The sequence below is a fragment of the Schistocerca serialis genome, chromosome 9 (assembly GCF_023864345.2).
Source record: "Schistocerca serialis cubense isolate TAMUIC-IGC-003099 chromosome 9, iqSchSeri2.2, whole genome shotgun sequence".
Classification (NCBI taxonomy): domain Eukaryota; kingdom Metazoa; phylum Arthropoda; class Insecta; order Orthoptera; family Acrididae; genus Schistocerca; species Schistocerca serialis.
Genome location: NC_064646.1, coordinates 484,854,701 through 484,998,879, shown reverse-complemented (window position 1 = coordinate 484,998,879; position 144,179 = coordinate 484,854,701). Strand labels below are relative to the sequence as shown.

Below are 144,179 nucleotides of genomic sequence, written 5' to 3'. Positions count from 1 at the left end.
CTAGTACTCACAATTAAGTTACAAATTATTCTCCTATTTGAATATCACGCAAAGGAAACGGGTAACGCAAATCTGACTATTAGTAATTTACACAACTCTGCCTGTTCACAACGCACTGGCAATACCACATTTTCTTTCTTACCCGACGGCTTTGATCAACACGTGCCCATCGTACTGAATATGAATGGGGCACACATTATAAATTCTGGATATCATGATAACATACTATTCGAAGGAAAAGGCCACCAATCTTTTTCTTTTCACTATCTTTTTTATTCCGATAAATTCTATAACCTAAACACACCATTACCTTTTCTATAACAATTACACATGAGAAACTCCGCCCAGTGGGCATGGCTATACATTGGTGATTCTCTATCTTATGGTCTCGTAATTCTCTAACACTACAGTGCACTTTCTGGATAGGATGGTGGATCTTTTGCTATATCTCACACTTCGACTCTCACACCCATCGTCACGAAAATTTCCTACAGACCGAGCGGTACAAAAAGGAACATGCATAACTCACTGCCTCTGAACCTATCTTGCTACTCTCCCATGCAAACCACACATACTTAAATTACATGAAATACACCACACTGGTAACATGGAATACAACACAAGGAATAGTCGCAACACTATAATCACATCATTTTCAGCTTTCCCGCTTCAATTAATATTCATCCCAGTTTCACATGACACTGCCTCACTTCGTAACTTTTCTTTCCTACTATGAACTCTGTAGGATATATGCACGTCTTCCTGTGCAATGCAAACCGAGTGGCGTTGCTGGATAGACGGCTGACTCACCTTTCTTCGCTCTCAGAGTATTATAGTTTGAATCAAGCGTCACACGTTAACATAACACGCAAAGTAATATTAAGAACATATTCGTCACACACGCGAGTCCTCAACTGATACCATGGACGAGTACTTCTCTTTATCCTTTGTCTCATACACAGATTGAGACTCACACAGTACTCACCCCGTGGATATACTCATCTCCAATTTCAAGTCCTGCACACGCCATTTCTTAAATATTTCCAACTTACAGTACACACGCCAGTAACTCAGCTTAACTTAAACACTCGGATATATTTCAACTTATTGCTACAAGTGGTTTCACTGTGACCGTTGGTGACTTCTGAAGATTACTACGATCCCCTTAATATTACCTGCCTGACATTTAATTCTCCCCACAAAAGTTCCTTAAATAGAGAAATTATTATTCCAAACTACTCTTAAGTATTCCACATGCATACCGTTCTCTCCACTCTTTTGTCTTTACAGAGCACACCTAAGACAGGTCTTACCAACACAAGATCCAGCGCAAGAGTGCTGGAACATGGCAGATCTTCAGGTCATCTCACACCTCTGTCGAGGTGGGGGAAGACCGTGCTACCCATTGGTCAGCCACATTTCTGGCGCTCAGAGCTCAGGTAAATTTCATCTCTTTGGTTCCAGCAAAGGTGACCAAAGGACCGTCTCAAAGATGATCTTATATTGAACATTCACTATCTGCAGTTAGCAGACGACCATACATTCATTCATATCACAGATCTCATCAAATTGGATGTAGGGATTTATTTTGTGGGAGTGCACATGTGATCAATTAAATAAATAAATTATTCTTCTTTCCTACACTGGTATCCGGCTTCGGTGTATTAAGTGAAATTGAGCTATTATTAAAAAAAATATGTTGTTCTGACAAGAATAACTAAGAATGTTGTACCTATTTTCAATGTCGGGTGGTACCGTACCCTTTCACTACATATAGCTCTACCACCTACCTGAACTTCGTGAGACTGTAGGGTCCGAAGCGGGAATATTCCGCGGTGTCCCACAACATTTTGCATTTCTTAAACGTAAATTGGCCAAGAAAAAATGTGTTGCATTACTTATTGAACGCCCATTGTACTTGTGCCAAACTTTTAGTGACGTCAGATACTGAACGATGACTAGGTAAGTAACTAGAGCATTCAGTCAGGTCGAGAGCTGGAATTTTAACCAGGGGAGAGGGCGGCAGTGGCTGCCGAGAATAAGAGCGAGGAAGAGGACTAGGCACCCTAATTAAAATTCATCCTCGGACCTGCGACCTGGCCGCTATCTGGAGGAACCGCGCGGAATGATAACTCCCGTTGTCGGACCGGCGAACACGGAATGGAAAAAAAAAAGCTGGGAAGGGAGAGAGGAGGTGAGTCTGGAAAAAGGAGGAGTCGCGTACTCGTCCTCGGTCCTCCTGGGAGCCTGAATGAAGCGGCGCTGCGGCGTTTAGAGAAAAGAATCCCCGTAATTTTTTCTTTGTTTCCCCGCCGCCCGTTCCTCTTGGGGGCCCGTTCCCCCTGCAAGCTGAGGAGGTGGGACTTCTCGGAGCGAGGCGGAAACTCCATGAATAAATACTCCGTCGACAATAAATAAATTAAGAAAATGAGCGGAAGAAGGAGCCGGCGATGGGAGGAGCGGCCGACGGTCTGCAGCGAGGCGGTGGAGAGAGAGGGATAGAGAGGGATAGGGGGAGGGAGGGAGGGAGGTAAGGAGGAAGGCAAGGCGAGGCGCCGCCGGCCTCATAAATTATGTAACGGGCCAAAGTGCAGGCGAGGGGCCCGGCGCGCAGGCAGCCCCGCGGACGCGGACGTCGACGCCGCGGCCAGCCGGCGTCGTAATGGGCGCTGGCCTCGGCTGCTGCTCGCGCCACCTTCTCACGAGCAGAACGCTACGCGCGGGCGTGCGCCGGCAACGCCGTATTTCAGGAAGAGCACTGACAAGAAGAACGGCGTCAGACACGACCAACCGATTGCGCTCACATTTGGCGAGTCCCATGTGTACAGCCTACACGGTCCAGTCACATTAACGAGACCGCCGCTAATGTTCGACGACGACGTGCAATAACCGCTCACAGACGGCAGGTGCAACAGTAGCAGTGGAGGATATACAGGGTGGTCCATTGATCGTGACCGGGCCAAATATCTCACAAAATAAGCGTCAAACGAAAAAACTACAAAGAACGGAAGTTGTCTAGCTTGAAGAGGGAAACCAGATTGCGCTATGGTTGGCCCGCTAGATGGCGCTGCCATGGGTCAAATGCATATCAACTGCGTTTCTTTAAATAGGAACCCCAATTTTTATTACATATTCGTGTAGTACGTAAAGAAATATGAATCTTTTAGTTGGACGATGTTTTTCGCTTTGTGGTAGATGGCGCTGTAATAGTCACAAACATATGGATCACAATTTTAGACGAACAGTTGGTAACAGGTAGGTTTTTTAAATTAAAATACAGAACGTAGGTAAGTATGAGCATTTTATTTCGGTTGTTTCAATGTGATACGTGTACCTTTTTGAACTTATCATTTCTGAGAACGCATGCTGTTATAGCGCGCTTACGTGTAAATACCACATCAATGCAACTAATGCTCAAAATGATGCCCGTCAGCCTCAATGCATTTCGCAATACGTGTAACGACATTCCTCTCAACAGCGAGTAGTTCGCCTTCCGTAATGTTCGCACATGCATTGACAATGCGCTGACGCATATTGTCTGGCGTTGTCGGTGGATCACGATAGGGAATGTCCTTCAACTTTCCCCACAGAAAGAAATCCGGGGACGTCAGATCCGGTGAACGTGCGGGCCGCGGTATGGTGCTTCCACGACCAATCCACCTGTCATGAAATATGCTATTCAATACCGCTTCAACCGCACGCGAGCTATGTGCCGGACATCCATCATGTTGGAAGTACATCGCCATTCTGTCACGCAGTGAAACATCTTGTAGTAACATCGGTAGAACATTACGTAGGAAATCACCATACATTGCACCATTTAGATTGCCAATTATTCTTCCTCCCATAATGCCACACCATGCATTAACGCGCCAACGTCGCTGATGTTTCACTTGTCGCAGTCATCGTGGATTTTCTGTCGCGCAATAGTGCATATTATGCCGGCTTACGTTACCGCTGTTGGTGAATGACGCTTCGTCGCTAAATAGAGCGCGTGCAAAAAATCTGTCATCGTCCCGTAATTTCTCTTGTGCCCAGAACTGTACACGACGTTCAAAGTCGTCGCCACGCAATTCCTGGTGCATAGAAATATGGTACGGGTGCAATCGATGTTGATGTAGCATTGTCAACACCGACGTTTTTGAGATTCCCGATTCTTCCGCAATTTGTCTGCTACTGATGCGCGGATTAGCCGCGACAGCGGCTAAAACACCTACTTGGGCATCATCATTTGTTGCAGGTCGTGGCTGATGTTTCAGATGTGGCTGAACACTTCCTGTTTGTCTTAAATAACGTAACTATCCGGCGAACGGCCCGGCCACTGGCAAGATGTCGTCCAGGATACCAAACAGCATACATAGCACACGGCCGTTGGGCATTTTGATCACAATAGCCATATATCAACACGATATCGACCTTTTCCGCAATTGGTAAAAGCTCCTTTTTAACACGGGTAATGTATCACGAAGCAAATACCGTCCGCACTGGCCGAATGTTACGCGATACCACGTACTTACATGTCTGTGACTATTACAGTGACATCTATCACAAAGCGATAAAAGTGTTCCAACTAAAACATCCATATTTCTTTACGTACTACACGAATATGTAATAAAAATGGGGGTTCCTATTTTGAAAAAAACTCAGTTGATATCTGTTAGACCTACGGCAGCGCCATCCAGCTCGCCAACCATAGCGCCATCTGGTTTCCCCCTTCAAGCTAGACTAGTTTCGTTCTTCGTAGTTTTTTCGTTTGACGCTTATTTCGTGAGACATTTGGCCCGGTCACTATCAATGGACCACTCTGTATAAAGCGCGTCAGGGGGCACGCGCAAAACAGTGTAGTCGTTCTCGCAATGTGGAAGCGGACCGATTTACCTGACGTTAACTGTCCGCGTACTGCCGTGCTTAAATTGAAACGTCTCCTTATAAAAATTATACATGACTGTGCTTATACTGACACACAATATTTTTAGCGCAACGCAATCTCACTTTGAAAAATCCCTACAAAAGAATGGCCCTGACTAACAATAACCTATACCTTTCATGAATCATGTATCAATAAGTGTGTGCATTTGATTTCTTTGTTATTGTAATTATGAGAATTTTTTTCAAATCTGTATTGGCCACTGCCCAAAACAATTTGTAAAATTTTTTGTGTGGAGCATGGGGGCTATGTAAGTAGGCTGCTTAGGTTTTTATATTAGTAACGTCATGTAGCGCTCTGTATGAAAATCACTGGCTGTGCTGTGTGCAGTCTGTGGCTGGTTGGCATTGTTGTAATATTCGCTATTGTTGTGTTGGGCAGTTGAATGTGAACAACGCATAGCGGTGCGCAGTTGGAGGTGAGCCTCCAGCAGTGGTGGATGTGGGGAGAGAGATGGCTGAGTTTTGAAAGCGGATGATCTGGACGTGTGTCCATCAGAGTCAGTAAATTTGTAAGACTGGATGTCATGAACTGCTATATATATTATGACTTTTGAACACTAAAAAGGTAAATACAGTGTTCGTTCTCTGTCAAAACCTTTCATTTGCTAACTATGCCAATCAGTAGTTAGTGCCTTCAATAGTTTGAATCTTTTATTTAGCTGGCAGTAGTGCCGCTCGCTGTATCACAGTAGTTCGAGCAACGAAGATTTTTGTGAGGTAAGTGATTGATGAAAGGTATAGTTTAATGTTAGTCAGGGCCATTCTCTTGTAGAGATTATTGAAAGTCAGAATGCGTTGCACTAAAAATATTGTGTGTCAGTTTAAGCACAGTCATTTATAATTTTTCAAAGGGGACGTTTCAAAATTACGGGCGCGCTTGGTGAAACGGCACTATGGAAACCCGGCGCCGAGGCAAGTTTGGCGCACCACGCGTAATAGATCAAAGGGGTGAGCGACGGCGAAGAGACGTGCAACTGTTCAGCAACTGACCGCCCGTACCAACCAAGGGGCTACCTACAGTGTCTCCTGAATAAGTGTTCAGCGAATGTTGCTGCGTATGGGCCTCTCTAGGAGGCGCCTGCTTCACACACCAAAGCTCACCGCTGTTGAGCAGCGACGATGGCAGCAATTCGCACGCCAATACCGCAGCTGTACGTCCACTGAGTGTGGACAGGTGGCCTTTTCAGATGAGTCACATTCTATTCTCCGTCAGACAAATGGCTGTTGGCAGACACCCTGCAACAATCGTCAGAATGGTCCAGGCCAGAGGAGGAGTGTTTTGGGTGCACACCCTGGTGAGCTTGTTATCTGAAAGGCACAGTGCGTCAACACATGTATGTATCCATCCCTGGGGACCATGTTGAACACTATATTCAGTTTCTTTCGCTCGGCACGACGGCATTTACCAGCAGGGCAATACAACGTGTCACACAGCTCGCAGCGTTCGGGTGTGGTTCTAAGAGCACCAGGGTTAGTTTACCGTACTCCCCTGGCTATCAAACTCCCCGAGTTTAAACGCATGCGACAATCTATGGGACCAGCTCGAACATACTGCACGCGCCATGGATCCTCAGCAGAGATGCCTGGCGCACTGGAGTCGGCATGGCTCCACGTGTCTGCCTGTACCTTCCAGAACCCCGCTGACCCTCTTCCTCTACAGGCGCGCTGGAAACGGTCGTTATCCAGGCGTCTGATAGGTGTTCACGTTAAGGTGACTGGGCAGTGTAGAAAGAAAGGCTATTGTGGCTAAACATCCACCTGTCTGACGAAAACACCCCTAAATTTCATGACATGCAACCAACTCCAAATTAACATGATTGTAAGATAAATGAAATCTGAGCATTTTTCTTCACCATTTATGGCCTCTACAAACGTTTATTTTCCCAGAAATCTGTGAAAAAGACTTTCTCTGATGTAGGCCCTACCCCTAAGGTGAAGCCTGCTCAACGAAAGCGCTTCTGGAGAAACAGGGCTGGTATAATGACCAAGGTATTTGGCTGGAGAAGAGAGAACCTGTGTTCGGTTCCCGAATGCGTTCTCCAGTTTTTTAATTTACATTTTTCACCCTTTAGAAATTGGTACGAATAAGACAAGCAACAAGAGATAATAACAACGCAGGAAATCGAATTTCTGATAGGTTCTGGGCTCTAGAAGAATTATAATTTCACTTCAAAATTGTTAAGGCTTTCATGGCCACTTGTTGAAAACTGCCTATTTGCTCCTGTCTCGGGTTCTTTGGCCGACGTTCATCTAATGATTTTTCTGACGTTTCGCCAGCACGAGTGGCTGGCATTGTCAAAGCTTCACCCTCCATTGCCGGTGGTGAACTGGAGCCGAGCTCGCGGCTTCAGACTATGTGTACCTGGCGCGCCAACGTCCGAGGGCTTCTGCGCGCTCATTTCCGGTGCGGTTCTCCTCTTGTTACCATCGACGGTCGTTCGCTGCAGTACGGGAAGCCTGGATCCGTTAACCTTAAGGCTTTCCTCTTCCTTGTTGAAACTGTTCGCGTGGTTTTGTATTTCTACAGCTCCTCTGAACAAGCACGTGTGATAGTGCTTCTCCACAGCCAGAAATTCCGTGTCGTCGAATTTTATTACGTGGTCGGTCTCACTCAGTGCATGCTCTGCCACGGTCGATTTCTCCATCTGCCCCAACCTGCAATGTCGCTTACGCTCTTTGATCCTGGTGTGAATTGATCTTCCAGTCATTCCGACATAAACTTTTCCGCATGTGCATGGTATACGGTATATTCCCGGCATTGTAAATGGGTCCCTTTTCTCCTTCGCCGATCTAAGACACTCTTTGACCTTCTTTGTCGGTTTTAAAATCATCTTTACGCCTTGTTTGCGCAATATGCATGTCCTTCTTTCGCATGGTGTTCAAACCGTGTGTCTAATTTCTTGCATGTCGGCTACGTCCTCATAGAGGCAAAGCTTAGTGTGAATTTGTGTCCTTATCGTGTTTTGGTTGGTTCGTAGTCACAACACGATGTCTTGTCGCCTGCGATGAATTTTTCCACAAAAAAATTGCTGCCGTCCGCATGTCCGCTACTTACCACTGGGAGGAAGATTGGAGTTTAACGTCCCGTAGAGATCGATATCATTAGGGACGGAGCACTAGCTCGGAATGATTGAATAATGGGAAAGGAAGTCAGCGGTGCTATTCAAAGAAACCGTCCCGGCACTTCGGTGCAGCGATTTAGGGAAATTTCGGAAAACGTAGATCTGGATTGTCGGACGCCGGTTTGAACCGTCGTCGAGTCCAGTGTGCACGACCACTGCGCCGCCTCGCTCGCTATTTAACACTGCCTGGTCACAACTGACTTGTCGAAAGCACATCTGTTCACAGTTCAAGCGACCACTGCCGTTACTGCGCCAATGTCGCTCATACGCCAGGAGGAAAATCGGTATCGAAACTTTTTGGATGGACGGGGTATATTAATTTAGGAATAATCAGAGCAACGCAGTGTAGGATAAGAGAGAAGAAATGCCAATTCATCGATGTGTCATCGGCTTATGATGAACCAGCGCAAATGCCCCATGCGACATTGGGAGATAAACTTCTGTTGTTGGCAGTTATCCGATAGGGAATGTAGACTTCATGCCGTCTTTTGTGGCTGAATTACGGCCACCTGCTCTGTCGCAGGATTGACGTACTGAGCTACGAAAGTATGACTATGTGCGCGCGCCTGTTCTCTCTTATCTTGTTCTCGAGAGCCCACGTGAGAAAAGTGTCAACTCCCTTCCAAGGATTCCAGCCTAAGTCCACCTAGTATTTCTGCTACACTTCTGTGCGTGCTGTACAGACCTGTTACTGTCCTAGCAGTATTCGTTCAATAGCAACCGCGGTGGCCGAGCAGTTCTAGGCCCTGCAGTCTGGAACCGCGCGACTGCTACGGCCGCAGGTTCGAATCCTGCCTCGTTCATGGATGTTTGTGATGTCCTTAGGTTAGTTAGGTTCAAGTAGTTCCAAGTTCTAGGGGATTGATGACCTCAGATCGTAAGTCCCATAATGCTCAAAGCCATTTGAACCATTTTTTTTTGTTCGATATTTGTTTCCCTGACTGCTTGGTAAAGATTCCTAACACTGCAGAAACATTCTACATTTGGTTTTTGAAAAAAAAGTTTATTTGTATTCAGCTAGTGAAGTAACATGTGTTTCTAATTCTACTATCTTTCTCTTGAGAACAGCACACATGTAACTTAAAACTCAGACATTACAGAAGAAGTGCCGCATCACGACGTGGCATGGACTCGACTAACGTCTGAAGTCGTACAGCACGAAATTGACATCATGAATCCTGCAGGGCTGTCGATAAAGCCGTAAGAGTACAAGGCGGTGAAGACCTCCTCTGAGCAGCACGTTGCAAGGCATCCCGTATATGCTCAAAAATGTTCATGTCTGTGGTCTTTGGTGGTCAGGGGAAGTTTAAACTACGTAGCAGTTCCGGACGTGTGGGATGTCACACTGTCCTGCTGGAATTACCCACGTCCGTCAGAATGCGCAATGGACATGAATGGAGGCAGGTGATCATAGAGAAAACTTCCTTACGTGTCACCTGTCGTATCTAGGCGTATCAGGGGCCCCATATCACTCCAACTGCGGACCCCACACACCATTATAGAGCCTCCATGAGCTTGAACAGTCCCCTGCTGACATGCAGGGTCCACGGATTCATGAGGTTGTCTCCATACCCGTACACGTCCACTTCGCTCGATACAATTTCAAACGAGACTCGTCTGACCAGGAAAAACGTTTCCAGTCAGCAACAGTCCAGTGTCGGTGTTCACAGACCCAGGCGAGGCGTAAAGCTTTGCATCGCGCAGTCATCAAGGGTATACAAGTGGGCCTCGGCCCATATCGATGATGTTTCGTTGAATGGCTCGCACGCTGATATTTGTTGATGGCCCAGCATTGAAATCTTCAGCAATTTGCGGAAGGGCTGCACTGCTGTCACGTTGAACGATTCTCTTTATTCGACGTCCGTCCCGTTATTGCAGGATCTTTTTCCTGCCGCAGTGATTTCGGAGATCTGGTGTTTTGCCGGATTCCTGATATTCACGGTACACTTCTGAAAGGGTCGTACGGCAAAATCCCCGCTTCATCGCTACCTCGGAGATACTGTGTCCCATCGCTTGTGCGCCTATACCACGTTCAAACTCACTTAAATCTCGATAACCTACCTTTGTAGCAGCATCAACCGATTTAAAAACTGTGCCAGACTCTTGTTGTCTTATATAGGCGTCACCGACAGCAGCGCCGTATTTTGCCTCTTTACGTGTCTCTGTTTTTGAATACACATGGCTATACCAGTTTCTTTAGAGCTTCAGTGTATAAGATACATGTAGGATGAAACTAGTAGCATCACATTAAGGTGGGGTTAAAGCAATCATGAATATAAACTTGTACTGCAATTTAAATGCTCAATTAATGCCCATTTTTAAAGGCGTATACTCAAGGTACAGCTCATCTGTCACTTGTTACATCCCCTCTCGCCTCAAATACTTGACGCCATGATTTGGCCATCAAGGAACTCATATATTACCCATCCCCCGAGGTAGAAAAACAATGGAAAGAGGCACTTGCCATTAAAATTCTAGACGGATGATTTAAGATATAGATCATAGTTTACTTAGGATTGAGACCATCCGTTACTCGAGGTCTAGGTTTAGTACCCTGTGTCGCCAGAGGTCTACGTTTCATGATTACATGTCATCTGCTTTTTGGGATTTTCGGAATCTGCTTCGTAATGTTCTTAAGTACACGATTCATGGGAAGGTCTAAGATTTACATTCTTTGTGATGACATCTATTTGTAGGCTTTTTACTAAAACATGCTATCAGACAACAGACAAATGGCACATGCTACCTTCAGTGTGGCAGAGTGTAAACTAATACCCGTAACATCCAGATATATATGCCCAAAGGTATGACAACTTGTCTACACGCGCAAAGCTGAAATCGTTCTGTAGCACTTTTACTGTCAGCTAATGCTTCCCACAAAAGCCAAATAGTTCTTTAACACAATTTTAAGGTTGGACATGCTGAATGGATATTACAGAGATTTGGTTTCTACGTCTGGCTACAACGCTTCTCGGACTTATATTGCGTTTGCTGATGTATATACGTAAATTCATCTGCAGTAATCTCACAGCATAAGAGTTTTTAATGTACTACTCTGTCACACATTTTTTAAATTGACTTCTTTTCCTGTGGTTGGTTCATATAACACCTTCTTTCTTAATTTCAGTAACACCAAAGTCGAAATTCCACATTATAACAGGTTATGTATTTATGTTGTTATTCAGAGAAAGTTATTTTTGTATTTCTACATCTGTAATCCTCGAGTAGACCAAAAACTTCTGTCACCTTTGAGGGAATCATAAAATGTGTGTGAAATCTTATGGGACTTAACCGCTAAGATCATCAGTCCCTAAGCTTACACACTACTTAACCTAAATTATCCTAAGGACAAACACACACACCCATGCCCGAGGTAGGACTCGAACCTCCGTGGGACAGGTATTCATACTTTGTATGTATTTCAACCTGATCCGCTTGGCGATCAAGTAGCATTTTTACCTTTGACAGTTATGACATGTCAGCTGTAACTGTGGAGCTACCGCCAACTTTGCAATAATGTAATTCGGCCAAGGCACAGCACGTTTACATGGACAGTGTTAAGACAGATTATTATGACATTTATATGTGTTCTACCTCTGGTCGTGTCATAATTGACCGAAAACGATTGTTTGATCCACTGATGAACACTGTGGAACTACTATAGTTTAAAGTGATCTCTTTTTTAAACTGCTCCATTTTATATTATGCTTGTGATAGTCTATATTCGTTTTTTTTTTTTTTTTTTTTTTTTTTTTTTTGTGTGTGTGCGCCTTACAGTTTTCCCCTGTGAAGACGATTGTAAAAATCGCAACCGGTAGAGAATAAAGATACAACCGTACAGCTAATGGCATAAATATGCTTTTTTTTCAAATTATGTGACAAATATAGACATTCACCTACGAAAAGGTCTGCTCTAGATTTGGTTGTGTTATACGACCATTTTTCACAAACTGTTGTGTAGCTGACGTAAGAAAAAGCAAATGGGAATAATTAATCCCCACTGATAAAAGAAATATGTATCAGTTCCAGCGACTGCCAGTACTTAACTAACGTAGATTACAGTTTCATGTGAGAAACTGTATGTTCCCCTAAATAAGTAGCCTCCGTGAAATCATCTTGTACTGAGTTGTAATCGAGGGAGAGATGGCTGCAGGTCACAGAAACCAGTGAGGGAAACAGCCCTCGGCAGAATTTACAGAAAATACGTACGCTGACAGGTGAGGGTCCTCCCCAAGTTTCCAGGCCAGTCGTACTTTGAGGAGCCTCTCTGGGGGCCAGATGTAAAATGTCACAACACTGATTGTATCTCCAAGCTATGCCGACACAACGGAGTTTGTTTTTAATATGCTGTGTGTGTGGAAGGGAATGCGTTCCGTCTTTTGGCAGCTTCCCAGAAGGGCAGTTTTGTTGACAGAATGGTAGAAAACCAGACTTGGTCGAAATACACAGACCGCTACAGTTAGCACCTGAGGATGGAGGGTGGCCGTGTGGTTCTAGGCGCTCCAGTCCGGAGCCGCGCTGCTGCTACGGTCGAAGGTTCGAATCCTGCCTCGGACATGGATGTGTGTGATGTCCTTAGGTTAGTTGTGTTTAAGTAGTTCTAAGTTCTAGGGGACTTATGACCACAGCAGTTGAGTCCCATAGTGCTCAGAGCCATTTGAACCATTTTTGAGGATGGAGTGGGGAACAGGGAACTCAGGACGCCTCTTGAGAATGTGCTCAAGCCACGCAAGACAAAATGTCTAACGAAACGTGAAAAACACTACGATTGGGTAACATTTTTCAGCGCCAAGTGTTACGAAGCTTATTACTGGTTAACGATGTGAAATAGGAGTAAGGGAACGTGGCCAGTGTCTTGCAAGAGAAATGTTCACTGTTTGGAACTCGGAATATTCATCGTTCAGCCAAGCAAGGAGATCACGCAAAAGTACTCTGCATTTCGGACAAGTACCTACCGGCTAGGCGCCTCTTTGAGCAGACTCGATGAACTGACGTTTCCCGTGGAAGTGAACTTAGACGCAGATGTAAGTTGTTCGTACGAGACCAATGACTGATTTCACAGGCACACCAGCCTCCACTTGTTGATTAATTTGGTGAAAAAAAAAAAGGGCAAATGGCTCTGAGCACTATGGGACTTAACATCTGAGGTCATCAGTCCCCTAGAACTTAGAACTACTTAAAACTAACTAACCTAAGAACATCACACACATCTATGCCCGGGGCAGGATTCGAACCTGTGACCGTAGCGGTCGCGCGGTTCCAGACTGAAGCGCCTAGAACCGCTCGGCCACCCCGGCCGGCTAATACGGTGATATGCAGCCACGACACTGAGACGAACTGCGGGAAGGTCGGGTCATTTTTACCAAGATTCAACAATATCAGGCTTCATTCTGAAGAGCCGCCTGCCGCTGGAGGTTCATCATGCTTTCAATAGATGCAAATGCACACCCTTCAGTGGCTCTTGCTGTCTTTAAATACTGACCTTCCGGCAATCGCAGTACGACATACGCGAGTATAATTGTTTATCCAGATATGCGTTCATTGAAGAATACTCCGGATCCAATCCCAGGCTTGCCAAGGCATTAGCTTATCATTGTCAATGCTATTGGAAACCATTTATCATGCATTTTAACATAATAAACTGAGTTAATTGTGGTTCTTGTTTAAGTTTGTAGATAACGAATCTCTTAAACATTATTCTGGATGGCAACGCTTCAGTTATGTCAGATGTACAGGGCCTGTTTCATAAATCTTTATTTATTTATTATTTATTTATTTATTTATTGTTCCGTGAGACCAAATTAAGGAGAAGTCTCCATGGTCATGGAACGAGTCAATACATGAAATTATAACACGATAGTAGAAACAGATAAAATGAAGTACAAGAAACATATTCAGGCGACAATTCGTAAGTTTAAATAAAGAAAATCACAAATGTAACACTGGAATTTGCTTAATTTTTCAGCTCTTCCAGGAGCTCCTGGACAGAATAGAAGGAGTGAGCCATGAGGAAACTCTTCAGTTTAGACTTAAAAGCGTTTGGGCTACTGCTAAGATTTTTGAGTTCTTGTGGTAGCTTATTGAAAATGGATGCAGCAGAATAGTGCACTCCTTTCTGCACAAGAGTCAAGGAAGTGCTTTCCACATGCAGATTTGATTTCGGCCTAGTATAAACTGAGGGAAAGCTGCTAACTCTTGGGAATAAGCTAATATTGCTAACAACAAACGACATTAAAGAAAATATATACCGTGAGGGCAATGTCAGAATTCCCAGACTATTGAATAGGGGTCGAGAAGAGGTTCTCGAACTTACACCACATATAGCTCGAACAGCCCGTTTTTGAGCCAAAAATACCCTTTTTGAATCAGAAGAAATACCCTAAAAAATAATACCATATTACATAAGCGTATGAAAATATGCGAAGTAGACTACTTTTCGTGTTCAACTGTCACTTATTTCAGATACTGTTCTAATGGTAAATAAAGCAGCATTTAGTTTCTGAACAAGACGCTGAACATGGGCTTTCCATAACAGCTTACTATCTATCCGAACGCCTAGAAACTTGAACTGTTCCGTCTCACTTATAATATGTCCATTCTGTCTGATCAAAATATCAGTTCTTGTTGAATTGTGAGTTAGAAACTGTAAATACTGAGTCATACTGTGATTTAGCATCAAATTATTTTCCACAAGACACGAACTTATTTCATGAACTACATTATTTGATAATGTTTCAATATTACAAAATGGCTCTGAGCACTATGCGACTTAACTTCTGAGGTCATGAGTCCCCTAGAACTTAGAACTACTTAAACCTAACTAACCTAAGGACATCACACACATCCATGCCCGAGACAGGATTCGAACCTGCGACCGTAGCGGTCGCCCGGCTCCAGACTGTAGCGCCTAGAACCGCACGGCCACTCCGGCCGGCTTTCAATATTACACACAATATCCTTCACCACCAAGCTGGTGTCATCAGCAAACAGAAATATTTTTGAATCACCTGTAATACTAGAAGGCATATCATTTATACAAGTCCAAGCATCTTCCACCCACGACCACTTACAGTTGCGCAGGTCCTTGCATGAAATTTCATTTATAGTTGTACTGAACTTCCCAGAACCCTTCCGAGAAATATAAGTGATCCATTCGCTTTTCCTACCAGTTATTTTACGTGACGAGGTAATTTATTATCACTTCTTACTAATACTATGATCCCCGCTTATCTCCTACTAGATTACTATCTGGATTTCTTCCCTTCATTATAGGTATTGCATTTAACAAAATTGTCTTCCATTCATTAGTTAAAGTGGAATTTTTTTCAAGTCTTTCTGCAACTGCTGAGGATCGTCCAACGATGATACTTTCATGTAGATCACAGTTACGTCAGTGTGCAGTCTAACAGTGATGCTGATCGCATCTGACAAATCGCTTATGTATATATTGCTTCATTCAGCTGAATTTTGTAAAAGTTACGAAATCGAGCGAGAATACTTACTACTCATCTGAACTTGATAGTGATTGTGCAAGACTGGGAAAAATACACATCCACCGACTCTTCCAGGACTTAAAAAGGCTCCATTTTAAGCAGCACGATCCATGTGGAAGGAGTATAGGCGCTTAGTAGCTTTTATGTTGACATTTAATTTCTTCGGATTAATCCAACACATGGCCTGAGCTCCAGGTCTCCGGACAGTCATTATTTTCTCCGGAATTCATAAAATACTCTTTTACATGGGCTTATACTTTATTTAAAAAATCTGTGAAGTAACCGCATAAATGCTATAAGGCCATGTGTTGTAGACAACGCCTAAATACGAGGCTAGTATCTTCAGTAGAGGACACAGAACAAGAAGGAAAACGAATCCTCGATATCGCTTCTCCTGCAGACACTGACTGCAGTGCGCTGCAGTTAGAGAGAAAAAATATCTTGAACGACCGATGGACCAAAAATCGGACTTCGTTCCCGCTCCTGATGGAAGCGACGAATTGCGTAGCACGCTCGTTTTAATCGTGGGTAATAAAATAAACGCCACTCTGACGTTAATATTCACTGGTCCGTCAAATGCGGTATGGGAACGTAATTCAATATTACGTAATAATATTACCGATGTTTAACGCAGCGCTATGTGACCCGTCTGTTGCGTGGTTACTGTTCTCCATTCTGTCCAAAAGAGGTGTACCATGTTATCGAGTAACCTAGGTGTAATGCAGTGGAAGTTTCACTCTGTCTTTTAACCTTTGTAAAATAGGTACAGAGAATTCTGTTGTACTTAGGTGTGTATTTGTAATAGTGAAAGGATTTCCAACAGTTCTATTTCTCTTTAAAAGTACAAGGGACGAGAATGACAAAGAAATTAGTCTGCACGCGGTAAGAACAGTGAATATTTCTTGTATAGTGAACATCTTTCTTCAGCATATCGTAAAATTTTTCTGTAATAGTGTATCTGTGTTTGCGGAGAAACACAGACGAGACAAAATGTTATGATTACCTGTTTAATAGCTTGTTGCGCCATGTTTGTAACGCAATATATCACCGATACTGCGTATCATCGACTAAACGGTTCGTAGGTAGATTTGTGGAGCTAAGGACAATCAGGTGTCTACGCACAGGTCATGTGATTCCCGTAGATAACTGGCCGCTGATTTGTGTACGCGCTGATGGCGCTCGATAGCGACTCAAATGGGAACCTTGAAATTCACATAAGGCGATATTGGTGGCCAAGACATTAGCGTGATTTCACTATAACGCTCCTCGAACCGCTGTAGCACGATTCTCGCTTCGAGGAATGGACGGTTATACTGCTGAGAGATTACATCGTCGTCAGGGAAGACATCAAGTATGAAGGGATGCAGGCGGTCCGCAGCTGACATGGTGTCTGCGATTACTACCACAGGTCCCGTGCAAACGCCGGAGAATGTCTAACGTAGCATAATGAAGCTCCCACCAGCCTGCGTCCGTGGGGCGCTGCACGTCTGGAGCAGCCGTTGGCGTTCGTGGAGACGACCGTTGACCTGGTGTAGCAAAAATGTGACTCATGCGACGAGCCGACACGTTTCTAGTGGTACACGGTCCAGTTTCGATGGTCCCCAGCCCACTACAATCAGAACTGACGATGTCGTTGGGCCATCGTGTGACCACACAGGGGTCGTCTGCTATAGAGCCCCTTCTCCAACATTTGCTTCCATCGCCATTGTGCTCCTTCGCCCGAGGTGCCTTCTGCCCTACTTTACAGAGCAGACAAGCCTAAAAACCCCAAGTTCTGTGAAGGGTCGGGGACGTCCAACCACTTAGCATCTAGTGGTAGTTTCACTGCCGTTCTACCACTTTCCATACATTCTCACGAATGTAGCGCGTGGACATTCGATCAGTTTCTTTCGAGATTCTCGTCCACAGGCTCTGCGTAATAATGATCTCCCATTTGGCAGTGGAGTTTTCCATTTGCAGCGCATATCTTCGCTAGAGTAACTCCCATTGGTCTCTGTTCGACTTACATACTTTTCATATTGCGTTACGTGTCCGCAACGACACCAGAGGGCATCCAACTTTGCAGTTACCAGTCGTCATAATGTTTTAGCTGATTAGTGTATAAAAAACTGCCGTTAAATACACGTGAGCACTCAGAATATACATGATGGACGTTTCTACACTTTTCATTTATCATGTGACGCAGACTAGACAGAGCAAAAGAACTGTACAATAACACTAAACGTCACAACGTAAATGAACAGCACTGATAAGATACAGAGGAAGAAGCGGTATCACTTATATACTGGTTCTACAGAAGCAGGTGCTCTGTAATCATTCTCTATGCAGCAATGTATGAGGCAAATATTCTCCTCGTGGAATACCAAGAAAGAGGCGGTGCTACTAGTGTTAGTGTCCCATAACTCAGCGAGTAGCCAGAGACAATGGAAACCAACATTCAAGGCATCTCTGCGACCTTGTTTCAGCAACACTGTTGACGATTTCCTGTACCACATTCCGCGATTCCTAAAAAAAATATGTACTAGCGCATTACTCAATGGAAGTACAAACCTGATTAAAATGGTTTTTCCACAGAATGCTAGAAGTATTCACTGCGAATCTAGTCCAAAATTCACGAGCACGCCAAGCTTCAAGAGATCGATAGATGTGAGATTAAAATGCGAAGTCTCTCCACAGAAAGCTCCACTCGCGCTGATTCCTGGTCACGCCATCACTCCTATCCCGAGACTGGAATGTTTCAGCCACCGCTATTCGGTTGTTTCACGTAACGCGCTCTCTCCAGAAGAAAATAAGGCGCTTTTCAGGATGAAAGATCTGTTTCGTATTCTTCATCGCGTTTAGCTTCCTTTCACCATACACGTATAAATTTTTAGCTCGTCAGTTCTCTCTGTCTGACTGTCTATGTGAGACACTGACCATTGTCGTGCTAACATCTTAGAAGCGACAGAAAACAACGCTGTTTTTGACCCACTTTTTCTGGGAGTGAATGACAGCCTTTGCACGGTTTCGATGTTTGCTAATGAGTTGTTTACAGGTGTAGATGCTACGCCTCATGTACTAACTCCTATATCAGTCATTTCGTTTTATCCTCTATGATACAACGAACTGGGCCACAAGTAACTTCCGGGAAACCTAATACATTACAACTTTTTCTAGGCGCTACAGTCTGGCACCGCGCGACCGCTGCGGTCGCAGGTTCGAATCCTGCCGCGGGCATGGATGTGTGTGATGTCCTTAGGTTAGTTAGGTTTAAGTAGTTCTAAGTTCTAGGGGACTGATGACCTCAGCACTTAAGTCCCATAGTGCTCAGAGCCATTACAACTTTAATGGGACGCAGTCAGATTCTGCCTGAAAGTAATAATTACTTATATCAACGAGATAATAGGGTGGATCAACGATTTAGAAGCCAATACATGTTACGACCTACGTGTTTACGCTGTCTAACTGAGGGCTCTATTGCATCTCTGAGTCGTATAAAAAAATGTTCAAATGTGTGTGAAATCTTATGGGACTTAACCGCTAAGGTCATCAATCCCTAAGCTTACACACTACTTAACCTAAATTATCCTAAGGACAAACACACACACCCATGCCCGAGGGAGGACTACAACCTCCGCCGGGTCCAGCCGCACAGTCCATGACTGCAGTGCTTAGACCGCTCGTCTAATCCCGCGCGGCTGAGTCGTACAACACAATGATTATAGACCAAAATCTACTATGAAGAAATGAAATCATATTTGCTGCCCCAGCTATGGTAGTAACCCGGCAATCAGTTACATGATGCACCGCTTCTGACCCTCATCTTAGCAACCACGTATTACGTCACAGCTCACTAACAGCAAACGTCTGCCTCCTTGGGTGGTTACTTTGCTATGAGCGATTCTGGGACGTTCCGAATGTTCCCTCGCTCTTGCACAATGTTACGTTGCCCTGGCCAACGCCTAGCATACTTCTTTTGCGGTCGTTCAGACTCCAATAACTCGCTCGCTAGGACCGTAGTAGAGGAGTGCCCGGCTGAGGTCCCGTTATTGCACGATCTTCGTTACCTCGGCGGCGTGTGGAAAGGACTGCTTCGTGCAACAAGAGCGGCGTCGCCGTTTGTGGCCAGCATAGTGATTTTGAGAATGCACCTTTTCCTACCGCAGTGCGTAGTCCTTTTCGTCTAGTGTAGTTAATGAATGGAAATGAGCGTTTGGCGTCATTGCCAGGGAGACCCCTTACGGGGCAGATCCGGCCGCCTTGGTGCAGGTCTTATTACGTTCGACGCCACGTTTGGCGACCTGCACGCCGGATGGGGATGAAATGGTGATGAAGAACCCACCCAGTCCCTGAGCGGGAATCGAATCCCGGGGCCGTAGGACGCCAATCCGTCACGCTGACCACTCAGCTACGGGTGCGGACAGTTAATGAATGATGCTGATACTCTTAATGCTGTTACCTCTAGTAGACCTGATTGCTTTTTTTTTCTGTCAACTTCGCCGCAAAACCTCGTCGTCTGCTCACTCTACAGATTTAACTGTGAAAATTAATTTGGCCTAATAGCAGTCCCCCCTGATATACAACTGAGTTATTCATTCTAGTCTGTTTCCTGAATCAGGGGTATATCGAGAGAACATAGTCGTGGGGATCCTCCGGGTTAGCAAGTATCCTGCAAATGTACTAATACACACAGTTCCCTTATTTATTTCTCATTTTTCTTGATCTTTTAAGAATATATTCAGTTACTCGACTGAGTAGTTATGTTGGCCAAACTAACAACTGTAATGTAATTAAGTGTTAATCATTTATGATATATAATGAAATCACATATTGTGCATTTGATGTATATGCGAACTGTCATCCACCGACACAACATGGCGCCTATTGCTTCGACGCTCTGTAGCGAAATTGGATGACGTTTCCGGACACAGGTTCCTATAATCAACCCGTCCAAGTCGTCCAGTATTGTAACATCCTGTATAAATGAACTTGATATAAGTGCAGATGTTTCTGTTGGTGTCCGCAGCTCGTGGTCGTGTGGTAGCGTTCTCTCTTCCCGCGCCCGGGTTCCCGGGTTCGATTCCCGGCGGGGTCAGGGATTTTCTCTGCCTCGTGATGACTGGGTGTTGTGTGACGTCCTTAGGTTAGTTAGGTTTAAGTAGTTCTAAGTTCTAGGGGACTGATGACCATAGCTGTTAAGTCCCATAGTGCTCAGAGCCATTTGAACCATTTTTTGTTTCTGTTGGTGACTGATGTACTGAACAACATTACATCAATATTTACGTCATTTTCAGACTAATAATTACAGCTATTACATGTGCATGTGGCAAGATCAAGCCATTAATGTTTGTTTTCCCTTGGAGAGCAGGTCAGTGCTGAACTGTGGATGAGTGGACGAAACATGGCCAGTCTATATCGAAGTATGAAGTCCACTTTGTGGTGGAGCTACGGCTGCGCAGAAAACACCACGTCGTAAAGTCTGTGAAGTGTTTGTGGGAAGACCGTTCGGTGCAGGGAGAAAACAACCAGCACACTGATATTATGATACCACATATAAAATAATCTGCACTTATACCCGCTATAGCCTGTATATGAGCCACGTATCTCTTGCTTTATGCTTTATACCTTCATTATGGCTGTGATTCGGGTGATGTACATGTGGTGTCACCGCCAGACACCACACTTGCTAGGTGGTAGCTTTAAATCGGCCGCGGTCCATTAGTACATGTCGGACCCGCGTGTCGCCACTGTGTGATCGCAGACCGAGCGCCACCACAAGGCAGGTCTCGAGATACGGACTAGCACTCGCCCCAGTTGTACGGACGACTTTGCTAACGACTACACTGACGAAGCCTCGCTCCTTTGCCGAGCAGATAGTTAGAATAGCCTTCAGCTAAGTCCATGGCTACGACCTAGCAAGGCGCCATTAGCCTTACGTAGCAATTGATAATTATCGTCTAAAGCATGTCTCAACAAGAACGATGTATACAACAAGGATGGATTAAAGTTAAGTATTCCAAAAGCAACGTACTTTTCTTTATAGCCTTCATTGAGCGTCCTGTTTCAGACTTCACAATATTCTGCCTGAGCTTATAGCGTGCATATCGGCCCCCACAAAATAACACTGTGTCGGCACTTCTGTCGACACATCAGTACACAACCTGACAAAAAAACTGAAATGCCTTGCCGACGCGTTGCGATGCTAATGTAATTTAGTACATGTACACACCATCGGTGGGTATATAAATGAATCGAATTACAATTCTCCATCACAGACAGAATGGCTATCAGGATGCATTACTGCTGTTAGCGATTAGTGTTGTTACAGGGTCTGGTAGGGTATATCAGGGGTGTGAGCGAGGTCAGATGTCGAGTGACCACCGTGAAGGAACTGAAGATTTCATATACTGGTCTGATATCGTTTTGTGATCCCCTGACATGATTACAAAGAAGCGTCTTTGTGAGTCTTCATTAGGCCAGATGACCGAATCGTTCAGTATTCAGTATGTGGATCTGACAGTGACCTCATGTTTTCTTGCATACGAACGTGAGGACAGACGCACGCGTTATCAAGGTTCGGTCGACCATGTCTGAGCGCCACAAGGGACGATCGCCATATAGTGCACCAAGTGCATCATAACTACTAGCTGAACACGTATCAAGCATGAAAACAGGAAGAAGTTGTACTTAACTACGAAAAAGGAAGTAAAACGGTCCAAGCTCAAGATGTGCAACATGGACCAAATAGAGTTAGCCACTGCGTAATGGTTATGTGGTTACGGTGTTGGACTGCGAAGGGGGAGATCGGTGTTCCGACCTCCCTCGTGCCTGGTTACTTTTTCGCAGGATTATGAATCAAGTATCCGTTCATTGATGTGTCTATTCGTTGTATTGAAATTTGTGTCTCTGTAGTGGTGTAGCGACCGTTTGCAACAGCGAGAAGTAACGAAGCGATCTCCAAACGTACATACCTCCTATTTGTTCTACACAACTTCTACACCTTATGACTCTTTCGTTCCGTTTTAAAAATTCCGAGTCTTGAATTCCTGTATTGTAACATAGTTCACACCAGTTTATTCGTTGTTTTCATTTCTGTGAGAGGTCTATACGGCACATCGCCTGCTCTTACAATCCATCACGTTTACTTGCGATGGTGATATATTGTTATCACATGGCTCATGTTCGATAGCCAATGAATAATATGACAATTGCCAAGACTACAGAAGGAGAGCAGACACGTCAGTGACTGGATGGACAGTTCACAAATTTGTGAAAAAAATATGAGGCACGAGGAAGATTTGAAAAGTGATCTTCCACTTGGAATTCCAACACCATAACCACAGAATCACGGCGCCGTGGTTCTTGTGATGCGCTCGATGTTGTAAATCTTAAGCTCGGACCGTTCACTGTTTATTTTGCTAATTTTTTCACAGTTCATACACCTTCATCTTGTCTTCATGCTTGATCTGTGTTCAGTGTCTGAACGGACTATCCACTGGACCACTTCAGCACTAAATCTGAGGGGGGTGCAATGGGGACTTTCCCTTGTGAGAATGAACAATGGGCATCAGGTAAAATTCTGTGTCATGCCGCACCAGTGGTCGGACTTAGGAATTACGGTCCCATACGTTAAAACCACAATACAAATGGCTGCTGTTAGAGTGGGGCCGTGATCGGGTATCATGGATTCCTTGTAAGTGGCGTTGCACTGTCTTCAGTAATGAATCGTGGTTGTGCACTACCGCTGACGACCATCGTCAGCGACTATTGCGGCGGGCGACCTGGGGAAGGATTACATTCCTCCAATATTTTGGAGACGCTTAGCAGTGATACTCTTCGGGTCATGGTATGAGGTGCGCTCAGGTTTGACTTCAGGTCGTGACCGGTAGGCAGAACGGTACTTCACGGACATCCTGTGTCCTTATGTGTTGCCTGACACGCAACAGTATGGCGGTGTCACTTTTTAGAGGTTTGGCCCACACGTTGTATGTGTCCCTGTGTAGTGTCTGTGTGATGTAGGGTCACATCTGTTGCCTGCTAGATCCCCAGATCTGTCTCCGAAAGTACCTGTATGGGAGCAGCTCAGTTCGGTCCTAGCACCAGTATCCAACTCACCAGAGACCACTTGCTACAGTTGTGACCCAGTTTATCACAGGAGAGGATACAATTGTCCCACGACACCCTTCCCACCTAATCATTGCACGCATCCAGCCCAAGGGCGAACTATGGCATACTGATAAATCTGTTAACACTGTCGTTCTTTCATCACTTCCGGAATCCACGTTTCCTAACGTTGACCAAATAACAATCCGTGGCCTATTGTGTAGAGACAGGAAGGGCAAGAGAGATGGCGAGGGTGAAAGTGAGGAAAATGGGAGAGGGAGAGGGCAGAGGCAGAGGGCTAGAGGCAGAGGGAGGGGCAGAAAAGGGGCACAGGGAGAGGCAGAGGGTCAGAGGGGCAGAGGAGGAGGGAAGGGCAGAAGGAGGGGTAGAGGAGGGGCAGAGGGAAGGGCAGAGCGAGAGGGAGAAGGAAAGAGGGGGAGACAGAGAAGGAGAGGGCAGAGGCAGAGAGCCAGAGGGAGGTGTATAGGAGGGGCAGAGGGAAGGGCAGAGGGAGAGGGAGAGGAGAAGAGGGAGAGGGAGAGGGAGAGAGGGAGGGGCAGAGGCAGAGGGGCAGAGGCAGAGGGAGGGGCAGAGGGAGAGAGAAAGAGGTAGAGGGAGAGGGAGTGGGAAAGGGAGAGGAGGGGGAGAGAGGGAGAGAGCGGGAGGGAGAGGGAGAGGGACAGAGGGAGAGTGGGAGGGGGAGGGAGAGGGACAGAGGGAGAGCGAGAGGAGGAGAGGGGCAGAGGAAGAGGGAGAGAGGGCGAGGGAGAGAGGGAAAGGAAGAGAGGGAGAGAGGGAGAGAGGGACAGGGAGAGAGGGAGAGGGAGAGAGGGAAAGGAAGAGAGGGAGAGAGAGAGAGAGAGAGGAAGAGAGGGAGAGGGAGAGAGGGAGAGAGGGGGAGAGGGACAGGGAGGGGGAGAGAGGGGAGGGAGAGGAAGAGAGGGAGAGGGAGAGAGGGAGAGGGTGAGAGGAAGAGAGGGAGAGTGAGAGGGAGAGAGTGGGAGGGAGAGGGAGAGAGGGAGAGGGACAGAGGGAGAGAGGGGGAGAGGGAGAGAGGGAGAGGGAGAGAGAGAGAGGGAGAGAGGGAGGGAGGGAGAGGGAGAGAGGGAGAGAGGGAGAGGGAGAGAGAGGGAGAGGGAGAGAGGGAGAGCGAGAGGAGGAGAGGGGCAGAGGAAGAGGGAGAGAGGGCGAGGGAGAGAGGGAAAGGAAGAGAGGGAGAGAGGGAGAGGGAGAGAGGGAGAGGGAGAGGGAGAGGGAGAGGTAGAGGGGGAGAGGGGGAGAGGGAGAGAGGGAGAGGGGGAGAGGGAAAGGAGGGGGCGAGGGAGAGGGAGAGGGAGAGGGGGAGAGGGAAAGGAGGGGGCGGAGTTGTTAGGTTCAAATAGTTCAAATGGCTCTGAGCACTATGGGACTCAACTGCTGAGGTCATTAGTCCCCTAGAACTTAGAACTAGTTAAACGTAACTAACCTAAGGACATCACAAACATCCATGCCCGAGGCCGGATTCGAACCTGCGACTGTAGCGGTCTTGCAGTTCCAGACTGCAGTGCCTTTAACCGCACGGCCACTTCGGCCGGCGGAGTTGTTAGGGAAGGTCATCTAATCCTCTCCAATTTCCCTTATACATACATATAACACTTACAGACTTAGTCTTACTTTTTGTTAAAAAAATGTTATATGGCCCTTATTCCTTAATTGTTCGTCATATTGATCAAATACGTGGCCATGGCCAAAAACAGGGCTTAACTAAATTCCTGATTTGCAGACTAATTGTTGTAATTTACATTCTATCTATGGAAGGCTTTCTTTCGCTTCGATGCAAAAATTTATGTATAGTTTACAGGCAGTCTCTGATCTTGGTTCCACAAGTTCGTAGCGTTATACAAAAATGGTTCAAATGGCTCTGAGCACTATGGGACTTAACTTCTGTCGTCATCAGTCCCCTAGAACTTAGACCTACTTAAACCTAACTAACCTAAGGACATCACACACATCCATGCCCGAGGCAGGATTCGAACCTGTGACCGTAGCGGCAGCGCGGTTCCAGACTGTAGCACCTAGAACCGCTCGACCACTCCGGCCGGCGTAGCGTTTTTGTTTTGCATGTTGGTAGTCCGGTTGATATGGATTTATCTATCGGTTATATTCTTTACTTACACTTTTCTGTTGCTATTTGAGTTTACATACTGTCATTTTTTCCTCTGGAGGTAGTGATTGAAGCTGTGCACGCTAGAAAATGGAGTGCCAAGTAGAGAGAACGGACTATGTCCGACCTATTCTTCTCTTGCAGTTAAATAGAAGGGTGAGAGCAGCGAAGGTAGCTGTGAATGGGGATAATGCCATTGGACAGAGCGCAGTAAGGAAATGATTTTCTTGTTTTAAGGAGGATCACTTTGACATTAGTGACTCCCCACGTTCAGTAGGCCCTTAGGGGTTTGATGAGGGTCGTTTAAACGCATAAATCCACAATGATGCACGTCAGTGTACTGGAAAACTGGTAAATCTGTTGATCTGTGATAATTCCACGAAAGTGAACGTTTACATGCAATAGGGAAGGTTCAAACTCGGTTGTTTGGGTACCGCATGCTTAAGCCAAAACCACAAAAAATCTGCATGTGGCCTTATGTGGTGCCACATCCTTTAAGCCAAAATCACAAGGATCACCGGGTGGCTGTATGTGCATCTCAGTTCGCTCCTCATCGATTGCTTTGCGAATAACACCGACCACCGCAATACTGCATCGTTAGTGAAAACTTGAAATGGTGTCTTCATGCAAACATAAGGAAAAGACTGGGATGGTTAAGCCGAAACAAAGCAGCATCTTCCCGTACCAAGATCTGCGTGTACCCGCAAAAGACAGTGTCATGCATCTGGTCGAACAGCGATGGTATGGTGTACTACGAACTTCTTCAAATCAAAATGTTCAAATGTGTGTGAAATCTTATTGGATTTAACTGCAAAGGTCATCAGTCCCTAAGCTCACACACTACTTAACCTAAATTATCCTAAGGATACACACACGCACCCATGCCCGAGGGAGGACTCGAACCTCCGCCGGGACCAGCCGCACAGTCTGCGAACTTGTTCCCCGATGTGAAGCCATCACTGCTGACATTTAGCTTCAAGAACTGAGACGTCTAGCAGACGCAATCAAAGAACAATGACCAGGAAAACTGTGTAAAGTGATGCTACCGCACAATAACGCCTGCACATGTAACGCAAATTTTCATTGCACATGTAATATTTTTAACTCCTGCGATTGAAGAATATGTTTAATTTCAATGTGAAGGGCCAAAAACCTAAAGGTTTCCTTAACAACAAGAAACCTTCTCATTATTGCATACTTAACTTATGACAAAAACACAGCAAGACAGGGACGCGGCGATGATGATAATAAGTAGAAGGATATGGCAACTTGTATAACATGCCGAAAATGAAACACATTTTCGTTTGCTACTTATTGTGACTATGTCTGTGTTAAACTGAAAGATTGTACATTTTGTATTAATAAACCTCTTTTGAAAAACAAATAGAATAGGCTTTCTTTCATGTTTCATTTTGATAAGTAGTAAAACGAAAGCGTGTCATTCACTTGTGCATCAGATGCAAATCCAGTACGTAGATAGCTCAGGTAAGTAAAAGTAGTAACCGCACGTGTCCCATGGGTCGGTTTTAAATAGTAATTGTCCAGAGACAAAATGGTGCTATCCTTTGTTTGATGATCCTCTGTCCAGCGTCTCTGAACACTATAGCGCCATTTTTGATAACGGGGCAAACAGGGTGGATGCGCTCGTAATGCGTAGAGACCACCTTCAAGATTGCTGTTGTGATTAGTTTGTCTTAGTATTCTGCACCCTGTTGTGTTTGTATCCGAGTCACGTTCCCCCACATACTAGGACAGGCTGAGAGCAATAGCTAGTAATTTCGTTGACTGTAGCTGAGCTTATCTGAATGTGTTCTGTGGTTTGAACGCTAATCTACAGCCATAAAATTACACTTACGGACACTATAGGGATATTTGCAGTGTCACGCTACGATTGACTACCTTCTAACCTTTCAGTTCTTCTTCATACTACAGATGTGCTGTCACGCCGGCGAAACGATTCTAGGACAGTCTCCTGAAGCTCCGTTGCGTGAGAAACGTCCCACCTGTCAGTGATGAACTGGCGCAGCTAAGCAACCAGAACGAACTGTTCCCTCTTGCTAGAGCCACACTCATCGATCGCACTCCCAGCTGTCATGGACAGGGTGTTCCTCACTGAGACGTGTACTGCGATGTGTGCACTGATCCTGCAACTGCCCTGCCAGTGTAGTTTGTTCTTCACTTGCTTGAAAATTGCGCAGTTAAGTTCCCTTCCATTTAGCGGCTGGACTGAGTGAGATATTATGATTAATCAACTCTATGTCCGTCTGTTAATACCGCGATTACGAATGGGAATTATTAGCATCCATCTCAACAAATTAAAACCGTCTTGTGATCCAGTCGTGCTGACTTCAAGTCTCTGTATGGTACAGAGCATACAAGTTGGAGTACTGTGCGGTAATAAGCTGTAGATACTAATCTAGGAAACTAAGGACGATATTCGGAAATCAGCATCGAATCATTTTTGCACTCTATGTCATTTCGAATTCCTTTGGTTGGTATACTATAAGGTACCTAATACACGAGGGCTATTTGGAAAGTGATGACCGATCGGGCGATAAATCGATAATCCGATGAAGCTTTGCACAGATGCGTTGGACAGTGTCTCTAGTATGTTCGTCGATCGCGTCACGTTTTCAGTTGTAAGCGCACAGTGAGCGCGTAAAGATGCCCAGCTAAACAATGTCTTCCTCCAATCACGAGGGGAGATTGCGCCTGACACCACGCAGCCCGCATAACACAACTCCCATTCGTTCCCTTCATCATGACGATTCTCGATCGCACTCTACAGATGCAATGAAGATTTTCCTGCAGAGTTTTCGATGGGAAGTGTTTGATCACTCATAATACCACCTGTAATTGTCTCCCCCTGAGTTTCATCTCCGCTCACACGTACGTTGGCCTATGAAGACAACATTTCGGCACAGGCGAGAGCTGTAGAACAACATAGAGAATTGACAGAAAGCACAGGTGGCTGCCTTCTATGACGATGATAATAGAAAACTGGTACAAGGCTACTACAAGTGTCTAAGTCGGAGCGGCGACTGTCTAGAGACGTAATTGGAAGATGGAGCTAACTGTTGCAAATAACACATTTTCGATTTTCACAGTGGTTCCCATTTTCCGACCGATAAGACCCTACTTTCCAAATAGCCCTCGTATACCGGTCATTTTCAGCTTTCATTTCATACTACTCGGTTATGAGATTTCATGCATAACCTGGAGCATATTCATGAGCAAAATGGACGTTTACGTTTCCAAATTGTTGACTGATCCTATACACCAAAGAATGGTCCTACAGCGTACGACAGGACGGACTCCTGCGATCATGACAGACAGGATCTGAAAACTGTGAGTTAAGAGAAAACTACAAATATACAAGCCCGTTGTTACAGGAAGAGGGATCCTATGATGGGTGGAATGGAGCCCATAAAAAAAAAAAGAAGAAGGCACAAAGGACACACGATAAATGTGCTGCTGATGACAATGATAAATGTGTTATTAGGGTGTAGTTGTTATTTTATGAGCTATACAAAGAAATATCAACTTTGTGAAACTTTCTCAGCTTTTGTGACACAGAACAAGACGTATCGCTAGCAAGGAAACTTGAAAGAACGGTTATGTTATGGGGCTTGGACCTGAGAGGTATCAGAATACACAAGTCATCGTGAACCAGCGAGAGATAGTTTAGCAAACTGCATACGAACCATATATTTACGAAAAGTATCAGAATTAATTGTTCAGTCGAAAAGTGCATTCTGAGTCACTACTCTCTGAATAAATATTCTCGCAGTGTGTTGGGAATATTGTCAAAAAAGTACCAATGAGTGTTTAATAGTTGCTCTCTGCAGTGCATTGCTATATACATATATATACGAGGGGTACTGAAAAATTATCGGCACTGAAGACCCTAACGGTGCTGACCGACCGCCGTGTCATCCTCAGCCTTTAGGCGTCAGTGGATGCGGATGGGAGGCGCGTGTGGCCAGCATACCGCTCTCCCGGCCGTTGTAAGGTTTCGTGACCACAGCTGCCACTTCCCCTCAAGTAGCTCCTCAATTTGTCTCACAAGGGCTGAGTGCATCCCGCTCGACAACAGCGTTCGGGAGACCGGGCAGTCAACCATCCAAGTGCTGGCCAAAACCGAAAACGCTTAACTGCCGTGATCGGACGGTAACCGGGGTTACCACTGCGACAAGGCCGTAGGCCTGTGGGGTCTCAACTATGAGTAAAACAAGAGTTTACGAATAGTATAATTGTTTCCAAGAATGCCATGAAGAAGGTGAAGATGAACATTCTGGACGCCCCAACATATCAACAACAGATGAAAACGTAGAAAAAATGAAAGAAATGATTATGAACGGTCTCCTGGTTATAACCAGAGAAGTTGCTGATGATGTTGGCATATGCCATGAAATCTTTTCTGATGTTTTTGGTATGATACGTACGTCACAAAAATTTGTGGTAAAGGTGTTGAATTTTGAGCAAAATCAGTGGCGAGTAGCCGTCACTCTGGAGTCGCTAAATGAATCAACAACGATTCAGAATTACTGAAACATGTAACGGAAGATGACGAAACATGGTTGTTAGCGTATGAAATTAAAGTTCAGTCGTCCCACTGAAACGCAAAGACAGGAGAAAGCTCGGCAAACGCTCTCAATGGGAGGATTCTGCTCACTGTTTGTTTCGATTTTAACGGCATAGTGTATCATGAGTTCTTGCGAAAAGGTCAGACGATCGATGAGTACTCCTACAATTTCGAAAAAAAAAGACGCCCGAATTTCTGGCGAAACAATTCATGGCTTTTGATCCACGATCATGCACTTGCTCACACTTCATTCCTTGTTAGTCAATTCTAGCCGAAACACAACACTGTAATTATGCTAAGTGCTATGCCAAAAATCGAGTTCCTGAAGTATGAAAGTAAGTGTAAAATAAGCACACCCGGTTGGCCGTGCGGTCTAACGCACGGCTTTCCGGGCGGGAAGGAGCGCCTGGTCCCCGGCACGAATCCTCCTGGCGGATTTGTATCGAGGTCCGGTGAACCGGCCAGTCTGTGGATGGTTTTTAGGTGGTTTTCCATCTGACTCTGCGAATGCGGGCTGGTTCCCCTTATTCCGCCTATGTCGGCGATTACTGCGCAAACAAGTTCTCCACGTACGCGTACACCAACATTACTGCCGGCCGGTGTGGCCAAGCGGTTAAAGGCGCTACAGTCTGGAACCGCGTGACCGCTACGGTCGCAGGTTCGAATCCTGCCTTGGGCATGGATGTGCGTGATGTCCTTAGGTTAGTTAGGTTTAAGTAGTTCTAAGTTCTAGGGGACTGATGACCTTAGAAGTTAAGTGCCATAGTGCTCAGAGCCATTTGAACCATTTGAACCAACATTACTCTACCACGCAAACATTGGGGTTACACTCGCCTGGCGTGAGACGTTCCCTGGGGGTCAACCGGGTGCCGAACCGCACAATAACCCTGGGTACGGTGTGGGGCGGCGTAGGGGTGAAGTGGACTGCGGTGGTCGTCGTGGGGTTGTGGACCACTGCGGCTGCGGCGGGGACGGATCCTCTTCGTTGTTTCTAGGGCCCCGGTTAACATAGAATACAATACAAGTGTAAAGTATCTAATGGTGGCTACCCTGAAGGAGATAACGTCAATGTAGACGAATAAATGAAATTTTTTCCAGAAAGTGAAAATTAGCAATACTTGTTCGTTGTTAATACGCCTTCTTGCTTTTCATCCGGCGGAAGCACGACGATGCTGCGACCCTGGGCACGATTAATGGTACAAGTACAGGACCCTACGATACGAGAAAAAAGAAGCTGCGCCATAAACCACATAGGACCACCCGCAGAATCCCATTATTTCGGTTCGTATTGAACCTATTGGAAGAACATATTTCGGTTATATCTTCAATATTTGCAGTATTCGGCACTAAATAATTCCGATCAAGTGTTGTGAGTAGAAGAAAATATTTTACAGCAATAGCGTTGATATTTGGTTTCGAAAGGAACTGCAGATTCTGCATTTTTTTCCCGAACTCTCTCGGAGCGCATTTCTTAGATTCCGAACCTTTCACCGGTCTGTGGTTCTTCGGCTGGTCCTTTTATTCAAGGAATCGTTTCCCCAGAGCGGTCTGGTACAGGGGCGGAGACTGTCAGTTGTCTGAGACGCAGCCGCGGGGGCGCTGCGCGTTTGTTTCCAGAGGGCACCGCCGCCGCCGCCGCCGCCGCCGTTGCCATGGAGACTGCAGCGGCCGCCGTCACTGAAATTGATTTTGTCTTCAAGTGAAAGGAAGCGGAGAGCCGAGTAGGACGGAGGAAAGAGGGCGAGCGCTGTTGAGGGAGCCCTTCCCTGCACAAAGTGCGGCAACCTCTGGCCGGATAGCGTTCCCGGTGCCAGGTGTCTCTCCGCGTTGCCGTCGCCATCACAGTCACTGTTGCTGCTGGCAAATTTTACGAAACGGGAAAGATGTCGTCCATGTTTAAGCGTGCAAATATCACGTTCACTAAATTATCGACAAATTCGCGTGATGCTGTTATCGAATCGTAGGCTTTAGTACCGCAAATTACATACTTAATTGTTTTGCTCTACAATTACCCTAAGCGAAAGAGATGTGACGTTGGATGAAGGTACACAAATGTAAGTATTTGATAGCTAGAGACGCTGTGAAAAAAATAAAAAATACAAGAAAATCGCGTATAGCACAGATCTGTATCAGAGTATTGAAAAGCCTATACCACTAAGACCCACAAATATCGCAAACAGGCTGGCAGCTTAAGCGCAGTCAGAAACCTGGACTCCGCGCTATGTGCTCTCTCAACCTCTCTCAAATTTTTGCAAAAGTAGTGCGAAATAGATATATAGCTTCATACGAATTATGCAACTTAAAAAAGGACAGCTCTTGAACCCTGCAATTATAAGTGCACATGAACTTTTTTCTCTCTCAGATTGTAGCTCCCACCATTTCCAAGTTAACATATACGTAGCGTCTTGTTGTTCGGTTCAAATAATTGTACAAAAAACGCAACTAACTCAAATTTAATTGGGAAATGTGACTGAAATACTTTTGTCTAATGTTCTGCTTATCATTTTGTCTGGTTCACTTGCCCATTCGAAGCAGGGGGCAGTTCTTCACTAAACAGGTATCACCGTTGAGCACTGTTTCTAAATTTCGATGGTCATTTACCAGGGATGGTTGCTTACCTCCTTTCACATTAGATTCCCACCCTCTCTGTGTTTTCTATACTTATAACAGTACAGAAAAGATAACGTTGTTGGAAGGTAAGAAGGCGACCGTACAACCAACGGTCGACCAACTTTGCCCATCTTCCGCGTTACTGTACTACGAACTAAGAGGTAACAAATGCTGCCGCCGTGCGATGTGCAAACCAGAGCTATTCCAGAAATCGAGTTACAAGCCTACTAAACATGGAAAGAGTTCGAATAGTGACGTTAGGCTGGGTTTTTCTAGGAGCAGGAATTTTGCGCCACGTCGTGTTCAGTCCACAGGTGCAGTCTAGGAAGAGTGTCCAAGGTCTCATTACCTTAATGAAACTGTTACTATACTGTACGATATTGACGTATTGCGTGGGAGAAAAGAAACGGAAATTATTGGGTTTCCTGATTAGATCGTCCAGAACCAGTTGGTCTGTCACACCCGACGCAAGGCACTGGCGCACTGCGCAGTGCGCTCTGTAGGAAAACGCCTTCACTAAAGTCGTCGAGTAGAGGAACAACTCACCACGCCGGGCCGGGCGTATGATATGCTGTAAACCAGCTCTGCTTTGACTGCAGTGGTTACTTTGACCACTCATACACGAAAAGTCTTACTGCTCTCTCCTGGCCCTCAGTTGGGGGTTTAGTATATACTGTTTGGTCGTAAAGTCCCACCGGTATACGCAAACTGGCGTTATGTAGTGCTTATTTTCTTGCGCCACAGTAGGTGAACCTGATGTGACTTATAACTGTTTACCAGAAAATGTGTTGAAATCAGATTGTGCAAAATCCACCGCTGTTTTCAACTATATCAAGTATGTTACTCGCTTAATTCTCAAAACTTTTTGTTCAGAAGTAAGCTGCTGCCATCATATTACGATTTCTGAAGACATGTGCATGATTTTTCTGTTTTAGGACTACTTTGACCACTGTTTATTGTTACCCCAGAGTTACAGGTGCAAAATATAGGCCAGTCATTGTATCCCCAAATAGATGCTAACTTTGACCACCTGCATTTTTTTCCGTTACTTCCGCTGCGTTTTAGAAAATTTATTGTACCATTTAGTCTGTAATCTTTTCATACAAGCTCCTATGCCCACTAACATAAATATAACACAGAAACAGCAAAACAGTCATTATAATCACATCTGAATCCGAAAGTCGTTCACGGATGCAAAATTCCTGCTAGTAGGAAAATCCGTGTTCAGAGCAACATGTTATGGCAGCAGATCAGAAGGGTGACGGTACTGCGTTCTTGTCACGTAACTTGTTCCTTTTATATAATCTTCCATTGAGCACGTGTATCGCTCCAAAGCTGCATGATTCTCCGGAAAGGAATGACGATTAATAATTATAATGACAGTGATAGTGGTACAATCGTGGTGGATGTATAACTGAGGTATAACACGGAATCGTAGCGCAGTGAAGCTCTAGACGTGCAGAAGATAGGGACATTTCGTTGTCTGGGGCAGATGGATCTTGTTGTCCTGAGCACAAATTTTTGTGTTGCGGGGTGCTTCTCGTTGCGAGTTCTTGCAGCACTAGCGGAGGAGCGGCATCCCAGCCATTACGTGGATGCTTTTAGTAGGATTCCAAAAAGGTACTTTTACTGCACGTTTCAAGACGCGGTTCTGTGGTGACTGCAGACAGAATCGCTACGTCCCATTGCGCTGTGTTGCCCCATACAGCAGCAGCATATTCCAGTATTGCCAACTCTACAGTCTTATATAGTCCTCCGAATGCCTGAACTCTGATCTAGAGAACGTGCTTGTGTCACGTCAGTCTCAGTGCGCAAATAGCCGGCTGTAGGGGACTGGTTCACGTGTTCAGCCTGCACCATTACTTTTTGTAAGGCTTTGGCCACCACCTTGTGAATGAATAAGTTTTATCAGCGTGTTATATGAGAGTCGCCATTTCCTTGCCCACACGGCGACTTTGTTAGTTAGCTGCCGCAGTCATAAGTGCATCGTGTAGGCCTTCATGCAGCGGTGTTGTCAGCTTAAAAGACTGATTGCAACTTCCCGCTCAGTTTGAGGTTCGTCCGTCATGTAGCGCATGCACAACAGTGGTCCGGGTGCAGAGCCCTGTGGAACACCTGCGTGAATGAGACGACTCGGCGAGATGCTGTCGTGCAAGTGCGTATGTAAGCGATTGTGCACACAATCGTACACAATATTTGATTGTGTTGTATAAAATAGGACATTTGTGGTAACGACTATGGGACCAAACTGCTGATGTCGTCGGTCCCTAGGCTTACACACTACTTTATCTAACTTAAACTTAATTACGCTAAGGACAACACGCGCACCCTTGCCCGAGGGAGGACCCGAACCTCGAGGGGAGGGGGGGGGGGCACGCGAACCGTGACAAGACGCCCGAGACCGCACGGCTATCCCGCGCGTCTTGTGTTGTGACTGGATAAGGCAATGACAGCGATAATTTGTTGATCCCTGTTCGCTTGTGCATTCGCAAAATCCAATAAACCAACTTCTACAGCTTATACGTCATTAAATGACCTTTAATTGTCGCAAATTGTACCGAGAAAGTAGCGTTTTCGCGAGGTCCTCACCGTGCAGTTGCGGCGAAACATCATTTTTTCATAGGACAAAAGATTGCGTGTGTGTGTGTGTGTGTGTGTGTGTGTGTGTGTGTGTTGTTCTTAGCATATTTGATTTAAGTAGTGTGTAAGTCTAGGGACCGATGACCTCAGCAGTTTGATCCCTTAAGAATTCACACAGATTTGAACCTTTTTTTTTCATAGGATAAAAGTTACAATATAAAAACGATCAAATACAGAATTCAACTGCAAACGATGTAATCCAATACGGCATCTCGTATGTTGTGTTAGTGACGTAGAAAGCCATCTCGCACGTCATTGGCCACGTTACTCTCCACAAAGTAAAACTCTGCTGAGTCTTTGTCTTTTGCGATTCCAAATGCTATGAAAGGTGAAACTGCACGCTGTAACGTCACCAAAGTTGACCAGCTCTACGTCGACGAACGATTTCACCTCACGTGCGATGACGCAATTGTTCTCATATGAGTTGCCTGTTTTTCGTAACCTCGTTTTCTCGAGAATACTTGAGGTGCGTGTATGGCAGCAGAAGTGCCGTTGCTACACGCAAGTGAGTGCTGCCGTCGAGAGAAAGATGAGCATCGGCTACCGGCAGGAGCGTACGTTTCGCTTGTTAGGGTCGCCCAACTCGTGAGGGCGCGCTCACGTTACCGCCGCCGGTTTCTTTTTGTTCCTTGGGCGTGGCGGTGGCGGTGATGCGATAGACAGTTCGTCATTTGCACCGGCGGCGGCCGTCAGCGAGTTGTCAGCTGGGGGCTGTCGCAGTCTCTGCCGCTGCGGCTGACGTGCCGCTGACACGCCGCAGCGGTCGCCACCGGCTGACCACGCCGGCGCGCCGCCCGCTGACGGACGGGCCGCACTTTTCAGGCTTCCGCTTCGCGGCTCATCTGTGTCGGCGCGGTACGGCTGCGTCTGACGCCTCGCGACACCAGTACTGCGCCCGGCCTGCGCTGCGCAACGGCGACTACTCATTGTGCACGAGATAGCGAGGCTCGAACCCAGGTGACATAACAGCCACCGCTGGAAACGACGCGCCAGGAAAGGGAAACGGTACACCTGCACTTAGCTATACAAAATATTCTCGAATTTTGTACTTCGGTTCTGGGTAAAACCATCATGTCCTTCGTCAGGAGGAACAGAGTACAATAGCGACCGACCGCCCGACCGACAAATTGGTCGTGTGTGTGCGCTTTGGCTAACCGAGCGACCAATTTCTCTTGTCGGACAGTCGGCTGGGTATGGCCATCCGACAGGTGACCATCTGACCACTCATCATCATCAGTTGTCTGCTATATTAGCAGGTCCTTTGCCTCTCCATTTTCTGCGATCCATTGCTTCCTTCTTAAGGCTGCTGTATGTTGTACCGTCCATCATGTCATTCAGTATCTGGAACCTCTTCCTTCCTCGCTTCCTTTTCCCTTCTACATAACCTTCTAAAACTGTTTTTATCAGTCCGTCATTCTTTCTTAATATATGCCCAATCCAATTTCTTTTTTTTTCTCTTTATTACATCTAGTAACTGCCTTTTCTCTCCCACTCTTCTCAGTACCTCTTCATTTTTTACTCTGTCCATCCAACTTATTCTTTCCACCTTCCGCCATGTCCAGATCTCAAAAGCCTCCAGCATTTCTCTGTTTTTTTTCCTCATAGTCCATGTTTCAGCGCCATACAGAAGAACACTCCATACAAGACATTTTATGAGTCTCTTTCTGAGTTCTCTGTCCATACCGCTGCAGAAGATTCTCCTTTTCTTATAAAACGCCTCTTTTTCCGTTGCTATCCTTGTTTTAATTTCTGTAGTGCACTTCCAGTCGGTGTCTATCCTGCTTCCAAGATACTTAAAATTTTGCACCTGTTCTAGCGTTTCTCCATTCAGCACAATTTTTATTTCCTTATTTCCTCCTATTGCCAATACTTTTGTTTTATTTGTGTTAATTTTCATTCCATATTTTTTTCCGTTAGTTGCAATGGTGTCCACCAAATCCTGTAATTCTTTTTCCCCTGTGGGTAGAAGGACCATGTCATCAACAAATCTCAAGCACCCTACTCTTCTTCCTCCAATTTCTACTCCTTTGTCATCTAATGAGCATTGGTCAATCATATTTTCCAAGTACAGGTTGAAAAGAGTAGGTGATAAACAGCATCCTTGTCTTACTCCTTTCCCTAGTCTGATCCAGTTTGTACTTTCTCCTCTCACTTTAACTGAAACTTTTTGATTAAGGTACAATGAGTTTATAAGTCTTCTGGTTTTCTAGTCCACTCTCTTTTCCCTCATAATAGTCGCCAGCTTGTCCCAAACCACATTGTCAAATGCCTTTTCTAAATCGATGAAGCACATATATAGGTCTCTTCCTTTTTCAATAAACCTTTCTCCCAAGATTCGTAGGAGCCCTATTGCATCTCTGGTGCCCGTATTCCGTCTAAAGCCAAACTGCTCCTCGCCGAGAATCTCCTCTATTACTTTTTCAAGTCTTTTATTAATTATTCTTAACATCACTTTGGCTGCATGTGAAATGAGGCTGATTGTCCTGTGCTCGCTGCATTTCTTGGTTCCTTGTTTTTTCGGTAATGGAATCATTACTGTTGTCAAAAAGTCCTCAGGTCATTCACCACTGTCATATATTTTATCACACAACCTCAATATTTCTCTTATTCCATTGTGGTTCAAGCATTTTAGTATTTCTCCCGGTATTGTATCTGTACCTACTGCTTTGCCATTTTTCATTGCAGCAATGGCAGACTTTACTTCTTCCATTATGATGGTCGGTCCTTTCTCTTCATCACTTACATTGTTGTGTGATTCAAGTTCCAGAGTTTCTGGTTTGCTATTTGTGTCATATAGCTCTTTTATATATTCTTACCATCTCTGGAGGACATCGTCACGATCTTTATACACTACCTCTTCGTCTTTACTCAAAATTTCCATAGTAGCACTTCCTGCTCTGTTTTGTTCCCATGTCATAGTCTTTACTCTGTTGTATAGTAAGTAGTATCTTCCTTTCCTGTCCAGTTCTTCAATTTCATCACATTCCTCTTTTAGCCATTTTTTCCTAGCCTGCTCTGTTTCTCTTCGCAGTTCGTTATTTAACCTTCGGTATATCTTTCTTGCATCTTCAGTGTTCTTGTTTTTCAATTTTCTTCGCTCCTCCATCTTGGAAATCATTTATTGTGTGACCCATGGTTTTTTTGACCTTTTCCCTTTTACATATCCTATATTTTGCTGTCCTGCTTTAATGATTCCTTCTTTCAGCATATTCCAGTACTCGTTGGCATTATCAGGTGCTTCTTTGTCTCGTAATCTGTTTAGAAAGTCCCGAGACAGCATTTCTGTAATTTGTTCTTTGTTGGACCTTATCTTCTCTAGATCCCATTTCTTCACCATTGTCGCCTTTTTCAGTTTTTTCATTCTTATTTCTATTTCTGCCATAAGTAAGTTGTGGTCACTATTAATATCTGCACCTGGTAATGTGTGCACCTTCTTGATTCCATTCCTGTATCTTTCTTCTACCAGTATAAAATCGATTTGGTTTCTATATTTATCCCCTGGTGATTTACAAGTGTAGAGCCTCCTCTTATGGTTCTTGAACCATGTGTTTGCCACTATCAGCTGCCTTTCCCTGCAGAAGTCAATTAACCATTCACCTCTGTCTTTTCTCTTTCCAAGACCATGACTGCCTACTATGTTTCCCTCTTTCCCTTCTCCCACAAGGGCGTTCCAGTCTCCCATTACTATTTTGCAGCATTTTTTATTTTCGTCCATAATTCTCTCTATTACATTGTACGTTTCCTCTACAATTTGGTCATCATGTTCTGAAGTTGGCGTATACACCTGGACAATCAGTAAATCTTTTTGTGCTGCTTTCAGCCTTACACCAATAACCCGGTCATTTGCATAGTCTACATATTCCACACATTTAGCCAATTCCTTTGTCATAATCATTCCTACTCCATTAATTCCTTTTACTTCTCCTCCTGAGTAGTAGAATACATATTCATCTGACTGCAACTCTCCATGTCCATTCCATCTTACCTCAGCAACTCCTACGAGGTCCATATGATTCTTTTCCATCTCTCTTTTAAGGTTTTCTAGTTTTCCTGCTTGTAGCAGAGTTCTGACATTCCAGGTACCAATTCTCGTTTTGATTTTTTGCCTCCTTTCAAGTTGTCCCCCCCGGAGATCCGAATGGGGGACTATTTTACCTCCGGACACTGATTTAACATGAGAGGAAGCCATTATTTGTTCATAAAATGGAGACTGCATTATGCAGGGAAGATAATCTGCGGTGGTATTCCGTTGCCTTCCGCAGTTCTGGAGGCCGCCCCTAACATGGGATACAGACGCCTTTTGCAGCCGCCCGCTCCGGGTCAGACGCTGCATGAGAAGTATAGGTTGGAAAATGAAAGACCCCTAGCCCTCGAAACCTAATAGCGTCAGGGTCGGAAAAGAACAAGAGCTGGCCGAGGGCGGCCAGATAGGAAAGATAAGAGTGAGGAGCCTGGCATAAGTAAGTGGAAGCAATGCCAGGACTCAGCTCGGGGCCCCGTGGTCGCCAGCCACGTATCACTAGGTGTGACTCCCTAACCACTACATCCACCAAATTGTACCGAATGTAGCACTGTTGTGCCCGTCGTCTGTTACTGTGGATGGGGTTAGATGCTGTTCTAACTTTTCGAATATACACTATAGGATGCAAAGCACATGAAACTCACCCACGACAGGAGAAATTTAAAGATTGCAGGTGTTTGCGGAACATTTTCTTAAAGAATCTGCAGTGGTTTCCTGTGGCACAGCGAAACAATCAAAAATATTTATTGAATCTCCAAAAATTTCACCGCAAATATTGCGGAAATGAAAAGTGCTACTGATGGGCGGTTTTCAGGGAATTGAATTATAGTCACGGACACTGAGCCGTGGTAAAAATTGCTGTTTTGAAGAGCGCGCCGCAGCGCGTAGTGTGGAGCAGTCGCCCTAAGTTTCTGGCGGTAGCGCCGCTGCGGCAATCGCATCTTTGGTGTCTCCCTCTGGCGGGAAAGGGGAAAAGGTAGCCTTTTACGTGCATTTAAGGGGCGCTATGAGCTCGCTAGGGGGTGAGTCTGGTCAGTTGGTCAGCCAGGTCAGTGTGGCGCAGTCAGTGTCTGTCTGTCGTCCGGAGTGCTAGTATGTGTTACGCCACCAGTCTGCTCGAGTTTGCTCAGGCAATGGTCATTGGCAGTTGGATCGATCGGTTGGTCGGTCGCGCACTGAGACACAAGATGACTTGTCCGTCTTGAGCGTCGGCGCATGCCCGGCGGGGTCAGGGATTTTCTCTGCCTCGTGATGACTGGGTGTTCTGTGATGTCATTAGGTTAGTTAGGTTTAAGTAGTTCTAAGTTCTAGGGGTCTGATGACCATAGATGTTAAGTCCCATAGTGCTCAGAGCCATTTGAATTTGGCCACGTCAGTCCAGTGGGCCGCACCATATAGTGAGGTGGTAGTGGCTTCGCGGTCGACACGAGAGCAACAGGAGTCAACCCACGACATCGGTCTGGCCGGCGCCAGCTGCGACGCCGTAAGACGGGAGTTCGGCGCGCCTTCCTGCGTCCGTTGAAGCGGCTGGCAGCGGACGGTTCGGGAGAGCGTTTTGGGGGTGCTGCGCCTGGTCTTCGCCAGACATCACAGTTTATTAGAAGTTGTTTCATTTATTTGTTAAATTCTACTTGTTTTCTTGGTCAGTCTCTCGTCTCCAGCGTGCTCGTCAGTCTCCCGTCCGTATTTGTTAGGCAGTTAGTGTCTGTCTGTCTCTCTGTTTGTCTGTCTGTCTGCCGTACGTTAATACCTATCTCTGTCATGTTTGTTGGATTCGGTGTTAATGAATTTATTGTTGCTTGAAGTGTAACGGCCGAATTCCTGAAATATGTTTTTATCTTTCCTATCATCTTGAGAGATGGTATATGTGTAATGTAGAGCATGTTTGTATATTTTATGTGAGACTGCATTTCATGGGTTTTTATTTAAATGGTCATTTTAGTATACACAGTTGCCATCCTTCCACCGAAAGAGTTTTTTTTTTTTAATCAAGTTGCACCTTCGGTGGCAAGTTAATTTTTTTTTTTTTAATGTTAGTGTTTTGTACCAATTTCGTCCCTCCTACGGGGTGCATAGTTTATGTGCTTGTGTGAGATGTTAAAATTTTTAGTTTAAAGTAATCTGCACCAGTGTAGTCTTTCAGAGGTTGTTGTGAGCGGTCGTGACTACGGCCGTGTCAAAAGGGAGCGGCAAGGTTCTCAGCCCGAGAGCCCATACTGTCAAAATTTGTTCTTTCTGCCTCTGAATAAATTGTAACTTGATATTTAGATGGTGCTTTCTGATTATAATTTTAATTCTGTTTGGAAAAAAAAGGCTTTTGGGAATAAAATTTCCATTTGTTGAAAGAAATTTAATTTGTTTTCATCAGTTATCCACTGGCAACTTCTTCCACGCTCACATAGTGTGATTAAATCTGTTAATGTGTTGTGCCTTGGCAAGACAGCCAAGCCACTAGGAGAGGAAGCCGAAAGGCACGCGTTTAAGCTCACGCAGGCTTGCGTGAGGTCTGGAACAGGTAAGGGAATTTATAGTAGCAAATAACGTAAGTAACTACTGGAATATTTAACTTTAATTCATAATTGGTGAACATCGGTCTGACGGCACATGTATCACAAGATAATTAGCAATTGATAATGGCGCCTTGCTAGGTCGTAGCAAATGACGTAGCTGAAGGCTATGCTAACTATCGTCTCGGCAAATGAGAGCGTAATTTGTCAGTGAACCATCGCTAGCAAAGTCGGCTGTACAACTGGGGCGAGTACAACTGGGGCGAGTGCTAGGAAGTCTCTCTAGACCTGCCGTGTGGCGGCGCTCGGTCTGCAATCACTGACAGTGGCGACACGCGGGTCCGACGTATACTAACGGACCGCGGCCGATTTAAAGGCTACCACCCAGCAAGTGTGGTGTCTGGCGGTGACACCACATAATGTTCTTGATGTATCGCTAGTAAATAAAGTAAATTCTTAAGAAAAGGTTTTGAAAGTAAATTCACGGTTCAGACACGTATTGTTAGCCAACTAACGTACTGTCATAATTTAATCGTGACTTCCTGCGATGCTCTTGGCACGATAGTTTCTCTGCCGAAGTTCAGCGCTTTGCGGCGTCCTGGTTGGTTAGCGCCCTCTATTTAGGACGGTCGCGGCTCGGTAGGGGCAGTGACGGAGACTCGGTTGCCGGCAGTGGCAGAGCAAAGAGGATCACCAGTAGCCAGTAGGCGTTTGGTGTACTGCGAGGACATTCCGGCGCCTGGGTCTGGTGGCGAGAGGAACTGGAGAGCGGAAGCAATCCCCCGTCAACACAGGCACTGTTTAAGAGTCGTGTCTGTCTCGAATCCTGAGGAGAGCGCGGGAGTTTTCCCTGGCGTGTATGTTAACGGCGAGATCCTGGACTAACTTTAAATGATGAGCCATTTTTTGGTCCAACCTTTCGATGTTATTTTCGCTAGTCATTCCTTAAACGACTTGGACTTGGGTCTGGGATACTTGGTATTGCAAGTTCATGCAACTATGCTGTGGCCTGGTTCTGTTGCATTACAAGTGTGGCCAATATTCGGCTATTCCATTTTGTTATTATTATTCCTAATATGTTAAGTGGTCAATTTTATGAATGAGAGTGTATTCTCTGTATAAAACTTCAGTCGCCAATTTAAATTGGAGTCGCCAACTTCCTTTTGGTTGGCACCTACAAAAGTAGCAATTTTGCACCGCCGTCAGACGGTGCTTTGGTATTTAAGGTTGAGTGCAGATTGTCTGGTCATTATCACCTTGTGCTAATTATCGTTTATAAATTTATCAAGTGAAATTTCACGTCATTATAGATTGTGTGATCAACTATTGCTTTAATCGTAACTGCGGTTGACGTACTATAACATTTAACATGTCTTCCTGCATTTGGCGCTACCCAGTGCTTGGCTGCTGGTTCTAGTATTTCAGTGAACTGTGTATCAATACTCGGTTTGTGTGTTCTAGAAGCCATTATTGGCGCGCGCAGGCCCTCCTGGCTGTTGTTGTCACTTGCGCACGGAATTCAGACGTGCGGCGGATCTGAACGCCAAACGCCGAGAATGTACTGATTGCTGTGTGGATCTTTCAGGCCATCATAATATCATATTGCCGAATGTTTTCCACAGCAATTAATTCACGTATTTATGATATTTTGCTATTTGAGTATTTTTTGAAACCTAGTAGTGTTTACAAATTGTTGTTTTTCATATTCACAAGGTTTGATAATTGACTAGTGATCTCAGATCTGTAGTCATGTAAAAGTTATGATTGCGTAAAGTAGTTTCTTTATTAATTTAAAGTTGGGGCCATAAGGCTGTCTTTCTCTTAAAATTTTTTGAATTATTCTTATTGCTTCTATACAATTGAATAATCAATGTAGATCACCAGAATTTGCAAATGCTAATTAATCATTATGTTGTTACCAGTGTTCTGTTTTAATTAATGAGGTGAAAGTAAATTTTTGTATCCTCAAATGGGGTCAGCATCCCACTCCAAAAGCCCATGTGCCCTGCTTACCAAACCCAGACCTTACCAATAATATTCAGAAAGCATATTTTTGTGTAAACATACACTTTTTCGAAAGGGGCATTAACAAACTAAAAGTATTATAAATTAGAATGCCACCGAAGTTTGTTCCAGGGATCTGGTGCGAGTCGTTTATGAGATACCGTATTGTGCAAAGTTTCCACACCGACACTTGTTTGCGCCATTCAGTCTGCGTAGTTGCTAGGTACGATGTTGTTGTGTGTTCCTTGAGTACATTGCAGCTTGCTAGTCAGTTAGTGTGTGGCAGTCGAAGCAGAGGTCTGCAGTATCTGTATATGTTCCAACCAAAAAAAAAAAAAAAAAAAAATTTCAAATGGCTCTGAGCACTAACTGGTGAGGTCATCAGTCCCCTAGAACTTTTTTTTTTTGTTTTTTTTTTTAAAAAAAATTCTTTATTCTTCAATATATATGATACATATCAACCCACCACCTTATATAATTAGTGGGTCCTAGTTTATACAATTCTAATGTTACTACTACAGCTTACTCTATGTTAGTTTTCCTTATTCTCACTATGGGCACTTCAATTATCAATTGTACTATTTCTATGCTATTTCATTCTTCTTATACTAATGTACATCTACCTGCAGCGTTACAGGTGTGCCAGCGTTGTATAAACCTACTTGGTGGCCCTGTTCACCGAGCTAATCCCGGTGAACGTGCCCCTGGCACCAGGCTGGCCGGTGTTGTTGTTCGCTGCAGTACTATACTATTTTTGTTATCCTAGCTTATCCTACATTTAACCTAACTTAGCCTAGAGTCAAAATTGGTGAGTGTCTAGATCGGTGGTTGGGCGCACCCTCCCCCTAATCCTAGACGTGGCGGATTCCAGCCGTGAGGCGGCTGGCCAATCCACGCCTCGGCGGAAACAGGACAGGTGCGCAGGGTCAAGTTCGGTATATGATATCTAATCGTTGTTCCTTAGATATTCCTTAATTACTTTAAGTGATATCTCATTCGCCAGTTTATTTAGAGTTGGGAAATGGTCCTCGTGCCTGAGCAGGTGATACGTGTCAAAATTGGGTAGCTGTTGACGTAATTGCGCTGCTACGTCGTCGAAGAGGTGGCACTCATACACCACGTGTTCTGGGGTGCCTGGTGTGGCCCCACAGTCACACGCTGGTGTAGCCCGTTTCCCGAACCAGCATAAATATGCCGGGTAGGGTCCATGACCTGTGAGGAAGTGCAGCAGTCCTCGTGATGGTGTGAAATGTTTTAATTGTAATCTTTCCCTGATGTTGGGCAGCAGCTCATATGTTCTGCGACCGGTTTCTTCATTGTCCCATTGTTGTTGCCAAAGCTCTTCCCCCCTGCGTTTAATTTCCAGTTTATTGCCCACATGTATCCCCATTAGATCGACTATTTTCTCCCTGTTTCCCTTCTTCACCCAGTACCATGTCGCTTGTTCTCTAATTTTAATGTCGAGCGGACAAAGCCCCATTAACACCGTTAGTGCTGCGCCCGGTGTTGTTCTATATGCCCCTACTGATCTAAGAAGCATGTTTCGCTGCACTCTTCTCACAGCCATGGCAGGCATAACCCTCGTGAGCCTGTGGGTCCAGACTCCTGACCCATATCCTACAATAGATGTCAATATACTATTGTGATACAGTTTGATCAATTCTGGTGGCAGATGGAATCGCTTGTGGCCAATTGATATTAGGTTGTTTAGTGTTTCTAATGATTTATGTGCGAGAGTGTCAATATGTGATGCATAAGTCCACCTCTCATCGACGATTACTCCCAAGTATCGCGCTTCATGGCGTCGGAGAACTGGCAAGCCATCTATTCTCACTGTTGGGTTCCTGACTAGTTGTCCCTTCAAGAGTAGGTAAGTGGACTTTGTTGGTGAGATCTTCATTTTGGTCCTATGGCACCATGTACTCAAGATAGAGATAGCCCTTTCAATTTTCGGCTCTAGGTCTTCGCGGCTACGGCCGCCAACCAGCAGGAGGAGGTCGTCCGCGTAGGCTATGCCCTCTAGCACATCGTCACTGTTCTGTAGATTGTCCAAGAGGGGTTCCATATTAATGTCCCAAAAGAGTGGCCCCAGGACCGATCCCTGTGGACACCCCTTGGTAATCTTCTTACTTATTCTTCCGCTAGGGGACGATAGCCAGACCTCCCTGTTCTCACAATAGCTCCTCAGACAACCATATAGCGACCTCGGGCACTCCTTCTCACGCAGGCGAGAGAAGAGGGAGGGCCACCACAGGTTGTCAAAGGCGCCACTGATGTCTACCATGATGCCGACCACGTATTTGTGCGGGGTAGCGGCACAGACCTCCGCAGCCAGGGCGATGGCGTCAGACGCCGATCTCCCAGCTCTGAAGCCGAACTGTCTGTCGCTCATCCCGCACAAAACTCTGTGTGCTGCCAGTCTGTCTGCCAGCAGCCTCTCAAAAAGTTTCCCCAGTGTGTCTAATAAGCAAATAGGTCTATAAGACTTTGCTTCTTGTGGATCTTTATCCGGGCTTTTCTTAATTATCACCACTGTTGCTTTTTTCCAGATTTGGGGGTATTTCCCGAGCCTCAAGCACTCGTTATATAACTTTGTGAGAGGAGCTACCAGCTGGGGGGCCAGGAATTGCACCACCTCCGCGGTGATGCCGTCCGGGCCAGGAGCCTTGCCTCTTTTGAGGGCATTTATCTGAGCGGCTACTTCTTCTTCAGAGAAGGGATATACTACATTGTTGTTCTGATATTCTTCTAGGTCTTGTCTCCGCATTTGTTGCTGTGCCTCGGAGTCATCGTTTTCGTCATCGTCAGGCAGCAGGACGCGGAGCAGGACCTCAGCAGTTTCCTGCCAGGTCTCTGTCATCCTGCCCTGATCCCTGACGGTGGACAGCACCATGGGTGATCTGATCTTTTCCCGTACTAACTTGTACGGTACACCCCATGGGTCCGTGGCTAGCTGTGTTCTTACATATTTCTCCCAGCTCTGTAGCCTAACTGCCTTAAGCTCCTGTTGGAAGTGTTCCTTCTCTTCTCTGTATCTTTGCAACCAGCGTTGCTTCTCCTCCCAGACGACACTCCGCTGGTAGTACCTCCTAGCCCTCCGTACAGACTGGCGCATCTGTCCGAGTTCGGTAGACCATGGCGACGGGGGGGCCGCTACGGCTCTCCTCCTGGTTGGTACGGCAGCTTTTACCGCTCTGACAACCGCTTGCACCAATTCTTCAGCATATCCTTCGACATTTTCGTCACCATCCGGCAATATCGGTATTTCACACTCCCGTGACAGGCGGTCCCAGTCAGCCCTGTTGTAATTCAGCTGTGTCTCCCACCCTATGTCCCAGCGGCACTCTTCGTTCCCTAATGAAAACGTAATGAGGTTGTGGTCACTGGTTGTCACCTGATCCCAGACCATCCAATTGGTTAATGTGGTGGCGAGATTGGGCGTGACCAATGTGACGTCAATGTTTGTGCCCTCGCCCCCACCTCCTACATAGGTGGGTGGATTACCTCGCTTGTTGGCGACAAGCAATTGTAACGCCATGATGGTCTCCTCAGCCTTTTCTCCTCTATCATCTCGCGTGCCGCTGAACCACAGGGGGGATTTGGCATTTATATCTGCAGTGATGACACATCGACGTCCCCGCAACGCCGTGGCTATTTGCATAAGTTTGTCTAGGAATTCGTCTATTCCTCGTCCGTACTGGAAGTACATGTTAATGATGCACAGTACTCCAGCTGGTGTTTGTAGTTCCACGACGTTGCAGTGATCGTCACAGAACTGTGTTAGGACTGTGGCTTTTATTGCTCTATTTATTATCATTATAGCTGCTTTGGGTTCCGCTTCACTGTGAACGACTTGCCAGTTAGCTGCTGCAAAAGGGATTCGCCCAGCCAGGGAGTATGGTTCCTGTAGACAGAGCACATCCAGACTCCTCTCCTCCACGACCTTACGGAGTTCCTGCATGACTAATCTGCTATTATGAGAGTTAATCTGTCCTACGTTTAAATGGGTCACGTGCGTAATATGTTCTGATGTGTGAATCCGGCCAGTTCTTGCTCCAATCGTGAGCTAGTCTTCCATTTGTGATGACAGATTGACTATAAATTTCATTAAGATCAAACTTCTCGTTTCTTCTTTCGAAAACCTTTTTGACCAGGTCACGCAGGGCTCCGAAGTCCGTGGGAAGGTTCATTGTCTTCAGCTGTATTCTATCGACAGCCTCCATTACCGGGAAGGTGACGTCTCTGCCATATTCATGCCCGACACGTACCACATGCCTCAGTGCTGTGGTGAGGACCGCCGGCTCCTCCAGTCGCGCAAGTTGTAATGCATGTTCTAGGTTGGGGTATACCCTATGGGGATCTACGCCCGAGCCTTTTTGTGTGAGAGGGTTTGTATCAGATGTTGTACTGTTTATTGTATTATCTTGTACTTTTTGTTTATCCATAGTTACTATTTGTTTTGCCACAGGTCGCCCTTGCGGTCGTTCTAGTTCTTCAAGCGACCTTAGTCCCCGGTTTCGGGGGAAGGGAGCACTGGTCTGCCCACATGGGTCCGTTTGTACACCAGCATCTTTTGTCTCTACCTGTCTGGTCTGGGTTTTTGTCGCTCCTTGTAGGAACTCCCTAAATCTGCTGGCCCTAAGTGCATCCCTAACCCTTTTACTCGGGGACTTTCTTTTAGGCTTCCTGTTGACTGATATGGACTCAGCCATAATCAGTCCTCGAGATAAGCCGTTGCTCTAAAGCCCTGTATGTGGGGCAATTTCTTCCTGTGGCATTACAATTTCTTTTCCCTCTTCTTGCACAGGGGATACATATCCCTGTTTTGCCACAAGTTTTCCTGGTGTGATCTTCAGCGCCGCACCTGGAGCAAGCCGGCTTTCGCTCACAGTGTTTGTGTATATGGTCGAGGTCCCCGCAATTGTGACAGCGGGGAACTACGAGGTAGTCCCTTACGTTTATGGAGTGGAACCCCATATATATTCTGCCCATAGTGGTGAGCTTACGCCACATACTTCCGGAAACTTCTGCTACATGATGTACTGTATCGCGCTCTCTGGGTCCAGTTTTGAACCGCAATTTGAATTCTTTTTTAAAGTTGTCTGTACTCATTTCCTCAAAATTTTGTTGACATATTGTTTCATAAATCTCATTTTCATTCATGGTGGTGGGCACGTCATACAAGATCACCAAGGGATTCCGCTTTTTGGGCGGTTCACACTTAACGACCTTTTTAAGTTTGTCATGGTTAAGTATCTTATCCCGGTCTTCTTCGGTGGCAACATCTACAATTACGACATTTTTGGTTGCCTTCACCTTATTTATTTTAATTTTGTCTGCTGCCGGGTTTACAGTAGTTGTAAATAGTTGTTGTACTTTTTTAATGTCCTGGCCTGGAAGGGGTCTTAAGAAGACCGCCGTGTCGGGCCTTTTGGACACCTTTTCGATAGTCTCTTTTGTTGTCTGTATTTTAGTGGCCGCTTGTGCGACCACTCCTGCCCACGTTTTGGTGGGCTGTTTGCGCAGTCGTTCATTTTCTTTCTCTAACTCCTCTAGCCGCCCCTCGAGCTTCGCACTGGCGATAGCCCAGGCGGCGAGTTCCTTCTTGATAGAGAGAACTGCTGTATTGCTTATCTTGCCGTTCTTTATACTAGAATCTAGCAGTTGGTTGATTCTAGTATGCCATTCAGTGACGTTTTCTGCGTTCTGCCCCAGGCCCTCTTCAGGGGTGGGAACAGTGTGTGTCGAACACCTCGAGAGAACACTCGAATCACTCGTCTCTTGGTCAGTCATGATTCATTTGACGAGTGAAAAGGTTGGGAGCCCGTCTCTTGCCCCGGACCGGCTCCTCTGGCATGGGGGGGGGACTGATGCAGCTCGCCCACCGGCCTCGCCCCAAGGCCAAGGGCATCCTCGAACTGCTGGGTTCAGCGCGCCGTTGCCAGCGCACTGGTCCCCGTCGGTGGCTCCGTCATCGACGATTTCACGCGACGCTCTCCGGCAAGAGCACCCCGCACTCCGGAGAGGCGGATGCACCTCTCGTCCTTCGCCGCCTACTAGCCCGAGCTTCCACCTCTCGGCCAAGGACCCACTCCTACTCAGGTGGCGGGTCGGTCACTCAGTCGTTCGGCGGTCTGGACCCATCTAACCTGGCCCAGGCGATGTCACCACCTCCTGGGTTTGGCAGAACACGCCCCGGTTACCCAGGGGCGCGGCGAAGCACCCTTGCCGACTCGCACCGCGATCCCACGCCGACAAACGAGGTCGCCGGCATGCAGAGCACCGCTGGTCTGTACCCTGCGAACAAAGAGGGACAGATGACCGGTCCCTTGACACAGCTCCCCCTGTGCCACGCACCCTTCGCTTTCGCATCGGGTTGGGTCGCAGCTCTCCCTTTTGACGCAAGGCAGAATGCCGAGCTTGACGTCTGGCACCACGGGAAGGCGGAAAGAGCCACTTGGGAAGGAGAGGCTGTAAGAGACGCTTCACTTCCCCGAGTGAGGACTGCCGCGGCACGCCCGACTGAAAAGCGATACGCCCCAGTGCGAGCCTCCGTGCCTTACGGCGCGCCGGCAACGGGCGGGCCCGCGCCGAAACGCGCCGTCAAGCGACTGACCTCACGCCAGACTCCCCTAGAACTTAGAACTACTTAAGCCTAACTAACCTAAGGACAGTACACACATCCATGCCCGAGGCAGGATTCGAACCTGCGACCGTAGCGGTCTCGCGGTTCCAGACTGTAGCGCCTAGAGCCCCTCGGTCACCCCGGCCGGCCACGTTTCAACATTCAAAGCTATTGTTAACGACTGACGCTGCAACTACAATAACAGAGTTACTTATCATTTTAACTATTTCGTTTTTTGTTCATGAACGGCGTCTGTTCCTCCCTCCTGTATACACTAAAAAAAACTATACTGAGTGCAAGGCCGGCCGCGGTGGTCTAGCGGTTCTAGGCGCGCAGTCCGTAACCGCGCTACCGCTACGGTCGCAGGTTCGAATCCTGCCTCGGGCATGGATGTGTGTGATGTCCTTAGGTTAGTTAGGTTTAAGTAGTTCTAAGTTCTAGGGGACTGATGACCACAGATGTTAAATCCCATAGTGCTCAGAACCATTTGAACCATTTGAGTGCAAGGAAGCTATAAAATTTCTCTCCGTTAAGAGCTGCGAGGAAACGATTATGCGAATCGTGTTAACTTCTGTAGATTGGCATTAAGATAGGATAATCCAGATGTGTCGCGTATCTTGTATAGTGATGAAGCCACGTTCACCATTAAAGGCGAGGTAAACCGGCGAAACGGTCACTACTAGTCTATCGACAATCCTCGTTGGCTTCGTCAGATGGAATGTTGGCGTCCACGGCGTGTAAACATGTGGTGCGCGATAGTGAACCATCAGCTCACGGGCCAGTTTTTCGTGGACGGAACACTGAAGGCGCACAAGTTTCGCAGCCTGCTAACAGACCATCTTCCACGAATGCTTCCGCAAACTTGGAGGAACCTGTGGTAGCAACACGATACCTGTCCGGCTCATACAGCATGTCCTCGCGAATTGTTTCGAAATCGTTGGACTGGACGTACAACACCGGTACCTTGACCAACCTGTTCCCTGGATTTGACACCTGTAGACTTTACTCTCTCGGGAATGCTGAAAGACGCTGTCAACAACGACGAACCAGCTACACTCGATGATATGCAACGACTCCTGCTCGGGCATCGCCGCTGAAACCAGACTGGAAGGGTGCATTGCTGGTGGCGGTGACCACTTTGAACACTAGCTGTGATGATCAGCCGTCTCTTTACTGGTCAGAATCCACATAACTATTGTATGCACTTATGTTGTTCTTTAGTGCGTGCTACCGCGGGTACTGTACAAGTGTCGGTGTGGGAACTTTTCAAAATACGGTATACCGCAAACGACACGCTCTACAATCCTGCAACAAACACCCCTGACATTGTAATGGACCCTACTTTTAGTCTACTAATAACAATAGGCATTATTCCATTTAAAAAAGTGTATGTTTGCAGAAAAAATTCACTTTCTAAGTACTGTTACAGCCTGTCGGTTGGCTAATCATACGAGTCCCTAACGACCCATCCATTCTCTGAAAACCGCACATCAGTAGCACTTTCCACCTCCGCAATATTTGCGGTGCAAGTTTTAGGTGATTCACCCTGCGTGTTACGAATTAAAGTCAGTCGGCCTCCTATATTTCGTTTTTCGTTTTACTTTCAATGCATTTCGGAAATGAAATCTAAAAGCAAAACAGAGACAAATTAAATTTTACATTTACCTGAAATGAAAAAACTGAAAAACAGAAACATTTAATATTAGATTTCATTTCCGAAACACATCGAAAATAAAACCCGAAAACCAAAATACAGACAGTCAGAGGATTTGTTCATAAACATTGTTGCTTGGCTGTTAGAAGTATACAGATCCAGCCTCTCCTCACAGCTTCTGCTATCAAGAGCAAAGTGTAGGACTTCGTCTACAATGCAAACAGTTGCTAAATGCTTGATTTCTTATGTTTCTGTTGCTACATTTGTTCGATGATGTCCGCGACCACCATTTGTAATTTTTCTTCTTCTAATTAGAAATTAATTTCTTAAACATTTCGGGAACATCACTTATCCTATATACAAGAATAAATTAATGAAGCTAAAATTAAGTAATTTGCTTTATTTATTTTGTTCTACCGTAAAGTATTTCCTCAGGCAACTGTAAATCACGTTGCAGCTTTCAGGTTTCACTTTAGATAATATTTGTAGGGACACAGCTGCACTGAATTCGAGCTCCTCCTAATTTCCACCAGTGGCTAGAAACCGTAATGTAGCTAACAGGGTTCTCACCACTGTACTCTGGTTCGTTAAGAATTGTTTGATGATGTTTAGCAGCTCCGAAAAGCATGTTTCATTCTTTCTTAGATATTTACAGAAACCACCGGCCTCTATGTCCTTAAGTTACGGAGTGTGGGTGAATTTCGTTTTTTATATTAGCCACTTCTTAGCTCGCAGCTTTCTCTCGGCTTTTCTTGGGCTTCTTAGCTCTACAGCAGCCTCTTCCTTTTTCTGTGGCAAACCAAACAGCATACTGTTGAAGATAAACTAAATGAATTTGTTGTTGAGGTCTTCAGTCCAACGACTGGTTTGATGCAGTTCTCCTCGCTACTCTGTGCAAGCCCTTTCATCTCTGAGTAACTACTACAACCTACATCCTTCTGCATCTACTTAGTGTATTCATCTCTTGGTCTTCATCTACAATTTTTACCCTCCACACTTCCCTCCAGTACTGAATTGGTGATCCCTTGATGCATCGGAACATGTCCTCCAAACGACCCATTCTTCTAGTCAAGTTTGTAAGATGGCAAGAACCATGCCCCTTACACGAAGTCATTAAAGATCACCTAACTCACGTTGAGCGAACAGTAGGACTGAACAAAATGACTGACAAGGCACAATGCACCTTGTAGATGCTATAGTATGGACATATTGGAATAATCATTGTCAGGTGATGGTTTTAAAGTAATTCACACAACATGAAAACTTTGTGGAAATGCGTCGATTTACTGGAGGCTAGTGTATCCCAGGGAAGTACCCAGAAATGACCGCGCCGCGCGGTTGGGGAGCGGCGAAGGGAAGCGACAATAGGCAGCTTAGAGCAGCTCAAGCTCTGAGAAAGCGGTAACGGGGAGCGGCCTCCAGCTGCCTTAAGATGAGTGATGGCATGGGTGGTTGACCTCGACCCCATGCTGGTGTACCGGGAAGCAGACGGAGAATTTGTACACCTGTTGATAAATGTCCATTGCCGGCCACGGTGGTCTAGCGGTTCTGGCGCTGCAGTCCAGAACCGCGGGACTGCTGCGGTCGCAGGTTCGAATCCTGCCTCGGGCATGGGTGTGTGTGATGTCCTTAGGTCAGTTAGGTTCATGTAGTTCTAAGTTCTAGGGAACTTATAACCGAAGATGTTGAGTCCCATAGTGCTCAGTGCCATTTGAACCATTTGATAAATGTCCATCATCCCGTTTTCAGTGAAACATGCGAGAAAGCCGTGCAAAGCTATGGTGGAGCAGACAACAGAGGTCAAAATAAGCGTGTTCATGACTATAGCAACTTCACGCTGAATTCACAGTCCGCAGAGTCTGAAGTAAATCAGGTGAAGAGCGACAGAATGAAATACGCCGGCCTCCGATGGGAATGTAGGATGGAGGAATTTGAAGTACTCTCCTGGGAGTCACAACTCCGGAAAAATTGGTGTTTGTGCAGACGCTAACCTTGATGGGTGGCCTGGGAGGAGCTAAATAACAGAAGTTGAGAGGAAGGGAAATTTTGTGGGAATTTGTTCACTTCCCACAGCAGGCATTGGTCGGCGCTGGGAAGCGACACATAATTAACGTGACTTGCGCTGCAATTGGCGTAAGTGATTGTGCTGGAGGGGAAACCGAGGCGAAGCGTGGACTGGGAGAAGTCTCCGTACAGGTCTTCTGTTCCCAGCTTGCCTGGAGTGTGGACGTGGCTTTCTTTACTCAGCTTGCCTGAGAGAGAGTGAGCATCTCTGCAGTTTAGGACTTAGCAAATGGAACGATTGAGCTTGGAGATAGAAAGTTCTTTTTCAGCTATGTACTGAGCAAGATAGCCAAAAGTGAATAGATGAGCGCAGCCTTGCAGCACCACGAGGTCGGCCGACGTCCGCATAACGACACCGCGCCACCACGCTGAATTCGGTGATATTGCGCCCGCACCAGCCACTGATTAATCACGTTGGCAAAGTTTCCACGAGGGTTTCATGGGCCGTGCATTGTAGAATTCTTCTCGCACTTCGCATTACGCCTGGGTCAGTCGATAGCAATTACTTTTGATTTATCGCGTTTTACTCCACGCAAACGCAATTTATTACCACTGCCTATTGGGAGAGCCATGTAATGTGATGATTGAAGATCGTAAGTTAAAATAAATCTGTGCTAATCGACTGCATCTGTTTTCAATCAAGTAGTTGAAATCCCAAGTCAATTTCTTAATTAATTTTATGTTCAACATTTGCATCTGGTGTTTAATAGCTGAATATAACATCAATGTGCACCCCTTTTTAATTAAAAGGAATCAATTCTGAATCAATTAATGTCAACAGTGACACCGCAGTTCAATCAGGAGTCACAGGGCCTTATTACTTTCTTTGCATTATCTGACATTGCGGCAGTTTTGCACTCTCTGTTGATCTGTTAGTCAATTACCTGGGGTGAACGCACACCAAAACCAGATAAGTGACTGGTGGGGTGTTACAAGTTGTGTCACAAATTCCTCTTCTCCCCAATTCTATTCAGTACCTCCTCATTAGTTACGTGACTACCCATCTAATCTTCAGCATTCTTCTGTAGCACCACATTTCGAAAGCTTCTATTCTCTTCATGTCTAAACTGCTTATCGTCCATGTTTCACTTCCATACATGGCTACACTCCATACAAATACTTTCAGGAAAGACTTTCTGACACTTAGATCTGTCTGTACTCGATGTTAACAAATTTCTCTTCTTCAGAAACGCTTTCCTTGCCATTGCCAGTCTACATTTTATATCCTCTCTATTTCGACCATAATCACTTATTTTGCTCCCCAAATAGCAAACATCATTTACCACTTTAAGTGTCTCATTTCCTAGCCTAATACCCTCAGCATCACCTAATTTAATTCGGCTACATTCCATTATCCTCGTTTTGCTTTTGTTGATGTTCATCATATATCCTCCTTTCGAGACACTGTCCACTCCGTTCAGCTGCTCTTCCAGGTCCTTTGCTGTCTCTGACAGAATTATAATGTCGTTGGCAAACCTCAAAGTTTTTATTTCTTCTCCATGAATTTTAATTCCTGCTCCAAATTTTTCTTTTGTTTCCTTTACTGCTCGCTCACCATACAGATTGAATAAAAACCCTGTCTCACTCCTTTCTCAACCACTGCTTCCCTTTCATGCCCCTCGGCTCTTATAACCGCCATCTGGTTTCTGCACAAATTGTAAATAGCCTTTCGCTCCCTGTATTTTACCCCTGCCTCCTTCAGAATTTTGAAGAGAGTTTTCCAGTCAACATTGTCAAAAGCTTTCTCTCAGTCTACAATTGCTAGGAACGTAGGTTGCCTTCCCTTAATCTATCTTCTAAGATAAGTCGTAGGCTCAGTATTGCCTCGCGTGTTCCAACATTTCTACGGAGTGCAAATTGATCTCCTCCGAGGTCGGCTTCTACCAGCTTTACCATTCTTCTGTAAAGAGTATGTGTTAGTATTTTGCAACCGTGACTTATTAAACTGATAGTTCGGTGATTTTCACGCCTCTCAGCACCTGCTTTATTCAAGATTGGAATTATTATTGTTCTTTCTGCCTCTGAATAAACTGTAACTTGATATTTAGATGGTGCTTTCTGATTATAATTTTAGATCTGTTTGAAAAAAAAAGGCTTTTAGGAATAAAATTTCCATTGTTAGTCAGAATGGTAGGTTCGTTGTTGATGTAGATGTGGAAATCTGCATGACTGAATCACCGAGTGGTGCGTTCAGTCATGATGGCTTGGCTTTTCTGTAGGTATACGTGAAATTTTCAAGTGTTAGACCACTCAGTTGGGAGATTCCAGTGACGATGGAGGGAGGCAAGGGAAAGTCGGAGGATGTGCTGAGTGGGTAATTAGGAGGTGTCGTCAGCATTCCGCAGGAGGCAGGAGTGTCGTGGGTGCTCCCTTAGTGGCCTTGTATATTCCATGGACGGCTTCTGATTAGTCGGCAGTCGCGTCATGCTTCCATAGACTCTGTCAACGTCTGTGCTGGTGGCGTCATTGCTCTCGTAGTACGAAATCTGTAATACAAGGCCAATATAAACAGTGACACAATAAATTGTGTATGTATCTATAGCAGTAAGGATGACTGCTCTGAACGTATGACTTTACAGGGTGGTCCATTGATCGTGACCGGTCCAAATATCTCACGAAATAAGCGTCAAACGAGAAAACTACAAAGAACGAAACTTGTCTAGCTTGAAGGGGGAAACCAGATGACGCTATGGTTGGCCCGCTATATGGCGCTGCCATAGGTCAAAAGGATATCAACTGCGTTTTTTTTAATAGGAACCCCCATTTTTATTACATATTCCTGTAGTACGTAAAGAAATATGAATGTTTTAGTTGAAAAACTTTGTGATACATGGCGCTGTAATAGTCACAAACATATGGCCCACAATTTGAGACGAACAGTTGGTAACAGGTAGATTTTTTAAATTCAAATACAGAACGTAGGTACGTTTGAACATTTTATTTCGGTTGTTCCAATGTGATACATGTACCTTTGTGAACTTATCGTTTCTGAGCTGTGCTGTTACTGCGCGATTACCTGTAAATACCACATTAATGCCATAAATGCTCAAAATGATGTCCGTCAACATCAATTCCTTTACTGCTCGCTCACCATACAGATTGAATAAAAACCCTGTCTCACTCCTTTCTCAACCACTGCTTCCCTTTCATGCCCCTCGGCTCTTATTACCGCCATCTGGTTTCTGCACAAATTGTAAATAGCCTTTCGCTCCCTGTATTTTACCCCTGCCTCCTTCAGAATTTTGAAGAGAGTTTTCCAGTCAACATTGTCAAAAGCTTTCTCTCAGTCTACAATTGCTAGGAACGTAGGTTGCCTTCCCTTAATCTATCTTCTAAGATAAGTCGTAGGCTCAGTATTGCCTCGCGTGTTCCAACATTTCTACGGAGTGCAAATTGATCTCCTCCGAGGTCGGCGTCTACCAGCTTTACCATTCTTCTGTAAAGAGTATGTGTTAGTATTTTGCAACCGTGACTTATTAAACTGATAGTTCGGTGATTTTCACGCCTCTCAGCACCTGCTTTATTCAAGATTGGAATTATTATTGTTCTTTCTGCCTCTGAATAAACTGTAACTTGATATTTAGATGGTGCTTTCTGATTATAATTTTAGATCTGTTTGAAAAAAAAAGGCTTTTAGGAATAAAATTTCCATTGTTAGTCAGAATGGTAGGTTCGTTGTTGATGTAGATGTGGAAATCTGCATGACTGAATCACCGAGTGGTGCGTTCAGTCATGATGGCTTGGCTTTTCTGTAGGTATACGTGAAATTTTCAAGTGTTAGACCACTCAGTTGGGAGATTCCAGTGACGATGGAGGGAGGCAAGGGAAAGTCGGAGGATGTGCTGAGTGGGTAATTAGGAGGTGTCGTCAGCATTCCGCAGGAGGCAGGAGTGTCGTGGGTGCTCCCTTGGTGGCCTTGTATATTCCATGGACGGCTTCTGATTAGTCGGCAGTCGCGTCATGCTTCCATAGACTCTGTCAACGTCTGTGCTGGTGGCGTCATTGCTCTCGTAGTACGAAATCTGTAATACAAGGCCAATATAAACAGTGACACAATAAATTGTGTATGTATCTATAGCAGTAAGGATGACTGCTCTGAACGTATGACTTTACAGGGTGGTCCATTGATCGTGACCGGTCCAAATATCTCACGAAATAAGCGTCAAACGAGAAAACTACAAAGAACGAAACTTGTCTAGCTTGAAGGGGGAAACCAGATGACGCTATGGTTGGCCCGCTATATGGCGCTGCCATAGGTCAAAAGGATATCAACTGCGTTTTTTTTAATAGGAACCCCCATTTTTATTACATATTCCTGTAGTACGTAAAGAAATATGAATGTTTTAGTTGAAAAACTTTGTGATACATGGCGCTGTAATAGTCACAAACATATGGCCCACAATTTGAGACGAACAGTTGGTAACAGGTAGATTTTTTAAATTCAAATACAGAACGTAGGTACGTTTGAACATTTTATTTCGGTTGTTCCAATGTGATACATGTACCTTTGTGAACTTATCGTTTCTGAGCTGTGCTGTTACTGCGCGATTACCTGTAAATACCACATTAATGCCATAAATGCTCAAAATGATGTCCGTCAACATCAATGCATTTGGCAATACGTGTAACGACATTCCTCTCAACGGCGAGTAGTTCGCCTCCCGTAATGTTCGCACATGCATTGACAATGCGCTGACGCATATTGTCAGGCGTTGTCGGTGGATCACGATAGCAAATATCCTTCAACTTTCCCCACAGAAAGAAATCCGGGGACGTCAGATCCGGTGAACGTGCTGGCCATGGTACGGTACTTCGACGACCAATCCACCTGTCATGAAATATGCTATTCAATGCCGCTTCAACCGCACGCGAGTTATGTGCCGGACATCCATCATGTTGGAAGTACATCGCCATTCTGTCATGCAGTGAAACATCTTGTAGTAAAATCGGTAGAACATTACATAGGAAACCAGCATACATTGCACCATTAAGGAACGCACAATGGCATGAACCCAGGTTTCGTCCCCAGTAACGATTCTTGCAAAGAAGCCATCACCTTCTCGTTCAGACAGCTGAAGAAGTTCTCAACCATCAACACGTCGTTCTCTCATTTCAGGAGTCAGCTGCCGTGGCACCCATCTTGCAGACATTTGGTGAAACTGGAGAACATCATGCACAGTGTGGTGTGCTGACCCATGACTAATCTGTAAACATGCTGCAATGTCATTCAGTGTCACTCGGCGGTTTTCCTTCAATATGGCTTCAAGTGCTGCAATGTTCTGTCGAATCACAACTCGTTGTGCCTGACCTGGACGACGAGCACCTTCCACTGAAGTCACACCATTTGCGAACTTCCTACTCCATTCGTAGACTTGCTGCTGTGACAAAGATGCAACACAGTACTCAACCTCCATTCGTCGATGAATTTCAATAGGTTTCACACCTTCACTACGCAAAAACGGAATAACAGAACGCTGTTCTTCCCTGTTGCAAGTCGCAAGTGGGGCGGCCATCTTGATACTGCGACGGTATGTGTGCATTTGCACTATGCTGCCACCTACAGGCCATTCTGCACGCTGTTCGTAGCACGCTTACCACCTTACAGTATAAAGGCGCGAAATTTCGATTTGTTATTACAAATTTAAGGTTTTCATTTGACTGACCCTCGTACATCAATTTGAGGCGAGAGTCCCTGTACTGGGAACGAACGAGCAGCACGTTGTAAGTGAAAGTCGTTCTGATACCTCTGTCTACAGATTATTCATACGGGAAATGTTGTTGCTAAGATTGTGGGGTAGACAACTTTAAGAGATGGTAGTGTGGACCGAAAAAAAGGACAAAAGTCTGCCAAACATGTACACTAAAATTCTTACCTAAGGCTCTGTGAGCACTTGTTCATCCTTGCTACTATGAAACATATCTCTTTTATTCAACAAGTGTTCATAGCTCTTAAGTTATGCACATTACCGCACATGTTCAATAGAATTTTTTCTCGTTTTTTTCCATACTATTAACTCTGAAAATTGCCTACCGTAAAATCTTTGCAACAACTGTGGAATCCTGACCACTCGCGTCTTATAGGGTGCCTAGGAAGCTGTTTTCTCGGACAGCTAGACACCATACAAAGAAATCATATTAATGGAGTTTATCACGGAAATTGAATTGACAATACTTGACTTTCGTTTCTACATGATGGGTCGCAAGCAATTGGCGAGATGCAACTCATCAGTGTCCTTTGATATACACAATTTCCTTGCAAGCTAATCACTCAAGTTAATAAGTCACTGGTATCATTAATATCACTGTTGCTCTTCTAGTGCCCGTCTTCCACTGTCCCGCCGCGGCTGGGCGGCGCCCCGCTTTTGTTCTCTTCGTGTAGAAGCCGCTCCTGTCGTGGTGACGCCCTAGTCAGAGTGCTGTTGATTGACGTCGTCTCACTGCCCTCTCTGCTGTATCGATCTTGATATTCGTGCCGGCTCTTGTCGTTACGCCGGAACGTTCCTCCCCCCCTCCCCCTCCCCCAGAAAGTGATGGCTCGTCGTCGTGTAGGGAGCGCGACAATTCTGGGGGAGGGAGGATTGTGGACGCATCGCTGGACCGGAAGCTGTGGCTGCAGAGGGCGTCACGCTTCCGGTCGTACCCTACCATCCGGCCTTCGCTCTGGCGGAAATGTCCCCCGAAAAACAACCAGAAGGGTACGCGTCCACCTCCTGGTGCCACGAACCAGGTGAAGAAGGCGGCGACTGCTCCGGTGTGGGCTGGTCCAGCTCCATCGGTAGGACGAGAGGAGGTGAAGGAGACGAAGGCTCCGTCTCTATGCGGTCGTCCCGCGGTGTCGTGATGACACCCTCTGGCGGCTGCTGTGGCCGGGCTGTCCTCGGGATCCGTGATTCTGAGGGAAGAGACACTGAAAGATTATCGTGCACATGACAGAAGCGAAGCTGATTTTGATGTAGGCACTGCAAGTTATTTGGACCTGAAATAAGATAGATGCAAGCGCCAAGTCGACGGACGATCTCCCCTAGCGCCCACCGTCTGCTGCCGCTAAAACTCTGTAAAAGAAAACATCACGGGGCACGAAGCGGTACTTGCGGCCTTCCTTCGGCGCCGAATGCTGAGGAGGGTGCAGCAGGTGGATCAGTGTCCGATGGCGGCGGTCGTGAAGCAGTTCCGCCGGCGATGGTCCATCTCGTGGGTGCGAATGGTAGGAGGCGAGAAATTATTGCAATGCTTGATCCCTGGTGTGTGCGGAGCGAAGCTTGGCATCTGCTGCTTGAAGGTTATGACAAAATGTACCGCTTCGCCCTTTGACTGTGGATGGAACGGTGCGTTTGTTAGATGCGTCCACAAAATGTTTCAAATTCATTTGACGTGAACCGAGGGCCGTTGTGTGACACTAAGACTTCAGATAAATCTTCGAGGCAAAAAATAGAGGACAACACTTGAATTGTGCTACGTGACGTTGCCGAGTTCATAGGCACAACAAAAGGAAAATTGCTGTACTAGTCAGCCATAAGCAACCAACGAGTGTTCCAAAAAGGTCCCGCGAAGTCTATGTGCACTCTCTGCCATGGTAATTGCGACTTAGGCCAAGCAGACAATTTTCCGCCCAAGCATGACATCTCTTCTATTTGGGCATCCATACCCTGCCAGGTACAGTGTCGACGCGCCAACTGTTCCGTACAAACAATCTTCCAGTGTCCTTGGTGAAGTAACGGCAACATTTCTTTCTGCAAAGCTTTGAACAAGAACCACTCCCTTCTGTGTATCGAGTCTACGCCGCAGTGCAAAGTATCGGAGCAACACAGAGTTCTTTATGCTATGCAAGGGGCGAGGCCAAGCTGTGCGAATGTATGTTAGCAAAATGTTCAGATCTGAATCAACTTCCGTGGCCTATAGTCCTATAGCACTAGCATGTTGAGCCGTCGGATGATACACTATCTCGCACTGGTATTGAGACAACAACAAAGCCAATCTTTGCAATTTTTAGTTCATACAGGAACCGGTTTCGTCGGATGAAATAAGGACAGCAAAGGCTTGTGATCCGTTACTAAGTAGAATTTTTTGCCATACAAGTAGTGATGAAATTTGGTGACTCCATACACAATAGCCAAAGCCTCTTTCTCAATTTGTGAATAGTTGCACTGAGCTTTGGACAGCACTTTCGATGCGAAAGCAATAGGTCTGTCTTCATAACCAACTCTGTGCGAAAGCACTGCACTGATTCCGTAAGAGGAAGCGTCAACATGCTATACAACCGGTTTGTCAGGATCAAAGTGAACTAAGAAGCGATGCAATGAGTAGCAATTTGCGGTGCATTCGGTATGAATCGAATATAATAGCTCATTTCCCTAAGACTGACTGCAATTCTGTGACATTGCGAGGAACTGGCAAATCCCGTATGTCTAACGAATGCGACTGAAGAGGATGTACACCTTCACTCTTTATAACATGACCAAGATACTGCAACTAAGGTTTAAAAAAATCAAACTTGTCCAGTCTACACTTTAGTCATCTATCAGACGACACACGTAACAAAGCACATAAATTTGCAATGTTTTTCAGGTGTAAGGTCTGCTTGGAAAATTTCTTCCAAATAGTTTGAACAGTTTGGTATTTGCGCAGTCAGCTGTTCCAAATACCGTTGGAAAATGGCGGGTGCAGAAGCACTGCCAAAAGGCAAACGCAAATATTTAAACAAGCCTAAATGAGTATTAACTACACACACTTCTTGAGAGTCTTCATCGAGCGATATTTGAAGATACGTGTCACGCAAATCAATTTTTGAAAAGTATCACCTGCGCCTAATCTGTCCATGAGATCTTCTTTGCGTGGCAATGGATAAGTATCAATCACAGTTTGAGGGTTGACTGTAGGCTTACGTAAAGTCAACACAGAGGCGAATGCAACCTGAAGATTTGGGGGAAAACTAGGGGATTTGCCCACTGAGAAGCTGATATGGGTGCAGTAACTCCGCTATCTTGCAATTCTTTAAGTTCAGCAGCGAATGTGTCCCGTAATGCAATGAGAACAGTTCTTCCCCGGCAAAATTTCGACTGAGCATTGTCTTTCAGAGTAATATCTGCAACAAAATTGTTAGCTTTGCGTAAACCTTCCGCAAAGAGTTCAGGGAATTTTTTTGCATGGAATGCAGACACTGACAACACATTGTCCTGAATGTTAATGCCAAACAAATCAAATGAATCAAGACCAAATATGCTGCCACAATCGGGTGAGTTTTAGACAGGCGTGGGGAGCCTAACGGTTCATATGTATGACGATTCAGCAATGTGACAGGCACTCGTGTCCAACTGAAATTTCATACGTTTTCCACAAGAAGTAAATGAACAAAAAAAATTTTTTGGCTGGTGTATCACTGAAGAAACTGCTCGCGTACCAGTTTTGCGAATGCCTGCTGCAGACTTCGAATATACTTCTTCAATGACATGGGCCTTGTGACTAGATTTTTGCGTTGCAAACATACAGACTGTACATGTCCTTTTCTACCACAAACGTAATACTGAGCTTGTCGGGAGGGGCAGTCTTGGCGTTCGTGAAGTGAATAACATAGCGGGCAAGTCTTAATTTTGTCCGCCAATGTAGCCGCCTGTTTAGCGAACAGCATAGGCGGCATGGAGCATTGTTTACTCAGCGTGGTTAGCACAAGCTGCCACCGAATGGCCAATTGCAAACAATGGACTCAACCCGACAAATAGCTGGCTGCTCATATTTATCAGCCGACGGGGTGCTAGAATCGTACTGATTTAGTATTTTCACTGCCTGCTGAAATGATGGATCAGACTGTTTCACAATTTGTCCTCTGAGTTTGCCATCAGATAGATTGTACATGATCGTATCATGCAACATACCATCTGAATATAATGCACCGCAAGCACATTTAAATTTGCATTTCCTTGTCAAACCATGCAAATCTGTTACCCACTTGTGATATGTTTGTTCTGACCGTTTTCTGCAATTAAAGAATTGATTCCTAGCTGCTACCATATTAACTTGTTGGTCATAATGGTTTGTTAGCGAATCTGCCACCTTTCGTAAGGGATTTCACTCGGTGTGGCATTAGGAAACAACTTCTTAGTTAATCAGAACACTGTATTTCCTCTGGTGGACAGTAGAAATGGAAGTTTCACAGTACCCGGTACTGAGCAAGTACGTGTGCTTCGAATTGTTACAACCACTCGAGCCATTCCTCTTGTTGTCCAAAAAACTGTCAAAAAGTCAGTATAGCATAAGGTGTTACTGTAAGTGCTGCTTGTTCAGTCGAGCGCACAGCGTTGGCCAGTAGCTGCTGCACCGTGTTGAGCAACGAATATGCTTGCTGCATCTGGAACTGAAACATCCGACTGTGGCGCCTGAGCGGGAGGCGACAGGGGTGGTGTGGGTATGTTGGAAGAGGCAACTGCAAGAAACAGACAAGGCAAGCAAGAAAAAGAAATACAAAGAAAAGAAAGTTTCTGCAACGCCCACCTCAAAACAATGATTAGCAAAACCGATAAGGAGCTGTTAAAGCAGATAAACGCCCTTGCCAAGGAAAGACAAGAGAGAATTATCTGGCCGCCAGGCACTGGATTCTTCTCATAACTCGTCGCCAATGTGGAATCCTGCCCACTTGTGTCTTATAGGGTGCCTAGGAAGCTGTTTTCTCAGACAGATAGACAACATACAACCAAATTATATTAATGGAGTTTATTACAGAAACTGAGTTGACAATACTTAACTTTCGTTTCTACATGATGGGTCGGAAGCAATTGGCGACATGCAAATGATCAATCCTTTGATATATACAATTTCCATGCAAGATAATCACTCAAGCTAATAAGTCACTGGTATCATTAATATCACTGTTGCTCTTCTAGTGCCCGTCTTCCACTGTCCCGCCACGGCTAGGCGGCCTGTCGATTTTGTTCTATTCGTGTAGATGCCGCTCCTGTCGTGGTGACGTCCTAGTCGGCGTGCTATTGGCTGACTTCGTTTCACAGCCCACTCTGCAGTATAGTTCTTCATTTTCGTGCCGGCCCTTGACGTTACGGCAAAACAACAGCACTACTGTAAGCTATGTGATCAAAAGTATCCGGACACCTGGCTGAAAATGACTTACCAGTTCGTGGCGCCCTCCATCGGTAATGCTGGAATTCAATATGGTATTGACCGACTCTTAGCCTTGATCATAGCTTCTACTCTGGCAGGAACACGTTCAATCAGGTGTTGGAAGGTTTCTTGGGGATTGACAGCCCATTCTTCACCGAGTGTTGCACTGAGGAGAGGCATCGATGTCGGCCGGAGACGCCTGGTACGAAATCGGCGTTCCAAAACATCCCAAAGGTGTTCTTTAGGATTCAGGTCAGGACTCTGTGTAGACCAGTCCATTAGAGGGATGTTATGTCGTGTAACCACTCCGCCACAGACCGTGCATTATGAACAGGTGTTCGATCGTGTTGAAGGATGCAATCGCCATCCCTGAATTTTTCTTCAACAGTGGGAAGTAAGAAGGTGCTTAAAACATCGATGCACGCCTCTGCTGTTATAGTGCCACGTAAAACAACAAGGGGCGCAAGCCCTGTCCATGAAATACACGACCACACCATAACACCACTGCCTCCGAATTTAATTTTGGCGCTACGCACGCTGGCTGATGACGTTCATCGGGCTTTCGCCATACACACACCCTGCCGTGGGATCGCCACATTGTGTACCGTGATTCGTCACTACACACAATTCATGTACACTATTCAATCGTCCCATGTTTACGTTCGTTAGAAATAGAGAGGCGTCGTTTGGTACTTACCGTTGTCATGTGTGGCTTATGAGCAGCCACTCGATTATGAAATCGAAGTTTTCTCACCTCCTGCCTAACTGCCACAGCACTTGCAGTGGATCCTGATGTAGTTTGGAATTCCTGTGTGATGGTCTGGATAGATTTCTGCCTATTTCACACTACGACCTTCTTCAACTGTCGGCGGTCTCTGTCAGTCAACAGACGAGGTCGGCCTGTACGCTATTGTGCTTTACGTGTCCCTTGACGTTTCCACTAAGGATGTTTAGGAGTGTGGAAATCTGGCGTACAGACGTATGACACAAATGACACCCAATCACCTGACCACGTTCGAAGTCCGTGAGTTCCGCGAAGCGCCCCATTCTGCTCTCTCACGATGGCTAATGACTACTGAGGTCGCTGATATGGAGCACCTGTCAGTAGGTGGCAGCGCAATGCACCTAGTATGAAAAACGTATGTTTTTTGGGTGTCCGGATATTTTTGATCACATAGAGTATGTATTCCATTGTCAGAGGTATCACAACTGTTTTCGCTTGTAACTTCAGACCGTACAGGGATCCTTACTTCAGATTGATACATTTATCCTTCCCAATCACCCTGGAAAGTTTGTAATGTCACCTCAGAATCACCCGATATTGACGCTCTGTTGCGTCGTTGGTTGGCGTTCCTGGACATGAGTTCCTATTCAAAACATTATACACTTACTCCCCTTTACAAGTAGTAGAAGTTTGTAACATGAATATCTGAACATGCTGAATACCCTACCAGAGCTTGTAACAAAATACTACCACTTTTGCGGCCGTTGAACACGTCACGCAGAATTACAGCTCCCATCATTTACTTTATCATCGATGACATGTACGTGTACGAATTAAGACTGACATCGTACCATGTCTACTCGGAACTTTCCTTCTTTGGTGTGGACATAGATGTAGAACGACGCAATAAAACCATAATATTTTCGTTTTCAGACGCTTTGTACTGTTGTTCCTGTTTTTCTCTGTCGCCCGCCCCCTCATTTCCATTATTCACGTATCTCGTCAGTGTTACAGAGTTGCAAAAATTTGTGCTCAACTGGATGCTGATAACCCCGCGCTGCAGGTTGCTGCGCTGTAGCGCGTCGGTGGGCTCTCCATCCCAAAACCCGACTTCCCCACCCGCCGTGGCGGCCGAAACTCGCGTTTCCCACGCGGCTCCTCTATTTCGGTTGACATATAAAGCCGGGTACGTGCCCCACATCGTGCCGAAACGAACTGCCGTGTGCGTGAACGTGTGTGCCTAAACACGTCATACCGGTGACAGCGGCTGTAAAGAATGGAAACAGGTGACGGCCGTGTCACTACTCAGTATTTTTATTTCGCCTCCCCCCCCCCCTCGCTCTCTCCCTCTGCCCGCTCCTCTCCCACCGCTCTGTCCACGTGACACCGCGAGTACAGCGCGCCGGCGTGGCAGCTACCCGCCGCGGGTACCGGCCGGTCCGGATGTAATCTAAAACACAGCGCCGCCGGCCGCGCGTACATAATTATAAAGCAGAGCGATGCTGCGGCAGGCCGCGGCACAGTAGTGGGCGTGGCAGGGGGAGGGGCAGGGGGAGGGGGAGGAGTTAGCGCGACAGCTGCGGGCGACGCCGCGGGCACGGGCCTGCAGCGGCGCGTCGCAGCCCTGTTTACCGCCGGCCACAGTGATGTGATAATTATTGCGTGGCCGGCCGGCTCGCCACACCCTTCCCGCCGCTGCTCGCTCGCCGCTGTGTGTATATTTTCGTGCAGCGCGTGTAATGTATTGCGCCGCTGTTCCGCAGTGCGCGAGCCCTCCGCCGGTGGCAGGTAGCTGTGGCGTGTCGCTCGCGACGCAAAATTTCGCAGAGCGGCCGGTGAAATATCTGCGTTACGTCAAAGTAGATGGCTTGCTCCGACCACACGCGATATGACGCGGCTATGGTCGTCACATGAGATGAGCTAATCCACGTGGTGTCTAACTTACTTGGCTTTTTTTTTTAATATATTATGAGGTGACAATAGTCACGGGATACCTCCCAACACGATGCAGGATCCCTTTTGCCCAACGTCGTGCAGCACAAGAATTCAATAAGTCGTTGTAAGTACCCTGGAGAAATTTTGAGCCGTGTCCATCCATAACTGCGAAAGTGTTGCAAGTGGAGGACGTTGTGCCCGAACTAACTTCTCCATTGTATCCCACTAATGTGCGATGGGATTTGTTCTGGTGTAACCACAAGCGCCAGAACGACGAAGACGAACGGAAGACCAGGGAAGGTGGTTAGGAAACGACGGCCAATGGTGCGCGGAATTGGACCGCAACCGCGCCAGGAGCGACATCTGAAAGAAGTGAATATGAGCGCCGTTCCTGCCAGCCTCGGGTCACAGATCGCCTCACTGTACTGACGTCAGTGGAACGTATTTGCAGAGCGAGCTTCAGGAACAACTAGTTGTGATCCTCATCAGTTACTTGTCTGGACTTTGCCTACAGCGAGGACAATTTCTGTTGGCATGTTACTTGTGACACAGATGTATCTCCAATGTGTTGTCAATTGCTTTATAGAAATAAAACTACTAATGTTAATTGTTTGAATTGTTGTGTAGCATTCCGAGAACGCTGCATCCCTTAGGCACCCTATTAGCGACGAGTGGGCAAGACCCCACAGGATTAATGTCAGGTGATCTCGATCGCCAAATAATTCGCTCCAATTGTCCATTCATCAAACTAATCCTGAGCAGTTGTGACCTGGTGATATGGTGCATTGTCATCCATAAACGTTCCGTCGTTGTTTGGCTGCAAATGATCTCCAAGTAGTCGAACGTAATTCTAGTAAATGATCGGTTCACTTGGACCAGAGGACTCAATCCATTCCATGTAAAAACAGCCCAAACCATTCTGGAGCCACCACCAGATCGCACAGTGCCTCGTTGACAACTTGTGTCCATGGCTTCGTAGCATCTGTGCTACACCCGAACCGGACCATCAATTCTTAGGCTACCAACTGAAGTCACAAGTCATGTGACCAGGCCACGGTCTTCCAATCGTCTAGGGTCCAACCGATATGGTCTCGGACACAGGAGAGGCGCTGCAGGCAGCAACGGCAGTCTAGTCGGTCGTCTGCATCCGTAGCCCATTAACTCTAAATTTCGCCGCACTGTCCCCACTGACACATTCGTCGTACGTCCCACGTTGATTCATGCGGTTATTTAACGCAGTGTTGCTTGTCTGTTAGCACTGACAACTCTACACAACTCTACTTTGATCTAGGTCGTTAAGAGAAGGCCGTCGGCCACAGCGTTTCTCGCAAACTCCTATGAAGTGTGTGGATACTTCCCACGACGTATTACGCTGTATTATATGCAATGAACGTAAGATAAATTGAAGCCTCCGAGCAGTGAAGCTTCCGTAGCATAGCGCGAAGTTGCAGTAGTGGCCACAGTTTCAATCTATAGTACTCTTGGCGATATACAAGGGATAGGCAAAATAATGTGAACAGTGGTAGTAATGGGATGGTTCTCTTTGACGATCATCAACGCCGGTAAGGTAAGTGTCGCGCGGAACTGTGCGTGTTCAGTGCGGACTAGGCATCAGAGCAAGTCCAGAGGCCGAGGTCGACGTGCAATGAAAGACGTAAGAGAGTTCCAAAGAGGGCAGATTGTAGGTGCCCAATTAGCTGGAGCTTCAATACCCGAGACAGCCAACTTATTGAATGTTTGAAGAGCAACTGTTTCCACAGTCGTGACAGCCTACAAAAAATATGGCAAGACATCATCGTGTAAACGTAATGGTGGGCGCAAATCAAAACTGAATGACAGAGAACTGTGTAAAAACAGCACAAAACTATGGCGACTAAAGTGACTGCAGAGCTCAATAGCCACCTTCGAGACCCCATATCTATCGACTCTGCCCGCCGAGAACTCCATAAAGCGAATATTCATGGACGAGCTTCTAACTGAAACCATTAGTGACGGCAACCAACGCAAATAAGCGTAAAACATGGTGTCAGGAGCATAAATACTGGACGGCTGATCAGTAGAAACACGTCATATGGTCCCACGAGTCAACTTTTTTGTTATTTCCAACGTCGGGCTGGGTTTACGTTTGGAGAACGCCAAAAGATGCCTATAACCCTGTTTGCTTGATTCCAACCGTTAAGCATGGGGATGGAAGTGGACAGCCACATCATGGTATTCTGCTGGTTCCATCAGCACTCTCAATGGCCGTGTTACAGCCAACGATTATGTGAACATTTTAGGTGATCAGGTGCACCCCATGAGTCAAATGTGGTTCCCCAACAGTGATGCCACAGTTCAGGACGATAGTGCACCCATCCACACAGCCAGGACAGTAAAGTCGCGGTATAAGGACATGCAACGGGACTGCAGCGTCTTCCCTGGCCAGCACAGACCACGGACTTGTACATTATCGACCACTTGTGGGCGGTATTGGAGCGCAGACTCTGGAACAGATTCCCGCCTCCCCCGTCACTACAGAAGAGGTTCTGATCGAACTGTGGCATAACATTCCACTGAAGATTATACAATCATTATATGCCGTATTCCAAGAAGAATCGCAGCTGTATTACGGCCAAATGGGGGTCCAGCCCCTTATTAATAAATGATTCCCAAGTAAGTACAGGTGTTCACACTATTTTGCCTATCCCACGTAGAGCACGCGTTGCCAACGGCGCGACGAACTGCTCTGCGGATTTCATTGGAAACATTTACTGACTGTCTCAGAATAAGTCTCTGCACAGCCACACTATCCACTCTGTTGAAGTAAAGTTGACCACCCTCACATCACTGTGTGAGCCAGGACTGAACTTCTCACAACTAAAAACCTTGTACCTATGTACGAAAGAAACTGAAATCCGACTAATTGATTGGAATATTCTCATCGTTAAAACTTCCTACTCCGCTACCAACTGTTTACTAACACACCATTGTCGGATGTAGGATTTACTGATTTTTCTCGCACGCCAGATAAGCATTAACAGAAGTAACCTCCCCCTGCTCCTCCCACAATCCTCCAGCTGGCTCGCAGAGTATAGTTGCAGATATACAAGGGGCAGTGCAATCTAAACTGACCACAGGGCACAACGGGACAATGGAATGGTTCCATTCCAAAGTAGTCGCCACTCCCATTACGTTATTTATCCTGCTGGAAGATTAGATGATCAATTCCTGTTCGTAGAGCGTGATCGGCCGCTGACGGATCAACAACCGGACATACACTTGCACTTCCTCGTCCGACTGAAACCGACGTCGACGTATGTCTTTCTTCAGGTCGCCAAAGACGTGAAAATCACACGACCAATGAACAGGGCTGTACGCAGTGTAGTGTTTCAAGAAACTAATCGCTGCAGAGTAGCCTTCGTCCGATTGGCATTGTGGGGGCTGGCGTTATCGTGTAACAGGATGATTCCATCAAGCAGTATTCCGACAGCCCGAGGGCAAACGGCAAAGCCAGCAGCGCAAACATCCCATACGCCCACACCAAAGAAATGCAATTCCGGTAACGTGACGATGAACTTCTTCTTCGACTGCGGGGCCCTTTGCTCACGGCTCCCTCGAGCGTGGAACCGGAATCAGTGCACAGCACTATGGAAACGCACTGTAGAAATTGCGACGCGCCATAAAGTGGAAACGCCCTGTAATGGTATCGAACTGATTCATCCCTTTGCACGTTGAATCCCGCCCTGACACCGCCAGTCGGAAGAAGGCTGCGTCATACTCCGTACAGAGCGGATCTCCACATCTTTGGCGATCTAGAGGAGAATATATTTGGTGATCGGTTTAGTCGGACTGAAACATCTCCTTAGAAAAATTTTACAAATGACAGTGCTGGAAAACCTCTACGTTATTCGATTTTCAAACAGCTGAGCAGAACTGGACGTACTCAGACATTTCACGCTTTACTTATTCTGATCAACAATATTCTGACACACAATATTTTTAGCAATCTGACTTTCAGTAATCCCTACAAAAGAATGGCCCTGACTAACAATAACCTGTACCTTTCATGAATCACTTAACTCGCAAAAATCTTCGTTACTCGAACTACTGCAATACAGCGAGTGCCAATACTGCCAGCTAAATAAACGATTCTAACTACTGAAGGTACTAACTACTGATAGGCATAGTTAGCAAATGAAAGATTTTGATAGAGAACAAACAATGTATTTACCTTAATAATATTCAAAAGGCATCATATATATATATATATATGGTGTTTCAAAAATGACCGGTATATTTGAAACGGCAATAAAAACTAAACGAGCAGCGATAGAAATACACCGTTTGTTGCAATATGCTTGGGACAACAGTACATTTTCAGGCAGACAAACTTTCGAAATTACAGTAGTTACAATTGTCAACAACAGATGGCGCTGCGGTCTGGGAAACTCTATAGTACGATATTTTCCACATATCCACCATGCGTAGCAATAATATGGCGTAGTCTCTGAATGAAATTACCCGAAACCTTTGACAACGTGTCTGGCGGAATGGCTTCACATGCAGATGAGATGTACTGCTTCAGCTGTTCAATTGTTTCTGGATTCTGGCGGTACACCTGGTATTTCAAGTGTCCCCACAGAAAGACGTCACAGGGGTTCATGTCTGGCGTATAGGGAGGCCAATCCACGCCACCTCCTGTATGTTTCGGATAGCCCAAAGCAATCACACGATCATCGAAATATTCATTCAGGAAATTAAAGACGTCGGCCGTGCGATGTGGCCGGGCACCATCTTGCATAAACCACGAGGTGTTCGCAGTGTCGTCTAAGGCAGTTTGTACCGCCACAAATTCACGAAGAATGTCCAGATAGCGTGATGCAGTAATCGTTTCGGATCTGAAAAATGGGCCAATGATTCCTTTGGAAGAAATGGCGGCCCAGACCAGTACTTTTTGAGGATGCAGGGACGATGGGACTGCAACATGGGGCTTTTCGGTTCCCCATATGCGCCAGTTCTGTTTATTGACGAAGCCGTCCAGGTAAAAATAAGCTTCGTCAGTAAACCAAATGCTGCCCACATGCATATCGCCGTCATCAATCCTGTGCACTATATCGTTAGCGAATGTCTCTCGTGCAGCAATGGTAGCGGCGCTGAGGGGTTGCCGCGTTTGAATTTTGTATGGATAGAGGTGTAAACTCTGGCGCATGAGACGATACGTGGACGTTGGCGTCATTTGGACCGCAGCTGCAACACGGCGAACGGAAACCCGAGGCCGCTGATGGATCACCTGCTGCACTAGCTGCGCGTTGCCCTCTGTGGTTGCCGTACGCGGTCGCCCTACCTTTCCAGCACGTTCATCCGTCACGTTCTCAGTCCGTTGAAATTTTTCAAACAGATCCTTTATTGTATCGCTTTTCGGTCCTTTGGTTACATTAAACCTCCGTTGAAAACTTCGTCTTGTTGCAACAACACTGTGTTCTAGGCGGTGGAATTCCAACACCACAAAAATCCTATGTTCTAAGGAATAAACCATGTTGTCTACAGCACACTTGCACGTTGTGAACAGCACACGCTTACAGCAGAAAGACGACGTACAGAATGGCGCACCCACAGACTGCGTTGTCTTCTATATCTTTCACATCACTTGCAGCGCCATCTGTTGTTGAAAATTGTAACTATTGTAATTTCGGAAGTTTGTCCGCCTGAAAATGTACTGTTGTCCCAAGCATATTGCAACAAACGGTGTAGTTCTATCGCTGCTCGTTTAGTTTTTATTGCCGTTTCAAATATACCGGTCATTTTTGAAACACCCTATATATATATATATATATATATATATATATATATATATATATATATATATATATATATATATATATATAATATCAGTTCATGATATACAGTATTAAAAATTTAATCTTTCTGATGGACGCATGTCCAGATCGTCCGCTCTCAAAATTCCTGCCACCTCTCTCCCCAGATCCACCACTGCTGGCGGCGCATCTCCAACTGCGCAACGCTACGCGCTGTTCACATCCAACTGCCCAACACTACAATAGCAAATATTCCAGCAATGCAAACCAGCGACAGACTGCACACAGCACAGTCAGTAATTTACATACAGAGCGCTACGTGGCGTTACCAACATAAAAACCTAAACAGCCTACTTACAGGACTAGGAAGTGAAAGTATGATATTGCAGTTCGTGTGTTATTCCGAATTACGATACGATGCTCCTTTGGACAGGCATGCATGTCAAAAAGAATAGGCACTGCGGCGTCTACAGCCATTATGAAATACATGAAGTGTATTCGTAGTTGTGAATATGGACAACCACCAGCTGTGTAATGCAATGACGACAGTGAAGAGTTGTGCCGAACAAGGACTCAAACTCGGATTTCTTCCTTATAGCGAGCGGTCGCCCTACTGCAAACTGAGGGTGACTCACGGCCATACCCAAACTTCCAGATGTCGTCAACCATGTGTCTACAACCTGTACTTGCACGTACATTATGTATACTCCTGTACATGCGAGACATTTTACTTGAAAGTCGCTTGCCCGGGGTCGGTGGACAAATACAATATTGCAGTGCCTCGGGTAGGCTCAGACAAGTCTGTTTTCGTACCCTGGAGTGCTGCTCTGAATAATTGTACTTTACAGCGCTGATAGTGTCTGCTACTTCTGTTGGCTTTCACCCAGGGGACTCAGACACTGGCTTCGAATGTGCAGCCAGGTGCTTCTTTTGCGTTTCTAATGTTTAGAATTAGCCCTCAGTGAAGTAATTAGTCTGAATACAAATAAATAGTGTTTCAGGCTCCTGAGTACCTTGTCTCCAGCTGCGTGTAACCTATCCAGTAGACGCATATGACGCCGTTTGACGCTGATACGAGCAATCAGTTTGCCATCACCGGAAATTTGTCTTCCTGTAATTTAATTGCTCCTAACTACTCGGCAGTTGTAGATTGACTTGTGACCCCCTGTTTTCCCTCTGTCCTGTGGTAGGACACGACAGCCCAAAACGCTCCAAGAAATTATTTAACCTTAATACGTGGCTGCCTATCACAACCAGGTGCAGAATGTAGCCCTTCTCAGTGCCCACTTACTGTTTCTACTTACGGTGCTTCTGTGAAGTACTGCACGCTGGCAGGACATTTAAGGTTTATGCAACAGATGTTGTAACCTAGGACCGTTATGGGGAAATCGACCTGCTTCTAAGCCAGCCGTGGCAGTTCCACCCAGAACGCATTTAGGAGGATTAGCGAAAGACCGACCCATCAGCAGGCTGCAGAAAACTCGACCCTGTCTTAGACAATGGACACAGGGAGACCACACACACAAGGCCAGCATAAAGAGATGTTGCAAAATGAGCATTAAATATGTTACTAGGGTGCTTTCTACACATTTACTATGCCCTCACTGTCTCGAGATACACATAAAATACCATTTTTTCATACTTCGCAATTTTGTGATGTGAACACAACGAAGTGCAACACAAGAATGTAAATCACAGCTTGACTTATTTGACACAAAGCGAAAAAAATGGTTCAAATGGCTCCGAGCACTATGGGACTTAACATCTGAGGTCATCAGTCCCCTAGAAGTTAGAACTACTTAAACCTAAGGACATCACACACATCCATGCCCGATGCGGGATTCGAACCTGCGACCGTAGTGGTCGCGCCGTTCCAGACTGAAGCGCCTAGAACCTCTCGGCCACACCGGCCGGCCACATAAAGCGAGTTTCCACAGATTTCGCTCAGTGGAAGAGGGATCAAAATAAGGGAAGATGTGTATCGGCTTATCCGTAGATACTTTACTGTTTCTGAGAAAACGAGCGTCAGAGTTTGCGACGTAATTTAGATGCTATTTAGCGCGTGAGACGCTGAGTCGAAGTGGCGCGGCCTCTCGCCTTTGCGTCCCGCATTCAAAATACGATTATTGTTTTTATTTATTTCCTTTTAGTTTGGCTCTGAGCACTATCGGACTTAACTGCTGAGGTCATCAGTCCCCTAGAAGTTAGAACTACTTAAACCTAAGGACATCACGCACATCCATGCCCGAGGCAGGATACGAACCTGCGACCGTAGCGGTAGCGCGGCTCCAGACTGTAGCGCCTAGAACCGCTCGGCCACTCCGTCCGGCCCTTTTAGTTTATCTACCCAAGTTCGTAGAAGGTTACTAAGGACTATTTTTTATCAAATTAGGGGATAGAATGGTCTTTTATTAATTACAAAATTACAGCCAGGTTTCACAATAAGCGTCACATTTTTATTGTATAATATGTATGAGTTGTTTTTTCAGGGTTTACAATCCTTTTAAATTCTCGTACTCTCGTATTTCATTATAATATCAGTTCCTAATCGTTATATTTCATTCTTAAGTTTATTACTCAGGAAGGATTGGTGCATTCCGTAGGATGGTACCGATCGTAGAAACATTCGAAAGAGAAATGCCGAACATTACGAGCATCGTGCGAGGACAGGTTTACACAGTAACATTTCCCGCTTGCAACTGCTTGTGAATCAAGATACAACACAGGAACTTCCTGGAAAACAATTCCGAATACTTTTTACACGCATTATTGTTTTTCATTTTTTTCGCTAGACGTACAATTAGTAGACGAATAAAGACAACTTTATTTCAACATGAATTGGAATACAATAATGTAGTAATCTCCTACGAACACGGATACGTAAATGGAAAACAAAAATAAAAATAATAATTCGGTTTCTAAAACGAGTGGCAAAAATGAACCTGTGATAGCCACTGTGCCACCGCTTCGGTTTAACTGTTTTCTCACTAAAAGACACATAAAGTATCGCGAAAACATGGACTGTTGTTTTCTCAGACACTGTGAACAAGCCACTTGTTCTGATCTCTCGGGTTATGGCACTTGCCGTGTTCTGCTCGTGAGCGCAGCTGGTGCAGACAACCTGCCAACGGCCTACATACCCACTCCGCCATCGCACATAATGTGGCCGACGCCACTAGCTACGCGCTTTAGACGTTACACCCGAACAGGTGGTCACAATTATGCGACTCGGCGGTGTCGACTGGGAGTAAACGCTTTTGCCTGTCAATCGCAAGGGCCTTTGTGAATTAGCGTGATGGAGTGGTTTCGCGGCGACTTAACGGATTCCGGGCGAGCGCCCCTAATGGGATGGATGCCCCGCCGCTGCAAGAAAACCCCCCCCGGGCGCCGCCCCCGTGACCGATGGCCGCGCGCGCAACCCCCTCGGTAACAGTTGGCCGGCGCCGGCGCCCCACGCAATGCGTCTCGCCGCCGCCTCCTATTAATTACGGATGTGTGCTCCTTCCCCCGCCATTGTCTCCGTTCGCTTCCGTCCCGTGTGGCCAGTCAAACGCTTTAATGCGCCGCGCGCGCGCCGTGCGTGAAATGGAAGCGTGTTCACGGCTGTTGTTGACGCGGGGGGCCACCCGCAGACGCCGCGGGGTGCAAAGGCCTCCCTCCTGCCTGCCGGCTGCCTCTCTGCACCATCCGAACGGGGCTCGTCTTTCGGAAATGTCAACAGAGCGGCGCCGTCGAGTGCAACAAACACTGAATCCGTACCAGCGGCGATCTGGTCAAACCAGCCTCCCCAGTTGTTTTGCATTCAGTGCGCTCGCTAAGTCGATCGTGACAAATACCAAAATGTCGATGGCGAAACGTCGCAGCAGACCTTGCGGGTAGAGTTAACCCCTTCGTTCTAAACGGAACAAATTCGACGAATGTGAAGGTAACTTAGGGAGTACCACAAGGGTCTGTTATAGAGATGTTACATCGCCATGTATCCTCCGAAAGCCACGCTACTTGGTGTACCGCAGTCACTTGCTCTTTTGCTTTAAAACTCGCTGACATAACGACAGTGGGTAAGCTCCCGTTTGAGCTAGAATATGCCTAATTTTACAATCGTAGTCAAAATGGTTCAAATGGCTCTGAGCACTATGGGACTTAACTGCTGAGGTCATCAGTCCCCAAGAACCTAGAACTACTTAATCCTAACTAACCTAAGGACATCACACACATCCATGCCCGAGGCAGGATTCGAACCTGCGACCGTAGCGGTCACGCGGTTCCAGACTGTAGCGCCTAGAACCACTCGGCCATCCGGGCGGCCAATCGTAGTCTTTTCGCGAGATGTACATGGAAGGAAGCAACTCGTTGGTTGACTCTTCTGGGCTCGTTTGCTCTCGGAACTTTAAAAGTAACCCGTACCGTGATGCAGAATGTCTCTCTTGCAGCATCTGCCACCGGAATTGGCTCACTGTCTCCTTGACGCTTTCGCGCTTACTAACTGACCTGAAACAAAAAGCGCTCCTTTTTTTTTTTAGATCTGCTCTGTTCCTTTATCACTCCTATCTCGTACATGTCCCAGACTCACGAGCAATATTCAAGTACTGGTCGGAAAATTTTAGAAATTTGTGGTAGGGTTTTATGGGACTAAACTGCGGAGGTCATCGGTCCCTAACCTTACGCACTACTTAATCTAACCTAACTTATGCTTAGTATAACACACACTCCTATGCCCGAGGGATCTCTAACGAGGTGAGCCGCGTGGAACGTGACAAGGTGCCTGAGACCGCGCGGCTACCCCCGCGGCAGTACCGATCCAACTAAAGTTATGCAAGGTACCTGATGGTTATAATTAAACTCATTGTGACCCGAGGGCTGTAGTGCGACCGTATACAGGGTTAACATTAATAAAACGGACAAACTGCAGGGGCGGCTATCTGAGTGGGAATGTAGGGGAAAAAAACCCTTTGTATGTGTTGCCACAGTAGATTGCGCTTACGAATGACAGTTCCTCCGACATTACGAGCCCTGTGTTGCAGGCTGTGTGATTGACGCAGCGTATAGTAAGTAGGAGAATGGTCCGGTTTTCATATCGGGAACAAACCTACATGGTATCTGTGTATGGCCAAGCAGATGGAAACGGTAGAAATTCAGTATAGGTATACCAAAACAAGTACCCTTACAGACGCCAAACACAACATTTATAGCCCTTCTTGGGTGTTTGAGTGATCATCGATCCTTACAGACAGACGAATGTGCGGTGGACTGTGCGTACACCATATCTGTAACGTTGGGTTCTACGGGATACTGAGACGAACCATAGTATAAGCTCCATGCAAGTGGCCCGCCAACGTGATTTAAGCCAAACAACGAGTGTGTGTATCCTGCGTGACAGCCGCTATTAACCCTATCACCTGCAATCCCATGGAGGCCACTTTGAACACCTGTTATTACGTTAATGTGATGCAGCTCTGAACTGTGTTCCAGGACAATTTGCTGTTGTTGCACGCACTCTCTCCGTTACTGCTCACATGTTTATAGGGCATTTTTTTCCCTCCATTTCCACTCTGGAATCTGTCCCTGCAGTTTGTCGGTTTTATTAGTTAATGGTCTCCTTGTCACAGAACACTCAAACATGTTCATTAATCCGTACGCACGCTAGTATGACGAGAAAACAATAGTTCTACTTTCTGCCACCTGGTGAAAAAAGGGCGCTCTAATCAGTCAGAATATGAAATGTTTTCTGTTTTGGCGACACGTGTTGATTTCTTTTGTCAAGTCACAGCTTGTGCAAAGGATGTATAAGGTTGAAGTATTCCGTACTAAATGGCCTTGTTAGTGAGGAGAAACACCTTAAACAGCTGATAACGTCGTTTGATCAAAACAGCAGCGATTGTAGCTCTGTATTGCGGGAATGTCGTCTACAGAAACCGCTGCAGTTAGGGACCATGTCAATAAATGGGCTACGAATTTGATCAATAAATTAGAAAGAACAGGTGGATTAGGTGGTGCCGCAGGAAGAGGGAGACGTTTCATTTACATAGCAGTTGTTGGTGAAGTTGCTGTGGCTACAGTCGACCGTGAAACTCATGCCTCAAATTCTGCAACTAATGCTTTTCCCTGGTCAACAGTTCAAAAGATTTTGCAGCGCAATTTACAATGGCATCCCTACAACATACAGAAAGTGCACCCAACGAAACACCAAGATTAGGCTACAAAGCCGTGACTTTTCCCTATGTCTTTTGGCATGCATAGAAATGGCTGACGTGTGGCCGCAGAAGTCCGGGGAATATTATCTGGACAGACGAGGCACATTTTACTGTGCCCGGTGTCATAAATCCACAGAACTGTGGCATGTGAGGCTCTGCTGCACCATATGTTGTGCAAGAATATTTGCTGCACTCAGCTTATCTGACCGTATCGAGTGGTTTCATAAGTTCCTTCTTTCTCGGCCCGTGTTTCTCGCAGGAGATGACACCAAGCGAGCCCATTAGGTGTACAGTGGCATATGCGTGTTATAAGGATCTTGTGCAATACGTGATTCGAACTTTGCAAGAACGCAACTTTGTCCACTCCACTACTGTCATGCAAGGTGGGGGGGGACATCACACGTCGATTCCCTGGAGAATGATTTGATTTGAGAAACTTTCGATAACGACAGCATCATCTCTAGGCAATTCAAGATAGGAATATCTGAAAGATCGTGCCTATCAGAGATGTATCCAGACTGTTCCTGATCTGAAGGATAGGATGGCATATCGCCCCAATTACACCGGATAAACTGCGAGCAACAGTCCATCATGCCAAGTGTAAGTAGCCTGTTTATATGTTTGTATGTTGGCAGCGCTATAGACTGTATTAATATCACTGACAGAGCTCTGTGCCCTCCATAAGAGGCTCTGTGCTTGGAGGGACTTGCAGTTAGCAGTTGGCGGTTAGCAGTTAGCGAGCGGACGGTTTTGACGTGTGTCCTTCACGGAGATTTAGTGTTGGTCGGACATGCATTGTAAAATGGTGGTTGATGTATTTGCTAATGTTTGGGTAGTGGAATTATTGACGATTATACGATTTTTGGAACTGGATGTCACATGATTAAGGTAAAATCTGATAAATACTTTGTTTGCTCTTTAACAAACAGGGTCGAAATTTCTCACACTTCGACTCTCACAATCATCATCACGAAACTTTCCTCCAGACCGAGCAGTACAAAAGGAATACGCATAACCCACTAATCTTTTGAAACTACCTCGCTACTCTCCCATGCAAACCACACATACCCAAATTACATGACATACACCACACTACGACATGGAATACAAACACTAAATAGTCACAACACTATCACTTTCAGCTTACCCACTTCAATTAACATTTATCCCAGTTTCACACGACACTGTCCCACTTTGTAATTCTACTTTCCTACTATGAACTCTGGAGATATTTGCACGTCTTCCTGTGCAATGCAAGCCAAGTGGCGTTGCTGGATAGACGGCCGACTCACCTTGGTTCTCTCTCAGAGTTTGAATCTAGCATCACACGGAATCACATCACGCAAAGTAATATTAAGAACATATTCATCACACATGCGAGTCCTCAACTGATACCATGGACGAGTACTTCTCTTTATCCTTTGTCTCCTACACAGATTGAGACTCACACAGTACTCACCACGTGGAAGTACTCGTCTCTAATTTCAAGTCCTGCACACGCCATTCCTTAAATATTTCAACTTATGGTACACATGCTATTTCTTAATTATTTCAACTTATTGTACACAAGCTAGTAATTCAGCTTAACTTAAGCACACGGAAGTATTTCAACTTATTGCTACACGTGGTTTCATTGTGACCATTAGTCACTTCCGAAGATTACTACAATCCCATTAATATTACCTGCCTGACATTTAATTCTCCCCACAAAAGTTCCTGAAATAGAGAAATTATTATTTCAAACTACTCTTAAATATTCCACATGCATACCATGTCTCCACTCTTTTGTCATTACGGAGCACAACTAAAACAGGTCTTAACAGCACAAGATCCAGCGGCAGAGTGCTGAAACATGGCCGTTCTTGACGTCCTCTCGCACCTCTGCTGAAGTGGGGGAGTACCTTACTACCGTATTGGTCAGCCACATTTCAGGCGCTCAAAGCTCAGGTAAATTTCATCTCTTTGGTCCCACCAAAGGTGGCCGAAGGATCGACTCAAAGATGATCATATATTCGCATTCACTATCTGCGGTTAGCAGACGACCATGCATTCATTCATTTCACAGATCTCACCAAACTGGATGTAGGGATTTACTTTGTGGGAGTGCACATGTGATCAATTAAATAAATAAATTGTCATTCTTTCCCACACTGGTATCCGGCTTCGCTGTATTAATTGAAACTGAGTTATTTTACAAAAAAAATGTGTTGTTCTGACAAAAATAATGAAGTATTTTGTATCTATTTTCAATGTCGGGCGGTACTGTACCCTTTCAATTGTTCACTGACGTTGTTGTTACCTACAGGTAATAAAATTCAATAAGAATGACCGTTAGAGAAAATTTCCGCTTCGCGTAATAAATGATAGTTCTGTTTAAAGATGGATAAGTCAGAACATGTCTGCAAACGGAATAAGCACATGGCAACCTATTTGATGATTTAAGCACCATGCGCTGCTGTAATGAATATCTACTGGCAAGCGTCGTGCAACCACTGTCGAGTCATTTTAATTTTTGGTTTGTTGTACGTAGGTGCTGTGTTCAGGTGGATGAATTGTTTATTTAACTGCATAAACTAACGTATCAGCGTACGAGATTAAAGCTCAGGATGTTCATAAGGAACCACAAGTTTAATAAATAATTCTTCGATAATTATGTGACATCTACGTAAGCCAATCTAAAAGTCGCGCTGATTTACAAATGGCCATTTGGCTGAAACCAGTCGTCTGGAAATTATTATTTATTAGAAGAGCGTCTTGTGGCTTGATGATGAATTTCCTAAGGTAGACTGGTTCTGTTCACGGAAAATATCACAAGTTCAGTGGTGAACACTTGGGTCTGTTGTAAGGGCTCTAGAAAGAGCAGTGAGTCTGTGAATGAAATGGCGTAAAAGACGCTGGCGCACGCAGTGCAGTGTTGCAACATATATCAAGTTGGCAGACTTAGATCGATTACACAAACGACGTGGTTCCTTAATAACTCATAGTGTAAACTAGACAAGACTGTAACGGAACTGATGAGTTAACTTAAATGTCTGTATCGAATGTGACATTTTTGAGAAACTTCGTTGTGTAAAGTTTGCATACCGATACTTGAGGAAGAGGATGCGACAATTTTGCAGACGCGACAACATACCTCACGTAAGGGTCATTAGAGAACAGTAAGAGGAATCTGTGGCCGCATAGGGGCATACAGTGGAACTGGAAAGGAAACTGGTAACATTGGTACTATACATACTGCACTGTATAATGTACAGCGCCTTACGTATTATATGCACTATCTGATTAAAAGCATCTGGACACCACTTAGTGGACATTAGTATTGCCCGCGTCTATCCTTCGCCTGTATGACAGCGTGAACGCTACTGAGGACATTTTCTGTGATGTATCGGAATGTATGTGGAACAATGACTGCCCATTGCAGTGATGTTGGACACCGGGATCTCGAGCGAGGTTCTAATTCACCCCAAGGACGTTCCTTCGTGTTCAGGTCGGGAATATGGGCAAGCCACTTGTCTGAAAACCACTGCCTCACATATGCTGCTTCATGAGATGACACATCCTCATACGAGAAAATATCGTCTGCGAGCTATTTGTGTACCGTGGCCACTCTACTGTACTCAACGCTGTAAAATGTGCTCATATCCTTCACAATGTAGGGTTTTCTTGAGCGCGATACAGGCGCCATATTCTAACCATGAAACCCTCCCCCCACCCCACCCCCAACCAAACCGTAACACCATCTCCTCCGCACCTCATTGTTGGCTTCATGTACACTGAAGAGCAAAAGAAACAGGCACACCTGCCTAATATCATGTAGGTCCCCCGCGAGCACGCAGAAGAGCCGCAACACGACGTGGCGTGGACTAGACTATTGTCTGAAGTAGTGCTGCAGGGAACTGACATCATGTATCCTGCAGAGCTGTCCGTAAATGGACTGATGACCACAGATGTTAAGTCCCATAGTGCTCAGAGCCATTTGAACCATTTTGTCCGTAAATTCGTAAGCATACGATGGGGTGGATATGTCATCTGAACAGCACGATGCAAGCCATCGCATATATGCTCAATAATGTTCACGTCTGCCGAGTTTGGTGACCAGAGGAAGTGTTTAAACTCAGAAGAGTGTTTCTGGAGCCACTTTGTAGCAATTATGGATGTGTGGGGTATCGTATTGTCCAGCTGGAATTGCCCAAGTCCGCCGAAATGTACAATGGACATGAATGGATGCAAATGATCAGACAGGATGCTTACGCACGTGTCACCTGTAAGAGTCGTATCTAGACGTATTATGGGTCCCATATCTCTCCAGCTGCACACACCCCACGCCATTACAGAACCTCCAGAAGCTTGAACAGTCCCCTGCTAACGAGCAAGGTCCATGGATTCATGAGGTTGTGTCCATACCAGTGGACTTCCATCAGCTCGATACAATTTGAAACGAGACTCTTCCGACCAGACAACATGCTTCCAGTCATCAACAGGGCTTGACGGGCCCTGGTGATGAGTAAAGCTTTGTGTCGTGCAGTTATCAATGATGCACGAGTGGACCTTCGGCTGCGAAAGCGCTAATCGATGATGTTTCGTTGTATGGTTCGCACGCTGACACTTGTTGATGGCCCAGCATTGAAATCTGCAGCAATTAGTGGAGGGGTTGCACTTCTGTCACGTTGAATGATTCTCTTCAGTGGTCGTTGGTCCCGTTCTTGCAGGATCTCTTTCGGGACGCAGCGATGTGGAAGATGTTTTACCGGATTCCTCACATTCAAGGTACGTTCGTAAAATGGTCGTACGGGACAATTGCCACTTCACCGCTACCTCGGAGATGCTGTGCCCCATCGCTCGTGCGCGGACTATAATACCTCGTTGAAACTCACTTAAATTTTCATAACCTACCATTGTAGGAGCCGTAACCGATCTAACAACTGTGCCAGACACTTGCTGTCTTATATAGGCGTTGCCGACCGCAGTGCCGCATATTGCCTGTTTACGTATCTCTGTATTTGAATACCATTTTGTTCGGCGCTCAGTGTACTACGACGGGTAACGTTGCCAAGAAATTCGCCGTTCCGAATTCCTTTCATCGGATTGCCACAGGGTATAGTGTGAATGACGTATCGAAATAACTCGTTTCCAGTCACGCACTGTCTACTAGCTCCGCTCTTTACTCCACCTCAAGCGTCCCTTAAGGCAGACTACAGAAATGTGTGCCTTACAAGGAGCTGCTCGATCAGTGTAGCCCATTCTTTTTAATGCACAACGCACAGTGACTTCGTTTGATGCGCTCCTGGTAGCACTTTGGAACTCACGAGTGATTCTGCCGACTTCAATTTTCTACAACTGGCCTCTTCAATGCTCGCAGGTCCCCGTCCGTTAGTAATGTGCATAAAAAATGGTTCAAATGGCTCTGAGCACTATGGGACTCAACAGCTGAGGTCGTAAGTCCCCTAGAACTTAGAACTACTTAAACCTAACTAACCTAAGGACATCACACACATCCATGCCCGAGGCAGGATTCGAACCTGCGACCGTAGCAGTCGCGCGGTTCCGGACTGAAGCGCCTAGAACCGCTTGGCCACCGTGGCCGGCAATGTGCATAAAAACAGGCTTATCTCGATTTAGGTGTGGCTGTTCCTTCGCGTTTCACATATCGTGGTCAGTTGGAATGGTTGAAATGTCTCTGGCGGATCTGTTGCTCAGTCGACAGGCAGCGGCTACTCCAAGTTCGTAGTCACAGGGCTGTCCTGAGCAGCCCGTGTCTTCTTAGACTGGCGAGTCCGTTTCGTCACATCTGATTGTCAGTTCTGTGTTACATAGACGTGTACGGATACCTTAGGTGCGAAAGTATATCTAGAGTTAGACATTGATCTTCAGCTGCAGACGTCAGTTGCTTAAGAGACGACTGCACAAGGAGTTATTTGTGTTGTAAACTCAACAGCAAATGCGGCGAGCTGTGCTCCGCGCGCATAGTTTGTGCTCTGTGATACCGACGCTCTCTGCAGAAAGGCGGCGAAACTAGGTCGTCGTACGGGCTGCCGCGTCTGAAGGCGGGAGGCAATGTCGGCTTGGTTCTCGCGTTGCTTCATCCCCTGTGATCTGCGTGATTTGACTGCTGTCAGCACAGGACTTTCGCCTTGCTGTGGTCGTGTCCCCTGTTCTATTAGTTAAATTATTACCTTCGAGTGTGTGCGGACAGCCTCTTTGACAACTGAAGCCTGAAGAAAGGGCAGAAGTAATGAAGATCGCGGTTTCACAGGCTCGTGTCCAGTGTTCGGCAGATTCGAGGTTTACAATAGCTGCTGACCACGCTCTTGCCTTTCACATGTTTCGCGTTTTGCCAGTTATTTGCGTTCTTGTCACCTTGAATGATGCAATAGGAACGTATTTGTGGTGTCACCGCCAGACACCACACTTGCTAGGTGGTAGCTTAAATCGGCCGCGGTCCATTTAGTACATGTCGGACCCGCGTGTCGCCACTGTGTGATCGCAGACCTAGCGCCACCACAAGGCAGGTCTCGAGAGACGATATAGCACTCGCCCCAGTTGTACGAGGAGATTGCTAGCGACCATACGGACGAAGCCTTCCTCTCATTTGCCGAGAGCCAGTTAGAATAGCCTTCTGCTAAGTCCATGGCTACGATCTAGCAAGGCGCCATTAGCCTTACCTACTTTGAGAGTTATAGTATAAATGTCTCAAGAAGAATGCTGTAGTCATCAAATAATAAAGTTAAGTATAAAGCAGCTACGTACTTTTCTTGCTACCATTCAATAGTTATCCTGTTCCAGAATTGACGCCCGTCGGCGTGAGTGTGTACGCGTGCCTTTCTATCGGCTACCCGTCACTGTGGACTGGCTGCCTTGTCAGTCCACTTCAGTATTCTCCCTTTCTTTAACTTTCACTCCACTTGAAACCCATAAAATGCTTCAGACGTAACGGCTATGGACCCGCATTCGGGAGGACGACGGTTCAATCCCGCGTCCGGCCATCCTGATTTAGGTTTTCCGTGATTTCCCTAAATCGCTCCAGGCAAATGCCGGGATGGTTTCTTTGAAAGAGCACGGCCGACTTCCTACCCCGTCCTTCCCTAATCCGATGAGACCGATGACCTCGCTGTTTGGTCTCTTCCCCCAAACAACCCAACCCAACGTAGCGGCTAGTAAAATTACGGCTACTTTTAGCTGTACAACGCTCACAGCGTGAATTACTATGATATTCAGTAAGATTAATGTACAGATAATCAGCAAAAGATGATCGCTGCTTTACCAATATACTGTTTAGTTAAATAATGGAAATAACTAGCAATTTTGGTAACATAATGAAATACAACATTTGCAGCAAGAAAATAAACGTTTGGTGGATTCAGACATTTCTGCTTATACAAAGGCACGCTGAAAGGTAATGCCTCCGAATTTTTTATGTGAAAATTCTTAAAGTTTTTATAACTAAAAAAACGTTGTCACCACTCTAAACTTTATTCTTCAAGTCTACCTGTCTTATCCTCAACATAGTCACCCTGGCGACGAGCTTGTTTCTCCCTACGAGAGACCAGTTTGTTAATACCGACGCTGTAGACTGTTTGACTTTCTTGACGGAGCCACAAAACTTCACCTCTGCTTGCAACGCTTCGTCACTATCAAAGTCTTTAAGTTTTGGAAACAGATGAAAATCGGATGTGGCATAGTCGGGACTATATCGAGTATGATCTGTTGTAATGCTGAAAGAGAGGTGCTCCATGTTTGGACGAACTCTTCGAACTCAAAATTCGATTATTAAAGCAGTCCGTTTATCACGCACGGACGTAGTTATATTACACAACGCCATGTAACACGCATTAATTTGGAGCCTTCTAAGGGAAGAGGACTGCAAATTCGTAGACGTGAAGAATAAAGATACAGAATGTCAATAAAGTTAATTTTATTTAAAAAGGGTTTAGCAGAAAATTTAGGACGCATTAGTTTTCAGCGCTCTTTCATAGAAGGTGGTGACAGGTGGAATGTAAGCGAGTGACTAGTTGGAATAACGTTATATTTATTTTTGTTTTCCTTTTTTGGATTTTGTCCTGTCTCCAGTAGTCTTACCCAGCAAGACGGTGCCTTGGTTGGCTAATTGGATTCGCAGTCTGTAGGACGACGGTTCGAATTCCGTTCTACTATCCAGATTCACTAAATCGCTTAAGGCAAATGCCGAGATGGTTCCTTTGTAAGGGTGCAGTGATTTTCTTCCTCAGCCTGAGATTGCGCTTCGCCTCCAATGATGTCTTCGTCGAACATTAACTTAACATAAACATCCTTCTTCCAATACTCCATCGTTAGTTTGCCACCTTACTTCCATCGTTCCCGACAAGTTCTGTTATCTCTTCCTCATTTTGGAACGGATCAGAAGTTCACACTTTTAACGTTTGGGACTAGATGACGTTAGACTTTTCCAAATCTTTCCTAACTTTCTTAAATCAGGTTCTACTGTTTCATTCTCTTGCAAAGATAGTTGATAATCTATTTGCTTAATGTGGCTTTCGTTTATTGTATACAGTTCAGGAAACGTGAACCTGCTGCTCTGTACAGTTTTAGTAATGCTTTCCACGTTCTGATAGATTTATTTGCTCCTTTGCAGTTTTCATCTGTCTTTAGTCCCAACTGCGCCTTGAGTTTTCTCACAGTTCTCTTTTGCAAGACCCCTGGCTTCTCGGGATACCTGTAGTGGAGCGCTCACTGCTCTAGAAAAATTCTGTTTTGACGACGATGTTACAGTACTTATTTTGGGGTTTCAGGAGATGAACTTCTGGCTGCCAGTTTTTAATTACTGCCAGTCTCTTTTTTTTCTTTTTTTTTTGCATACGATATCTCATTCTCTAGCCTCTAATGGTTCACTCACCTCCGTTGTTTTGAATAGTCGTTTTGGTTCGTACGAGAATCGTTTCTACTGTCTTCGAATTTCATCATATTGGTTTATCCTTATTAAAGTGGCAAATTTTGGCAACAGATTATGCGTTGTATCGACCTGTTGTCGTCCTAATAGCGCGTATTTGAAATTGTACAATGTAAAGTGTGACGCCTGTTTGATAAGGACGCCAAACAGTGGAACGATACTCTACAACACGTCACACTAGCGTCTCGTATATGACTCGCATTTCATTCCCTTCCTAGTATTACCCCTAAATACTTACATAATGCAATGTGTTCAACATGTTCACCACTAATTTTGTAGTCAGATATTCAGAAATTTATTCACTGATTTCAAGTTCTTTGACACTGACTGGCAGTAATACAGGTAAATCTGTGCTGAAATGGGGCTCGAACCCTGATTTGCCACTTATCTTGAGCGGTCGCTTAACCAAACCTCCTTTTCCCACACTGTCTACATCTCTTTACGCTTGCAACATTACTTGGATTCCCGCAACAGAGGGAATAACACAACAATGTGTTCAACCTTCTACATCGTAGCGCGTGAGCAATTGTTGGTTAATATATTAAAAACTAAAAACCGCCTCGATTGCGAAAAAAGGCACTTAGTTTTAAGTGTTAACCCAGGTTTCGGCGTAGATAACTACAGCTTCTTCAGAACAACAGTAAAACCACAAGTGCCTAAGAAAACCTTTGCCAATGATTAAAAGAACACCATAGGTATACATTTATAAACGAAAAAGAAAAGGAAAACACAAACAGTACATATATACGAAGTCAAACCACTACTTAACTTAATGGTGTACGCTCCGCCTCACACCGGCGTATGTTCGATGGGCCATGACCCGCCATAACTTTTAAACATTGACAAAGGTCTTCTTAGGCACTTGTGGGTTTTATTGTTGTTCTGAAGACGGTGTAGTTATCTACGCCGAAACCTGGGTTAACACTTAACACGAGGTGCCTTTTTTCGCAATCGAGGCGGGTTTTTAGTTTTTTAATGTGTTCAACAGTAATACTATCGTCGTTCTGCTCGTCTAGGCACTTATTATATAGTTTATTGCTCAACATCTGTTACTTCAGACATCTGTACATGTGCGAAGGAGCAGACATTGTAAAATAAACTAGATATTCTTGGCCTCCTTCAGTTCTTATAATCATTATTTTATGTTTATCAACATTTAAAGAAACTTATCATTCATTACACCTTGTGGAAATATTGTTCAATTTTTTCTGGAATTACGTACGGTCATACACCGACGATAACTTCCCGGATAGAATACCGTACTTTGCGAAAATATGGTGCTACTGATCTTGTTACCACGTGTTGAAACGATAGTGTTGCCCATCATTTAACCACTTGCGTTTCGCTACGAGAAGCAAGTCTGTTAGAGTCATCCGCTAATGATAGATACTCTCGACTGAAGATGACAAGTTAATGCTTCGACGAAACCCAGCAAGGTAAGTGCCGCGGATGCAGCGCCCAGAACGTGGGCATCGATTCGCTTACTGCGCTATGTTGCCACCGGAACCACCGACCAGGGATGGGAAACCTATGTAGACGTACGAGATCGCGAGGCACTGACGAAGCAGGGAAATTTTTAGCGAGGTACAAATCGAGGGCTAGAGCGAGTGCGTGGCCTACGTAGCGGGACCCGCGATTGCAGATAAAGTTGGCTAACTGGCGGGGTGTCGCGCGCGCTGACTTGTTGCGGCACAGTGGGAACGCCGCGCCTGCGAGGCGGCGGCAGGGGCGGGCGGGGGCGAGCGGGGGCGCAGCGGATCCCGGCGCGCACTTGGCCCGCTGTTGCGCGCAGGCGGCGGCGCGCCCAGGCCGGCGCCACCGCCCGCTTGATTGACCGGCGTAGCGCAAGAGCGGCCCAAGTCCGTGGCAGTGGCGGCGGCGGCGGCGGCGGCGGCGGCGGCGGTGGCGCCCCGCTAGCGGCGGGCGTCGCGCTTAAAGGCGAACCACCGGGGGCCCTGGCAACACGTGGCCGCACTGCCTGCCACCGGACCACCGTCGCGCGCATCTCATTACAACAAGTAGGGCAGCCGCGCAAGTCAAAGTGCGAAATTTCTTAATGGGCAACTTTTATTTAACTACTTGTAGCCAGCCGCTGTTGTGAACCTTGGTCTGGTTGGATCCAACTCTCGGTGCCCGTCAGTCCTACGTGCGGCCTCTTCATCTCTTCATAACTACTGCAGTCGTTTGCACCTATTCTCTGTATTGAAACCTTGGTCTCGCCACACTGTTTTGCCCACATATTTCCCTCCATCACAAAAGTGGCGCTTCCCCGATGCCTTAGGACAGGGCTTTCCAACGTGTGGTCCGCGGACCCCTTAGGAGTCCGCCGGCTCTTTCTAGGGGGTCCGCGGCCACCTTTCACCAAATCGTGTAAAATAATGAGTAAAATTATTGAATAAAAATGTGAAAATTAAATTCATCGCTTTTTTTTCGTGTGAAAAACATTTGTACTTTTTCTTCAGGTCGTATCCCCAACAGGCCTTTGCGATTTCTAAGTGAGAACGTATACACAGTTTAGTGCCGGAGAATGCGGCTTCTCTGATCGACTGTGCGCAACAATACGGGGGTTGTTTGTGGCCGGCTCACAGCGCTAGATGCGCTGAAACCTTTTACGCAAGCGCGGAGCGAGCGTCGTCGATTAATCACAGCACTTGCTGCACGTATGTGGCCCCAGGCATCATTAAATGTTAAACTTGCTTTCGCAGTGCACTACCTATTTCATAAGTCGATTTTTGACCAGTTTATTACTTCTAACATGGAATCGGTGGCTGAAGTCAGGATCATTGAAGAAGAGTGCAGTTTCTCCATCGCCTTCACAACAAGGGAAGTTTCCAGTTGAAATTAATGAGGAGGGAGGACGACCAAAGGAAGACTTTACATACATTTGAACATTTTTCTTCGGATTTCACGAGGAACCACACACACACACACACACACACACACACACACACACACACACACACACGACTGTTAGGAAATATGTATGCTCCTTACAAAACAGTAGCCAAACAGTGCAAGTGTACAGACCATAAGCGGCAGCTTGTCAATAGCGAACAGTTTGGACGTGACGTTGATTGCTCTTGGAAGAAGGTAGCACCATCGTGTGAAATTTCAATTACCAAGTAATTTTAATCAGGCTATAGTGCGTTGAACAAAGGGAGTAAATCCACTAGTAAGTGTCTGGATACAATGGGAATTCAAATTGGATCGTTAATTTCAAGTTGTTTTCATTCATCTCTAAACCAAAGACTGTTGATACTTCGGGGGGGGGGGGTCATTGGGAACATGGCACTTGCATTAAGAATCTTTCAGTTCCCATGGGTTTCGCTCTGAAATTTAAAGTTACTGTGCTCTTGACTGACTAGGGGTCCGCCATGGATTTTCGACTGAAGAAGGGGTCCGCCAGCTGAAAAGGTTGGGAATATCTGCCTTAGGATATGTTCTGTCAATCCAGCCCTTGTCTTATTCAAATTGTGCTATAATTTTCTATTGCCTCCTCATTACAATTAGGAGACAAAATTAATGGGGTAGCCGGCCGGAGTGGCCGAGCCCATCTAAGCGCTACAGTCTGGAACCGCGTGACCGCTACAGTCTGGAACCGCACGATCTCTACGGTCGCAGGTTCGAATCCTGCCTCGGGCATGGATGTGTGTGATGTCCTTAGGTTAGTTAGGTTTAAGTAGTTCTAAGTTCTAGAGGACTGGTGACCCCCGAAGTTTAGTCCCATAGCGCTCAGAGCCATTTGAACAATTAATGGGGTAGCGATATGCACGTATACAGATAGTAGCAGCGTCGCGTAAGCAAAGTGTACAATAGCAGTGCATTGGCGGAGCTGTCATTTGCACCGGTGTGATTCGTGTCAAAAGATGTCCGATATTATTACGGCCGCACGATGGCAAGTAACAGACTCTGAACGAGGAATGGTCGATGGAGGTAATGTATGGATTACATTCCGAAAATAGTTAGAGAATTCAGTATTCCGAGATACAGAGTATCAGGATTGTGCCGAGAATACCAAATTTCAGCATCCTCTCCCACCACGGACAACGCAGAGCCGACGGTGTTCACTTAACGACCGAAACGGTACACAGTTGTCGGTCGTTGCTAACAGACAAGCAATAACTACGCAATAACCACGGGACTCTGCAGCTGGTCCCGGCGGAGGTTCGAGTCCTCCCTCGGGAATTGGTGTGTGAGTTTGTCCTTAGGATAATTTAGGTTAAGTAGTGTGTAAGCTTAGGGACTGATGACCTTAACAGTTAAGTCCCATAAGATTTCACACACATTTGGACATATTTGTATAACCACAGAAATCAATGCGGGACGTATGACGAACGTATTCGTTAGGACGACCGACGGGAGTGCCTTTGACAACAGCACGACATCGACTGCAGCACCTCTCCCTGGCTCGCGTTCGTATCAGGTGGACACTAGATGACTAGAAAACCGTGGCCTGGTCACGTGACGCGATTTCAACTGGTGTGAGAGCTGATGATAGGGTGCGACGCTGGGGCAGACCCTACGAAGCCACGGACACAAGCTGTCAACAAGGCTCCGTGCAAGCTGGTTGTGCCTCCATAATGGTGTGGGCTGAGGCTGAGCTTACATGGAACTGAACCTACGACTCACTGGAAATGGTTATGTTCGGCTACTTGTTCCCAAATAACGAAAAATTTTTTATCGATTACAATGCGCCATATTCTGAACAATTTGAGCGAATGATTTGGTCATCCTGACGGCCCGACATTAATCCCATCCAACATTCATGGGACATAATCGAGAGGTGCATAAAATCCCGCACCGGCATCTCTTTCACAGTTATGGACGGCTATAGAGGCAGCATGGCCCAGTATTTCTGCAGGGGACTTCCAGCGACTTGTTGAGTACATGCCATGTCGAGTTCTACAGTACTCTGGGCAAAAGGAGCATAGTTATCCGATCCATCCATCTAATCTTCAGCATTCTGTTGTAGTATCTTTCAGCTTCTGTTCTTCGCTTCCTCACAAAGGTACCCTCCACACAAATATCTTCCGAAAAGAATTGATATTCGATGTTAACAAATTTGTACTTTTTCGTATTGCGTTTCTTGCTATTGTAAGGCTGCATTTTATATTCTCTCTACTTCAAATGGTTCAAATGGTTCAAATGGCTGTGAGCACTATGCGACTTAACTTCTGAGGTCATCAGTCTCCTAGAACTTAGAACTAATTAAACCTAACTAACTTAAGGACATAACATACATCCATGCCCGAGGCAGGATTCGATCCTGCGACCGTAGCAGTCGCTCGGTTCCAGACTGTAGCGCCTAGAACCGCACGGCCACTCCGACCGGCTCTCTCTACTTCGATCATCATCAATTATTTTGATACTCAAATAGTAAAACCCATCTTCTGTTTGTAGTGTCTCATTTCTTAATATAATTGCTTCAATATCGCCTGATTTTTTTCGACTACATACCATTCCCTTTCAACCACTTTTGTTTTTCATCTTCTATGAAAAACACAGAATTACAATGGCATCGGCAAACCATGATGTGTTTATTTCTTCCCACTAAACTTTAATTCTCTTCCTAAATTAGCCCTTGCTTTCCTATACTGTTTGAATGGAGTCACCCATAGGCTACAACACTGCCGCAACCCGTTCTCAGTTACTACTTGCCTTTCATGTCCTCCGAGTATTACTACTGCTACTTGTTTTCGTGTAAGTTATTGTAACTTTTCCTTTTATTCTATTTACCTTCACAATTCAGAGAGTATATTACAATGAGCAGTGTCAAAAACTTTCTCTAAAGCCAGATACTCTATAAACGTAAGTTCGCCTTCCTTCAGCCTACGTTCTGAGGTAAGCTGTAAGGTCAGCATTGCCTCACGTGTTCCGACGTTTCTTCTGAACCCAAAATCATCTTCCACGGCGTATTTTGTAATCATGGTATACTACATTTATGATCCGCTAATATTCACATATATCAGCAACTGCGAATTATTACATTATTCTTCAAGTACGGTGGTATTTCCTTGATACGTCATATGTATCTGATTAACTTACATGGCCTTTTAGTCAAGTTCTGTCATAAAACTGATTTTGCTCTGTACCTCTGCATTCCTTATCCTGTTAACTGTCAGCATACTCCTATCGCAATCCATACTATTCTTTCCTGTACTGCTGGAGGCCCATGTTTCAGTTCCGTGTAAGGATGCATCATACAAATGCCTTTTTAAATAATTATCATTCAGTGTCAGTATATTTCTCTTTGTCAAAAAAAAACATTCTTCGATATTCGCAATCTGTATTTTATATGTTCCTTTTTTCTGGCTTCGTCTGCTATTTTGGCAAGGAATCTCGACATTTACTTTAGCGTCTCATATGCTTCTTTGATTCACCCTGCACGACTTGACTTAATTTGATAACACTCCGTTATTGCTGTTTTACTTTATTTGTGCTGATATTATAACTTCATAAGCTCATCCATTCTGTTCAATTGATTTTCCAACTACTTTCACGCCTGGCGTAGAATCACTATACAACTGGCAAATCTTAAACAGTTTGTTTCATTTCCCTGAATTTTAACGCATTTCAACTACTTTGTCCTCAGTTTCATTTACCACTTGCTCTGGAAATAGATTTAATAACACGGGGGGTAAGGCACAGCCCTGTCTCACTCACTGGCCTCCTTCTACCTATTTAACATTTCGATCCGCGTAAACGAAACACACAAGATAACGGTCAGCAAGAAGCCATTTTACGGACGTAAATTTGGCTTGCGTTTCGTTACTGTCGTACTAACGACTAGTGGATCACATGGGAGAGTCGACTACACCAACGTGAGCAATAGCTGGTACAAGATTTAATTTATTCCTTGATATCTAGATACGTTTCCATGGAACTTTCTAAAAGAAAAAGAAAAAGTATACTCGTCTGCAACGTCATAACATGGCGCCGCAGAATAAAAATAGACGTAGCAAGAGCGCAGAGATTTGGCAAGCGTGCAATAAGAGTAGAAAAAATAAAGAAAGAAACTTAGAATTTATAGCAGTTCTATACGAGCAGTAATATTGATGATACGTCGTCAGAATGGTCCGCGTTAGGGAACGGTGCACTTATAGTTGCTGGATGTTGTCGAGGATCCCAACTGCCTCATCTCAAAACGTCAGTAGTGTACTCATTGGTAATAATACTGTGCGTAGGATGACTTAGGCGCAACGTACTTTCATTATTAGTGTGATGACTGGAACTCGACAGCGCATGGAGACAAACTGGAATACCTGGATTGAGGACGTCGGTGGCGTGCCTACGAGAGTGATCGGCAGTTTTATTGAATCCTAAGAAACACCCCATGTTCTTCAAAATCACGTATATACAAACAGTATAAACTAATGTAACAACGAAACTATCGACTGTCTACGCAGAACATACAGCACTTTGCCAATATTTGTGCATAATCTAAGCAATAAAGGGAGAGCTTCCGAAAGGAAACTTTTGTTTTACAGCCAGGCCCTGTCATCCTTCTTTCTTCAAGCCTTCCATTATTTCGCTGTTTACTTTTGTATTGATTACTCTTATTAAATTGTTTGGCGTTGGAAACAGAGATCATACAGTGGCCTAGATTGATTACATCTGTTGTTATTAACGTTTACTCACTCACTCACACACGCACGCAAACACACACACACAAATGCACACGGAGGTCTGCTGATTTGCACCTTGTGTCAAATCACTTCGCACATTATTTTGTTGTAAATTCTAGTCACGTTGCGTAGTACCATTACCTTGTATTACGTATACACTGAGTCAAGCGTGTGCCGAAAATACCAAATTTCAGCATTACCTCTCACCATCGACAACAGAGTGGCAGGTGGCCTACACGTATCGACCGAGAGCAGCGACGTTTGCATAGAGTTGTCACTGCTAACACACAAGCACCACTGTGTGAAATAACCACAGAAATCGATGTGAGACGTGCGACGGACGTACCCGTTAGGACAATGCGGCGAAATTTAGTCTTAATGGGCTATGGCAGCAGACTACGGACGCAAGTGCCTTTGTTAACAACTCGACATTGCCTGCAGCGTCTCTCCTAGGCCCTAGACGACTAGCAAACCGTGACCAGGTCACGTGAGTCCCGATTTCAGTTGCTGGCCTAAGATCTGATGGTGGGGATCGAGTGTGGTGCAGATCATACGGTGTGGCCGTGCGGTTCTAGGCGCTTCAGTCTGGAACCGCGCGACCGCTACGGTCGCAGGTTCGAATCCTGCCTCGGGCATGGATGTGTGTGATGTCCTTAGGTTAGTTAGGTTTAAGTAGTTCTAAGTTCTAGGGGACTGATGACCTCAGATGTTAGGTCCCATAGTACTTAGAGCCATTTGAACCATGTTTGCAGATGATATGCAGCAACTGGCACAATTTATCAACAAAGCGCTGCGCAAGCTGGTGATGGCTTCGTAATGGTGTGGGCTATGTTTACATCCAATGTAATGGGTCCTTTGGTCCAACTGAGTCAATCATTGACTGGAGATGATTATGTTCGGCTATTTGGTGACCATTTGCAGCCATTCATGCATTTCATGATCCAAAATAACAATGGGGCTTTAATTGGGTCACAGTGTTCGCCACTAGATTGAAGAACATTCCGGAGAATTCGAGAAGCAGAAAGGTCATAGAACAGTGTGTCTGCACTCCAGGATACGGAACTCTAACATCAGGTGGTAGGCGCTTGGAGCTTGTTAAGTGATGTACTTGGACTGATAAACATCTTCTGGGTTTCCTGAAAAAAATGGGAAACATCACTAACCTACTTAATAGATGGATGCTGAGAGTCAGAATTTCACAGGACCTTTAATGCGAGGCTACTTGGTGGCATAATGAGCACCAAATAGAGTGTCGTGAGGATGTAACATTCGCCGGGAAGCTTTTTAGAAAAGAGGGGGAAATGCAATTACTGGCTTGTTGACCTTTCACCATTTCTGGATATGAAATATTGTCAAAGAAACAATTACGTCAATGACGGGATTTAGGGGCTTTTAAGAGGAGTGGAAGTCGCTTTTCGTTGGCGAAAGACTGGAGCAAGCTGGTAGGAGGAGACTTGAAAAATATGAGATGCAGATAGTCGGTCGTAGAGGATGAAAAGAGGAGGAAGTAGGAGAAGTTCCGGGGTAGAAGTCAGAAACAGGTGACGGAGGCTAAGGGTTGTTGCTCTCTCAAATCGCGTAATCGCTGTGTATCCTCTCTGCTGACAGTACATTGAAGATAGTGTAAGGATCCGGTATGTTACGGAAAGTGAGAATACTGTAGTTCATCTGCGATATAGCTATCATTGGCCCATATTCGTCAGTGTTTCCTCAGATCTTACTGTTCTTTGGTCTCGGTTCCAGACAAACAGTCGCTGTACGCTTCATAGTCAGGTTAATGTACCTCGTTCATAGAATTAGATCCAAGACTGTCGGCCACTGTGGCCGAGCGGTTATAGGCACGTCAGTCCGGAACAGCTCCTGTGGTCGCAGGTTCGAATCCTGCCTCGGGTATGGATGTGTGTGATGTCCTTAGGTTAGTTCGCTTTAATTAGTTCTAAGTCTAGGGGACTGATGACCTCAGATGTTCCCATAGTACTTAGAGCCATTTGACCCAAGATCCAAGACTTCAGGCAACTCCATCTCTTTCAGTGACTTTGCTATCTCAAAGCTTTAGTTTATAGTTATCATATTAAGGTACATCTTTGTAGATTTCTTGTCCATATGATTCTGTTTTGTTGTATTGTTATAATAATAACTATACTACAACTTAGGTCTTGAGTTCATTATCACGACGATAGCCTTTAAATGGTAAGTATTATGCCAATTCACCATGTTCAGATTCACTGCTAAGGCCAATAAATTAAAGCGTTAGTAAGTTCGTTGTGTACATTAAATTGAGCACTGGGTCTAAATTGTGTACTTGAGTGCCGATTAATTTCAGGTTCAGCTAGATTTGACATTCTTACACGCCTGGTGTCTTGCACATTAAAAGCCATGTTGCCTCTTTGTTGTCCGTGATTGTGACAAAAACATAAATATTTACGTGACTGCAACTGCTTACATACTTGTTTATCTTAATTGTTTTCATCTGTCAGATTCAACATCTGTATGCAACTGGACCTACCATCCATCGTTTGATGCCACATCGCATCTTTACTTGTCAAGGAACACATGGTTCATACACTGAAAGGAAGCCTTACTACAGTCAGTTCACTACTCAGGTACCTGTCTGTCATTTGTCACACGTGGAAGGGGAAGTTGTTCTCACACTGGAAATTCGTCATTGTATCGCCACAGCTACAACTTATTTGTCATCCTGTTCCCGTAGCGTAAACTGTAGGAGAGTACTATCTTTCCAAACCAGGGGAGCAGATCGTGTTGCACTGCGGTGCTCTGGCCAGCCTGAATGTAGTTTTCAGGCGGTTTTCCTCCTGCGTTTATGCCAACGCTGCGCAGTTCCCCAATCTCCGCCTCATCAAATACGACACACAAACAGATAAAATACAAAATCACACAGAGAATAGAGTGCTACGTCGACGGTGTCTTCGGCCACCGCACACGACGCGTCGCTTTTCGCTCCCTTCTCCACAGATGAGAGATTTGAGGGGGACGACAGGCTGACGGTCGAGAAAACTTGATTTTTTTTATTACTGAAATCGAATGTATATGCATTGAAGCGGTTAATTCCATAAATTATCTGGGAGTAGGCATTATGAGTGATTTAAAATGGAATGACCATATAAAATTAATCGTCAGTAAAGCAGATGTCAGACTGAGATTCATTGGAAGAATCCTAAAGAAATGCAGTCCGAAAACAAAGGAAGTAGGTTACAGTACACTTGTTCGCCCATTGCTTGAATACTGCTCGCTGGTGTGGGATCCGTACCAGATAGGGTTGATAGAAGAGATAGAGAAGATACAACGGAGAGCAGCTCTCTTCGTTACAGGATCATATAGTAATGACAAACTCCAGTGGAAGACTCTGCAAGAGAGACGCTCAGTAGCTCGGTACGGGCTTTTGTTGAAGTTCCGAAAACATACCTTCACCGAGGAGTCAAGCACCTTATTGCTCCCTCCTACGTATATCTCGCGAAGAGACCATGACGATAAAATCAGAGATATTAGAACCCACACAGAGGCATACCGACAATCTTTGTTTCCACGAACAATACGAGACTGGAATAGAAGGGAGGTACCCTCCGCCACACACCATCAAGTGGCTTGCGGAGAATGGATGCAGATGTAGATGTAGATGTAGATGTAGAAGTAGAAGAGTTATAAACCAAAGCATTATATGCGAACTCCAACAAGTATCGATTCTGTGAGCGTTTGAAGGCGAGGTTGCATGGCATGCCTCGGCGTTAGAGAACCGGTTATGCGCTCACGCTCCCTATTTATGCCAATTGGAGTAAACCTGATTTTCTGGAGCTTTGTTTGCATAGTTTTACTCAAAATGTGAACAAAAGTTTCAATAGTCTCATTTGCGGGATACGCTCCAAAAATAACATCCAAGCAACGCGAAATTGTCAACATTGATTCAAATTTCGCCGTATCTCTATTCAGAATAAACCATAGTGCTGTAACGTACGTGATAACGCCCTTCGAATCGAAATTGGCGACGAAATGCGCCGATTCTGTCAAGATAGCGACGCCAGCGGCGATGCCCTCAGTGACGAAAAGGCCTCTGAGGACTAAAGTGAGGGCTTAGCAGGTGAGAGTAGTAGAAAGCGGCCATTCACAAGCTGGGCCGATAGCTATTATGGATCAGGCATCGATAGTATCCCGTAAGATTCAAACTTCGTCCCTTTCTATTATATGATAAATACTTGTCAAACATTAAAGGCGTTTTTCTCAAAACCATATTTGTCGACATGGTTGTCGTCGTCCACGTTACAATTTTCATCCGATTTTAGTGATTTGTCTCCATTGGAGAGAACTCAATTCTCTTCAGTTCATAGTAGCCTATTTTTTATGTCTTTACTTTGTATTTATTCCGGCCAAAAAAACTGGGGTCCAAAAATAGCCATTTTTCCCAAATATCAGTAATTTTGCCAAAAGCATTTTTTGTAAATCACTACGATGAACTAAAATTACAGCTGTAAGGATGAAGGTGACATGTTCATTTCATGTTGCAGATAACCACAACCGGAGTTACAGCATCAACCGTCTGTCTCCGGCCTTTCAGAGCTTCCTCAGGAAAATGCCAATTACACAGTGAAGATACATATTTTTCAAGAAAAAATACCAATAAAAACTTCAGTGTACGCTTTATTCATTGCAGTAAACGCCATTTGTCCATTACATTTCAGCACGGAGAAAGAAATTCTGAATTTGGGCGATATTTTTGTCCGTCAACCTGTCGTTCCCCCTTAAAGAGGCCGCCGTGAGCCGCTGTTACAGACGTGTCGCCATACGCCACCAGCCGGAGCTACCCACGCCACTGTCGACGGGACACCGACTTCCCATCACCTCACTGCCTGCAAGTGTGATTGGACCGCGAGTTCTTTTAAGCTGCCGCACCTTGAGCTGCGCCTCGGATTATCCTCACATCACTCTCAAATCACGCCGAGCTCACAGAAGACTTTCAGCGAGAACTTTGCGAACTTAGCACTTTGCTGTTACTACTCCGATTGCTACTGAATATCGTAATCCCGTACAAGTGGAACACAGCGAGGCTGCAAGGAGACTCAAGGACACAAAACCATGTATGCTTAATATTGTATGTAAATGTATTTATGTTTCAGCCATTTTATGTTGTTTGATGTCTGCGAAAGTGCTCGTCCCCCTCCTTATACTGACGGATACAGCGGATATTTCTGGAGACGAGACTGTGATTAGTGATTACTTGGATCCACGGAAGGAAAGAAGATCGTCCCGCCTTCATCGAGAGCATCAGAGACCCAGCGCAAGTTCGGTTCGTGTCAAGGATGTCGAAGGAAATCGGCCGTTCCCTTACAAAGGAATCATATCGTCATTTGCGTGGAGCGATTCAGGGACATCGCGGAAAACCTATATCTGTATGTCCGGACGTGGGTCTGAACCGTCATTCTCCCGATTGCGAGTCCACTGTGCTAAGCATTGCCCATGCTAGCTCGGTTCAAATAAACGAGATTTGATACTTCTACGTACTGAACTAATCTGTATTTCCTTTTGTGCCGAATTTTTTCTTGTCTAGAATCAGCAGGAGTGGAAAGCTTCTAGATTTCTTCATTTTTGCGTTATACACACAGTTTTCCTAAGCTTGTATCTACGAGGGTCACTCCAAAAGAAATGCGCACTATTTTTGTAAAAATACAGTTTTCATTCTGCATGTGTGAAGGTTTTACAGGGTGCAGATACATCCTTCCCGCTTATTTTCAAACTTAGTTCAACCTGTTCCCGTGAGTGGCCCCGTTACAGCACGTCTTCAAGATGGTTGCTACACTTGACTTTCGTCAGAAGCAACGTGCTGTCATAGAATTACTGTGCTGTGAAAACGAGACAGGAGGTTGAAAAAGATGTATGGAGATGCTGCTGTCGATCGCAGTACAGTTAGTCGGTGGGCAAGCAGGTTACGTGATGAAAGCGGGCACGGCAGTATTGAGGATTGTCCTCGCAGCGGCAGGCCTCGTACTGCACACACTCCAGACAATGTGCAGAGATTTGACGAATTGATGACTGCTGACAGACGCATCACAGTGAACGAATTTTCACGCTGCGTTGGGATAGGGGAAGGAAGTGTTTGCAGAATACTGAAAGTATTGGCGTTAAAAAAGGTTTGTGCCAGGTGAGTTCCCAAATCTTGACAGTCGCTCACAAAGAAACAAGAAAAACGGTATGCAGCGAACCTTTGGAACCGTACGAGAATGGTGGAGATGAATTTCGTGGAAGAATTGTGACAGGTGATGAAACATGGCTCCATCATTTTTCACCAGAGACGAAGGGGCAATCAATGGAGTGGCATCACGCAAATTCACCCAAGTAAAAAATTCAAAACCACACCTTCTGCTGGAAAAGTTATGGCTACGGTGTTTTTCGATTCCGAAGGACTCTTGCTTGTGCACATCATGCCAAGTGGAACCACAAAAAAGTCTGATGCATATGTGACGACGCTGAAGAAACTTGAAGCTCGACTAAGTCGTGTTCGGCCATATCGGCAAAAGGAGGATGTTTTGCTGTTGCACGACAATGCACGGCCACATGTCAGTCAAAAAACCATGGAAGCGATCAAAAAACTCGGATGGACAACACTGAAACACCCGTCTTACAGTCCTGACCTGGCTCCATGTGACTATCATCTCTTTTGAAAGACTCTCTTCGTGGAACAAGGTTTGAAGATGACGACTCCCTTGTGCACGCTGCCAAACATGGGCTCAGAATTTTACCTTGCGGGTATATAGGCGCTGGTTCCAAGATGCCGTAAGGCAGTTGAGAGGGATGGAAATTAGCTGGAGAAATGAAAATATTGTTCCTAAAGGATGTATCTACACACTGTAAACCGTTCAAACATGTAGAATAAAAAACAGATTTTTAAAAAATAGTGGGCATTTCTTTTGGAGTGACTCCCGTATTCCTGAAGTAGTTTAAATTTTGTATGCAGTAGCAAATTCTGGAGAGTAACCTCTGACTGAACTTCTTTAGTTTCAGAGTCAACAAATCCAAACTTTGCTAACAAGGGTTACCAAACTGGTGGAAGCACAGCAAGCAATAAAGACTGAAGCACAGAATGCCGGCAGCCGGAAGTCGCCTCCTCCGTTCCATTCTTCTGATGAAAACCCAGGGGAATGGGCCGAGTATCACATACAGTTCGAGTTTGCAGAGCCACAACTGATTCATGTCGCAGTTTCTTTTTTCCTTGGCTGGGAAAGCATTTTTTTTTATGTGTGTTTGTGTGAGAAAGCAGAGCCCCAAAGCCTACCCTACAGCAAAGTCGTTCGTAAGTAAGATGAAATGTTGGAGCTCAGATTTATGTAGCTGTTGGTTGTTAAAATTTTTCATATGTGTCGTAATAGTAATCAGCCTTTCAAGGACTGGATCGCTGAACTCTATTGCATGACTAGGAACTGTAAATTTAACTGAAAATATGGAGTCTCTTTTCAAAAGCAACTGCTTTGCGATGACATTATACAGAACCCTGCAGACAACAGAATACGGGCTGGAATTCTAAAACATAGCGCTGCTTGCCCCAGTGTTGTAGTTAAAGAAATCGAATCTCAGCAAGTAGAAGACTTTGCAGGAAATGGCTTTTATATGCCCGTTGTTGCAACACGCAATGCGACTATCTCTAAGCTGAGGCTGACCCATTTAGCTCGTATTGACAGCAGCGAGAAGCCCGGCATAGCTGGGCATGAGGCGCATAGCTACTTTACACTGCGAATTCACGCGCTCTGAACTCCTATGCCAAGAGGTATTCACAGAGGCAACAAGCGACTTGCTTTTGCTTAGATTAACTGACGATTGCGATGACAGGAATGGTTCCCAGCCGCTAAGTGAAAATAATAAATAAATTCGCCAAATCATCAAAATATTGGAATCTATCCGATGGGATAAACTCTACAGAGGTATGGGGAAGAGAGAGAGAAAGAGAGAGAGAGAGAGAAACTCCAAATTTAACTAACTAAATATTCCCACAGAATTCATCAAGAAAGCGAAACACTTGTTCGGTTCGATATAGTCGTGCCTATCTTGCATGAAACTCGTCGACCATTGTGTAGTGACAAATTTTTACAAAATTGCAACGTTGTGTTCAGCAGTGATTGTTTCTCGTATGGAAATAGGGACTAGTAATGCCTGTGCTGTATACCACAGCCAATACCCTAACTATGGAAGAATGCAGTAGTTTCGATTGAAACAAATGTGGATTTTCGGAACCCCGGAATCGCCAGTTTTGTTTACTCCCATTTCCATTGAGGTGGAAGTGTAGTTCATCTGCGAACCAGATGCAGCCAACATAAAATCATTGTGATAATCTGGTTCGCAAAGTTAGTGCTCCATCGCACACCTCCTAAGGGTGGCTTTGGATTTTGAATTGAAACGTGTGTACGATGTGTCTCAGTATTCTCCCCACGCTGGAACACTTCAAACCAGTTTCTGCTACAGTTTTTCGGGCGGATTTTCCTGGATTTTCCTCAATAATTCCAGGAACTGCGGTGACATTTTCGGGAGTAACTACAGTTTGCCTGGGGACAACATTCACCGTTAGCCGGGAGATCGTCAGCCTTGCTGCCTCGCCGTTGGAATTTGGCGAAGAGTTCGCGAATGGCTTCGGCGTCGGGCCCTTTTGGAATATTAAATCGTGTTTGAAAAGTGCACCTTGCAGCCGAAGGAGTGTGTTCTAATCTGTGGTTTACCAGTCTCTCTCTCTCTATCTCTCTCTCTCCCTCTCTATCTCTCTCTCTATTCGTTTAGTCGGTTCCGACTCTTCGTGATCCCATGAACCAAATCACGCCACTTTTTCCTATCTTGCACTTTCTCCCGTAGACGTTCCAGGTTGGAACACATTGCTTCTGTGATGCCATCGATCCATCTCATTCTCTGACGTCCTCTTCTTCTAGTTCCTTCAATCTTCCCCAGCATTAATGTTTTTCCCAGCGAGGCATGCCTTCGCATTGTGTGCCCAAAGTAGGTCGGCTTTGTTTTAACATTAGACCTTCCACGGAGAAATCTGGTTTTATTTGCTCCAATACTGATCTGTTGGTTCTCTTTGCAGTCCATAAAACTCTAAGAAGTTTCCTCCAACACCACAATTCCAGTACAAAAAGAAAAAAAAAACACGTTCAACGGAATAAATGTTTTCGACGTCTTTCCTTGGAGTGCTAACGTTCTTTCATTTTTCGATGTTGACAATGATCGCTCTAAACTGCGTCGCACTTTTATAGGCACTGCGTATTTCTATTACAACGCCAGCTCTTAGCAGCTTTTCGAACTATTTCTAAACTTATGTGCAATTCCTGCACAACATTTTTTTCAGATTTCACAGTAAACATACCGTTTGTTACTTCCCTCTGCGATTTTAGCTTTTGAGATATTTAATTTTGAAATCAGTGATTATTTCACTGGACGCGCTGTATACACAATTATGTATAACTTCGTATTTATGTTTATGGCAAAGCTAATTTACATTTTAGCTGTAGGTGTAAATCATGTCCCTGCACCCATAGAATTGCCTAGGAAATGTTTAAATACACTCGAAGACTATATGAAATGCTTCGTCTGGACTGTGCTGTTTAATGTAGGGTAAAAGGGCGTGGAGAACAATCATTTGTGTTTTGTTTTTTTTAAAAAACTCCACCTGCTTCGAACCCTTTCGTACCGCATTAAATTATATACAACGCGATATAATTTTCAGGAATACGCCGTACCGTAAGGTGGTTCGCAGGACTGCCTGCATGAATTATGAAGGGAGGTGGGCAGCTGAATTACAATATACATGAAGGAGTTTGAGACATTTCAGGCTGAGCTTCCCCATGTTTGTATTTAATTATCGCACGCGCTGCCCACAAATTAAATGTTTTAAATAACTGAGATTATTAATCAAAAGAACAGCTTCACAGCTGCGTTCCTGCCCACCCCTTTTTTTTTACGTTTCCGCGATGCTCGGCCGGTTATGAATAATTGAAGCGCGGCACCATTCTGGACTGCTCTTCTGTCTCTCGTCTCTCCTGCCCCCCCCCCTCTCCTGCCCTCCCCCACCTCACCTACCGGCGGGTAGCACTCCCTGTTTTTTCCTTTTCACTCGTTATATGCAGGTCCCTTTCTACTCTGACTTGGTGCAAAAATCCGGGCCCGTGTTCTCTGGGAGGTGACGGCACAATGCGGCCTATTCAGCTGCCGACTGCCGGAATATTAGATAGGGAAAAAAGCGACGCGCTGTAGCGGCAGTGGAACAAAACGCCGCCCGCGGTGCACCTCGACTTTTTACGGTATTCTTCTCATCAAAAAACACGCTCTGATACGAGTCTGATTGTCATCTCTTCGATCACATCACCGACGTATCTGCTGATAAGCGCCTCGTTCCCAACCCCGGTACCTGCTACTGTTGTTGTTTATGTTGTCCGTTGATATCCAAACGGGTGATCATTTGATTTCCCACTGCATATAAGCCGATTTATCAGGCTGCTGCGTAAAAATGGAGGCTTAATATAGGTTAGAATCTAAAATATTTTGTCTCGACATAGAACTTTCAATTCAATGTCATTACACCATCGAGTAGAAATTTTGGCCTCATATGCGCGAAATTTTAAATCTGCGAATAACTGCAGTTAGTTTGACTCCCTATTGAAATGTTGTCAGTGGTGGAATAAAACATCAACACTGCATTGAAGATGGTTCCTCATCTGTGATCAGTTTCAATATTTAGTAAGTTGGAAGAAGATGCCATTTTTTTCTTTAACACAAAATTATGACGGAAATCATGAGATTTTCACAATCACACGTTTTTGCCAAGGTTTCTCGAAACTGAAAACGTAAGTACATGATGAAATCATAGCCCTCATATACCGTAGCAGATTTTTTTGGGGGGACTTTCAGCATTGCAGCGCGTCAGCAATCGTAAGTATCGAAATAACTATGCAAAAGCCGCCTCGATTGCACAAACTACCTGGTGTTTACCTCGGTTTCAGCGTGGATAACCATACCTTCTTCAGAACAAATACAAAATAGCTTGCCTAAATAGGCATAGTCAAAGGCTAAAATAGGCCGCTATAGGTGTTGATTATACCTATTTACGCAAGCTGTTTTATATTTGTTCTGAAGAAGGCGTGGTTATCCACGCTGAAACCTAGGTAAACACCAGGTAGTTTGTGCAATCGAGGTGGATTTTTCATAATTATTTAGATTTTTTTTGTTTTTTTTTGTTTTTTACCTTTTACACTACTATGCATGTCGCCCTATAGATCGGAATAAATGTGATACCATCACAAATTTTCTAAATATATTTTATTGTAAAGTAATACAATATAAAAGTCCGTACTGCGAATACCTACCGTTCTATGGTTGGTATTTACTGTTTCACAGACAGTCATTGCAGATTTATGTTTCATCTGAGCTTGTTTTATGAAGCCACTTCGTACAGTGAATATAGTGAATCCAGCCCTCTAACAGGCCGTTTTTTCGTATTTTCGTAGTACTTTCTCTTACACACAATACAGTCATTGACTTCAACAGTCGATTTTAGATTTTCCTTTTGACCTTCGTTTGGTGGTTGTAGGACTTTAAAAAAAAAAAATATAGGTGTCAGTGCTTTGCTTTCAGACTTTGTAGGCTCCCCTGATCTGTCAACAGCAATGTAAGTTGTTTTCTTCCTTTCCTCTGGTGTTTCTAAAATTGGCAGTTGGCATCAGTACAGTCCTTTCAAACGAAGTAGGGATTCCTGCTTTAGCTGCAGTTCTTGCGTTAGATGCAATGTCTCTGCTTACAGATTCATTAGAAGTGTGGGGTTCCTTGTTTCAGATCCACCTAGAATGTTGGTTCCATTAGGATGCTCCAAAGTTATTTCTAGGCATCGTAAGCAAATAAATAATTGTGTAACAGGGTATTACGTGTGCCCCTCTTACCCCAAAGAAAATATGGCGTTTTTCACAGGTATCGTGGTGAAAAGTAAGTTGAAATATGTTTTACAGTGTGGCAGCAAACGGGAAATAACTGGACTCACACATAGTTCAAGACACAGACAACACGATAAAAGACTGTTAGAACTGGAAGAATTTATACAAATCATTATTATTGTTTTTAAATATATCTACGATTGTCTTACAGCACGTATTTTATTACGTTCGATGGTTTTCTAGCTCCAAAAGAAGAAAAATCTCTATTACAATTCCTGCTACCGCTTTCCCGTCGAGACCTGGAGTCGAGGAAGAAAGTGTACCTCCGGGTGTTGCGCTCCCTTGACACAGTCAAGTAACACGAGCAGACAGGCATCATAGCCCGATCACCATCTTCCCCTCTCTTTGTCCTTTTGTAACGGAGAAACGACTGGTAAGTAGCCACGAAAAAGAAGTCGTGAAGAGCTTTCGCGTGAATGAAATCAGGCAACTCACTGTCCAATGGAAAGTCACACATAACCTGATCACAACGTTTCAATTATCATACCGAAAATATTAAAATACTGCACACATTTTGGTTTATTTGCAGGGAAATAACACAATGCTGCTAAAAACTGAAATATTTGCGCAATAGTACCATATTACGGAGCCTGAGGTGCCAAAATAAAATGGTGCAGACCTATGAGAAAGTAGAACACCGCGTAGTCATTCACATCTGAAGGGGGAAAGCAGGTGCTGACAGATGTGAAAATTACCGAACTATCAGTATAATAAGTCACGGCTGCAAAATACTAAAGCGAATTTCTTGCAGACGAATGGAAAAACTCGTAGAAGTCGACCTCGGGGAAGATCAGTTTGGATTCCGTAGAAATATTGGAACACGTCAAGCAATACTGACTTTACGACTTATTTTAGAAGAAAGTAAGGAAAGGCAAACCTACGTTTCTAGCAAGAGAAAGCGTTTGACAATGTTGACTGGAATACACTCTTTCAAATTCTGAAGTTAGCAGGCTTAAAATACAGGGAGCGAAAGGCTATTTACAATTTGTACAGAAACCAGATGGCAGTTATAAGAAACGAGGGACATGAAAGGGAAGCGGTGGTTGGGAAGAGAGTGAGACAGGGTTGTAGCCTCTCCCCGATGTTATTCAATCTGTATATTGAGCAAGCGGTGAAGGAAACAAAAGAAAAATTCTTAGTAGGTATTAAAATCCATGGATAAGAAATAAACACTTTGAGGTTCTCCGATGACATTGTAATTCTGTCAGAGGCAGCAAAGGACTTGGAAGAGGAGTTGAATGGAATGGATGGTGTCTTGAAAGGAGGATATAAGATGAACATCAACAAAAGCAAAACGAGGATAATGGAATGTAGTCGAATTAACTCGGGCGATGCTGAGGGAATTAGATTAGGAAATGAAACACTTAAAGTATTAAAGGAGTTTTGCTATTTGGGGAGCAAAATATCTGATGATGGTCGAATTAGAGAGGATATAAAATGTAGACTGGCACTGGCAAGGTAAGCGTTTCTGAAGAAGAGAAATTTGTTAACATCGAGTATAGATTTAAGTGTCAGGATGTCGTTTCTGAAAGTATTTGTGTGGAGTGTAGTCACGTATGGAAGTGCCACATGGACGATAAATAGTTTAGACAAGAAGAGAATAGAAGCTTTCGAAATGTGGTGCTACAGAAGAATGCTGAAGATTAGATGGGTAGATTACATAACTGATGAGGAGGTATTGAATAGAATTGGGGAGAAGAGAAATTTGTGGCGCAACTTGACTAGAAGAAGGGATCGGTTGGTAGGAGATGTTCTGAGGCATCAAGGGAACACCAATTTAGTATTGAAGGGCAGCGTGGAGGCTAAAAGTCGTAGAGACAGACCAAGAGATGAATACACTAAGCAGATTCAGAAGGGTGTACGTTGCAGTAGGTACTGGGAGACGAAGAAGCTTGCACAGGATAGAATAGCATGGAGAGCTGCATCAAACCAGTCTCAGGACTGATGACCACAACAACAACAACTGAAGGGGGAGAATGCTGCAACACTCATTCCTCTCTTGACGGTCTACGGAAGCGTACGGCAATGCTACACCATCATATGACACGGCGGTTAGGGGCAGCAAACACTTCCATTATGGTGCAGGGCCGGCCGATGTGGCCAAGCGGTTCTAGGCGCTTCAGTCTGGAACCGCACGACCGCTACGGTGGCAGGTTTGAATCCTGCCTCGGGCATGGAGGTTTGCGATCTCCTTAGGTTAGTTAGGTTTAAGTAGTTCTAGGTTCTAGGGGACTGATGACCTCGGATATTAAGTCACATAGTGCTCAGAGCCATTTCAACCATTTTATGGGGCAGGGTTGAGCCCCTGCGTATTCGGCCAGCACAGTTTAATACACTACTGGCCATTAAAATTGCTACACCACGACGATGACGTGCTATAGACGCGAAATTTAACCGACAGGATGAAGATGCTGTGATATGCAAATGATTAACTTTTCAGAGCATTCACACAAGGTTGTCGCCGGGTGCGACATCTACAACGTGCTGACATGAGGGTAGTTTCCAACCGATTTCTCATACACAAACAGCAGTTGACCGACGTTGCCTGGTAAAACGTTGTTGTGATGCCTCATGTAAGGAGGAGAAATGTGTACCATCACGTTTCTGACTTTGATAAAGGTCGGATTGTAGCCTAGGGCGATTGCAGTTTATCGTATCACGACAATGCTGCTCGGGTTGGTCAAGATCCAATGACTGTTAGCAGAATATGGAATCGGTGGGTTCAGGAGGGTAATACGGAACACCGTGCTGGATCCCAACGGCCTCGTATCACTAGCAGTCGAGATGACGGGCATCTTATCCGCATGGCTGTAACGGATCGTGCAGTCACGTCTCGATCCCTTAGTCAACACATGGGGACGTTTGCAAGACAACAACCATCTGCACGAACAGTTCGATGACGTTTGCAGCAGCACGGACTATCAGCTCGAAGACGATTTCTGCGGTAAACGTTGACGCAGCATCACAGACAGGAGCGCCTGCTATGGTGTACTCAGCGACGAACCTGGGTGCACGAATGGCAAGACGTCATTTTTTGGGATGAATCCAGGTTCTTTTTACATCATCATGATGGTCACATCCGTGTTTGGCGACATCGCGGTGAACGCACGTTGGAAGCGTGTATTCGTCATCGCCGTACTGGCCTATCACCCGGCGTGATGGTATGTGGTGCCATTGTTTACACGTCTCGGTCACCTCTTGTTCGCATTGACAGCACTTTGCACAGTGGATGTTACATTTCAGATGTGTTACGACCCGTGGCTCTACCCTTCATTCGATCCCTGCGAAACCCTACATTTCAGCAGGATAATGCACGACCGCACGTTGCAGGTCCTCTACGGGCCTTTCTGGATACAGAGAATGTTCGACTGCTGCCCTGGCCAGCTCATTCTGCAGATCTCTCACCAAATGGAAACGTCTGGTCAATGGTGGCCGAGCAACTGGCTCGTCACAATGCGCCAGTTACTACTCTTGATGGACTGTGGTAGCGTGTTGAAGCTGCACGGGCAGCTGTACCTGTACACGCCATCCAAGCTCTGACTCAATGCCCAGGCGTTTTAAGGCCGTTATTACGGCCAGAGGTACTGATTTCTCAGGATCTGTGCACCCAAACTGCGTGAAAATGTAATCACATGTCAGTTCTAGTATAATATATTTGTCCAATGAATACCCGTTAATCATCTGCATTTATTCTTGGTGTAGCAATTTTAATGTTCAGTAGTGTAAATGCTTCACAGGCCAGAAACGGGGTATTTGGGACAGTCAACCCGTCTGGGAGCGACAGCGTCGGCACTCCGCAGTGGTTCCTCTACGTCAGCGTGGTCACTTGTCTACGTTACATAGCGGATGGATACTTACGCAGGCATCTACTTCGGTCGGCAGTTCAGCTTCGGAAAGCCAGTTACGTTCAGGGCTCCGACCGAAAGATAAACCGCTACGTGCCTCCGCTAAGAAACCCGCTCGCCTCTGCCGCTGTCCACCGAGGAGTCGTGTCGCCCCCGCCATGAGCCACGTTCGACGCTAAGCTTTCGCCAGCCACTCCGATGCCCACGCTTCTCATTATTCGCTTCTCACTGCCCGCGAACTCATCGCTTCCTCGGACCGTACCTTTACGGCACATCGCTGCTCATCCGTGGACTGTCTACGATCTCCCACACTCGTAGGAACATGTTGTTAATCTTCCCTGGTCCTGAAGACATTCCTGTCCTCAATTTGTGTAGACGTCATTCTCAGAAGTAGTATTTAGTTTGGTTCTTGTAACGAACAGTTGTTATTCCGAAGCGTGTGTCTCTCTTCAGCAACCTCACTTCAGTCGTCAAGCCTCACTCCCCATTTCAGTCGTGCTGTTCGAACACTGGCGTATCACAGGAAAAATGAATATTAGCTATGGTTGAAGTTTCACAGTGCTGTGCGCTATGTCAGGGTAATCGCCAGGCTGGGTAGCTTCGTCAACCGCATAACCGCCACGGGCTAGTGCTGGATATATTAGTATCATCCCTAAACAAAGGATTCAACGCCATCAAAAGAGGCGGAGACCCAACCGTTATCGGGCAAGATATGGCCAATGTTTTTGGGACTGTTATGGTATGGAGCTGATGGAGTGCGTTCGTAAAGGGCAAATCGCCACATGAACATATTACGGAAATCTCTCGATGATTACGAGACGCTGTTGAGTCGAAACGAACGGTAAGTTGGCTAGTGGGTTATTTTCCTTCATTGCAACGCTCCATCTCGTTTTGCGTAGGAGGTAGTCTCTCATGTTGCTTCTTTGGTCCATCAAATTTTCCCTTACACTCCGTATTCTCCGGAAATACCACATTGACACATATCTCTCTTCCCTCGCGTGAAGAATCCATTACGTAACAAGTATTTCTAGAATGAGAACGACGCGATTTTCAATTACAACCAAAATACATATTTCTACAACTAAAATCTGTACCATCGATGGGAAAAATGTGTCGCATTGGTGGATGAACATATAGAGAAAACTCACAGTAACAACAACTTTTATGCCAACAGTTGTTCCGAAATTTTAATGAAAATCTTTATGACTTCTTTCGTATGCACTAGGATTTTGCTGCTGCGAGACATCCTACTTTCTTTTTTTTCTTTTTTTAATTGAAGTCACGACACTATAGCTTTATCAATGGTTTTTGGTGACCCCTGTGTGAAACACCCAATGTCAGCTGGCGCTGTCATATATTTCTATGGGATTCAGGAGCGGAGAGATTCAGATACAGTAATCGCATATAGTGTGCTTTTTAGAGAAAACAGCAACAAGCGTTCCGAACTGAGTCATCGCTCGTGACGGTTGCTCAGTCAGCAGCTTCCCTATCATCAGTTGAAGATATGCACGGGGAAACGGGCTAACCCTCAAATGTAAAACTTTGAGATGAGTGTTGTCGTCTGTGGCTGGGTACGGGAATTATCAAAACTGACGCTGGTCACCCCTAAATGTCCTAATGTGATTTTAAGGGGCGAGACCAGTGTCAGTTTTGGTAGTCCCCGTATCCAGCAAGTTTTTACATTTGAGGGTTATCCGATTTTTCCGCGCATTTCTTCAATTAATAATTCAACGTGGAGATGTATGGATTTACACGCGACTGCTAAGGACAGTTGTAGTTTTTTGAAGATTCTAGATTCGTACTAGGCACAGTCAAGGAACGTGAGAGCAAAGCAGCGTTTGATAAGGGAGTAAGACGGGGTTGTTGCCTATGCCTGACGCTATTCCGTCTGAACACTGAACAAGCAGTAAACGAAGACAAAGGGAAATTTGGAGAATAAAATTAAGTTCAAGTAGAGGAAATAAAAACTTTACGGTTTGCCGATGACATGAATTCTGTCAGACACGGCAAAGGACTTCGAAGAGCAGTTGAATGGAATGGACAATGCCTTGAAGGGAGGAACGCAAACCAAGTCTAACGGAATGTAGTGGAATTAAATCAGGCGGTAGCGAGGGAATTAGATTAGAATATGAGACACTAAAAGTAGTAGATGAGTTCTCCTGTTTGGGCAGTAAAATAATTGATGATGGCCGAAGCATCACTTTTCGGAAGAAGAGAAATTTCTTAACCTCGAATATAGACATAAATGCTATGAAGTCTTCTCTAATCTGCCATGTGCGTAGCCTTGTATGGAAGTAAAATGTGGACGCTAAACAGTTTAGACAAGAAAGGAATAGAAGCTTTCGAAATGTGGTGCTCAAGGAGAATGCTGAAGATTAGATGGGTAGATCATGTACACTACTGGCCATTAAAATTGCTACACCAAGAACAAATGCAGATGATAAACGGGTATTCATTGGACAAATATACTGACATGTGATTACATTTTCACGCAATTTTGGTGCGTAGATATCCAGAAATCAGTACCCAGAACAACCACCTCTGGCCGTAATAACGGCCTTGATACGCCTGGGCATTGAGTCAAACAGAGCTTGGATGGCGTGTACAGGTACAGCTGCCCATGCAGCTTCAACACGATACCACAGTTCATCAAGAGTAGTGACTAGCGTATTGTGACGAGCCAGTTGCTCGGCCAACATTGACCAGACGTTTTCAATTTGTGAGAGATCCGGAGAATGTGCTGGCCAGGGCAGCAGTCGAACATTTTCTGTATCCAGAAAGGCCCGTACAGGACCTACAACATGCTGTTGTATTTCCTGCTGGGATCGAGCCACGGGTCGTAGCACATCTGAAATGTAACATCTACTATTCAAAGTGCCGCCAATTCGAACAAGAGGTGACCGAGACGGTTAACCAATGGCACCCCATACCATCACGCCGGGTGATACGCCAGTACGGCGATGACGAATACACGCTTCCAACGTGCGTCCACCGGGATGTCGCCAAACACGGATGCGACCATCATGCTGCTGTAAACAGAACCTGGATTCATCCCAAAAAATGACGTTTTACCATTCGTGCACCCAGTTTCGTCGTTGAATACACCATCGCAGGCCCCCTCAGCTAACGGTGGTGTTTAACGAATTCGTCCGTCAATCGCTTCCTGGAACAGCCATGCTTTGGTTCTACCGTGCTCAGGTATTGGAGACCCATGTCGTAGCTGCCGAATATTTGGTTACTGCTTCATTTCGTACAGTTCCTCCTTCTTCCATTTTCTCCAGCCCTCGCACCTCGAACTGAGCCATAAATCTTTCTCAAGATTTCCCACTTAGAAACCACCGGTCTTTCATTGTCCATCTTTGTGTAATTGAAGTTATCCATTTCATATCACGCCTGGAGAACTATTACTGCGCTATATGCCTCGAGTTTGGTTCCGACGGAGAGAGTTTCGTGCCGCGGCACATTATGGCCGCAAAAATCATTCGCTCTATCACTTCCAGTTTCAAGTTGTGGCTGTTAAACCAGCAGTACGGGGTGACCGGGGCAAGTTGACAAAGTTAGCGGTTAGCCATCTGTAATAAATTTATTTACGGAGATTGTTTGGCCTCACATATATTTATCGAACGGCTTTTCTTGTAATGAACCCGGTTTTACAAGTTTTATTTTAACGCAATCAGAAATACTTTGCCACTTTCAAAGCTAACGAAAAACGCCATCTATTTCGCGCACTGTGGAAAAATAAATTTGACCTCGATGCAAGATGAGAATACTAATAAAAACCGAATGCTTTTTTAACTTTTAGACAGTATAAGGCAGTGCAATAATTAAACATTGATATTATTTCTTGTTGAATAGTATTCACTGGAAGGATTGCTGTATTGAAAACGAATATAACTGTAGAATAGTGCTTCTGATTTACAAAAATCAGACACGAATTCCGCTTTCCAGAGACTAGCCATTTCTTATCCCACCACATTTGGCTTTTATCCCACTCTGTACAGACTTCTGGTGGAGGCTCAATGTAGACCTGATCACAGACAGGGCAGTGCACCCGTTACATTCCATGACTGTTTTCAACGTTCTTATTCCACCTTATGCCCTTCCTTATCGACCAGCATCGGTTTAAAGGTGAGCTTATTAAAACACTTGCATTTTCATGGTCTATGGCTTTTCTGTTATAGTTTTTTCACGTATTACCTTTCTTTAGGCAATGACTTAAAATCGAAAACTCTTCGGAAATGTTTTGGCTTAGTGGGAGCAGCGTGTGTTGAAGGTTCACATTCTTCAACTTCCTCAAATTGATATTGGCCGTAAGACCATTCAGGAATTTCTTTGACCTTTGGGTGCTGCAGCGGGAACATGTTCAGATTCAACATTGTCCATAAGAAAAATCGCTTTCCTTAAACACAAGGGGAACATAGAGTTCGAATACACGTTCTTTGAACCCATTAACTGCATGATCAATAGTACATGGGGTACTGTATACAGGGTGAACACTAAAAAAACCGACAATCTGCAGAGACGGATTCCTCACTGGAAATGGAGGAAAAATGTCCTATGAACATGTGTCCCGAAATGCATAGTTGCTACGATAGATGGCGCTGACCAATGGAAGCTCCTCTGACCACGTGTGGTGTGTTCCTTGTGTGTAGCAGGCTGTTTGATCTATGCAGCGTACTGTAAGCAGCTGAATGGTGTTTTTGTACGACAGAGCAGGTGGAAACGCGCGAGATTCAGCACGGCTATACCAAAACAGATACTCTCACAGACACCAACCACATCTCACAACGTTTCATGCTCTTTCTGGGAGTTTTTGTGATCATCGGTCCTTTCAGACGACGCGGCGTGCAATGCGTACACCAGATTTGGCGGACTGGGTTCTGTCTCTCGACCGTTTCAATCTGCTTGGCCATACATGACCATCTCGGCTTGTTCCCGTCATGAATACCGGATCAATGTGCTGCTTTCACTACGCTGCGTATATGACACGACCTGCAACACACAGGGAACACACGGCCCCTGGTAAGAGGAACTTCCATTCGTCAGCGCCATCTCCCGTGCCAACGACGCATTTCTCGGCATATGTTCATAGGAGCTTCTTTCCTCCATTTCCAGTTAAGAATCCGTCCCTGCAGTTTGTCGGTTTTCATTAACATACACCCTGTAGATGACGAGGGAAACAGTTTGCCCCCGCTGGTTTTGAGAGAGGGGGGGATTTGATTTTTGGAATATTAACAATTAAAATTAATTGTAAGACATGGATAAATAGTGACTACCTAACGCATATTGTCTACTTAGTTTTGTACAGCAAAGAATTACCAAATATTTCTCCAGCTTTTTCACAAGTGCTTACACTGACCGTCATGAAAATCGTTACACACCAGGCACCGGACACAATTAGCTGACACCCATGGAATTGGTGACAGCGGTTTCAAAATGGCTCTGAGCACTATGGGACTCAACTGCTGAGGTCATTAGTCTCCTAGAACTTAGAACTAGTTAAACCTAACTAACCTAAGGACATTACAAACATCCATGCCCGAGGCAGGATTCGAACCTGCGACCGTAGCGGTCTTGCGGTTCCAGACTGCAGCGCCTTTAACCGCACGGCCACTTAGGCCGGCGACAGCGGCTTCATGGGCGTTTTTAGTGTCTCACCATATGAAGTGTAAAAGTGTTTCACTTTCCCTTATAACATGCTCTTCGAGTAACTGACTACTAAATGTGCACAAACTCTATAGGTTACATAATTTGTTCAGCTCTGAGTGCCAAGCCATATCAAGTTCCGTGAATTTCAATGATGATTAGCTCTACTTTCTATCCTAAAGAGAAGAATGTGCAACGGAGCTTCAATTAGTCAGCTCCAGAACGAGCGATCACGCACTATCCTTTGCTAAGCGATATGAACTAATTTTCTTTTCAGGGTACGCGACGTTAAGGATCACAGGATGTGGGGACGTGTGCTGCCGTAACCTTTAGTGAGAAGTTCAACGAACCACGTAACTGGAGTATTAATATTTATGCACAAACGGAGTTTACTCCTGAGACTACATTTACGTGGAACACACATAAAAATACTGAACGTATTGTTCCATACGAGAAAATAATTGTCGTGACCTTGGAAAAGTTTAATAAACTTCATCGTATGTTAGATAATAATGAGAGAAATGATCCGGGTTTAACCCCCAAGACGGCCCGTGTAATGACGGAGGGAAGCCAGACAAGATACTGGCGGCACATAACCCTTTTCAAAGTAGCTGGACACTATCTGATTCATCAAATGGTTCAAATGGCTCTGAGCACTATGGAGTTAACATCTGAGGTCATCAGTCCCCTAGAACTTAGAACTACTTAAACCTAACTAACCTAATGACATCACACACATCCATGCCCGAGGCAGGATTCGAACCTGCGACGTAGCGGTCGCGCGGTTCCACACTGAAGCGCCTAGAACCACTCGTCCACTGCGGCCGGCTATCTGCTTCTTCGAGGCAGGTCAGACATGTGAGAAAGTAGTACGTTCGACAGCTCGCCAACGGCGCAGAGCGGCGAGTTGACGAAATAAGAGGGAACATCCTAACGCGTGTATTGGAACAATACCCAGTACAGTTCAGAGAGATAATCAGACGTTAAGGCGATCACATGTCGAAAGAAGGGTCCAAGAATGTTCCAGGAAGAGATGGAGGAGCGCCGGTTTACAATATTCGCTGGAGTAGTGCTGAAAAGTTCTGTCTCTGTCTCAAAAAGATGGAATAGCGGATTTGAAGTGAATAGCAGGAACAAGTTACTGCTTGGTACTTGTCTCTTGTGCGTGTGAGTACTAGTGCACTAGTCGACGGTTTTGATAATTGATTAGGTAGGCTAAGTGGCCGATAGTTGGCTTACCGAGTGACAGGTAAGAGTTCGTTTTGGATAGAAATTCTTTGTACTAATTACTGAAAGCGTCTGACTCTCTCATAAAGGGGTTTTGGTCCGACACCTCACTAAGTAAATTTGTCTGGTAGAACAATAAATTGATTAAAGGAAAAGAAATAACTTGCTACTCCAGCAAACAGTTCCTGTCAACTCCTCAAGAACCACCATTCTTCTGTAGGCTAACCCCCTCAAACCAAGGCGATTTCCTCCCTCTCACATCCGATATAAAGCAGACAAAATCAAAAATATCTTCAAATGTGTGTGAAATCTTATGGGACTTAACTGCTAAGCTAAGCTTAACTGTCCTTAAGCTTACGCACTCATTATCATCATCATCATCATCTTGGACAGTTTCCAGCCACTGGCTGGGTCTGTCGGGAACACAAGCCTCTCCATCGTGTTCAGTCTTTCCACCATTCCCCCTCTTCCACCTTCGTCCAGTTCTCTCCTCTTCTCGTCACACATTCCTTCACTCCCTTCACCCATCTATCTCTTGGTCTTCCCCTGGGCCTCTTCCCCTCCAGTTGCAGATCAAACATCCTCTTTGGAATTCTTCCCTCATCCATTCTCTTCATGTGTCCATACCACTGCAATCTTGATTTTTCTTTCCTGTCCTGTACTGGATCCTCCTTTAGTCTTTCCCTCACATACACATTTCGCAATCTGTCTCGTCTTGTTACACTCAACCTGCTCCTCTGGAACTTCATTTCACTAGCTTGTATTCTACTTTTGTCGCTTTTGTGCATTACCCATGTCTCACTTCCGTATGCCAATATGGGGACAAAGTAGGTTCGGTATATTATTCCCTTGGATTTCTGTGGCACCTCCTTGCTCCAAATAAGCCCCCTAATGCATTTGAAGAACTGCCCTGCTTTTCTGCACCTTTCATTTATTTCCATTGCGTTTCCCCCATTACTTTCAAACATGCTTCCCAGGTACTTGAAGTTCTCTACCACTTGTAGTTTTTCCCCTCCACAAGTTATATCCACATTTGGCCTATTCTTCTTCCTTGTTGTGACAATTATTTCACTTTTCTTCGCAGAGAAATGCATTCCATATTGTGCTGCCGTTGCCTCCCATACATCTAACTGCTCTTGCACCTCCCTCTCGCAATTTCCCCATAACATCAGGTCATCGGCAAAAAGCACTGCTTTCATTTTATGATCTCCAATTGCATCTGAAACTTGCTGTAGGATTTCATCCATAACAATAATAAACAATAAAGGCGAAAGTGCACTTCCCTGTCGCAGCCCATTTTCCAGCTTGAACCATGCAGTACGTTCCCTCCCCACTTTCACACAACTCTCACTTCCCTCATACATTTTTCTGACTTTTCGTGTTATCTCTTCATCTATCCCTTTTGCGTTCAGCACATCCCAGAGCTTGTCCCTATAGATACTGTCATACGCCTTCTCAATATCTAAAAAGGCCGTGATTAAGTCCTTCCCGTACTCATAGTGCCTTTCCTGCAGTTGCCTTACCGCAAATATGAGGTCCGTTGTTGATCTTCCCGGTTTGAAACCATACTGCTCCTCTTGCAGTCTTCTTTCAATACTGCTTCTTATTCTCTTCTCCAGGATCTTTTCATAGATTTTTCCACAGTGGCATAGCAGGGTGATTCCTCTGTAGTTCTCACATTTCCTTTTATCCCCTTTCTTGAAGATCGGGACTATAATTCCTTTCTTCCAATCCTCAGGAATTCTATTCTCCTTCCACACCACCCTCAGCACTCTGTATAGCCACTGGGTTGCTACTTCTCCTGCTGCTCGTATCATATCCACTGTTACTTCGTCCCATCCCGGTGCCTTGCCCCCTTTCATCCTCTTTATGGCTTCTTCCACTTCATTCCAAGTTAGATCATCAATTTCCCCACTATTATAATCGTCTGCTGCCTTAGGCTCTCCATCGCTGTTAGTTACGCGCTTGACGGCATTCAACAGATCTTCAAAGTACCCCTTCCAAATCTTTTTGAGCTCATGCATTTCCTCCACAACTCTTCCATTATTATCCATGATCCTCAGGCACTTGCTTCTGTCGTTCCTCTTATTTCTTACCATGGTGTAAAGTACTTTTTTGTTCCCTTCACTGTCCTCTTCTAACATTCTTGTCCATTTTTCCATCCACTTCTTCTTCTCCGCCCTTACTATGGTCTGTGCCGCTTTCTTGCTTCCCTTATATTTTACCCTAGCTTACACACTACTTAACCTAAATTTATCCTTAGTTAGGACAAACACACACACCCATGCCCGAGGGAGGACTCGAACCTCCGCCGGGACCAGCCGCACAGCAGACAAAATCCACGATGTCGTTAATGTCCTGATTGCACCACCCAAGGGTAGGGAACCTGTGCCGGAACGCGACAGAATACTAACGTACTGATCATTTGTCAGCAAAAGGACGAGTGGATTAACGGAGCGCAATTACTCACACAAAGATTCGTAAGCAAACTTCAGCACCCGCCATTACTAACTGAACCATCAAAGCCATTTTGTGACTCACAGCGAAAGAATCATAAAAGTTAATTGTCCACGATACGTGTAGTGCGTGATGATCGACTGAGCACCGAATTAGATTCCATCTGAGTTCACATCAAACGATACTGAAACCGTCAGTAGTGTGAATTACGCACTGTTCCTGAAAATGGAGTGTCATCGTTCTATAGAATATTAACTTGAAATCGGATCTAACACACATCCACAATCATTACTTACTTGATCACGGAGCAGCGACTTCTTGCTCGTCAGCGTACCGATAACTTCCCTCTGAAAACATCTTGGTGGGAGCATATTGGCCAATCCCCAAATTGAATCTTTTAAAAAGAGCAGGCGTTTCCTCCAGTCAGAGGACAGGAGGGGGAACGCACGCTTCACTCTACCTACGGTTTTCCATTCCGTTCCACTGCTGAAAGTTTGACGACATCCGGATATGAAACGGTCAACCACGCGTGGCGGCACATAGTCACGCCGATTTGACGCCGTCGAAAATAAGGTTCAACTGCATTCCCAGGCTGCTACTGCAAAGGTCAACCAACAACCTCCACCTGATTTTGCCTAGCTGCATGCATTTGTTATGACGCCCACCCTCATTAAACACGACCGAGCATCCATGTCTTGGACAGATGGTGTAACCTGTGTTAAGGTGAAAATAAAGACACACAAATTCAAGTTCCCGGCGCTATCTTCCACTTTGACACGGAAAAAATGACGATGTAGAATAAACTTAACGACAAAATAAAAAAAAAGACGTACTATGAAGGAATTATACGAATGGGCCGTAAATGGTAGATGTGATGTACGTGTTCAAACAAACAGATGATTACAGTTTCAGAAAACTTGTGTGATTTATTCAAGAGAAAGTACTTCACAGTTTGAGCATGTCAATAACACGTCGGTCCACCTTTGGTTCGTATGCGAGCAATTACTGGGCTTGGCACTGACAGGGCTTTTGGTTGTCCGCCTGATGGATATCGTGCCAGATTCTGTCCAATTGGGGCTTTGTTTCGTCAAAGCCCCGAATTGATCGGAGGGCCCTACCCACAATACTCTAAACGTTGTTAAGAGAAAAAATTATATGAGAAATTGGCTCTCTATCCCTACTTAAAGCTGAAGAGTGTTCATTAGGATTGTTGCATGGAATTTTAATGAATTTTAATAGTCAGTAGCGTCCAGTTCGTGTAATTTGACGCACACGTAGGATGAATCCAGAGTAATTCATAACCTGGTGCACTCAGCCTGCGATTGTATTTTCGCTAAAAAGCATCAGCACTGGGGTTTATGGGTTGGTGGCTCGAACTAACAGCTCTCGTCCCGAAAGTTCCGTAACCCGCGGAGGACAGTCTACATTGTGGAAAGAAAGGCTCCCTGCTGCTGTTTTCCGATAAGACCAGGCGTGCTGGAGGAGCGCCGTATGTGGAACGAAGTGTTGTGGCTGGACTTCTGGCTGCGTTCGTCATCCGTTGGTTTCTGCTATGGACTGCTCGTAATGTAGCTGTTTTACACATTTAAGTGAATTATTTAATTTTAGTTTCTTATAATTTTTGGAGTGAATTTGGAATTTGCAGCCGATATGCCCGTTTGTTCGTCTGAGGTAACACGTGTTTCCCACAGATGGTTCTCAAATCGTCCTCAGTGTGTCTTCTAATCGTACAAGTGAAAAATTTTCAATTGAGAATTAATGTGAAAAATTTACTCATGCATGCATGCGCTGTCTAGAGTCTACTGTATTGTTCAACTGCCTTCCACTTATCTATCAAAATATCTTTAGCAATTGTGGATTTGTGTATTTACAGAGTAAATGGTTGCACTGATGATTTTTTAAAAGCTCTTTTTCCTTTCATTCGCAGCTTCTCATCCACAGGCTTAAATACACTTAACATTAATGAGCACTTGAGATTCATTATGGTGAAAGGTTCATGGAATGCGGTAGTATTATCCGTTGCGCATATCCGGTAATGTGCTCGCTTAGCTGGCGTGAATGAGTTCATTGTCGAACGGGAGTAAAAATAATATATTCCCAGTCACCAGGTGCATTATCTCTAGTGCTTCTGCCGATATTTCCAGTTTCGTTTCTGCAACGTTTACCAGTGTCTGCCCAAACAAACACAGCCCGTCACACGTTTCACGAGACCCTGCGTCGACGGAATTCATCGGTTTGTTTCCCGTTCGAAACAACCTGATTATCAAATCCGAATTTTATGTGCACATTCTGCAGAGTGATCTCGAAATAGTCTAGTATTAACAGCGCCAGTAAAGCGTGAGGAATGACGTGTACTCTGCCGCCAGACCCACTTTCTCAACTTATCCGCACACTACTAATTAGTGTGCTTTGCTCATTATCGTCATTACTCGTGGGATTTCACTCACTCCAGTAAGAGTTGAGGCCGGTGCGCATCCGCACTGCGCACATCATTGGCTGTCTCGCCTTTATAAACAGGGTGGTCCATTGATAGTGACTGGGCCAAATATCTCACGAAATAAGCATCAAACCAAAAAACTACAAAGAACGAAACTCGTCTAGCTTGAAGGGGGAAACCAGATGGCGCTACGGTTGGCCCGCTAGATGGCGCTGCCATAGGTCAAACGGCTATCAACTGCGTTTTTTAAAAATAGGAACCCCCATTTTTTATTACATATTCGTGTAGTACGTAAAAAAATATGAATGTTTTAGTTGGACCACTTTTTTTGGTTTGTGATTGATGGTGCTGTAATAGTCACAAACATATGGCTCACAATTTTGGGCGAACAGTTGGTAACAGGTGGGTTCTTTAAATTAAAAATACAGAACGTAGGTACGTTTGAACATTTTATTTCGGTTGTTCCAATGTGTTACATGTACCTTTGTGAACTTACCATTTCTGAGAACACATGCTGTTACAGCGTGATTACCTTTAATACCACATTAATGCAATAAATGCTCAAGATGATGTCCGTCAACCTCAATGCGTTTGGCAATACGTGTAACGACATTCCTCTCAACAGCGAGTAGTTCGCCTTCCGTAATGTTCGCACATGCATTGACAATGCGCTGACGCATGTTGCCAGGCGTGTTGTCGGTGGATCACGATAGCAAATTTCCTTCAACTTTCCCCACAGAAAGAAGTCCGGAGACGTCAAATCCGGTGAACCTGCGAGCCATGGTATGGTGCTTCGACGACCAATCCACCTGTCATGAAATATGGTATTCAGTACCGCTTCAACCGCACGCGAGCTATGTGCCGGACATTCATCATGCTGATTTCTCAAACTGGGGAACAATCAAGAATGGAGTGCCGCAAGGTTTGGTCTTGGGTCCTCTGCTGTTCTTAATATATATTAATGACTTACCATTCTATATTCACGAAGATGCAAAGCTGGTACTTTTTGCCGATGATACTAGTATAGCTATCACACCCAACAGACAAGAATTAACTGATGAAATTGTAAACGATGTTTTTCAGAAAATCATTAAGTGGTTCTCTGCAAATGGGCTCTCATTAAACTTTGACAAAACACAGTATATACAGTTCCACATAGTAAATGGAATGACACCATTGATTAATATAGACTTCGATCAGATATCGTAGCTAAGGTAGAATATTCAAAATTTCTAGTTGTATGCATTGATGAGGTGTTGAACTGGAAAAAACACACTGACTACCTGCTGAAACGTTTGAGTTCAGCTACTTATGCTATTAGGGTCATTGCAAATATCGGCGATATACATCTGTTTAAATTAGCTTACCATGCCTATTTTCATTCTTTTCTTTCGTATGGCATCATATTCTGGGGTAACTCATCATTGAGTAAAAGAGTGTTCATTGCACAAAAGCGTGTAATCAGAATAATTGCTGAAGCTCATCCAAGATCATCCTGCAGACACTTACTTAAAGAGCTAGAGATCTTCACTGTAGCCTCACTCTATATATATATATATATATATATATATATATATATATATATATATATATATATATATATATATATAATAGCTACAACACTAGGAGAAAGGATGATCTTCACTACTCAAGGTGGTAAATTATGCTGTCACGAAAGTCTTTAGTCACTTACCTAATAGCATCAAAAGTCTGGCAGATAGCCATACAGCATTTAAAAGGAAATTCAAAGAATTTCTTAATGGCAACTCCTTCTACTCATTAGATGAATTTTTGGATATAGTAAGTGGGTAATTTCCCCAACCTCCACAAAAAAAATTAAAAATATTGTCATGTAATATTTTGTGTAATGTAATATCTTGTATGGGCACCTTTTATTAACCTGACACGTTCCACATCATTACGAAGTGTCGTATTCATGGTCTATGGAACAAGTACTAATCTAATCTAGTACATCGCCATTCTGTCATGCAGTGAAACATCTTGCACTAACATCGGTAGAACATTATCTAGGAAATCAGCATACATTGCATCATTTAGATTGCCATCGATAAAAAGGGGGTCAGTTATCCTTCCTCCCATAATGCCGCACCATACATTAACCCACCAAGGTCGCTGATGTTCCACTTGTCGCAGCCATCGTGGACTTTCCGTTGCCCAATTGTGCATATTATACCGCTCTTGGTGAATGACGCTTCGTCGCTAAATAGAACGCCTGCAAAAGATCTGTCATCGTCGCGTAATTTCTCTTGTGCCCAGTGGCAGAACTGTTCACGACGTTCAAAGTCGTCGCCATGCAATTCCTGGTGCATAGAAATATGGTACGGGTGCAATCGATGTTGATGTAGCATTCTTAACACCAACGTTTTTGAAGTTCCCGATTCTCGCGCAATCTGTCTGCTACTGATCTGCGGATTAGCCGCGACAGCATCTAAAACACCTACTTGGGCATCATCATTTGTTGCTGGTCGTGGTTGACGTTTCACATGTGGCTGAACACTTCCTGTTTCCTTAAATAACGTAACTATCTGGCGAACGGTCCGGACACTTGGATGATGTCCAGGATACCGAGCAGCATGCCCGTTAGGCATTTTTATCACCTAAACTATACATTAACACGATATCGACCTTTTCCGCAATTGTTAAACGGTCCATTTTAACACGAGTAATGTATCACGAAGCAAATACCGTCCGCACTGGCGGAATGTTACGTGATACCACGTATTTGCACATTTGTGACTATCACAGCGCCATGTATCACAAAGCGAAAAAAGTGGTCCAACTAAAACATTCATATTTCTTCACGTACTACACGAATACGCAATAAAAATGGGGGTTCCTATATAAAAAAAACCGCAATTGATAACCGTTTGACCTATGGCAGCGACATCTAGCGAGCCAACCATAACGCCATCTGGTTTCCCCTTTCAAGCTAGACGAGTTTCGCTCTTTGTGTATAAGTTGAGGGTTTGTGTGCGAAAGAATACACGCCATTTATGTATATACCACGGATTTTGCCATTCTGGGGTGGCTTGCGTGTCCCAGCGATATAGATAGTCGCACTGTAGGTACAGACAAAACGGAGGGTATCTGCTGAGAAGTCAGACAAACATATCGTTCCTGTAGAGAGGCAGTGGCCTTTTCAGAAGCTGTGGGGGCAATAGTTTGGTCGACTGACTGATCTGACGTTGTAACATCGACCAAAACGGCCGTCCTTGTGCTGGTACTGTGAAGGGCAGAAAGCAATGGGAAACTATAGCCATAATTTTTTTCCGAGGTCATGCATCTCTACTATATGATTAAATGATGATGGTGTCCCCTTGGGTAAAATATTCCCGAAATAAAATAGTCCCCTACTCGGATCTCTGGTCGGGGACTACTCCGGAGGATGTATCATCAGGAGAAACAAAACTCGGATTCTGCGGATCGGAGGGACGAATTTTAGATCCCTTATCGTGCAGGTAGGCTAAAACATTTAAAACCCAAAATGGATAGGTTGAAGTTAGATATAGTAATAATTAGTAAAGTTTGGCAAAATCAAATAGGGGTAATGCAAGAGTAGGTTTAATAGTGAATAAGATAACAGGAGTGCGGTTAAGTTACTAAGAATAGTGTAGTGAACTCATTATCGTACTCAAGATAGACATGAAGCCCATGCCTACCACAGTAGTACAAGTTTATATGCGAACTAGCTCCGCAGATGATGAAGAGATTGAAGAAATGTAGGATGAGATAAAAGAAATTGTTCAGAGAAAAATATTTAATCGTGATGGTGGACTTGAGCAAGAAAAAGAAGAGAAGGAAAAATAGTCGTTGTATATGGACTGCGTGAAAAGTATGAAAGCGGAAGCCGCCTGGTAAAATTTTGCCCAGAGCGGCATTTAATCGTCGCTAACACCGGGTTTAAGAATCATAAAGGAAGTTTGTATTCGTGGAAGACCTCGAGACAACGGAAGGTTTCAGAGTGATTACATAATGATTAGACAGAGATTTAGGAACCAGATTTTAAATTGTTAGACATTTTCAGGGGCAATTTATTGGTTATGAACGGTAAATTAAAACTGAAGAAATTGGAAAAAGGTAGGAAATGATGACTGAAGAGAACCGTTCAACGGGACAGAAGTGTAACTCTTCCGCAAATTGCTGCAGATTTCTGTTCTGGGTCACCAACAAGTATCAGCGTGTGAACCATTCAACGAAACATCATCGATATGGGCTTTCGGAACCGAAGGCCCACACGTGTAACCTTGGCGACTACAGGACACAAAACTTAACGCCTCGCCTGGGCCCGTCAACACCCACATTGGACTGTTGATGACTGGAAACATGTTGCCTAGTCGGACGAGTCTCGTTTCAGATTGTATCGAGTGGATGGACGTGTAATGGTGTGGAGACAACCTCATGAGTCCATGGACCCTGCATCTCAACAGGGGACTGTTGAAGCTGGTAGGGGCCCTGTAATGTTGTGGGGCGTGTGCAGTTGGAGTGATATTGCGCCCTTGATACATCTACACATGACTTTGACAGATGACACGTATGTAAGCATCCTGTCTGATGACCTGCATTAATTTATGTCCATTGTGCATTTCAACTATATTCAAAATGCCAACGACAAGAAAGTGTATTGATATATTCAAAATGACATCGACAAACTTCTAGTGGATGTAGAGGGTGTCTTGAGGAACAAAATGCGGATAAGTACTCGTGTCCAGAAACGTAATTCAAAGGCGCTATACAACGTCGAAGTTATTATCGCCAGCGTTTACTGTGTATAGTGTGATTCCGTGACGATGTCCCAAACTTTCAGAGATAATGGAGAAGGATAAATGCATTCATTTCAGCTAACACAGAAAGGAATTACAGATACTGGCTGCAAACGGGCACTCATTGAAATCAATGGGGAATACTGAAAATCTGCGCCAGACCAGGATTCGAACCCGGGTCCCCTGCTGACTAGGCAGGTGCTCTGACCACTAAGCCACCCGCACACATTGGTCATTGCAGTAGGATGAACTACCCTAGCACGCCTTCCCTCAGACTCAAAATCTCAACTTGTCCACACACTACTGACGTAGAGCCCCTTGCCTATCATCCTCTTTACTCGCGGCATATCGCCGATTCCCGTAAGAGCCGAGTGTGTATCTGCACTGAAGAGATATTTAGCCGACTTGCCTATTCCTTCGGACATGTCCTAAAGAATGTACACTACATATATATAATTTTGATCTGAGGTAAGGATGCCTAGTCCGGAAGCGACCGACTCAAAAGCTATCGTATTGATACCTCTGACAGTGGAATACATTTACCGACATTGTTGTTACGATTGTAGGGTAGGTAAATTTCAGAGGCGGTAGTATGGACCAAAAGAAGAAAAAAAAGTCTTGTAAACATGGGCTATGAGCATTTGCTCTATCGAGGAGATGTGTCTGCGGTATCGAAGATGAACCAGTAAACTTCTCAGGCATTCATTTTAGAGGGAATCCTTACTGGACATTTTTTTTCTTGTTTTGAGCCATATTGCCACCTCTGAAAGTTGCCTACGCTACAGTCCTAGCAGCAACAATATCGTTACATGTATCCCACTGTCAGGGGTATCAGACTCGTTCCATTAACTCGAATTAATACGTTTATTCTTCTTCATCATCCCTGAAAGTTAGTAGCATCATCACGGAATCAGCCTGCATCTACATAAATATACAATTGTTGTTACCTATAACTTTAACACTTTGTAGCGTCATTGGATGATGTTTCCGGACACTGATTCCTATTCTCACTTTGTTTCTCAAGACACCTTCTACATCCCTTCCAAGGGTTGAAACACCCTGTATATCTGCACCAATTCACTGATTTGTTCTGTGAGCGTGAATACGTTTATGATGAAAGATAACAAAAAAGGAATAATATAAATCAAACTTTCGAAACTTTCTGTATTTGGCCAAACACCGATTTCAGATTTTCAAGGGAACTATCACTTTATCATTTTGTTCTGCTTCCCATTCATGGAGAAAGCAATAAGAAGCTGCGGGAGGCAACACTACGGAAGCTGAGGCAGAGGTATCGTAATGTAACCTATAATCCAGTAATGCGTCTCGGCCTCGGCGGTCGCCGAGTCGCGCACATTAAACGGAGAGTGTCCCGGGCCAGGAATGTCGACGAGGCATATAAATCAGGCGTGCACAGAGGGCGCCGCTGAATGCGGTGCGTTTTACTGTGCCGCGCGATGGCGCTTTACGAGGCACCCAGTCTCAGCCCAGGGCAGCACGCCACACCACATCATACCATACGACAGCACAGCGGAACGGAATGAGTCGGCGGCGAGGGCTGTTTACGTCGAAAAATCTGGGCTGCCGCTGTTCTTTTTACGGACTTTCCTTTGCGACTAGAGGGAACCAGGCTCGCCTACAGTAGATTGATGAATTTCAAGTGCGTTTCTGGTTCTCCTTGAATATAACGTAGATTGATGAATTTCAAGTCTGTTTCTGGTTCTCGTTGAATATACCGTAGATTGATGAATTTTAAGCCGGTTTCTGATTCCCCGTGACTAAACTAAGCTAATGTCTTGCAATATGTAATTGGTATATGTTGTTCCTAGTACGATGCCAGAATGTCTCTTCAAGGACCTAATATGGTCACGCCAATAAACGTCCGTCCCGGTAGCTGAGTAATAAAAGAACTGAGTTAATGGATCAACAACGAACTGAAACGGGTGTTTTGCGACGTCCACCACGAGCAGATTCAACGAACGAAAACGAACAAAATGAGATTTAAAAAAAAGTGGTAAGCGCGACAGAATGTCAATCCTAAGGGCTCGGATTCAATTCCCGGCTGGCTCGGAGATTTTCTCCGCTCAGGTACTGGGTGTTGATTTGTCTTAATCATCATCATTTCATCTCCATCGACGCCCAAGTCGCCGAAGTGGCGTCATATCGAAAGACTTGCACCCGGTGAACGGTCTACCCGACGGGAGGCCCTAACCACACGACATTTCGCTTATTTAACAATAAATGAATAAACTGCTGGAAATGTCGTTGTATACCTGAATAATGCCATATAATCCGCCTATGTTCTATTTGTAAGAAAGGAAATAAACGTCACGAAAAGGCGTTAGATGACTTAAATCGAAACACACTGTGGAAAAATTTAAGAAACAGAGAGATCCCGTCTGATCTAAGAGCTGTACAAGATTTATACACGAATAACTAAAGAGATAGGGTTGAAGCCTACCAATCACTTTCTTTTAATGCACATATACAGGGTGAAGAAAAATTCGCGCGCTCGGACTTCGCACTGCGATTCCACATATACCAGCAATATAAAAACGTCTCTCACAAAATTTCGTGCTGCATATATTTCCGGCTGTAAATGGACGTCAAAGACTGGCAGTCTGGCAGCGCTGTAGTCTTTGGAGACCCCTGTGCTGTCGGTGTAGTGGATCACGTTTCGCGTTAACATGCAGGAGTTCGAGGATTCAATTTTAAGTCGAGGTATATTTGTTTCTATTTGCCAGTTCCCATTCTGCCATATAATACTGTGGTATACACCTTTTCTTAAGGCGCACATATCCGACTTTTACGTAGTACATTCCTAACGAAGTATAAAGTACCGGAATGTGACAAGAATAATAGTTGGTAATAATCTACAGGACAGTTAGGGGAGGGTTCGCACAAAACGGGTTTGGATTTTAGTGGATGAAGTGGTGCGAAACAATTCGCGTCCACGATGTGCAAAAGGCTTCTCTAAAAGCTGACCGATGAAAGCGATTCTACTTCCATTTCTGTATTCGTAGTATGTAAGTACAAATGTTTTGTAGAAGACCCACTTTAATCACTGTATGATAATTAAGACATCAGATACCGCACCACGCAGACTGCATTTCGCAAATAAAAACTAATTTGCCTCGATCTAGAATCGAACCCTCGACCTCCGGCAAGGTAAGCCAAAACATTATCCACTGCATCAACTGCAGAGCGCTATTACATTACGCTACAGAGTTAGTTACCGTATATGTGATTACAGTGTTGCAATAATGCCAGTCTTTGACGTCCATTTACTGCCGGAATTACGCGCAGGCAAAATTTTGTGACAGAAATTTTTGCGTTTTTCGTATGTGAGGAATAGCACTGCGAAGTCCGAATATGGGAATTTTTCTTCACTCTGTACATTTATCATGCAAATAGAACTTGGGTGCAGCCTGTAAAACATTTTCTAATTATTAAGGTGTGTCTTAATACACTGGTTTCTAATGAGTGCCAAGCTATTGCTAGAATAAAAATTACCTACAAGAAGCTGTTTTTAATTTATGTAATATAGCGAGTGAATATAATGGGAACATCGCTATTACAAAGGCAAAATCAGCAGCTTCTTTAGGACACCAGCTCATGGGATTTAAGATCGAAATTGGCAAACACATCATAAACGAAATTAATACAGTCAACCAATTTGGATGTAGTACCCAAAAATAATGAAATAGGAAATGCGTTAGATCTATTTAAGTATTTCTGTGAAACTATCTGCAGAACATTCCGAAAGACACTCCGCAGAGATACTCTAGTGAAGTTCTGCAACATTTTGGCTATATCTGCACTACACCGTGGATGCGGAAACTAGGCGCTTAAGAAGGCAAATGAAAAGCTAATAGAATGTATAAAAAGAGAAATGATTTTTTCGATGAACGCAATACGCAAAACACAACTATCACAATAAAAAAAGTCAGATAAGATGAAAATAGTACATGAACCGTATGTCAGATGCAAGAATCACTAAAACAATTTAAAACCAGAGGCAAAATATCTTTAGGAAGACCAGTGAAGAGATATTTCGGAGGAGATGGGCCGCACCAAAAGACTGAACCTGTGATGTAGATGAAGACGATAAATACGATTACATCTGCATTTCTGCGATGTGTTTTCCTCGTGTTGTAGGCTACGTTGCAGCCAGTATACGCTCAATTCCTGCTTACCACTTACAGGCACCCATAGTTTTCACCAAGACAATCAAATAATCATAAATCTAGAGTGAAATAAATTGTTGTAGCTCCGTCAAACGTTGTATTGAGGAGTACCTTTTTTTTTTATTTCTTGATGGTGACTAGTTTCGGGCACCTGTGACCATTTTCAAACCATCCGTTTCGTTAGTGTGACAATGTAGGCGATAGCCTATGTGCAAAAACTGCTCTGCACTGATGATCAAAGCGACTCAACAACAGTAAATAGTCCACATGGGACGGACATTGGAGAAGAGTTCTCTGACGTGCTTGCTAAACATAAAACTTTCCCACCTGCAGAGGGCTGCAAGTTCGTAAACATCTAGAGGTTGTTGTTGCTGTAGTTTCTGTGCGCTTGATTCTGAAGACAGCCATGAGGCAGCTTTTTTTCAGGCTACTCTGCGCTATGCAAGCCTCTTCATCTCTGCGTAACTAATGCAGCCTACATCCTTTTGAGCCAACTTGCTGTTGTGAAGCGTTTGTCTTCCTCTACAGCTGTTACTCTTCACAGATTCATTATCTCCGCTGTGGGTGTCTCGTGATTTTCCAATTTTCTTTGTGTCCAAACAGTACATTTCCGGACATAGGTTCGTTGTCAAAACTTTATGTACAAAGCTCCCTCTACAGTTTCCATAAGTTTCCAATGGGAACTGTGAATCTTCCTCTATTCCCGTGTGATTTGAATTCCTCTGAGTTAGTGCATCGTTGAAGGTCTTAAAAATGTCCTTAAAAAAGCGTATGAACGTCAAAATGGTTCTTACTGAAATAAGTGATCGCGGAATAGAAAAGCAACTTGAAAGTTGTGTCTGGTGTGTGACAGATCAGACTCGAAGAGCGTAAGTGTGATACTTGCTGTAAAACAAATCTCTGATCACACAAGACGAGCGATTGAATTACTCGTTCTGTTCTCTGAATTGTTAATATAATTAATCGTTGAATTTGGCCACCGTACACAACTAAAACACCGCCACGTTCAGAACAACAAACCGGGTCTACAACAAGTTATATTTATTTGCGGATCATCTAACCAGGAAAAAGAAGTAGTGTAGTGCGGAACCTTGAAATCCAAGTCGGTAGTGACATTGTTATTTACATGCTATAAAAAAATGGTTCAAATGGCTCTGAGCACTATGCGACTTAACTTCTGAGGTCATCAGTCGCCTAGAACTTAGAACTAATTAAACCTAACTAACCTAAGAACATCACACACATCCATGCCCGAGGCAGGATTCGAACCTGCGACCGTAGCGGTCGCTCGGTGCCAGACTGCAGCGCCTAGAACCGCACGGCCACTCCAGCCGGCTTACATGCTATAATGATTGGCATAAATCATAGTAAAATGAACGGTTAGAAAAGTTCTCTAAATCTCAAACCAAATTACGAAACGACTCTAATATTGTGGAAGCTACCAATAAGTGTGCAACACTGTATTGAAAAACACCTGTTCATCTGGCCAGGTCGCAGAACCAGAGTTATCAACGGATCAATATTCAAAAAATTGTAGCCAAGTTAACCAACACAAGTTGCATGACAGAGTGAGCAAATAACTCGATGTTTTGTAAAGTCTCGTTGCTACTACTGTGGAGGCCGAGTTGCCACTGTTGTTCCGGTAGGCCGAGATTGCGAGTTCGTGAAACGGCTTCTGGTGCGGTACGCTGCTAAGACAATTTCTTCCTGGCACTATTACACAGCTATGACTCGGGCTCAGGCAACAGGGTAGGAGAACGAAGGTTCTACAACACTCCAAAAAATGAGAGAATAGGGTTTACTTATCTTTGTGACTAGATGAATATTGACGTCTAGAACTCTGCTTCTAATGTAACCCAAAAAGAGTCCTCAATGGCTAAGTGCAAATAATCGTAGGTAAACTTCACAGTACGAAGCAAGTGCAATTACATCTACTGTCTGTTCAATTGTAAGAGCTCACTAAACGACGTTCCCTATCTAAATCAGCCCTGGACGTGGTCTATAACCAAGTGGGCGAGAGCTTCTCTTCTCGTTGTCGTCCGGTCATTGGCGGTTTGTACTCGACACGCAAAGTCGATATCTTCACCCTCAGCGCCGTCCGTGGCGCTGGTGGAACTCGCGCCAGTGGCGAGTCTCTAAGGCACTGGCACCAGCTCGCATCTTTGCCCCTGTGGCGCTTTTTCCCTGGCTGTGTCTTGCTCGGACGACACAGCAGCCTGCTCGGAATGTAAGTCACACTACAGTAGTTTGCCATACATTTTTCCACATCAGCTGGTTTACTCCAGTCAGCACCAGACGGCGGCCACAGACGATACCCTCTCAACGATGGCCTGGAACCATATGTCTCTCAACGACCACCCAGCGACGAATGCCCAGAATATAACTTTACAGCACTCTCTACTTTCAAAGAAACGGTACATCCAGAGGACGACTCAGTGTTGAGAAAGTTGCTTATTCCCCCGATCCCTCCCGCTCCAAAAAGCAACTGCGTAATGCTGTAGAATTTTCCTACTTTTGGCATGCAAGACTCACATTAAGAATCATGTGGTTGCTACCAGCCTGTAGCAGTATTTTCTCAGTTGGTCGGGCCCTTTGGGCCAACCACGGTGATAGGGTGACTCAGTTCAGTTGGATAACCAAAATTTTAGAGCGAAATCAGTCATCGTTCACATGGTGGTCAGGGTTTTTTTTGTGTTTCGGCTTTTGTTATCCACGGAGAGAAGGTAATAATGTCAAACTCAGTTGTTGTCTAGGGACAGCTGTGACGTCATGGCGCCCCTTGCCCACAGCTAGGCCAGGCTGCCAGCTAGGTCCACAGTAGCTCAAAGGAAACAGCCTCACATCCACAAATACTTCCCATCTCCCTGGGGAAGCACGCCTCTCACTATAAGACTGACTGACTGCCCTTTGCAGGCAACAGGTCCCTGCGGCCATACTGGTAATACACCGTCAAACACGAAGAACTCCAAGTTTTTCTTCCAGGCACACAAAATAACTGCGGAGAAATAGTGCCAGAGGATTAAATAGTATTGCGCAGCGATATGTGACAGGAATGCCACAAATTTAGCCAGATCGCTGGTCGATCATCAGCGATCGGCTTGTTATCTTTGGCGCGTCCCCGGGCAAGAGCATCTTTGCGTTTTCGGCTGGGGCACGGGGGACGGCGAAAGGCAATCGGTTTGGGGCGGCCGATGAGACTGGCGGAGTTGTGGCTCGGGCGTAATCACATGTGTGATGTCTGTTGCGCTGGGGCTGTTTGCTAATAGTGAAACTCCTGCGGCGGTTACTGGTTGCCTGGAGGGCATTTCATATAGTGAGAGGGGAGTCCGGAGTAGGTGTTGGCCGAGATGTTTGTTCAAATTGACGTGCCTGTGTGAGAAGCACGGCGTGGGCCGGTTGGTTGCTTCGTCCTTCTGGCAGCCACCGCAAGCGGATGTTCGGCCGGAATGTCTACAGTTTGTGGTGAGCATAGTGTGAACAAGTTCTCGTAGGATGTGCTCCCAGCCTGACTCTTAGCCTGTGTTATTTGTGGGTGCCGACCCCTTATCTGTAACTGCTTCCGAGTGTCCTGTAAGATTTCACAGCAAAACTGTGTTTTTGTGGCATTCTGTGTTTCTGGCTCAGCTTCCGCCTAGAAAGGGGAAGATTTGTGCCTCAACTGAAAGGCGGGTGAGGGGGGGGGGGTTCGATTGGACGTCTTTTGGGATTCCTTAATGCTCTAATTTAAACATATAAAAAATTGTCCTTTCAGAATAAGCGCCTGTTTCTTTGGGACACTGCAGTTCAAACAGGAGTGGCGTAATATTAAGGAGTATTTGTTATTCCTCAAATGAAGTGTATTTAATGTCTTGCGGTTTTCTGGGCCACGCAGCTGTGTTATTGAACTCATTCTGAAGTGTTCTGTCGGTTGTATGACTGCTCCCCACTTTAGTGTATTCTTTTGAGTAGTATGGTAAGGTTTCTTGGATATTTGTCAGTGGGGTGTATTGATTCAATTTTGTTTTGCTCTTTCTTTTGAATTACGGAGAATTGTTTAGTTTATCTGGTTATTGGCTTAACTCGCGCTTCATGCACTAAATCAGCTTATATTGAAATTGTTTTTTTATTCTTGTTTAATGTCAGATTCAGATTTAACTTCATTTAATGATTGGCGACTCCATAGTGTCCTGTGCACTACGACCAGATAATGGGTATACTTGGAAGGAGAGACAGCATTGGTCGTATATTTTTGTTTATTATCGCAAAATCGATTTTCGGTCACTTAGTGACCATCTTCAGTGCTAGAAGTTAAAAATTTTTTCACATTACTGTCAGAGAGTATAAAACAGAAAATCACAATTATATCTGCATATGAACATAACACTTGTTAGGAACATATCTGTAATATATAACTTAAATTAGTAAGCACTGGTGTCAATAAGCTTACGGCGATCACATAGACTGAGGTCGCTGTTTACATGCACATGTTCAGCAGACCTAGGTGTGACGGGGCTTGACACGCCCTCTATGTGACATGTGTCACGTGAAGACATAGTATTACTGGTTTTGCGAGATGTTAACACTGAATAACTCTTGTGCATTTGTGAATCGTGCAGTAATTCAAATTTAAAATGTACGTACAACACATAGCAGACGAAGGGGAAAGGAAATATCTAAAATACATTGGCGTATTGTTTTTTAAAAAAACAAACTTATAAAAAATAAAACAGATCGATGATAAGTTGTCAGAGTGCAGGACATATAAAAGTGCAAAAGATAATGAAAAAGAATAATAAATGAATAACATGAAATGAGGTGTAACACAGGTTTTTTTAACAAAAAAACATAATACCTACCATCTGGAGTGGGAAGTTAGAAGTACAACGTTCGTGATTTACGTAAAATGTTACGTTAAGACTAAGGAGTCAAATATATAAAAAATAATAACAGTATGAAACTGCCACTACTTAATAATTAAAATGCCGTGAATCACAATGTTCATTACAAAAATATTTGTAGGTGTGGATAAACAATTTTGTTATCATATTTAACCGACATGCTGATGTACGTCTCGTTTGTCCCTTTGGGCAAGCTAGCAGTGTTATAACAGTGATTATAGGCTTCCGCATAAGCACTGGGTCAGATCCCATACATACATGACATCAAATATACACGGTTGCTTACTGTAAAACATAGCCCCATCATTTGGCGTGGGAGGTTAGAAGTACATCGTTCTTGATTTACGTAAATATTACGTTAAAACTGAGAAGTCAAATATATAAAATAGTAATAGTCCGAAAAAGTCACTAAGTAACAATTCATATGCCATTAAATAATATTTAAAAAAATATTAATATTAATAATTAATATTAATAAAAACGTTTTGAGGGTGTAGAGTATCAATTTTGTTATTATATTTAACGGCGTGATAATGTACATATCATTCGTCCCATCACTGGTTGTACGCTTCCGCATAAGCACTGGGTCAGAACCCATATGTACATTCACAAGTTGATAAAACAGTAATGAAGTTGCCAAGCAACCGGTTTTCAATATTAATAAACTAATTTGATTTTACATAACTTATAGTAGTAGTGGGACCCATATGAAATACAATCAGACTTAAGAAGTACCTATAATTCTAATTGTGTAGTTGAAATACATTTGAAAATACGAGGGCAGTTCAATAAGTAATGCAACACATTTTTGTCCTGAAACAGGGGTTGTTTTATTCAGCATTGAAATACACCAGGTTATTCCCCAATCTTTTAGCTACACAACACTATTTTTCAAGGTAATCTCCATTTAATGCTAAGGCCTTACGCCACCTTGGAATGAAGGCCTGTATGCCTGCACGGTACCATTCCACTGGTCGATGTCGGAGCCAACGTCGTACTGCATCAATAACTTCTTCATCATCCGCGTAGTGCCTCCCACGGATTGCGTCCTTCATTGGGCCAAACATATGGAAATCCGACTGTGCGAGATCGGGGCTGTAGGGTGCATGAGGAAGAACAGTCCACTGAAGTTTTGTGAGCTCCTCTCGGGTGCGAAGCCTTGTGTGAGGTCTTGCGTTGTCATGAAGAAGGAGAAGTTCGTTCAGATTTTTGTGCCTACGAACACGCTAAAGTCGTTTCTTCAATTTCTGAAGAGTAGCACAATAGACTTCAGAGTTGATCGTTTGACCATGGAGAAGGACATCGAACAGAATAACCCCTTCAGCGTCCCAGAAGACTGTAACCATGACTTTACCGGCTGAGGGTATGGTTTTAAACTTTTTCTTGGTAGGGGAGTGGGTGTGGCGCCACTCCATTGATTGCCGTTTTGTTTCAGGTTCGAAGTGATGAACACATGTTTCATCGCCTGTAACAATCTTTGACAAGAAATTGTCACCCTCAGCCACATGACAAGCAAGCAATTTCGCACAGACGGTTCTCCTTTGCTCTTTATGGTGTTCGGTTAGACAACGATGAACCCAGCGGGAACAAACCTTTGAATATCCCAACTGGTGAACAATTGTGACAGCACTACCAACAGAGATGTCAAGTTGAGCACTGAGTTGTTTGATGGTGATCCGTCGATCATCTCGAACGAGTGTGTTCGCACGCTCCGCCAATGCAGGAGTCACAGCTGTGCACGGCCGGCCCGCAAACGGGAGATCAGACAGTCTTGCTTGACCTTGCGGCGATGATGACACACGCTTTGCCCAACGACTCACCGTGCTTTTGTCCACTGCCAGATCACCGTAGACATTCTGCAAGCGCCTATGAATATCTGAGATGCCCTGGTTTTCCGCCAAAAGAAACTCGATCACTGCCCGTTGTTTGCAACGCACATCCGTTACAGACGCCATTTTAACAGCTCCGTACAGCGCTCCCACCTGTCGGAGGTCAATGAAACTATACGAGACGAAGCGGGAATGTTTGAAAATATTCCACAAGAAATTTCCGGTTTTCTCAACCAAAATTGGCCGAGAAAAAAAATGTGTTGCATTACTTATTGAACTGCCCTCGTATAAGGTGCGAACAGGTAGTATATGTCAACCATCGAGAAACCATCATGAAGAAGGACAGGTAATAGTGCCACTTATACCAAAAATATACATCGTGCTTTAGAAAAATTAAACATAGGATATGCACGATATCCAGCACTTATTCAAACAGCAAAGGAATTGTTAACATACATTAAAAATAATTACGTAAAGTGATAACCGGTTCGTATTACTTTGTGTCAACGCCTACGAGATGTCGACTGTAGTAAAATTATGTTCAGCAGGCGTCCATGAGTTCTGCAAATTACGGAACAATAAAGGAGCATCTTTTTTAAAAACCGTAATTAATAATGTTATTAAAACAAACCAAAACATGTGTGTCTATGTGTTGAGATAGTTGGAATAGCGGCCATTGTAAGTGTTCTCGTAGCAACTATGACTGAGGCGTTGTATATAAGGGATAACAAGCAACTTCCCACATTAGCTGAAAAGATCGTATACTACTATAGATATGTAGACGACACGCTATTGCTTATTAGTGGCAGTCAATCTGATATTGACGAAGTCGTCAGTACATTTAATGGTTTACACAACAAAATTACTTTCACAGTTGAAAAAGAACAGAATGGAGTGATTAATTTTTTAGACCTAACCATTAGAAGGGAAAATGGAAAACATACATTTGACATTTACAGAAAATCAACATTCACAGATATCATCATAGATTATGGTTCACAACACCCTGACCAACACAAAAAACCTTTTTCCATTTTGCATTTCATCGTATGTTCCGATTACCATTATCTAATGAAAACCATGAGAAAGAGTTAAACATAGTTAAACAAATTGCAAGAAATAATAATTACCCGTTGAAATACGTGATGAACATTTATGAGATGGTATCCAAAAAATATAGTAAAGATAATTTAAGTCAGAAAGAGACAAAGTAATACGAACCGGTTATCACTTTACGTAATTATTTTTAATGTAAGTTAACAATTCCTTTGCTGCTTGAATAAGTGCTCGATATCGAGCATAGCCTATGTTTAATTTCTCTAAAGTACGATGTATATTTTTGGTATAAGTGGCACTATTACCTGTCGTTCTTCATGACGGCTTCTCGATGTTTGATGTATACTACCTGTTCGCACCTTATATTTTCAAATGTATTTCAAATACACAATTAGAATTATAGGTACTTCTTAAGTCTGATTGTATTTCATATGGGTCCCACTACTACTATAAGTTATGTAAATTCAAATTAGTTTATTAATATTGAAAACCGGTTGCTTGGCAACTTCATTACTGTTTTATCAACCTGAGAATGTACATATGGGTTCTGTCCCAGTGCTTATGCGGAAGCGTACAACCAGTGATAGGACGAATTATATGTACATTATCACGCCGTTAAATATAATAACAAAATTGATACTCTACACCCTCAAAACTTTTTTTATTAATATTAATTATTAACTTCTGAAATTTTCCCGGCGTATTTCTTCTTCTAATAATTTCCGGGTATGCAGCCCGATCCCGTCGACATTCTGCCACGATATATTGGAATTCTGTTATTAAAATTATACAATCACAGCGGAATCGACAGTGTCATTCGATACTCAATGACTAGATGAACCTTTATTTTCACCACCGAGGGCAGCACGTACAACTCGGCTATACTGCGCATGTCAACACTTGACGCATGCACTGTACATTTAGCATGCGCGAGATTCTGCATAAATACCACGACTGCACCTGGGCTCTTCAGTAGTTGTGTACTCACCTGATGATGGCCGGACGTCTCTGGGCCGAAATATCGTGGCAGAATGTCGACGGGATCCGGCTGCATACCCGGAAATTATTAGAACAATATTAATTATTAATATTAATATTTTTTTAATATTATTTAATGGCATATGAATTGTTACTTAGTGGCTTTTACGGACTATTACTATTTTATATATTTGACTCCTCAGTTTTAACGTAATATTTACGTAAATCAAGAACAATGTACTTCTAACCTCCCACGCCAAATGATGGGGCTATGTTTTACAGTAAGCAACCGTGTATATTTGATGTCATGTATGTATGGGATCTGACCCAGTGCTTATGCGGAAGCCTATAATCACTGTTATAACACTGCTAGCTTGCCCAAAGGGACAAACGAGACGTACATCAGCATGTCGGTTAAATATGATAACAAAATTGTTTATCCACACCTACAAATATTTTTGTAATGAACATTGTGATTCACGGCATTTTAATTATTAAGTAGTGGCAGTTTCATACTGTTATTATTTTTTATATATTTGACTCCTTAGTCTTAAAGTAACATTTTACGTAAATCACGAACGTTGTACTTCTAACTTCCCACGCCAGATGGTAGGTATTATGTTTTTTTGTTAAAAAACCTGTGTTACACCTCATTTCATGTTATTCATTTATTATTCTCTTTCATTATCTTTTGCTCTTTTATATGTCCTGCACTCTGACAACTTATCATCGATCTGTTTTATTTTTTTATAAGTTTGTTTTTTTAAAAAACAATACGCCAATGTATTTTAGATATTTCCTTCCCCCTTCGTCTGCTATGTGTTGTACGTACATTTTAAATTTGAATTACTGCACGATTCACAAATGCACAAGAGTTATTCAGTGTTAATATCTCGCAAAACCAGTAATACTATGTCTTCACGTGACACATGTCACATAGAGGGCGTGTCAAGCCCCGTCACACCGAGGTCTGCTGAACATGTGCATGTAAACAGCGACCTTAGTCTATGTGATCGCCGTAAGCTTATTGACACCAGTGCTTACTAATTTAAGTTATATATTACAGATATGTTCCTAACAAGTGTTATGTTCATATGCAGATATAATTGTGATTTTCTGTTTTATACTCTCTGACCGTAATGTGAAAAAATTTTTAACTTCTAGCACTGAAGATGGTCACTAAGTGACCGAAAATCGATTTTGCGATAATAAACAAAAATATACGACCAATGCTGTCTCTCCTTCCAAAACACTTCATTCATGTTATTTGCGATAAATGTATTGGATTGACCTTATTCGACCGCTACGGTCGCAGGTTCGAATCCTGCCTCGGGCACGGATGTGTGTGATGTCCTTAGTATTGTGGCGTAACAAGACAGCTACGCCACACTGAAGTAGCCGAAAGGCACGCGTAATCTCACGTAGGCTAGATAGAGGTCTGAAACAGGATACGTAATGAATGGTAGCAAGAAAAGTACGTAGCTGCTTTAATACTTAACTTTTAATCCTTCATGTGAATACAGCATTCCTTGATGATACAAGTGAGACTCTATCTTAAATGATTAATGGCGCCTTGCTAGGTCGTAGCCATTGACTTAGCTGAAGGCTATTCTGTCTCTCGGCAAATGAGAGAAAGGCTTCGTCAGTGTAGTCGCTTACAAAGTCGTCGAACAACTGGGGCGAGTGCTAGTCCGTATCTCGAGACCTGACCAGTGGTGGCGCTCGGTCTGCGATCTCACAGTGGCGACACGCGGGTCCGACATGTACTAGTGGACCGCGGCCGATTTAAAGCTACCACCTAGCATGTGTGGTGTCTGGCGGTGACACCACATTCCTCCCCCGCAAATCGGCGAACGATCGTGTTATAAGGCTTCCGGCCGCCGAGGGGAGGACCCAATGTTGACGTATGCGATGAGGTGGGGAGCCTAACAACAGCCGAGGCTGTGCCACCCGCACCCGGCCATTCGGTCCGAGGGGAGCTAGGAAACGCCTGAAAACCTAGTCCAGGGTGCACGTCAACATGCGGTGTATGTGCCCGTAAAGAGACAGGAGGGGCCGAAGGGTCGACCTCCATTGCGTCGGGGGATCCGACGCGCGAAGACGCCTTGTGGTCCG

The 144,179-nt window shown here is 44.7% G+C and overlaps 1 protein-coding gene and 1 non-coding gene across 2 annotated transcripts; both read right to left on the bottom strand.

The window, feature by feature from the left end:
* Positions 1 to 31,876: 31,876 nt before the first annotated feature.
* On the bottom strand, positions 31,877 to 91,158 carry LOC126419729 (uncharacterized). The gene is made up of 3 exons (XM_050086908.1): positions 90,811 to 91,158; positions 36,206 to 36,504; positions 31,877 to 32,120 (listed from the first exon to the last, which is right to left on the bottom strand). Exons 1-3 carry the CDS (start codon positions 91,156 to 91,158, stop codon positions 31,877 to 31,879), a joined length of 891 nt encoding a protein of 296 aa, XP_049942865.1.
* Positions 91,159 to 129,289: 38,131 nt separating this feature from the next.
* Positions 129,290 to 129,362, bottom strand: Trnat-agu (transfer RNA threonine (anticodon AGU)). The gene has a single exon. It is a non-coding gene; the product is annotated as a tRNA-Thr (tRNA).
* Between the last annotated feature and the right edge of the window lie 14,817 nt (positions 129,363 to 144,179).

What these genes read in the sequence shown, in the direction of transcription:
- LOC126419729 (XM_050086908.1), bottom strand. Translation starts at nt 91,158, where the DNA reads ATGCGCGCGACGGTGGTCCGGTGGCAGGCAGTGCGGCCACGTGTTGCC. An exon ending in GCGCGCGCGACACCCCGCCA is followed by an intron (nt 36,505 to 90,810) that starts GTTAGCCAACTT and finishes TGCGCAGCGCAG; the next exon opens with GCCGGGCGCAGTACTGGTGT. An exon ending in AAGAAACCGGCGGCGGTAAC is followed by an intron (nt 32,121 to 36,205) that starts GTGAGCGCGCCC and finishes CACTTTGTGCAG; the next exon opens with GGAAGGGCTCCCTCAACAGC.